General features: G+C 46.1%; 8 protein-coding genes and 2 long non-coding RNA genes across 16 annotated transcripts; 6 read left to right on the top strand and 4 right to left on the bottom strand.

Annotated features, from left to right (window-relative positions):
* Positions 1-18,518: 18,518 nt before the first annotated feature.
* LOC135375110 (uncharacterized) lies at positions 18,519-26,588 on the top strand. Its single transcript, XM_064607821.1, has 7 exons — positions 18,519-18,534; positions 19,297-19,376; positions 20,927-21,019; positions 22,642-22,726; positions 24,295-24,341; positions 24,849-24,935; positions 26,445-26,588. The coding sequence occupies exons 1-7, from the start codon at positions 18,519-18,521 to the stop codon at positions 26,511-26,513; spliced, it is 477 nt and encodes a 158-aa protein (XP_064463891.1). The 3' UTR covers positions 26,514-26,588.
* Positions 26,589-28,774: 2,186 nt separating this feature from the next.
* On the top strand, positions 28,775-29,794 carry LOC135375109 (speckle-type POZ protein-like). The gene has a single exon (XM_064607820.1). The coding sequence runs from the start codon at positions 28,775-28,777 to the stop codon at positions 29,792-29,794; it is 1,020 nt and encodes a 339-aa protein (XP_064463890.1).
* Positions 29,795-31,333: 1,539 nt separating this feature from the next.
* On the top strand, positions 31,334-33,291 carry LOC135375156 (uncharacterized). Its single transcript, XR_010417172.1, has 2 exons — positions 31,334-31,738; positions 32,951-33,291. It is a non-coding gene; the product is annotated as an uncharacterized LOC135375156 (long non-coding RNA).
* A 21,059-nt stretch (positions 33,292-54,350) lies between these two features.
* On the bottom strand, positions 54,351-55,566 carry LOC135375119 (uncharacterized). Its single transcript, XR_010417162.1, has 3 exons — positions 55,438-55,566; positions 54,635-54,939; positions 54,351-54,535 (listed from the first exon to the last, which is right to left on the bottom strand). It is a non-coding gene; the product is annotated as an uncharacterized LOC135375119 (long non-coding RNA).
* A 3,324-nt stretch (positions 55,567-58,890) lies between these two features.
* Positions 58,891-65,357, bottom strand: LOC135375149 (uncharacterized). 3 transcript variants are annotated; one of them, XM_064607874.1, is made up of 9 exons: positions 64,957-65,357; positions 64,155-64,232; positions 64,014-64,091; positions 63,855-63,929; positions 62,593-62,746; positions 62,280-62,532; positions 61,301-61,457; positions 60,370-60,502; positions 58,891-60,302 (listed from the first exon to the last, which is right to left on the bottom strand). In XM_064607874.1, exons 1-5 carry the CDS (start codon positions 65,272-65,274, stop codon positions 62,600-62,602), a joined length of 696 nt encoding a protein of 231 aa, XP_064463944.1. In that variant the 5' UTR covers positions 65,275-65,357; the 3' UTR covers positions 58,891-60,302; positions 60,370-60,502; positions 61,301-61,457; positions 62,280-62,532; positions 62,593-62,599. The 3 variants fall into 3 exon arrangements, with proteins under 3 accessions (XP_064463944.1, XP_064463945.1, XP_064463946.1); XM_064607875.1 differs by lacking the exon at positions 64,014-64,091 and having other exon boundaries at positions 58,891-60,502; XM_064607876.1 differs by lacking the exons at positions 64,014-64,091; positions 64,957-65,357 and adding an exon at positions 64,538-64,795 and having other exon boundaries at positions 58,891-60,502.
* Positions 65,358-66,909: 1,552 nt separating this feature from the next.
* LOC135375118 (phosphatidylserine lipase ABHD16A-like) lies at positions 66,910-105,250 on the bottom strand. 5 transcript variants are annotated; one of them, XM_064607833.1, is made up of 21 exons: positions 105,041-105,250; positions 101,129-101,197; positions 98,442-98,508; positions 96,115-96,201; positions 95,956-96,041; positions 94,837-94,907; positions 93,924-94,019; positions 93,027-93,100; positions 90,793-90,833; positions 90,568-90,669; positions 88,234-88,347; positions 85,549-85,713; positions 82,639-82,702; positions 82,513-82,576; positions 82,389-82,445; positions 81,124-81,186; positions 79,744-79,817; positions 78,425-78,523; positions 77,622-77,668; positions 74,050-74,164; positions 66,910-68,685 (listed from the first exon to the last, which is right to left on the bottom strand). In XM_064607833.1, exons 1-21 carry the CDS (start codon positions 105,125-105,127, stop codon positions 68,657-68,659), a joined length of 1,671 nt encoding a protein of 556 aa, XP_064463903.1. In that variant the 5' UTR covers positions 105,128-105,250; the 3' UTR covers positions 66,910-68,656. The 5 variants fall into 5 exon arrangements, with proteins under 5 accessions (XP_064463903.1, XP_064463902.1, XP_064463899.1 ...); XM_064607832.1 differs by having other exon boundaries at positions 66,910-68,688; positions 105,041-105,249; XM_064607829.1 differs by lacking the exon at positions 66,910-68,685 and adding an exon at positions 68,747-69,200.
* A 135-nt stretch (positions 105,251-105,385) lies between these two features.
* Positions 105,386-118,729, top strand: LOC135375159 (RNA helicase aquarius-like). Its single transcript, XM_064607885.1, has 5 exons — positions 105,386-108,291; positions 112,159-112,929; positions 114,068-114,238; positions 116,366-116,605; positions 118,442-118,729. The coding sequence occupies exons 1-5, from the start codon at positions 105,475-105,477 to the stop codon at positions 118,685-118,687; spliced, it is 4,245 nt and encodes a 1,414-aa protein (XP_064463955.1). The 5' UTR covers positions 105,386-105,474; the 3' UTR covers positions 118,688-118,729.
* A 4,756-nt stretch (positions 118,730-123,485) lies between these two features.
* Positions 123,486-128,646, top strand: LOC135375162 (uncharacterized). Its single transcript, XM_064607887.1, has 6 exons — positions 123,486-123,748; positions 124,023-124,145; positions 124,832-124,962; positions 125,062-125,096; positions 127,635-127,771; positions 128,313-128,646. The coding sequence occupies exons 2-6, from the start codon at positions 124,023-124,025 to the stop codon at positions 128,403-128,405; spliced, it is 519 nt and encodes a 172-aa protein (XP_064463957.1). The 5' UTR covers positions 123,486-123,748; the 3' UTR covers positions 128,406-128,646.
* Positions 128,647-130,376: 1,730 nt separating this feature from the next.
* Positions 130,377-142,289, bottom strand: LOC135375161 (peroxynitrite isomerase THAP4-like). Its single transcript, XM_064607886.1, has 7 exons — positions 142,017-142,289; positions 141,493-141,648; positions 140,271-140,327; positions 140,078-140,152; positions 139,950-140,008; positions 137,853-137,930; positions 130,377-131,023 (listed from the first exon to the last, which is right to left on the bottom strand). Exons 1-6 carry the CDS (start codon positions 142,215-142,217, stop codon positions 137,927-137,929), a joined length of 552 nt encoding a protein of 183 aa, XP_064463956.1. The 5' UTR covers positions 142,218-142,289; the 3' UTR covers positions 130,377-131,023; positions 137,853-137,926.
* LOC135375108 (uncharacterized protein K02A2.6-like) lies at positions 132,445-136,599 on the top strand. Its single transcript, XM_064607819.1, has one exon. The coding sequence runs from the start codon at positions 132,445-132,447 to the stop codon at positions 136,597-136,599; it is 4,155 nt and encodes a 1,384-aa protein (XP_064463889.1).
* Positions 142,290-142,540: the final 251 nt, after the last annotated feature.

The following is a 142,540-nucleotide window of genomic DNA, read 5'->3' as shown; positions in this document are numbered from 1 at the left end:
TTGGAAGTGGATTTACATGTAAGGTGGCAGTTATAACGGTGGCATATTCGCGCATTGCCGATCGTGCTTGTCACGGAGCTCGTCGTTAGGGGACATGTACTGACTAAAATCTGGAGCTCAGTGGCTAATTAAGATTCGGACTCGGCGGGTCAAACGCATTACGGTCAGTGGCTGAACGTTTGGACTCAAACACAGACCTAGATCCGAACACTTACTATCGCTCACACGTGGGTTGCGAAAAGCGAAGATTAGCACACACAGCTACAGCTTACGGTACTCCGAGAAAAAATGGTGACGCCGCAACTTTTTTAGGGGAGTAAATGACTTGTTTCTTAGAACACTCCTACTCGGAGCAAAACCTACACCCTCCAGGAGGGAATTCCACTTTACTCCATTTCTCAGGAGTAACCATGACACCAGTTACAGGTATCACACTGACACCATGAAACCGATTTATGCCAGTGCCCCTGCAGCTGCTTTAGAATCATCCGTGACATTGCTGACTTCCGAATATATGCGTATCCGCTTATAAGTAACTCGTCGTAGTACGTATTCGACGGGGATGGGAAAAGTTGCGCGTGAAAGAGGAAGGGAAGTGCCATTTAGACCTCGGATGTTTAGGCACTAAAAAAGCTGGTTTTACGCGCCTATAATAGGCACAAAACATGCCGATTTAGGCACTTAAAGCGCAGTTTTAGGCTCAATAAAATTGAGCATTTCGCCCATGGTAGTAACCAGGGGCACTGATGCCAGGACTTTACTGAGTGGGGCGAATCCGCATTCACGCCAGGGTGTGGCAAGACACCAATTCTGTCCTCAAATGTCGTCGAAATGAAATAATTTCCGCGGCCAGGAGGGTAACGGCCCCCTTTGACTCACCCCCCCCCCCCCCCCCATTTGCGGCGCTCATGGTAGCAACGGCTGAGTGAAGGTCAGCGTTAGGTCCTTTTCCGCTACGGACCCTTTCGTCTGTATTCAACTTTATTTAATATGAATCTCAATAAACTGCAATGAACTTGAAAACGGCAGCGGATTGGCTGAAGTAGGCAAGTCACGGAAGAGCTAAAGCATAAACAAGCACTCATCAGCCGTAGTTGTAGAAGCAATATGAAACAATCACCATTTCCAGATTTGCCGGCGTAAAGCTCCGGTGCTTGTCACCAAGCACGAGCTTGTAGGCTGAAAAGGTGCGCTCCACATCCACTGAGGTCAGCGGTGCGAATTTCAATGTGGGAATGTCTGAAGGCCGGATATCCTCTGGCACAGCTGAGCCAGTCCCAGCTAATACTGCAGCCACTGACTCAATCGTTTTGAACCCCGGGTTTCTCTGCAGGACATACTCAAGCTTTCGCACAACCCTCTCTTTCACGGGACCTCCTGGTACGTTGTGGACTCGCTCCTGTAGGGCTGACACTATAGCAACCGCTTCGCACAAAGCTTGGCCGGATGTTTCCAGCCGCATGATGCTGTCGGCGATGAAACTGTAATTCGCAGAAATGTTCGCCAGTTCAGCAGGGATCGCTGTCAACTGCAAGATATCTTGAGCACGCTTCACGCTCTCAGCTTCTTCCCTCGGGAACTGCTGAATGACGGCTTGAAGCCCCTCAAAGTTGGCGTGGAAGTACTGGACAGCTTTCAGCCACGTGCCCCAACGCGTCAAAACCGTTCGGGGGGAAGCGGGAAGTCAGGTAGCGCCTGTCCTTGAACACCTTCACTCTTGAAGGGGCTTTGAGAAACACCTTCTTCACTGATGAGATGAGCCTGTTTACTTCTGCGAAATTGTTCCTGGTTTCTTCTGCAACTCGATGCAAAGCGTGCGCGAGACAGGTAACGTGTATCATCCTGGGGTAGAACACTTTTAGCAAGGTCGCGGCGCGATGCATGTATGCTGCAGCGTCATGCTGCACCTTCGATCTACAGCACACACCAACGATACTTTCGCCACAGATATAAATCATGCAGCTAAAGGCTTTGCGTTCGTGACTGGTAGAGTTACGCTAACGCAGGCTAGGGAGAATATGTTTAATGCAAAGTAAACAAAAAACAGAGAGGCTAGCTGGTGGACGAAACGCACGACGAAACAAGCCTGAGCATGGTCAACATGAAAAACACGAACATATACACGAATGTTCGTGTTTTTCGTGCTGCCCATGCTCGGGCTTGTTTCGTCATGAATGGTGCCATGACATCACCCGGTGGTCGCTTCTGTATTCTGTTGACCCATCTCTTATTTGAAATGTCATGCGGTCTCCCTCGCCTCTTTACGTCTCTTGTGCGTCGTTTACGACTTAGCGTTGCATTCACCCCTGCACTCCGGTTATAGGCTTGGCCACAGCAACACAGCGCTGCGTACAACTTGTGGTTTCCCGGCAACAATCCGACACATTATAGAGGACTGTAGCCAGTAGTACGTACGCGAGCGACGGGCCTTTAAATGTCAACTTGAAATGCTGGATAGAAACCATTCAACATCTGCAAAGTTCTCGGCCCATAGACAGTGTCATTCAGAAAACGCGGTTAGAAGTTTATGTTTCGGGCTATGTTTCCTCTTTTTCGTGAACTTTGTTTGCTACAACAACGTTCGTAAGGGTTATTTACGAGTTGTGCACTTCAGGAAACAATCCAAAACAGCATTTCATACTATAAACCGCATTTCCCCAGTGAATGGGACTGTAAAGAAGTGTACATGGGTCCGTTCAAAGGGATTCTACTTGACTAGTTCCCCATCCCTATTCGGCACCGCATTTACAACCGGCAGAAAGGTATCGCCACCTATAGCTTTTAGCAGTGTTCCACCTTCCTACACGAGGAATGCCGTGGACATATCGTGGATCACGCGCCCTGTAAAACAAGTAATAGCACCTCAGCACATACGTACAAGACATGGCTCTTGCTCTCACTCATTACGGTAGCATGAAGTTTCCTTCTTTGGAGTGCACATATGTCTGCAGGTAGCCAATGATCCATTGTGCTGTAACAGAGGAACCATGTAGCACAAGTCTCGCACATTAATGTATTGTACTAAAGGGGATCGCTGATCTCCACCTCACGTCTTGGGATCCCCACGTAATTCATGCCATTGCAGTTTACGCGTCTCAGATCGCATTCTCACAAAATATAATCTCTTCGTATGCGTCACGAAGGTAACATAAAATTATAAAACTAATTGCTATTTTTCAGGAGTATCACGTAAAAACGCTGAATCTGTCTCTTGTTTAGCAACGCGATTCCCCGAAGGCGAAAATCATGACATCCTGCCCGAAGCGCATGCATGAACATTTTAAATAATTAATTATAAATTCCGCTGTCAGATACATCCACATAGTTGTGTCGTGATGAAGAGCCCCCAATTACTATTACCAGACGCACCCACGGAACAATGTGATGGAAATACGGATATTTGTAGTAGTAAATAAACAAATATTACTGATTAAATTTGTATTGAAATTATATTCAATTAAACGGATGTAGTTCGTTACCGGGACCACTGCGTTTTTGTAAAGAAAGAAGATAACTAGGTAAATGATATGTTTTTACCTGAAGCAGGAGCAAATTAGGAACGAAATTAAACAGGAATGACCCTCGTATATTGCGTGAAACGTATAAAAATTAAATTTTATCGCCTGTTTTTTGATGGCGCTCCGCCATCTTGGGTGAGGACCTTCTGACCTAACCCGAGGCACAGTCTCGACGCCCGCACCGCCTACTGCGTGCCTGGGGGGGGCGGCGCCCCCCCCCCCCAGACCCCCCCCCAATCTGTAGAACCTAACTTAACCCAACCTCACTAAAGTGAGGCGATTTAGCCCAATTCTCTTGCAAGTTTCGAATCCGTTAGGCTTAGCATTCCCGTGTTTCTCCTGTGCTAAAAGTGAATCAGATGGGGTTGTTGAAATGCCTATAAAAAAACTTCTACTCCACAGAATTTTATAATTCTTACCTTTTTCGATTCAGTATATGAACTTCTTTCACTTCTACGCAATATTTACCTTTCAAACGCTTTCACAAATTTTTAAAAACGAGTGGTCCCGGTAACGAACTACACCCAATTAAACCAGCAATTTAAAATATAGCAAATGCGCGGTGTATGTGCATTGTTCTCTGGTTTTTCTCTGAACCACTAGTGCCACATTCCTGGCAGCGTACGCTGCGAGAAACACTCGAAGGAGACCGACGGTGCCTAGTGTGCGCGATACAAACGCAGTTCCAAAGCTTTAAAGGACCCCTACGTAAAGGGAGTTGTAGCCCGTCCGCGCATGAGGGGGATATTTTCATTTGTTGATCCCCTTAAAGGGACCATGAAAGGATATTTGACAAGCCCACGATCATTTTTAATTAGTTCCCTTGTACTAGAGCATTCACTCTGTGAAATATGAAGTTGAAAATCGTACAAATAGCGAAAATATTCTATATTTACCACAGGCGTGAACGGCAGCTGCTATGGCACGCCTCAGAGGCGAACTGGCCGTGACATCATACACAGAACATGTTGTCGATTCACGGACGGGCTTTTGCCAGCAAAGTGCAAAATTTTCAAACAAGCTTGCATACTTCGTCATGAAATATGTTTTAATTTGACTTGGAGACAAGAATGTAACTAACCGTTGACACAGAATCCTACGAGAAAAGCAATATAGCCGTTGACTGTGAGCATGGTTACCGGAGCACGTTTTCCTGTTTGAACTTCTTCTTCGTCAGAATATAACTTCGTCGGTGACATTTTACGAGCTGCTGCGTGCCGAACGATCCATAGACGCTGTATGTGTCGCATAACCTCTTCCTCAATTGCTGATAATTTGCGTTTCGCCATATTTCAAGTGATTTCGACGGGAGATATACGACGTCGTTGTTGTCCAAACCGAAACCATGCATCCACGTGGTCCGGCGGGGTGTGTCCTCCTCGTCGTTCACAGTTGTCTGAGAGGATTGGATGGCGATGACGTTAGCCCACTTCGAAGGCATATATCCAGCGGTCACGCCCTGCTATTTTTGTCTGATAACTGCGCCCCCGTTGTACTGAATACGGTTAAAAGTCGATGTGTGTACGATAGTGATGGATCCTGAGAACGGTTTCCTGCAGAGTACTCGGAATTCCCGAACGCATTTCAAAAGGGCGGCCCAATAGATGTGCAAGAACGAAACAAAACACGAAAAACAGCTCCCAGCCAGTTAATTGTCACACTATTTTACTACCAGGTATTTACTACTACTAATCAGTCATATGACAGAACGCATGTGTTAAGCTGTACAGTAAGCAGGTGGACTAAGCTAGCCACTCAGAACAGATACACACAGAACAAAACACACAAATAAGTGCGCAGAATGTGTGCCGGAAGCTCTATACTGAATCCCTTTATCTTGTGGCAACTGGCAACACATGTACGTTGGAGTGACAGGACGCTGTCTTAATAGGAACAACAGCAACTACATGATTGACGATGGTATGAGGTAATTGTTAATGCAGGTCCGCAAACACAAGGGAAAATAATGATACCAAAACTCCCAATTAGCGTATCACGTCGACGTATGTGGACGTGAGCCTGTATATAGAAATACAAAAGTAATCTGACTTTTTAAAAGACTTGCACACACGCACGTATCGAAACAAAAATGACACAAGAAAGAGATAACTGCGTGAGCAAAGGAGCGGCCCTTACAGATAGACAGCCTGTTCTTATCAACCCCGAGACACTGTACGGGTAGCTCCAACCTTGATTAAAAGCTGAACGGAATTCCACTATTCTCATACTTAGTTACTGTAACAAACCTGGTTTTTAAGCACAGCGTGTCTCTCGTGTTCCGCATTGCCCATTGTGTTCGTTGTAAGTGAAGCAGCTGTACTTACTTTGATATGTTTGTAGTCCTCACACCCTCCAATGACGTCGACACCGAAGCACGGTATATTACCGTCCACAGGAACCGCTGCTGCAGAGAATGACATCTCACTTAGTTAAAATTTAAATCCTTAGTCGCCGTTTAGTGCCAAAGTGCTCGAAGGGAAATGGTGGCTCGCTGTTACAGTACTTGTGTTATTCAACTTTTTTTATTTATTTATTCTTATTTTTATTTATTCAACTTCACGTACAAGCGAGCACGTCGCTGCTGTTCGCAGCCTCACCCGCGTTCCTTCTGTAAGGTGCACCTCGATCGAAATCCTCGTTGCAAAATAAACAACTGTAAATACACGTCATCTGATTGTAAAATGCGGAGTCGCGCTCTGGAAACTGCCAACGGCGAACTTATACTAACCTGGACATGAAAATGCAAACACCGAACTTGGACTAGCCTAATAATAAGCTAACCAACACGCGGCTCCGTCGTGTCCGCGCTGTTAAGCCTAACGGTTGCTAAAATGTGGCTTTTGTTCGTTCGCTAAAACGACTTGTACAGACATCGAAAACCAGCGAATTCGAGTGGTCAAATAGTGATGACATGTTTTAAACACGGCATATCATCTTACGAAGCAATCCAGCATTCTCCTCGATTTTCCTTGTTTCGAGAACGTGAATTTCGAGGTCGAGGATTTCACAACCGGGAATATCGAGGTCCTCCCCTTGTGTTTCTCAAGAAAGAGTAAAGGCGCTGTACCATACATGAGGGTGACATGAGGGTAACGCTGTACAGCAATGGTATATAACATCCACCCCCCCCCCCGTTTTTTGGTTGTATTACGAAAGAGACGGCTCTAGTAAATGAGCCGACCTTTCTGGCTAACGTCTCGTGTCTAACCATAGGCGCCAACTGCGGGGGGGCTTGAAGGCCTGAGCCCCCCCCCCGGAACTTTCCTAGGGGGGCCAGGCCCCCTCCGGGAAGTCTACCCAGCTGACACTCAAGATGAAAGTTTCAAGGGATATCCTAAGAATCGATCGCGTGTTGCACGCGAGTGATGACGAACATCCTGCAAAAGTTCATCACAACACGGATTTCCTGATACCTTGCCCGACCTCTCTGTAGGGGGAGCGGGGGGGGGCGTTGTGCCCCGGTCCCCTCCGGCAGATTGAAAACTCTCCGCCTATGAATAGAACTCTGCGGACCGAAACACTTTTACATTTACTCCAAATTAAAACAAACGCCCAGATTTCTACAGGGTCATTCAACACCAGGAATTTATCCACAGTCAAACTCTATAGCAAGTAGGTTAGTGGTCGCACTATTATCCCTGAGCGTGCTGTTGGCTGCAATGTGGCTGCTGTTTCAATACTTGGAGCTTTAGTCTGCTAAGGGGTAAATGTCTGGCTTGGAGTTGGAGCTGGACAGTATAGTAGTTACTAACGTAGATACTAGGGTTGGTTGGTACATAAATGAATACACAAATGAAGTTTACATAAATGAAGTTTTGCGCGCACGATGAGCACAAATGGAGAGACACACACAACACCACCAACGACGTAGTGTGCGTATAGGCGCCGACTGCGCGGGGGCTACGGGCCTTCTGCCCCTCGAAACTCTTCCGAGGGCCATGCCCCCGCCGAGTGGTTAGGCACCTTACCTAGACGCTGTCTGTCACACTACTGCAAAATAAAACGAAAAGCGCACGTCGCGAAAGGCAACAGCAACCCAGTTTAACACAACGAAAACTTTATTTATTTTCTTTTGTTTTTTTTAAACAAATCTCCACCAGCTCCCGTGACATAGTGGTTAGGGTGGCCGCTTTCCACGCCGAGAGTGGGAGGAGACACGGGTTCGAATCCTGTCACCGCCTGTGCTGTCTGAGGTTTTCCCTGGGTTTTCCGAGACTTTCCAGACGAATGTCGGCACATTCCCCCTGAAGTCGGCCCAGGCCGCATACTAAGCCCTCTGTCCCCCACTCCTTCTTGCTGTCCTCCCTCCAACTGCCCACGTCTGTACACCGCTCATAGCCACAGTTGCTTCGCGGCGCTAACACGGAATTAAAAAAAAGCAAATCTCCACTTCATGTCGTATTGCGTCTCCAAAGGAACCGCCTCTTTCCGCCTTCCTTGATGTCACTGCATGCACGACAATGTGTGGAGCGCCCCTACCCATTACTAAGTCAACTCTTGACGGACCAACGTCTACCAGGAGGATAATTTCTTTTTCTTTTTCTCCCGCATCACATTACACGGCACAGAAAGCTTTCTTTTTAGCCATTTCACTGCTTTCCCGACTACTCCCAAAGCAAGGAATAGCCGTGGCCTAAGGAGGCTAGCAGAGTACGTAAACTGAGGCGGTAGATGGGAAGCGGGAAGGTGATCACGACTTGGCGCCGAACCACCGGTTCCTGGAAGCTGTTTCCACACTTTGCCGGATTTTCCATAAGCAGGGGATGGGAGTAGGAGTGGCGACCGGAGAATCCATGCAAGGGGAGCAGCTCCATGAGCAGGACGACAAAAAGCAGTGAGAGCGGACGACCGCGAGTCGTCACCGAACAGCCTGGAGCAACAAGTGATCTCTCGGACGGGCAACCATCAACCGGTCTCGCAAGGCCCCGACTTCACTTCGGACTCTACAACTCAACAGCTCAACAGCCGCCAGCAGCAGTGTGCCGTCACAGACTGCGCCCCAAGGACAACATCTAATTGTGGTTAGCCTGGCAGCCTGTACGCAGATTCCTAGAGTGTTAGATTAAATTGTGTGGCTGTTACTGACTGGTGTTGGCCTCGTTCCTTCCACAAACTACCCCAAATGTACCCCTATTTCTTGTGCTGTCAGTTCTGTCGGGAGCGATCATCACACAACCCCAACTCAATGCGGCTATGGGATGTTTTGAGGTATTTGCCATCAAACCAAATAATTATGATTGTTTCGAAATGCTTAAGGCAATTTCGACACTTAAGGGACATTAGGACTTTCAACTGTCGAGACCGAACGCCTCTACCTCGGAGGGTGTTCACCCCTCCCCCTGTAGAGGCACATTAGCTAAAGATGAAGAATAACGCGGTGGTCGTCGTGTTGGTAGTGCTGGTGAAAGAAATCGCCGTTGTCGGCCTCACAGAGGTGGGAAACGTTACGACCGACGCCCTGGGGGAATGTGCGTCCTGGGCCGACTTCTAAGGGAACTGTGCCGACATAATGTCTGAAAGCGTCTGAGGAAAACCCAGGGAAAACCCCAGACGGCACAGCCGGCACCGGGATTCGAAGCCAGGAAAATAACTCAACTGCGTTGAAAACTTTAATGCGACCAATCTAGGAATATGTTACAGAAACCTTTCAACAGATCACACATCATTAAATCGGAGACCGCGCAACGCAAATGGTGTCCGTTTTATCTCATCTAGATATGATCCTCCGCACTCTCCCAACTTGACAACACATCACAACAGGCAATATGTATCCTTTCCCTGTCCTTCGTCATCAAGTTGTTCTGGCACACGAAATTTTATGCAGTACTCATGTATAGAGTTGTTTGTTGCAAGTAACTTTTTTCCACGATGTATTAGTGACTGGAATATAATTAATGGTTGCATTCGAGAATTGCAGTTAAGCAAGCTTTTTAACTCGCTCCTGCTACAGCCGCCAATTGTAGGCTGCAGTATTTAATTACGAGTAAACAAAAATAAATGAAAAAGCCGCCAGAGGGCTCTCTAAATTTGTTTCTTTTCGTTTTTGGAACTGGTAGGTTCCTGGAAACAAACAAGCTCTCTCTCTCTCTCTCTCACACACACACACATTGTGAGGAAGATTACCGATTGTATTAATCCCCATCGCTTGACCATCGCGCGAGACCGCGCCCAATTCATTCTGGTGTCTGCTTCCATCCTCTCCAGCTGATATTAAAAACCATTGGCTACAGCTGTCTCGGCTTTCTGCCTAACAATATATATATTAGTTCCAGGAAAAATAACACGCGTTCTAGCGCAAACATAATGCTCTTGACAGACTTGTTAATGTATAATGGCATTACAGCTGTATTACTAGATACGCCTCCGCAAAATGTTATGCACTAGCATTACCCGGATGTAATGCATACATTCTAACGCATTGAAAAATGTATGATTTTCTACCCATTTCGGTAGAGCTGCATTGGAACCACATTTCTACTCCAACCAGTTTTACCTTTTGAGTATAGCTGCAGAGTAGAAACAAACTACAGAGTAGAATCTGTCGTTCTACCAGCTTGGGTAAGAAATTCTACCCTTTTCTCTTAGAGCAAACGTCAGAGAGAGGAGCAAGGGGAAAGGGACGCCCCCGCTTATACCCGCGAGGGAGAAGTCGCGTGTGAATTGGCACGAAATGGTTGAAGTACCGTCCGGCTGAAACTCTGGCTAGGAAATTCTACCTTTTTTTCTTAGAGTGTAGTCTGCGACAGCTTTTACGCATAACATGGTCTCTTGCTTTGCCCACTTGCTCTTTACGTGCGACTGCTTAAAGAGGTGAAAGATGTAGGGGCACCACTAAGGACTAAGATAGGTGTTACTTACTGAACCACAAGCATGTCAGGAAGGCCAGAAAACCCTGGACGAAAGTGGGACTCATTTTTCCTGCCTCTGTTGGAAGTGTACGTGAGTTTACCGCGTCATGCATTTTGTATAGGAAAACTATGTTGATAATGGGAGTACTTATCATAATATCAAATATTAAGTTCTACGAACACCAACAGAGACACACAAAAAACGAAATACTTGATTTGACGTTAGAGTTATATTATGTCGTCTTGAATGTGATGTACAAAGTGGGTTGTCACTCACCGGGGTCTCTTAAAGTATGATTATTGGTTTCCTCGGAAACGTAGAAACATCCCTTGGCAATCTTGTTATAGAGAGTGACACGTTTCTTCGTAAGTGGACAAGTAAGATTCGAGTTCTTTTGTCTCGGAGAACAAGGAGCAATCGAAACAAGGACGAAGACACAAGAAGACATGCACACAGAGGCTCCACTATCAACAAGGTTTTACTGTACAGCACAAGCACATTTATACCCAATGGTAGGGAGGGGAAAGAGGCAAAACACGGGACACACGTGGGGCCATAAAAACACGAGGAACAACCGGATCTAACTACTCACTTCCACCTTTCAGTCTGCATTCCAGGAAATTGAACCCTTCCCTTGTTAGCATGTTGTTAGTGTGTCTTCGTCCTTTTTTCGACTGCTCCTTGTTCTCCGAGTCATGTACCAACAAGCCCATCAAGCTACTCCAGTCGAGTTCTATTGCGCTATTTCTCGAACGCCTCCTAAGTCTTGCTATACGTTGTATCATTACTGTTTGATATCCAACGGAGCAGACCTGCTATACCCCAATTCGTGGAATCCCAATTAAAGTGGAAAACGAAATTAGACCACAGAGAAATTTCAGCTGGAACCGCAGGTGCATCCATCTGAGTAACAAAATGGTGCTACTCGGACCATTTCAGAGTGACGTGGTTCCACTATACAATAGTGGTGAGGGCCCAGGATAGCTGATGAAACATTTTACTGAGTGAAACACCCGAGTCACGTTTCTATCACGTGTCTCGGGTGTTTCACTCAGTGGAATGGTCTCACTTGACTGGCAATGGTTTCCTTCTTGTTTCAACCCTGTTACAATTGGCCGACAGCTGTATTTATTTATTTCCACAAAGTGGAGGAGGCGGGACAAAACGCTATCCATGTATTTCATGAAGAAGATTGGTTCTATTTTAACTACAAATTTATTTTATTTTTTTATTTATTTAGAAAACTTCTGACATTAAAAATGTCATAGAAGGAGTGGCATGCAAAGTAACAGGTAATACACTGAACAGTGAGACTACATTATTGTAGTTGCAATTTCATTAGCCAGGTTGCAAAAATTCCGGCACATCGAACAAAGTTCAACACAGAACACTTTGAACAAGGTCAACAATGATCAATGAACAAGGTCAACAAGGTCAAGAACAATGATGCAAGCGTGTCGCAATCAACAGCTTGCTGTGGCAAACAATTCCAGGTGGTGATCGTAAGAGGAAAAAGCGAGTTCTTTAAACGATTAGAATGAAAACGATAAGGCTCAATGAATTTAGTGTGTTTGTTTCGAGTATGGTTGTGATGTTCAAATGGTTGTGAACTGGTTCCAACTAAGGTCCATCCCACTAGCAAGTGGTTTTCTTGTGGGAACATTATAGAAGGGACTGAAACCGGAATAGAATCGAATACCGCTTGGGGATCCCAAGTTTTTTCAATAATCCTACCCAGAACGTAACCGCAATTCATTATCGGAAACTAACCAAAAGGTATTATTTCAGATACCGGTTCATATGAATCGGTTCAAACATGAACGCAAACAACTTTGGATGCGATATTACTGTCACTTTACAACTCTGATTAGCGGTGTAGTACGTCCTTCCGTTAAACAACTACAAGAATAAATGATGGAAAAGTGATAATGACCTGGGATGTTTCTTCGTGGCAGCCACAGGATCCACTTAAGAGAGGTTAATATCTTGAATATAAGAGTGGTGAATCTCTTCGTCATGTGTTTTTACTATGTACTAAGACTATGTATGCATGTGTGTATGTCTGTGTGTGTCTGTGTTTGAGATGGTGAAGTCCCACCAAGGCAAAGGTGTAAGTGGACATGTCAAGGGGATGTAAGAGGGGAAATGTAAATGGAGGTAAGTGATCTAAAATTGAAATAGTTGAAGGTAATTATGAGTAAAAGGTATAAGAGTAGTTAAAGGAAAATAAAGCAAGAAAGTTAAGTTTAGAGGTAATGAATGTAACGTATATGCAATTAAGAGAAAGATTAAATGAAATTAATATTACCGAAAGTAACTAGATGTAATTAAAGCAAGAAATGTAATTATAAAAGAATGAAATCAAAACAAGATTACCTCATGTAACCTGCGCTTATCTTCCGAAATGAAATGGTAGTTGAAAGTAAATGAGGCTAATTAAAAGTTAAAATATGTACGTGTGCTAATATTACTGCTGTACTTTCTGCTATCGGCGAGTATTACAAGTATGCACGGTGATACCAGTACATGCTATGTACAGTGAACTTTATGTCAGTGTCTGGTATAGCTGGTATACTACTGGTAAGGGTCTAGTATTACAGGTATTCAAAACAAATTGACTGATACCTCTAATGCGTTCTGGTATGGACTCATATAAGTGTTTTCTAGTAGGGCAAGTCTGCTTGCGTCGGCAGGGAAGCCTCAACTGACGCGGCGACGGTGAAGCGACAGACCACACGTCATCTCTCCACGAGAGCCGGCACTCGACTGACAAAAGTGCCTCTTCACAGACGCCCCGCATCATTGCGCGTGCTCCCAGCGCCCTCTGCGCCGACGCGGCCGGCAGCCAGCAGTCATCCCCTCTCTCGTGCACTCTCCCTGCAGCGCCGAGTTTCGGCTTCGCTCTCTTCTTTTTCTACGCGCGCCCATCGCGCCAACGGGTTGCTTCTCCGTTTTGGTTTTACTCTTGTTTATTTGAAAATGCACTATAAAGGGAGCGTTCCTCTATGTGGAAAACGTCATGTGTGCTTTATTCTGCGTTTTTCGTCGTGACCAAAAAAAGGACCAACTTTAGCCTGGATAATCTGTAGTGAGAACGCAGTTCTGATCTAGAGCAGTGTTTCCCAAACTTTTGGCGGTGACGGACCCCCCGCACACACACCGTCACAGCCAGTGCATAACCAGCAACCTCGTCAGCTGCTACGTGCTTTCGATACAGCTTCAGAAACGATTCCGGACTGGTTTCTTCTTGTTTGTCTGTGTATGACGCAGACAAACGTGCGTTGCAGGACTTTTCTATCAGAAATTAGAAGGTACCCGTTGAAGCATGCTTGTAGCAATTTTGGAAGTTCTGGGTGTTCCTCACTGAAATGTGAGAGACGGTCGCGGACCCCAACGGACACTCGCGTGGACCCCCAGGGGTCCGCGGACCACACTTTGGGAAACTCTGATCTAGAGGGCGATGCATAAATAAAAGAGGTGCCTTTCTCTCCAACACTCAGTTCCTGGGACCACGAGGGTTGTGTCTTCATTACGGGCGAGCCCAACAGGCACTCCTCTGTTAACGAACTCGTCAATTATTTGTTGCAACATAACACAGGGAAGAAATCTTTCTGGTTCCCCGAAGTCTCGAAACTATTGCGCCTGATTTCCCTTCTCAAATCTTGCGAGCCTCAGTAGCAGCAAGCCTCAATAGCGTTGATGACTTATGGAGGAATATGAGAAAGTAGAGGGTGGCCTCGGAGAGTGGACCGCTATAGAAAAGCGCGTCACTTGGGCAAAAAGAAGGCCGTCGCCCTCGCCCCACCATCCAGTTAGAAGATAAACAACGTGCGGCGAATGGATCCCGACGACTTTTCAAAGTACAGGAATTTCAATGGCGGCTACCACTACATTCTCGTGGCGATAGATTCTCTCTGCCATGTTCCGCGCATCCTCCCGCTATACGAGCACGAAGGGAAGTCCTCATGTATTCCACCCTCTCTCCTGTAATCAAAGCTTCACAGGCCGAACGAGTCATAAGGATGTTGTGCAACAAAATATTCAGTAATTTTAGGATAACAGGAAAATATCATTTCGTATCTGCACTTCCCTAGATCGTGCGCGACTGCAACAACACGAAAGACAAAACGTTGGGAATTACTCCCAAAAACGAATTGGAACTGTTCAATAAAATAAATGGGAAGCCCTTCGTACCCTCCGTAAAAAAGAAGCTCAAAGTAGGGGATAAAGTGAGGGTCCTACTGCAGAGAAAATGTTTTCAAAAGAGCTCGAAAGGGAGTTGGTTGCCTCAGATTTTCACCGTCTCCTGCCTGAGAAACGCCTCCCCTCCCGTCGTGCATCTGGAAGACGGTAAGGAAGTGGATGGATCTGCCCAGAAGAGGTACTCGTTGTAATCCGAGACACCAACCGGCCTTGGCCAGTAGAGAAAGTGCTGAGAAGAATAAAGTGAATGGTCATAGCTTTTCATTGGTTTAATGGCTCGGTTACGACAAAGAACACAACAGTTGGGTTCTGAGCAGCAGGATTGGGATATGACATCAGACATCTAGGTCCACCTCGTCTCGAACGCCATCATGGATAGGTTTCCATCAAATAAGCGCAATGTCTTCACGGTAGCTTTCGAAAGCTTGCCTCCCGGCTTTATGCGACACCTCAAGCACTCCTGGATGAGATAAACAATCGTGTTGGCCGCAGGGTGTCGGAGCGAACCGAAAACCGGAACCGAAAACCGAAAAAAACGCTATTTTGGTGCGAACCGGAACGGAATCGAAACCGTATGTTTTTTTCACTCAGGAGGGAAGCCGAAAAATATATTTAACGGTTTTCGGTGCAAAATAAATTTCGCCGGTTTGGACTACGGATAGGCGAATGAAACAGACGTCGTGTGCTCTGAAGTCATGTCATGGGTACCATACGAGGGCTACGGTTACAGTGGAATGTATGTCGGTATACTATGACCCTTAGGCTCCCTTTGTAATGGTTTATCGTTCGCGCACGCACACAGGCTTAGAGGTACATGTGACTCTCTAGCAATGTGCCGTACTGTTCGTTCTAATTTGATCCCCACAAACTCTCCTCAACTAAACAGCGACCCAAGGGGGCTGCATAACGGCTTCTTTATATGTAATGTCGTGCAACGCGTCCCTTGTTTGAGAGCACCTAAGTTGAATACATTTACGTATACGCGAGGGCAATCCCGTGCGAAGTGGCAACTCTTTTGTGGACAGGACACAAAGAAAATAAAACGGAGCCGTCGACCGCGTTTGTGAGTGAAGGTGTTCCTCGATTTGCGTCGTACTCGTGCGGTGGTGCTTGCTGGCTAGACAGTAGCAACAGACATTCGGATGGGACGCGATCGCTCCAATCGCTCCTATTTGAACAGACAGTAACCTACAGGAACCAGGAGCTACCAATTTCACAGCTGTCTATTAATATTAAATACCGTGTATGCGGAATAAACGGGTTTACATTTTGTAACATTGATTTTTTTTGTGGAGATAAATATTCCCAGCAGAAGCGGAACCGGTTAAAAACCGGTATGAATCGTTATTTTTTTGCTCCGGAGCAGAACCGGTACCGGATCGTTTATGATGTAACCGGAACGAAAAACGTTTCGGTTCGACACCCTGGTTGGCCGGGGATCAGAACTGATATTTTTTTCGGTCCGGTTCGGGTTCGGGCTCAGGCATACTGGTTCGGTTCGCGTTTAGCTCTTCTGAACCGAAATTATCAGCTTAAACTGGCTCATGTATATCGGTTCAGTATATTGACTCGATGTGTAGAATCCATGCCCTATTCGCATATGCTATGAAAGGGAACTTGTACTGTTGTAGATGTAATTTAAAATCAGGGAGCTTGTTACGCAGGCTTCGAGGATTCCATCGCATCGCCCTGGCCTTTCTATACAATACGGTCATGCTGATGCGAAGATAATGCCTCCAGTGCCAGAAGCGCTTGGACCTCGGGCACCAAAACTGCACAAAGGGGGAGGGGGGGACAAAAACTGCACCTTCCTCAAGAGTTCCTTAAAAAACCCAAGAGATCCAATGCAACAAGAATAACAAAGGTTCCACTCGTTGTAGCTAGTGAGTTTTCTACGCATAAATAAAAAACAATCAAAGGGACTGTTTGCTGTCTCCCATTTCAAAATCAAAGTCAGTATAAAGTCAGTAAAAGTTGTTGTTGTTGTCCCATCATTCGAACAAAACTCGCAAAGCGGTTGGGACGAGTTTCCTCTTTTTTCTTTCTGCTTTGTTAGATTCCTTGGCTAAGTCTTTCGGGTATGTGATAATTTTAGCATATATATCGAAGCAGTGCGTTGGAGGAAGCGGTTTTGTTACCTTGTCTGTAGACGGTCGTGGCTATGGTACTTCAGCTTAGCTGCAGCTACGATCAGGTAAACGAAAACCGTTACCTTTTCAAATCTGACTGTGCTGTTGTTCAGTATCGCTGGATTTTTATGTGCTCGATAATCTGAAGCTAGTGTGAGCCTCTTGTGAGTATACATTGTTGCCAAAGAGCGTCAGATACAGTTAGGGCGTCCGAACTGCATTGTATTTGTCATTGACGCCATGTAAGTGTAAGCTGTCAGTATGATTATTTTTCACCCTCCGTAACAGAATTTCCTTTTTAGCTTGTACGTTTTGATTTGCAGAGTAGGATATGTCGCGTCACTCTCTCTTTAGTAAGCTCGACCTCAGAAAACCCAGAATGCTTACCACTGTAACTTGCGTTATGTTAATACAGGAGAAGGTCTGCCAGCTACTTCAGTTTCTCGTCTTTCAGCCCATGGTCCATGCAATGTCAAAGTCACCAAAAATAATGCATGCATTATTTCATGCATTAAATAAATATAGCTGTCGGCCAATTGTAACAGGGTTGAAACAAGGAGGAAACCGTTGCCAGTCAAGTGAGACCATTCCGCTGAGTGAAACCCCCGAGACACGTGACAGAAACGTGACTCGGGTGTTTCACTCAGTAAAATGTTTCATCAGCTATCCTGCGCCCTCACCCCTATTGTATAGTGGAACCACGTCACTCTGAAATGGTCCGAGTAGCACCATTTTGTTACTCAGATGGATCCACCTGCGGTTCCAGCTTAAATTTCTCCGTGGTCTAATGTCGTTTTCCACTTTAATTGGGATTCCACGAATTGGGATATAGCAGGTCTGCTGCGTAGAATATCAAACAGTAATGATACAACGTCTAGCAGGACTTAGGCGGCGTTCGAAAAATAGTGCAATAGAACTCGACTAGAGTAGCTTGATGGGCTTGTTGGTACATGACTCAGAGAACAAGGAGCAGTCGAAAAAAGGACGAAGACACACTAACAGCACGCTAACACGCTAACAAGGGAAGAGTTCGGTTTCCTGGAATGCAGACTGAAAGGTGGAAGTGAGTAGTTAGATCCAGTTGTTCCTCGTGTTTTTATGGCCCCACGTGTGTCCCGTGTTTTGCCTCTTTCCCCTCCCTACCATTGGGTATAAATGTGCTTGTGCTGTACAGTAAAAACTTGTTGATGGTGGAGCCTCTGTTTGTATGTCTTCTTGTGTCTTCGTCCTTGTTTCGACTGCTCCTTGTTCTCCGAGACAATATAACTCGAATCTTACTTGTCCACTTTCGAAGAAACGTGTCACTCTCTATAACAAGATTGCCAAGGGATGTTTCTACGTTTCTGAGGAAATCAAGCAATCATTATACTTTAAGAGACCCGGGTGAGTGACAACCCACTTTGTACATCACATTTAAGACGACATAATATAACTCTAACGTCAAATCATGTATTTCCTTTTTTGTGTGTCTCTGTTGGTGTTCGTAGAACGTAATATTTGATATTATGATATGTACTCCCATTATCAACATAGTTTTCCTATATAAAATGCATGACACGGTAAACTCACGTACACTTCCAACAGAGGCAGGAAAAATGAGTCCCACTTTCGTCCAGGGTCTGCTGGCCTTCCTCACATGTTTGTGGTTCAGTAAGTAAAATTTTTTTTAGTCCTTAGTGGCTCCCACACATCTTTCACCTCGTTAAGCAGTTGCACGTAAAGAGCAAGTATGCAAGGCAAGTAACCATGTTCTGCGTAAAAGCTGTCGCAGATTAGACTACACAAAGAATATCATCCTGGTCTATAGCGACTGACGACCATGGTCAATGTCAGAGGTAGGGTGTAATGCATTAGAAAGTATGCAGTAGGTCCAGGTAATGAGTAATGCTAGAGCATAACATTTTACAGTGGCATAATTATAGTAATACAACTGTAATGACATTATCATTAACAAGTCTACTACGAGCATTGTGTTTTCGCTAGAACGTGTGTTATTTTTCGATGGGCTTCCAAGTCAAACCGGGACTTTCTGTCTCCTGACTGCACAAATGGCTCCTGGTCCCAATGGTCATTTTCACACGCGACAGGCTTCCGCCTTCACCACGTACTGGTCAAAAGTTTGTGCAAAGCCGTGTTTAAAACACATCACTATATGACCACTCAAATTCACTGGTTTTCGATGTCTGTACAAGTTGTCTTAGCGAACGAACGATAGCCACATTTTAGCAACCGTTACGCGTAGCAGGGGTGGACAGTCACGACGGAGCCGCATGTTCGTTAGTTTATTATTAGGCTAGTCCAAGTTCGGTGTTTGCATTTTCATGTTCATAATCCGCTAACGTGTATTTACAGTTGTTTATTTTGCAACGGGGATTTCCATCACTTTATTTCGAGGTGCACCCAACAGAAAGAATGCGGGTGAGGCTGCCAACAGCAGGACGTGCTCGCCTTTACGTAAAGTTGCGTCCTAGTAAAACAAGTACAGACAGCAGTCCAAATATTGTAACAGCGAGCCCACACTTTCCCTTCAAGCACTTTGGCACTAAACGGCAACTAAGGATTTCAATTTTAACAATGTGAGATGTCATTCTCTCCAGCAACGGTTCCTGTAGACGGTAATGTGCTGTGCGTCCTTGTCGACGCCATTGGAGGATGCGAGGACTACAAACATATCAGAGTAAGTACAACTGCTTCACTTACAACGAACACAATGGACAATGAGGAACACGAGAGACACGCTGTGGTTACAACCAGGTTTGTTACAGTAACTAAGTATAAGAATAGTGGAATTCCGTTCAGATTTTAATCACGGGTGGTGCTACCCGTACCATGTCTCGGGGTTGATAAGGACAGGCTGTTTATCTGTAAGGGCCGCTCCTTTGCTCACGTAGTTATCTCTTTCTTGTGTCATTTTTGTTTCGATACGCGGCGTGTGTGCAAGTCTTTTGAAAAATCAGATTACTTTTGTATTTCTATATACGGGCTCACGTCCACATACGTCGACGTGATACGCTAATTGGGAGTTTTGATATCATTATTGTTAACTTTTCCCTTGTGTTTGCGGACCTGCATTAACAATTACCTCATACCATCGTCAATCATGCAGTTGTAGTTGTTCCTATTAAGACAGCGTCCTGTCACTCCAACGTACATGTCTTGCCATTTGCCACAAGATAAAGGGACTCAGTGCAGAGCTTCCGGCACACATTCTGCGCACTTATTTGTGTGTTTTGTTCTGTGTGTGTCTGTTCTGAGTAGCTAGCTTAGTCTACCTGCTTACTGTACAGCTTAACACATGCGTTCCGTCATAAGACTGATTAGTAGTAGTAAATACCTGGTAATAAAATAGCGTGACAATGTTGGGAGCTGGGCTGGGAGCTGTTTTTCGTGTTTTGTTCCGTTCTTGCACGTCTATTGGGCCGCCCTTTTGAAATGCGTTCGGGCCTTTAAGGGGATCAATAAACGAAATCTAATAAAATATCCCCCTCATGCGCGGACAGGCTACAACTCCCGTTACGTAGGGGTCCTTTAAAGCTTTGAAACTGCGTTTGCATCGCGGACACAAGGCACCGTTGGTCTCCTTCGAGTGTTTCTCGCTGCGTACGCTGCCAGGAATGTGGCACTAGCGGTTCAGAGAAAAACTAGAGAACAATGCACATACACCACGCATTTGCTATATTTTAAATTGCTGATTTAATTGAATTTAATTTCAATACAAATTTAATCGGTAATATTTATTTATTTATTACTACGAATATCCGTATTTCCATCGCATTGTTCCGTGGGTGCGTCTGGTAATAGTAATTGGGTGCTCTTCATCACGACACAACTATGTGGATGTATCTGACAGCGGAATTTATAATTAATTATTTAAAATTTTCATGCATGCGCTTCGGGCAGGATGTCATGATTTTCGCCTTCGGGGAATCGCGTTGCTAACAACAACAACAAATAGGTTAATAATAATGAATGCGCGTTGCTAAACAAGAGACAGAGTCAGCGTTTTTACGTGATACTCCTGAAAAATAGCAATTAGTTTTATAATTTTATGTTACTTTCGTGACGCATACAAAGAGATTATATTTTGTGAGAATGCAATCTGAGACGCGTAAATTGCAATGGCATGAATTACGTGGGGAACCCAAGACGTGAGGTGGAGATCAGCGATCCCCTTTAGTACAATACATTAATGTGCGAGACTTGTTCTACATGGTTCCTCTATTACAGCACAATGGATCATTGGCTACCTGCAGACATATGTGCACTCCAAAGAAGGAAACTTCATGCTATCGTAATGAGTGGGAGCAAGAGCCATGTCTTGTACGTATGTGCTGGGGTGCTATTACTTGTTTTACAGGGCGCGTGATCCACGATATGTCCACGGCATTCCTCATGTAGGAAGGTGGAACACTGCTAAAAGCTATAGGTGGCGATACCTTTCTGTCGGTTGTAAATGCGGTGCCAAATTAAGATGGGGAATTAGGCAAGTAGAATCCCTTTGAACGGACCCATGTACACTTCTTTACAGTCCCATTCGCTGGGGAAATCGGTTTATAGTATGAAATGCTGTCTTGGATTGTTTCCTGAAGTGCACAACTCGTAAACAATCCTTACGAACGTTGTTGTAGCAAACAAAGTTCACAAAAAAGAGGAAACATAGCCCGAAACATAAACTTGTAACTGCGTTTTCTGAATGACCCTGTCCATAGGCCGAGAACTTTGCAAATGTTGAATGGCTTCTATCCAGCATTTCAAGTTGACATTTAAAGGCCCGTCGCTCGCGTACGTACTGGCTACAGTCTTCTATAATGTGTCGGATTGTTGCCGAGAAACCCCAAGTTGTACGCAGCGCCGTGTTGCTGTGGCCCAGCCTATACCGGAGTGCAGGGGTGAATGCAACACTAAGTCTTAAACGACGCACAAGAGACGTAAAGAGGCGAGGGAGACCGCCTGGCATTTCAAATAAGAGTTGGGTCAACAGCATACAGAAGCGACCACCGGGTGATGTCATGGCACCATTCATGACGAAACAAGCCTGAGCATGGACAGCACGAAAAACACGAACATACGTGTATATGTTCGTGTTTTTCATGTTAACCATGCTCAGGCTTGTTTCGTCATGCGTTTCGTCCACCAGCTAGCCTCTCTCTCTTTCTTTTTTTTTTTTTTTACTTTGCATTAAACATATTCCCCCTAGCCTGCGTTAACGTAATTCTACCAGTCACGAACGCAAAGCCTTTAGCTGCATGATTTATATCTGTGGCGCAAGTATTCTTGCGCTGCAGAACGAAGATGGTTTCCATTTTACTGTGTTATCCTTAATAACATATTCACGTTTTTTTTTTATTTAAATAGACATTTGGTGCATTGCTTCCGTACCAAGAACAAAGAATAATTCTTGGTACTGAAAAAGGTACGGTTAAAATGACTGTACATGTTCATCACATATTGCATCTTAGGTTTTAGGTAGTCGCCAAACAACATCTTGCCTAACATCTAAATTTCACTAAGTTTCTTGTGTTGAATAAATTATCATTAATAAACAATGGATAACACTGTATACAATGAGGATTTTTACCGCATATTTCGAAGAGTTTCTGTGCACAGTTGCATGCATATTTTGGGAGTTTATAGCGCATATTTATCCGCACTCTACATATCAGTATGGTGTTCGAGACCCAGGTCATCGCCAGATCGTAATATTCAGTACCACTGTGGTGTAGTGAACACTCGCGTTCTCTTCCAACTTCTCGGGAATGGAGTGGGGTTCATAACTCGAAATCATACCATCATGTCAGACGAACAAACTGCTTATGTTACAGTGCCTGCCGTGCGGCCTGTGCGTTTAGCCTTACATATCCCCCAAAGTGCAATGTAATTGTGTGATTGTATTGATGAATATACGACGTTATCATCATTCTATCATCGCTATTTTCTTTTAGATTTTTGACCAAGCTACTTTCGGCAAGTGCTACGATGGGGTATGCTACGATGAGTCAGTGTATGATAGGTTGGCCAAGCTAAAACGTAAGTGTATACTTCACCAGCTCCCGTGGCTCATTGGTTAGCGTGCTGGCCATGTCACGTCGAGACTGGGAGGTACCCGGGTTCGAATCCCGGTGCCGGCTGTGCTGTCTGGGGTTTTTCCTGGGTTTTCCTCAGACGCTTTCAGACATATGTCGGCACAGTTCCCTTAGAAGTCGGCCCAGGACGCACATTCCCCCAGGGCGTCAGTCGTGACGTTGCCCACATGCGTGAGGCCGACAACGGCAAGCCCTATCACCACCCACCACCACCATTCACTGGCAGATGCTGTAATATCAACAGAATCAATCCACTGTGCGAAGACGGACCACGTGTTTTTTGCCCTCACTACCACAGCGGAAGTAGTGAAAAAGAAAGGTGCTTGTCACCAAAAGATTTTGCAGACATACGCTCAAGGCTGCGCGGACGACGCGGAAGAGGAAAAGTAGTACCTGTTGTGAGAAATCGGGTAGATCACAAATGGAACTCGTCAGCGAAGGAAAAAAAAAGAAAGAAAGAAAAAGATAACAGCCAGAAAATTATGCCATTAATGGCGCACTAGAGTACAGAAATCTCCCCTTACGGGAATCAAAGATGACGTTAAAAGATAATATGGCGTAGACGCAGGCAAGCTGATCGCTCTACAAGCTGGACAAACTCCGTTTTGAGGAAGCCAGAGTGATGGGCGACAGAGAAAAACGAACACGGCACGGCGGCTTACCCTGTGGTGACTTGTGGTTGAATCGGAACGCGATTTCGAAAAAGATACGAGACAACCTAGCCTATAATCATTCGCAAAAACGACACACACATTACATTGATCAGACAAAGCCTTCAAAGTATGAGAAAATTAGGCACAGTGCTGGACAAAGGTTTACGGAACACGGTCCGGCGTATTCCTTCTTGAGTGACATGCTAGCAGCGAATGGGACCGTACGGACTTAAAGGCAAGTGCCTAGGTAAACCAGTCACCTGTCTGCAAGCCCGTGCGGTACCAGTCGCTGTTAGCGTGTCAATCTGAGGAAGGAATGCGCCGGAACGTGTTCCGTAGACTTTTGTCCAGCACTGCACAACTTTCCCTTTGCAGTGAATTCTTTCTCTGCAATAAAACGAGATCCAGACTGTGCATTTCCCTTCCGCTTCCCTAAAGATCAATAGTCACCTGTGCCGGGTTAAGTAACTGGGGAACTTCCCAAGCAGCACAATGTACTGAAAGTCGAGTGCAATAGGGGTGGACGGTATGTGTCTTATCAACGTTCTTTAGTTTCAGGAGTCTGTTCAAGGCCTTTCACCTACCCGTCCACCCCTCTTGCACTCGACTTTCAGTACATTTTGCTGCTTGGGTTTCGATACATGGGAATATTCCAGATGATATTATAAAGAGGTGCGTCACAAAAAGCATCGTGCAAATGATAGCCAGGGACGTGCCCTCAAAGCGGTTTCTCTCCTCCGATTATACTTATCCGTGAATGTCGTCCTGCTCTCTCGACCCCTGTTGTTCATATTCTGTTTAAAAAACACCACCAGCAGTCGGAGCGTCATCCTTATACTAACATCAATTTATTATGCAGCGCCTAAGACTGGGATGCCATGCGGACAAGGGCACGACTATTTATATGTAAGTATTGAGACGTAAAATGCTGGTTATTTCCCGTTGGGGCCAAGCTCAAGCGCACAACACGAAAGAGAACTGCGGGCGTGAGCACATAAATTTAAGACATTTTGCGGCTATAAATCGTTTCTGTTGCTAGCTAAACAGAAAAAAAAAAATGAAAAAGAGAGGGAAGGCACGTGGAAGGGCTTACGTGTAAAACGTCAGATCAGTACATCACTTTGGGAACGATTTACTTCGAATGCTACGGGGCTGATACAACTATATCACGCTAACCCCATGTCCTGTGTTCCACTGTATTCAGTCTTTGTTCTTTGAGCAGCATTTGCCACGCAGAGATAGTAAAGACCAAAACTAAAGCAGCCGCAAACGGGAAAGTGGCGGAAATAATGTACTAAATAGTTCGGCGTTCTCTTCTGCGCGCAATCCCATGCTCGTATATCACGCATCTCTTTCCGCACATCACCGTATAGCGTGACATGTTACAAGTAACCGTAATTCACTTGCATGCAGAATTCCAGGGGACCATTCGGCTGCCATTTTTACTGCTACGCACGTCCCCACAACATCGCAAGACGTCCCGACGGCAATGTCTGTCTGGTAAGGAAAATATGAGCAAACATTTTCAAACATTTGCACGTTCGTCAAATCCATTCTCAGTGTTTTCTATGACGTAAAAGTGCACAAGAAGATCATTCGCATTAACAATTTGGGACGCAAACCCAGCCCACAGAGTGATAGTAGAAAAAGTGACAGTTCCAGAAATTGAAATTGCGAGAGAGAAAGCATGATTCTTGCGAAAGTCGGACACGATAAGCCACGTCAGCGTTGCCCGTTTCTGCGGTGCCGGTGTTTGTTGGGATTCCAACCTCCTTTCGTCGGACTCACAACCACTGCGCTGAAAAATTTGTCGCGTGCTAGCTCGCTGTAGAGCATGCTGTTCGGCTATTTTTTTCTGATGGGATAGCCCCTGAACATCACTGTCAATTACCATTAATTTGGCTAAAGTAGACACGCTCTTCACACTGATGGGGTAAAAAACTGACCTTTACTTTACAAATTTCGGACTTCAGTTCGCAAAAATTTACATAATTAAACTTACGTTACACGACATTCATATCAGGAGGTGGCAAAAACCTAGTAAGAACAAATGCCGTTGAATGCATGATTCTAGGCCGTGTAGTATTTTTATTATAATTTAGCGATATGCTTTCTGGGACACCCTGTCGATGCCAATATGAGCCGTTCAAGCCACGCACTGGTTTCACCAGCGCTGGGACCTTCGCGCGTGCCTAGCACCCGCCACATTGAGATAAGGGAAGAAACATTTCGTGGTATGTCGTTTCGTACTACCATAAACTGCAAAAAAATATATATCAATAAATAAAAAGGAAATCGTAAGTAATCGTGGTGTGTGTGTGATGGCCGAGCAGGGACGTTGGATCGTTTCGCGTATAGAACCGCCCAGCTAGCTTTGGTCTAGTGTCTTCTCTCCTCAGAGGGATGACAGACCTGACGACGTTTGAAAATCACGACAAAAGCTCTCATCCTAGACGTGGGATCTCGCGCGGAAATTAACGGGCATTCTAGAGTGTTAGGCAGCAACGCGTACGTTGCAGGTGTGGAAGTTGGGTGCGAAATATTGCTGGTTCGCCCCCAACTCGACTGCTAGTCAACCTACGACGTGTGGTGTTCGGCATGGCTGAGATAAGTGGTCAAGTTTTCTAATAATGCCTTCCGAAGGAAACAGAGCTAATTGAAAGGGCACAAGCCAGCCGCGACGCGCTGCATATTGAGGCAGCGTTTCAGTGAAACCGACGACTAAACTAAAAAACTACGAGGTCTAAACTGAAACAAAGAAGGACAATACTAATTTTGTGACTACCAGCTCGGCTGTCGTTGACTGAAGTTGGTCGGGGGTGGAAAATTAGGGGAATATTTTGCGTGGTCGCGCAATGAAATCCTCAGCTGACGGTAGCGTGCTGCGCAGTCTAGTTCTCCCGTTTGTCCCTGTGTTTATCCTCGTGGTTTTGCAATATATCCCTACCAGCCAGTGGACCTCTGTACGAAGTTACGTAACAAGCATTTCCATAAACTGTTCTGTTTCAGAATCCGAGGACGACGCTCAAGGGTGGATGTAAAAGCGGCTACTGCGTAGCTGGTTACCAGAAAATTTGAGCAGAGACAAGCGTCAGAATGACATTTGTATGTAAAGAACTGTCTTCCCCAATGCCATTAAACGCAACATTCATCCTAGAAGTTGTCTTTTCCTGTAGCATGGTTGCTCCTTCCCAGCGGTGAGACAACCCGTGTCATAGTCATATGGTTCATCGTGGTTTAAGACACAACAATTAATAGACTTAAACTTAAAACGGATAGTGGGAGAAGTCGTCATCTATAGTTATAATAGTAATTGGGAGTACAGATTTACATGTAAGGTGGCATATTCGTGCATTGCCTGATCGTGCTTCTCACGAAGCTCGTCGTTGGGGGATGATACTGACTAAAATCTGGAGCTCCGTGGCTAATTAAGATTCGGACTCGGCGGGTTCGGCGGGTCAAACCTATTACGGTCAGTGGCTGAGCGATTGAACTCAAACACAGAGCTAGATCCAAAACACTTACTCTCGCTCACACGTAGGTTGCGAAAAGTGAAGATTAACACACAGCTACCGCTTACGGTACTCCGAGAAAAAAATGTTGTCGCCGCAACTCCTTTAGGGGAGTAAATGACTTGTCCCTTAGAGCACTCCCATTTGGGCTAAAACTTGCACCCTCCAGGAGGGAGTTCCACTTTACTCCATTTCTCAGGAGTAACCATGACACCAGTTACGGGTATCACGCTCACACCGTGAAACAGATTTATGCCAGTGCACCTGCAGCTGCTTTAGAATCAACCGTGAAATTGCTGACTTTGAAGATCTGTGTATCCGCTTATAAGTAACTCGTCGTAGGACATACTCGACGGGGATGGGAAAAGTCGTGCGTGAAAGAGGAAGGGAAGTGTCATGATGGTGTACAAGAGGTAGGGGATGTGATACCTCCATCTAAGATAGTTCGGTAGTCCTTACGGAACTACTCGTTAGAAAAAGAACATCCGAGCTTCCCTCAGTAACCGCCATTGGGCGAAAGAAAAATTCTTTCCCGGAACAGCACCGCAAGCGGTACTGCCCCGACGACCTTGTTATCGGCCGCGCCGTTCAAAGACACGGTTCACCCAGGGGCGGACCGCGCTATCAAGGGCCCCCTCTCCGGTATATGAGGGACCAGCTCCCATTTGCCCCCCTCCACCGGGGTGGGTCTAGGGGTGGGGAACTGCGAAGATTCTTCGAAGGGGCCTGAGACGTCTTCTTATCGTCGGGATGTCTTCTGGGGTGTTCCTCGCCGTCACACCGTGGCACGCAACACTTGCACACGTCACACAAATAAACTAACTAGCTGTGCAGTAGCCTGAACTAGACAATTCAGAGCGATCGTCGAGGCACACCGCTACTTAAAACAAACTATTGCCGCCGCCACTCTTCTCAAACTTCCCCGGCGGGAAAACCGCGGCTACCCCCATCGCCGTTGACATCCTTCCGTCTTCCACGCCAACAACGGGGCGAGTCCCTTGTTGCGGACGTCGGGTCAGGACCCTCTGAGTGGTAGCTTGGCCATCCGAGCAGGAATGAGGCGAACGAGGTGACGTTGTTTATTACAGCGTGGTGAGGACAAAAAACATACAGAAAGGAACGAGCTTATATACCTGTCTGATAATCGTCGGAAAAGGTCCATTGGACCTTAGGTCTAAGGTTGGACTTAGACCTAAGAACATAACCCTTCCGGTGCAGTGTTCTATTGACGAAGTTGTCGAATCAGGTATGAAGCAAAAATTCTACGACCACCTTCACTTTGCCTCCGCATGCGCACCAGCTACGTACCGATATCTCGGTATTGATGGCAAAGCTATTTTCTTTCAGACCAGCAGCACCAGACGTATAGGCATTGGAAACGAACCAAAGCTCGGTTTTATGGACGCCATAAGAACACTCAGGGACGCATGGATTGTTTCCAAGGGCTGGTTAACGTGATGTGTAGTTGATGATGATGTTCGTTAATCTGAAAGGCTGTGCCCGCAAAGGCGCCCTGCATACATATGTGTAGTCCTGTTCACGAGACACAAAATCTGAAGTGGACGAGGAGAAGAACGAGAAGATGACAGCTGCCGCCACCACGTGCACATTTTTAGTGCGACGATCCTGCCCCGTGCTATGCGCCACTGCGGAGAAAGACGAAGAAGAAGAAGAAGATCCGGCTCGAGGAGCAACAACAACAACAACGATCTCGAATACGAGCTACACGACGTATCCGTTGAAATTCTCCAGAGGAAGGAAAAAAGGAAGGCGTTTCCTGCAAGTGCATGATTGGTCGCAAGGTCTGCTTCGAGGTTTATACTAGGCATGGCTTCTGCAAGAACGAACACCTACTCACGGAGCTTCAGTTATCAACAGTATAGAAAGTCGACGTGCCGACATACGTGGGTGATCAAAGATTTCAGTCTTGTGGCGAAAGATAGCTACGTAATGAGCGGGAAATTCTCTCCAGAAGCTGACAGCGCAAGGGCGTGGCGTATGAAACTATGGATGGACGACTACACCTGCGACTGCAAGTTGTACTTAATATTTCTTGGTACTGGCGTAGTTAGGGCTAAATGCGACTTCTGGATAGTGGACGGAAACGGCTTGAAAACAAACCAGAAGGTGATGGAAGTTCAGAACGTTACGACAGAAATGCCGTGGTACTGCACCCTGACCAGTAGAGACCAACTCCTGAACACGTCGAATGGACTTTTATCTCACGACGTTCTTACTGTGAGTTGCGAATTGACGACCCTGGATCCCTGTGGCTCATCCGAGACCTGCACCGTCCAGAACCCCCCTCGAGGGTCTACTTTACTGGATGACATTGGTCGACTCATGGAAGATTGCGACCTCGCCGACATAACGCTGACTGCAGAAGACAAGGCCTTCCATGCTCACAAGAATATCCTGGCCATGAGGTCCCCCGTATTCCTGGCCATGTTCAAAAACAATATGAGAGAGACTCGAGTTGACCAAGTAGATATGGAAGACCTGTCTGCCGACGCGTTGGAAGGACTGATAACTTTCATCTACACAGACAATGTACCAAATATTGATACTCTGGCGGTGGACCTCATACAAGCTGGTGAAAAGTACGACCTAAAGCGTCTCAAGTCGATGTGCGAGCACAGCCTCGCGTCCAATATAAGCGTGGATACCGCCGTGGAGGTTCTTCGTTTGGCCATGAGGCTAAACGCTGACGTGCTCAAAGCATTTGCCATCTCCTACATCAGTGCTCACACTGTCGACGTTGCAAAAACTGAAGGTTGGACGGCAATGGTTGAGGAAGAGCCTCGACTCTTGGAATTGTTTATTCCTGTGAGGAGCAGGGCAGATTGAGTTATATTCCAGATCACGGCGAGGAGTGGTTGAAGAACGGATGACACGTGCTTCTTGCCGAATCTGGGGACGCTTCGCTGGTGCTCGATCCTTAGGGCCTACGCAATGCCATTACGTATTTGGAATAATAAATTGCATCGTACTTGTGTGATAAACAACAAATCTTCATAGATGATTTTTTTTTCGATTTTCCAGCTTTTTTTAACGCGCACCGATACTTTACTGATAGCCGGAAGATCAGTGGGCGAACTAAAGTGCCCGTTACTTGGCAACCCTTTTGTATATAGCTTACTCTTACCACCTTTTATCAGCATTTTTCCTTACACCATCTCTTGATGTGTGTGTGTGTGTGTTATTTTTCTATTTATGCTGTCTTGTTGTGTACCCTGTTTTATTATTGTTATTAATATTTGACATTGTTCGCTGCAGTGCCTGGACGGGAGTGTGGTCCACCGTGGCGAGCGAAACGAGCTGCTTGCGAAGCAACTAATGACAAACAATTGTCATTCAAAATGCGTGCTGGAAATTAGGTAACTCTAAACCTTTCCGCTGTTCTCAGTCGCGTCTACATCTGTTCGCAGTATTCACCGTAAATCCCAAAATCCCGGGATTTTTCTCGGAAAAACCCACGCGATTTCAGGATGTGAGAAACAGCCGGGGTTTTGGGATTCGGAATATCTTGGATCCCAACACTACTAAAGCCCAAGTACAGAAAGGAAGCAGTCCGGATGACAGCACACCGACTAGCAATAGTCCGATCTCAAAAGGACTGAAAAATGACCGCAATGTAGGTACTTCGGTAAAGGATCTGTCGCCACGATAGAAACTATCCTGTTTGGGGTACTCAAAAACCTCAAACGTAGTACCAAGAAGTATCCGCACAGTAGCCAGAGAGCTGCCAAGTCACCGTCGCCCAAATTTCGGCGCCTAGACTGTGAGAAAGTAATCAAATCTGGCAACCATGCTCCGTACAGTGAGTCACTGGTGAACAGAGTTCAAAAAAGAGATTAAAGCATGCTTCAAAAACGGTGCAACGCTCTTTTCTTTCTTAATCGCGGAGTTCCTCAATAGGACCTCGACAGTGTAGCCAAAAACGGCACCTACAAGAGCCAACACCGATGATAAGGCAAAGGCCGAAACTGAAAGTAGCCAAAGTTACCCACTAGTAGATGGGCTTTGGTCAACACGTGACCGACAGGGGCAAGGGTGTAACCGTAGCACGCCTGAGCGTGGCCGACTACGGCAAGTCCCAACACCGCCACCATAGGGACAGACGCTTGAACGTTACCTACGTTAGAAATAGGCAGCAATAGGATAGGCCGTTAACTTGGTGCCTCTTACTATACGGTAGGAGCAGGCAAACACCGATCTTAAAAATTTTAGAATAACAGTATCGTCAATAAAACTTTTGGATAACTTCATGGAATGACATCTTCCTCTTCCCCATCTTCATCTATACCTGCCTACATGTTCAACTTGAACTACAACGGATCCCTGCGAAAGGCCTCAGCGCTGAATCACGAAGGTTTCTAAATAAAATAGCTTGGACGTATTGGGTATTGATTTTCAAAGAAAACTTCATAACAGCAATTGGTACTAATATTTCCTCTAAATAAGTCGTCTATAGAATCGAAGAGGCTGAGGAGACCGATTTTATGCACGAGCGAAGCGCTCGCTCGCCCTTCCACTCGCGGGGCTTCACTTCGCCAGTTCGCCCCTCGATTCGGACCTGTCCGGTTGCAGCCGCTGTTCCATTGCACCCGCTTCAGAACTGCGGTGTAGTGGCAACAAGAGGTGACCAAGCAATCCATCTCTGGGCACATCCTCTGTCCGACGATGGGGTCTCCAGCAAGGTCGTCGTCATCCATTCAGATGGTTTTCCAGGAGACCATGACAGTTATGCCTCAGCCTCCTCCTCCACCCCCTCCTGCGGCAACGATTGAGGTGATAAGCTCTTTATTAACGTCGTATTTCTCAGGAACTAGCTGCTGCAGTGACAAGGGAGGTACCGAAGTGCGATGTGCCTCGATTATGTTCCCCTTGCGTATAGGGTTCACTTACTGACGTCACCCCTCTGATGTACTACGTTCGGCTACCCGGTCAAGGAATGTAGCAATGTACGGGAGGTAGATGTTATTTCCATCACGGTGTGTCTGAGATTTTCGGCGCACTTCAAAAGAACGCCAGGTCGAAATTCCCTGCCCTACCCTTCGGCACGTGCAACACGTAAAATCACGGCGCCATTATGCGTTCGGAAAAGCGGGTCTAACATAGGTCTGGCCTGGTGAACTTTCTGTTCCGTTTACTTCATATGCTATATGTACACGTCTATTAACGTCGAAAGCAACAAATGTCGCATAAATGTCACGCGGTACATGAACTTAGGAACGCAAAATGTGTGGTTAATCCGTTGAGGCTGAGAAGAACAAAGGAAGAGAATGAGATTGTGAGAATACGGTCTGTGTCACGAAACAGACTGGAGGCAGGTCATGTGACATCCGTAAGTTTTCTGTTTGGCTTTAGTTGCCTGTATAAGCTATTCAACTGGTATTTTGTGTGCAGTGTGTCAGAGCGTATTCCACAGTAGTAGGCGAAGCAGGCAAAGCTTGTAAGAAGTCATTTGCTTTATTCATTCCTCACTTGCCCCACACTATATTTACTTCACTGTCCTCCGTGGTCGGAAAGGTCAGTATACTGTCGCAATTTATAGCCTCGAATCTGCTAGCGCGATTTCTCTACTCAATTGTGAAGCCCAACTTCGTTGGCACAGTTGCAGCAGTTTCTACACTCTTAAGGGGGGCAACCAAATTTCCCCATCACTCCGTAAAAATGCTTCCTGAAAATGCTTACTTCCTGTGGAGCAATTTTTTTTCCTACAAAATAAATTGCCTCCGGACTTCAACTGCTAGCACCTTCCTCTCGCTTCGGCGCACTGTACTATTCCCTAATGTTCCACATGTCGCATTACGTAGCTGATCAATCATTGGTGTTCCCTTCCGTGACGTAATCATGTGCAGCACTGCAACTTCGCACAGCACTCACCGCGTCGCATCGTTCTTTGAACTTCTTTGAACTGAAAACCGTTCAGGAGTGTCCCAGGGGCGAGAAAAAAATCGTACCGCACTAAGGTTGGAGTTAATCGCTTTCTCCATACAGATCTTGACAGCTGACCCTATGGCGGGCGCCACGGTTGTGACCATGGGCTCTCCAGGCATGAATGTCCGAGCGACGATGTCGAACGAGGGAGTGAACATGCAAGTAACTAACGATTGTGCGCCCGGTTGCGGAGTTCAGGTGCCAGCAGCGCAACCTCGACGAAGCACGTCCACCACCCGTTTCGAGAGGCGAGTCATCATCGTGGACGGCACCGAAACGGTCGAAGAATACGAGAACGGACGACTGGTCAGAAAGACAGTTAATGGAAAGCCCCAACCTGTTTAGTAGGACTTGGTCGATTGCGTGACATCGACTTGCCAGTAAAATTTCTTGCACTGTGGTGTCTTCTTTCATGTGTGGTTACTCGTCGGTGTGCTGATACACGGAAGAATTGGAACAGGAGGCACTGAGTGATAAGTTGCGATGATCAACTGGTGTATGAAATGGAGTCTAGCTCCTTAACCGGTGGTGTAACTCGTGGTCAGTATTGGCACTGTGTTGTACATAGCGGTGTTACCGTATACGCTGTAGTATGTCTATATATAGGCTTATATTTCAAGATATAGAGGTCGCATGTTTGATGCCTCTATTTAGATTCAGGGTATGACCCAAATCCACTCGTCGAAAACTCATGGCTGTCACCCCTGTCAGACTAATTTAGTGTCACTTTCAGCGAGTGACACTTGCACTTAGTGTCATTCCTATGCTGCCACACGGCATCTCTACCCCTGTCAGACGTACTAATTTAGTGTCACTAGTTTAGTGTTCTTTCGGAGTCACACGGCATCTTTTAGTGACACTAAATGCGAAGTACACTTACGATGAAGTGAGTTCGCCAAATTCACTTTACTCTGCCTGCGACAATCAAGTACGTAGCCTCCACGGCAGGGATTGCGTAACAAAAAGCTTATTTTTGGAAAAGGAAAGAAACAACCCAATCGGAATTTATTTTTGGACAAATTTGTTAAGACAGCGCTGGTTTGTATAAGAAAGACTTAAGGTTTTTTGGCGTGATTTACCGGTACTCTCGTTCACAGACTGCCCAGTAGAGTTCGTAATCCACTTCGCGGCAGCCATATTTGTTGACATTGCACGGTGGTTAAGTGTTACCGGCGAAATCGCGAAATACTCGCAGTGAAGCACTGAATAATGGAAGACAAAAAAGACAGGGCGTCGTGGTCTGAGATAGAAACCTATGCTATCAGAACATGAGAGGACCAAGCGAAACGCTAAAGTGTATGCTGACATCGCGGGCCAGTTGCACGCGCAAGACATAGAAGACCACCAAAGAGGTGAAGAAGAAGATTGAACATTTGTGAAATAAATACACTTGTGTTGGTTCTCAATAATTATATTTATGACATTCAATCGACTTCAACTGCGAAGAAAATATTTATGAAATGTCTCTGGACGTAAGAAAAATGATTTTACCTACAAAGTATGGCGCACTCCCCGATGTTAGGTAGGAGTTCAAGCTCGCCCATCGTCATCACCATGACTCCTTAGTGACACTTACTTATGCCGTGTAGCAGGAGCGTAGTGAAAGTGACATTACAGGACGGAGTGCACTTCAAATAAGTGACACTAAATTAGTACGTCTGACAGGGGTATTAGTGACACTCGGCAGAAAGTGCACTAACGACTTAGTGAGTTCCCCAAACTCACTTCACTTGTCTTCGGCGGACAAAGTGTGTAACCTCGAAGGCAGGCTTTGTGGCCCTGATAAAAATATTGAGAAAATGCGAGGGGTCCCGACACCACAATATTTTTAAATGAGTATTTTCATCAGCGTGTTTATTTCATGTAAGTACAGTGTGAGATGGTGCCAAAAAACATGTTATTACTCTCGTTAACAGTCTGCGACAACTTCGCCGTCTCAGCAATCCAGCGGCGGCCACTTTTGTTGTGGCACATGTTTGAGGCCAATTTGTTTAATGTCGGAAGAAAATTAACAGGAAGCGTTTCTAAATCAAAGAAAACATTCTGAGGAAGGTTCTATGGCGCACGCCTGGAAATTTTGCCTCCGTTTATTCTTATTTATCGTAATTGCCATCACTACATAAGTGACACTTACTTCAGCCGTGTAGCAAGCACGTAGTGAAAGTGCATTCGCTGGTTGGAGTGCACTACACGAAAATGACACTAAATCATCCCGTGTGACACCACAAGGAGCCTCTGCTTGCCGCTCCAAATCCTCGCCAGCATGATATAAGGGTCAGCACACAGTGCAGGCACGTGTAATATCACTCACACAAGCGCTAACGCAGGTGACCAGTGATGGCATGTTTCCCGACATGGATCGATTATCCACACTTGTAGCACAGTCCAAAAGACGCGGACGGAGACAAGGGCACTCAACAACTGCGTACTCCCAAATGAACAGCTCTAATGAGTATTTACCAAGTATCCCGCCTTTATCGTTTAGTGCATCGATCAACAGATAGATCAACTGATGTTCGACTGATTCTTTTCGAGCACCGTTCATCGTTGCAAATTCGTGCACAGGTCGAACAGGGTATTGCGCCGTGCAGGGCCGTGCAGGCCTCCATGCCCCAAAACACGTATGCTAGTTGGCAGAACTGCGTCACTTCACTTGCGTCCCCGTCTCTTTGGCTCCGTGACTCCGGTTTTGAGATGGTGTCACAAATTTTGAGTCGAGTTACGAGCACCGCAAGAGCGCTTGGCTGTTTAGTGGCACAAGTCAGGACTCCTTTGACTCTTCACACGTTCAAAGACCTGACAGACGGTAATGGGTATGTGATATACGACCGCTTCACTCACTGCGTTCAGGAATTTTACTTTGGTTTTCTCTCCTTCCACTATTAGCTCAGAAATGAACACTGCTGTAAACGGCGTGGCTGAAGAAGAGGTGAAGAGATCTTTGAGGATTACTAGCGCTGAAATTACATCCATGCGCTCGTGCAAATCGGCCTGCACACGTCCGTTCAAGGTACATTGAATGGTCTTCAGCCCTTGAATGATTCGCTCCACATGAATATACGTACCCTGACAATCTCCGTATGTCTCGAACCAACTCGCGTGACTGCGTGGTTAGTGTGTTGGCCAATGACACGTCGAGATTGGGAGGTACCCGGATTCGAATTCCGGTGCTGGCTGTGGTTTTTCCTGCGTTTTCTTCAGACGCCGTCAGACATACGTCGGTACAGTTACCTTAGAAGTCGTCCCACGAGGCGCATTCCCTCAAAGCATTAGTCGTGACATTGAACACCTCTGCGTGACCGACAATGGCGAGCTCTTTCAGTCGTACCACGACCACCGTACCTCTCGGTCATTTCAGCTTCCTGTGAAGTATTATCCCTGCGAAAAGTGATGCACCACGAATACAGTTTATGCACCTACCGTTTCGGTTCCAATTCCAGTGAAACCTTTGCCTGCGAGGATCACGTCATCCTTTTCAAAGAGTTCAAAGGAGGCCACGGTACAGAGCGTCCGCAAAACAAATGGGCAGCACCAAACAGGTGCACTAAAGTTGTCACGTGGTCGTGCCACAATTGATCAAATGTTGCGTCCTCGGACGTTATTCGCCGCAGGGGCAGCATAAAGCGACGCTTTTGTGTTCCGGATGGTTCAACTAGAGTCACTAAATAGGGGTACAGAGTATCGCATTCCTTTTCCGCGACAGAGCCGACGTTCGATGTCATTCATTGGTCCCGACCGTGTCACGTGGTTACTCCTTCCAAGAACGCGCCGTTCATGTTGAGTCCTCTCCATCCAAAACCGGTTTACGCGGTTGCGAGCTGGCTCGACTGCGCGCAGTTCTCCGGCGGAGAAGGTGGGGCTGGCGTCCCGTTGCTAGGCGACGCAGCCGCGCAGGACCCAAGATGGCGGTCTCGCTCGCCGGCGTGGCTCAGTGTCGCTACTCTGCTCCGTATTTAGTGACTCTAGGTTCAACGACAAAACGCAAACCTCCAGGACGCATTGCATACGGCACACAAACTAGGACACAGGTCTCATGTCGTTTTGATGGCGAGCTACCTCTCTTACAATGGCGGGGAAAATTGTTGGATTGTTGGTCCTCCGTTTTATTCGCCGTAAACAACGAGACAGACCCGTAAGCCTCAAGCGTCCAGAAACGAACGAATTCAAACAATTCAGGGAAAAGAGACGCTGACGCCGAAACTGGCTCTTCCGATCTCCGGCCAGATATGCTAACCGCTACACAGAGCCTAAAGTCATTAAGTACACTCTTAAAAAAAGGGGGGGTGTTTTAGCTCCTTTACTTGCCACATATACAACACACTTTTGGAGAGTACAATTACTCTCAAAAGGGTGTCTCTCACTCCCTCAAGGGAGTAGCATAACACCTCCTCCCTACCCGGGAGTAATATTACTCTCCAGTAGGGAGAAAGATGTTATGCTACTCCCTTGAGGGAGTGAGAAGACACCCTTTTGAGCGTAATTGTCCTCTTTAATAGGGTGTTATATATGTGGCAAAAAACAGAGTTAAAGTACACCCTTTTTTTAAGAGCGTAGGGGTACAGGGTATCGCATTCCTTTTCCGCACCGAAGCCGCTATTCGGTGTCCGCGATTGGGCTCGACTGTGTCACGTGGTTTCTCCTCCCAAGAACGCGCCGTCCAAGTTGGCCTCAATGCAAAACCGGCTTCCCGGGTTGCGCACTGGCTCGACTATGCGTTGCAACACTGCACGTACGCCGTGATACTGTCCCAAACAGCGATTTCCCCAGAAATTCACTGCTGGGGGGGGTGCCGAGCTTTCAAGGGGGGGGGGCGTTATGCTTGGTGAAGGTTCCACTTACGGAATTTTTCTTAGACACGGAAGGAACCGTGGCACAATTGTGACATATCTGCACAGCTTTCCCGTTTTATTTGTACATGTTATTACGTTAGAACACAGTACATTAGAATACAGATTCATTATGAACAACACTTCCACATTCAGGTGCATAATCACACGACGCACAAACAAAAAAAGGCTAGCACCTTGTCTCACGAAGCTCAATGAATACCTAGCACCCAACGGTGAAAACCTTAGACGAAAAAATGCAGAATACCTCGCTTGATTGATTTGGGTGCAAATGGTTCTTGATGATCCACATTGAGTTTGCGTGCCCGCACGCATTTGTGCTCGTATATGCGCGCAATATATGCATTGAACAGTCACTTTCAAACGATTTTGGAGAAATGCATGTTACGATCATCTGCATGACTGTGGTCCTACAGCCCAAGTTTGAGAGTACAGGATGTAATTCGCTGCGCCGGACTCACTACCAGAACGTGTTGGTGGGCCAGCTGGTGGTCGCTGGTGGGGTCACCTGAGAAATTTCAGGGGGATGTTGCAAAAAATGCAGGGAGGGTGTACACCCCCCCTCCTGAGGAGGGGGGGTGTAGGGAAATCCCTGGTCTCAAACGTACCAAAGCAATGAGAGCGACTCGGTGGTATGGAGTCAAAATGCACGGAGTCACCATAGAGGGCGCTCTCAGGCAAACCACCAGAGCGCCCTCAAGCTAACGTGCGGTGCCTATAGCGCGCAGTTAATATTTGTAACATATTTGTAAAAATTGGAAATCGTAAAAATGGCAAAGCAAATTGTACAATATTTGTGAAACTTTTTGTAGCAGGGAGGTATATACTGCTTCCCTTGGCATCGATTGTTCCCTGCGCCGTGCAGGCAACTTTGGTAAAATCTGAAAAAAAATGCTTGTAGAACTGCGCAAAGATTAATGTACTCCCAGTATAGTGCAATTTCTTGCAACGCGTTAAGTACAAGTCCGTAAACATATTGTCGAGATATTGACGACGCCGTGCGTCGAAATGACGTACTGCAGAATTACCATAGACGAGGATGTGTACGACGCAAAATGGGCACAGCAGGCATTTGTGTGTTCTTGTTACCTGCCTTTCGTCCTCTGTGTTCTTGTTCGTCGGCTCTTTTTGTTTTCGTTTCGTTCTTTCGCTATGTTACAAGGTGAGTGCATCTCAGCCGCGTAGCTTATTCGCATTTTAACTTCAATGCCTTGTTCCTGTATTTTGATCACATCTTCTCATTGACCTAGTATGACTTTACTCAGATATATGTCTCTAACGTCCTGACATACATAGATCACGATGCGTTTCTTTGTTCTGCATTTTGCCCTTACTCCAGTCTTCTCTATATGACATTACATGAAATTCAGTCAGTGACAACAGCATATATGTTCCACTTTGCAGGCATGTTCTTCTTGACGATTCTTGTCCGTTGGCTGAGCCTTGCAGCCACGGCGCTTTTCGTCTGGCTGGCAATCACCGCGGACGACCTCGTCCTCACAGCGGTGTACACTCTCTGTGCCATCGCCTCCCTACTGATCTTCGTTCTTGGAGGCGATGAAATAACATGCGCATGTTTGAAAGAAGAGACTGAAGACAACATACCTCAACTCACGGTCGACCACTCTGCATCGGCACACGCGCCATCAGGGTGGTCAGACGAAGGCACTGTGACTTTAACTATTGAGTGATGTGGTGCTGTGCTGTGGTTTGTAAATAGCTTTTTTTTTTGTACATAGCGTTTGTTAACATATAACTCAAAAGCAACAAAACAAAAACAAAAAACACAAAATGGAAAATCACACAAAAAGAAGAAAAAACAAAAGCAAAAAAAAAGTTTTAACTTGTGAATAGCGTTTTTTTTGGGGGGGGGATTTGGAGGGCGTGACTCAGGTGCATGACGACCTCATCCAACTGAGTCACAAGCGAACCGGCCTCCACGTGGCGCCCTCTGGAAACGGCAAACTTGCCGGCTAACAGGTTCGCACGCGACAATTTCTTCTGGTCTGGATTACTATAGTCAATTACTATAGTCTTTTCAATGTCATTGCCCCGGGCCTTTTTGACTTCATAACTCCCACATAGTTCGCACATTGTTTTCTAGTTTATTGATTGGACCTTTCTGTTGTTTTATTATTTTGATCATGCATTATATATTTTTCAATTTCAAAATTCGTTAACGACTATTTACAACTTCAGCCCTAACTCCTGACAACTCAATTTCCATCGTTTCAACCGCCTTAGCCACCGAAAGCACGTACGTCTGCTCCAACCCTGCGTCCCTTGGCTGCTAGCAGGTCTGTCTTCCATCCCAACCTGCTTAGAGGTCGTTACGTTGTCAGTTGCCATGTGTTCGAAAAACAACGGGCACGATTACCCGATGATCTCCTGTGACATACACTATATACACGAACATAAAGAACGAAACGGGGAAGAAAAGGCAACGCGATCGAGTTCCCTGAGGAGTTAAGTACCCGATTGGAGCAGAGCGCATATCAAATGATAGCTAGTGGTCACAGCTCTCCCTGGCTGACAAGGACTGCAAGCGGTTTTCGGGACAGAACATTGAACAGCACGTCAAGGGCTTCAAAGGAAGGTAGCCCCTGAAGCCCTGGAAGCCCCGATTCTCAATGACAACCAACGAATGCACTGCGGAGCGTCGTCTACCACAGATGACGAAAAGCCTGATGGCGAACGCTCGGAGGCCCTGTACCGATATGACAGCGCCATTAGATGATATCTAACCTCAGGTTTGGCGGAAGAAGTCGCAGATGAAACGAACAAAAATGCAAGTGAAGGACATGTGTATTACATGCCACATCATGCTGTAATCACGAAAGGACGTAAGGGTGACAACGAAAATAAAGTCCTCGACGCTTCTTCCCATGAAGATTCCGCCGATAACTTCGAGCCCTGTCCTAACCTGAATCCGGACATCTTAGCTCTTGTTACTGAACTTCAGATTGTATTCCGTCGCCTTAATCGCCGAGGGTTCAGAAAGCGTTTCTCCACATAGCCATTCGCCCGGAAGAGACAGAGACGCGCTGCCATATCTTGAGATGTCGCCAAAGGAAGGTAAGCCGCTGCCTGAGGTGGAAACATGGCGAATGACAACGATTACATTTGGAACAGCTCCAAGTACCTTTCTCTTCGCTGCAACCGTATCCCATCACCTCCAGGCAGACCCGTAGGAGGCAAGTTTGAGCCCAGGCCAGGGAAAACCTAAAGCCCCCTCCCAGTCTCCCACTGCCTTCAGAAGCCCTATAAACAAATCAACGAAACGCTTGTTTGCGCTACAGAGATCGTGAATTCAAGTTTTCTTCGTTCCTGCTTTATGTTGTCCATCCAGCCTGCTAGGGCCCGCGGTTCGGTGCCCTCTCAGGCGAGGACGCCCGGTGCGATAGCCCCTCTCGCACCCCTGTCGCTACGGCTCTGCCTCCGGGTGAATGCTATGAACTATCCTGGGACCGTTCGACTTCTTCTGAACTCGAAGTCGGCGTCGTTGCCCTGGGAAGCACAAGCCCTGATGAGGCAGAGCATGAGTACCTACAGGTTCAGCATGTCTTCAACAAGGCTTTTATGAAGCTGCCAAAAATGGGGATCAAGTTGTCCCGCAATTCGCACCAGATTTCCGTCTGAGAAGGATGCAGTGGTGATCGTGGCCGTTACTTAAGATTTTCAGTACACCATGGAACCAAGAAACCGATATCATGCTTCTCCCTACCACTTCGGCATGAAGGATCCCACGACGAGACGACAGGTCTCACGTCTTGTGGCGCAAATTTACGATTCCCTGGAATCCATCCTGCCCTTCACGATAACGAGGAGACGGCCACTACAGTCGATATGGAAAAGAGGACTCGAATGGGACGCGCCGTTACCCGCAAATATCAAAGAAGAAATAAAAATTCTTTCCCGGAACAGCTCCGCAAGCGGTACTGCCCCGACGACCTTGTTATAGACCGCGCCGTTCAAAGACACGGACCATCCAGGGGCGGGCCGCGTTATCTGGGGGCCCTTCTCCAAATATGAAGGACCGGCTACCATTCACCTCCCTCCACCGGAGGAGGAGGGAGGAGGAGTGTCGTTGGGAGGAACCCGAGAGGTCTGCCTGCCTGATTAGGCGGCATGTCTCTCGGGAAGGGAAAGGTGGTGGAGAGGAGGAGAGGAAAGGGTGAAGTGGAAGACCGAGCGGAATCCGCTCGGGGGGAGTATAGCTGCGTCCATGGGCCGACTTCAGGGGAACTGTGCCGGCATACGCCTATTACACATCTGAGGGAAACCCAGGAAAAACCCCAGACGGCACAGCTGGCCCGCGGATTCGAACCGCGGACCTCCCAGTCTCCAAGCGCACGCGTTACCGCTGCGCCACCGGAGCTGGTTCCCTCCACCGCGACAGATCAATACGAGGATTTGAAGGAAGACCAGAGGGGAGCACGAAAGATGCCTGTCGAGGGCAAAAGATGAGTCCGAGTTGCCTCCTCCTGCAGGCTGTACAAGTTCCACGGTACTATCACATCGGCGCGCTCTTTTGAATGGGCGTCGGAAGTTGGGGGCCGTGGGGCGGACGCCCCCGACGAAGCAACTAGGCGGCGACGCCCCCCCCCCCCTCTCTCTCTCACTTTTCGCAAGTGCCGCAAGTCCCACGTGCCTCTTAAGGTACTGGGCGATAACCCGGAAATAAGCCGAGAGCTTACATAATTCAGAGCTGTTTGTAAACAAATGACGTCATAGTGTTCGACAGCGCCACTAGTTTGGTAGAGTCGAACTATGCTCCTGGGCGAACAGGGTCGCGACGGAAAACCACTGTCTTGAAGGGATCACGGTAATCCCTGAAAGGAACGTGATCTTCGTTCCTGCTTTTCTTTCCATAAACCTCCACCCGACGAACGTCATCATGAAGTTGATAGACAGACCGAAACCGATCGAAAGGGAAGAGCTGGGTTCCACGGATGGGCAATAAACCTCTACCCGAGATTCGTCATCATGACGTTGGCAGGCAGACTGAAACAAAAAAAAAATCTGAAAGGGAGGGATGGGTTCTACGAATTGACACTTGTTCGCTGCCTCCTATTGAAAGAAAAGTAGGACTGAAGGGTCACGTCCCTTTCGGGGGCCATCATAATCCCCTCAAGACCATGGCTTTCGTGAGACTTTATTCGCCTGTAGCTTCAAGGGCTTCAAGCGTAGTTCAACCCTACCGAATTCGTGGCGCTGTCGAACACTATGTCGTCATTTGTTTACGAACAAGGAGAGGTCTATTCTTCGCTGCCTGGTATTGAACGAAAAGTAGGACGGAAGGTCCCGTCCCTTTCAGAGACCATCGTAATCCCCTCCAGACCGTGGCTTTCCTGCGCGACCTTGTTAGCTACCAGCTTTGAACGTAGTTCAACTCTACCAAATTCGTGGCGCTGTCGAACACTATGACTTTATTTGTTTACAAACAGGAAGAGGCCTATATAAGAGGCAGCTAACAAGTATCCATTCAAGGACGCCAGCCCTTCCCTTACTATCTGTTTTGGTTTCAGTCTCTCTAACACCGTCATGACGACGTTTCTCAGGTAGAGGTTTATTGCACTTTTACAAGTGCAGAAAAGAAGAAGAAAAAATCTTTGACAGTACGCATGGGGCTGTAAAAGTCGTCAGAGCCAGATCTTGAAAGCAAGTACACGTGTGATTTGGATCGTGAATCTCTGGGGGAACAGTTACCAAACACTCCGAAACTACGAACTATACCCCAACAGAACAAATCGATCCCATGGAGGTCCCACGGAGGTCTTAAACGGCATCTCGCGACATCCTGCGGAACGAGTCTAACGGCACAAAAGACGTCCCATGGACACCATTTTGTCAGTTTCTCGAACATCCCAGTGGCTTCCCACGGCGGTCCCGTTTGAAAACGCGTGATGCGTCACGGACAACGGACGGAAGTACCCTTTCATGTTGAAACTGAAATGATTTGTTTATTTTTAATCATGGTGTTAAATAAAATATGAATATCACTATAAAGCACAGAAGCGATTTACTGTTACGCAAGATACGTATAGAGGCACTTGTGTTGCAATGACGCTTACACCGTGTAGCAGTGCCGTCCATCAGAACATGTGCTGCAATATACAGGCGAAAATTTTCTGAAAAGTTATGTCCAGTCTCCAGCGGCACACAAATTGAACTTGTCCAATGCCTGTGCAGCACACGGAAGTAATGTTATGAATATTGCGTAAACTAAGCCTTAAAGGTATTGTAAAGCAGTAGACAAGCATGATATGCCGGTGTCAGGAATACGAATTTATAATATTTCGAATACCTAGTACAGTGTTGTCCGTAATCTTTAATTGTAATTTTCTAATTAATTGCACCGTCGATTGGAATGAAAATTGCCCAGTTTTTGTTCTGGTGGCTTGGACTATCGAATAGCCACACTAAATGACATTTGATCGGTGCTGCTTTACAGTAGCTTTAAACATTTCAGCGAAACGCGTCATGCAAGGAAAATACAACAAATAGTGGTGCCATCTATCAAGGACCGCCGTAGCTCCTCCGCTTCCCGTTTTCAACAAATCAGGGCCGAGAACGTTGTCACTCGGGATGACGGCTGGTTAGGAGCGTGCTATGCGGTGAAGTGTAGACTTCGTTTCATACATAAGTTGATCATCGATGGCGATCGTCGTGTCAGTGCTGGACGAAATGGGGCAGGGGCCAATATAGTGCAGGGAGAGTGGCTTGCGGACAGCGTCCATGCGCAGGAAGACATGCGTGCAGGTGGCAAGATCCTAAGAACGGTAAGAACATGGAATTGCCTGCCCTCGCAGTAAGGCTGGAAATACTTGATGACAGTGTAGATGTCGAAGAACTCTCGTCTGAAGGTGCTGTACTTCTCTTCAGATCGCTTAAGCCACTGGGAGAAGAAGGCAAGCTGGTCCCATCCGATGGTAGAGTGACCATAAGACGCGAGGGCGCCGATAGGAGGGGATGCACAAGAATTGTAGCTTCAACGACGGCAGACTTGGCGTTCAGGAAAGCGTCCATGACCTCGGAGCTGAGGGCGAGGAGGGGGCGTCCGCCATCGTTTGCACGCGCAGCAAATCCGTGAGAAATCTGAGCAGGGCAGCGCAGCATGGAATGCATCGGCGATGAAAGTTTATCAGGTCTGAGAATTCCCTGAGCTTGCGCAGCGAAGATGGCACGGGAAAGTCTTGCACAGCCTTAACCTTGGCGATATCCCGCTTGGAGTGACTTGGTGGCCGAGAATCCAACGAGGCGACGCCAAAAATGCATTTGCCTGGGTTGATCACGAGGCCGTGCTCGTCATGACGCTGACAGAGCTGGCGGAGGTGGGACTCATGTCTTTGGGACACTTGCTGGCAATAAGCAAGTCGTCCAAGCAGTCAATAACAAAGGGGAGACCTCGTATGACTACACTAATAAACCCCTGGAAGGTATGCGCCGCGTTCCGGAGGCCGAAGGGCGAACTCAAATAATAAAAAGGTCGTTTTAACGGCTGTCTTCAGTATGTCTTATTGCGCTATACAGAGATCTGATGGTACGCCTTAACAAAGGTCAAGCTTGTTAAGCAGGGTAGCACAAGCAAAAGGTAGTGGTAAAGTCGTGAATATATGGTAAAGGAACTTGGTTCGGGACGGTGTGGGCGTTAAGGACTCTGTAGTCCCCGCAAGGGCGTCAGTTGCCGGGATCCTTCTTGGGGACCATGTGTAAGGGCGAAGACCATTGACCTGATGAAGGCCGAATGAGACCAAGCTCAAGCAAAAGTCGCCGCGGTCGTGATGCAACCGGCGGTTCGGTGGTTTGAGTGTGGTGTGTCACACCGTGCTTGGGAGAAACTTGCAAGTTGTAAGGCTTTTTGACGTCAGGAAAGTCGGCTAGGACGGCAGCGTATGGGGATGCAGGCCAGTATTCACGTATCTGCCCCGCGGGCGATCCAGAAACCGTGAGTGTGGTTGTACCGTCGACAAGCTTCTTGCGGGAAAGATGGGTAGAAATCCAGCGAACCGGTAGAATGTAGGAAGGGAGTTGCCTCAGGACAGAAGCCGCCGATATTTCGAACAGAGACTGTTCTTCTTCTGGGCTGTTCTTCTTCAGGCCCAGAAGAAGAACAGTCCCTGTTCGAAATATCGGCGGCTTCTGTCCTGAGGCAACTCCCTTCCTTCTTGCGGGAAAGGCTTATGTCGAGGTTGAAGTGTTACGAAAAATCCGCCCCAAGGACGGCGTGAGGACCATCGGCGATCACGAAAACCCAGCGGAAGAGGCGTCTGAGACCGATGTCTGCATGGCTAATGATCGCATTCCAATACATACGCAGTTCAGCTCATAGTCTATACATAGTCCCGCACATACATTGTCCAATACGGAGTTCCTGTAGGAATGACTTATGCATACAGTCGCAACGGCCGTGTGAGACCGAGTATTGTCATCGAGAAGAATGTCCCTTCCACACAATACCCCACTCCTACCCGTCGTTCTAACTTGACATGCATGCACACCCCGCAAGTCCCAGAATATAATTCTTGCGTGCCTTCGTAGCAGATTACTGCATTTTGCTTTTCTTCAGCGGCAGGGAGTGTAGCGGACGCTGGACGACGACGACGACGACAACGATGGCCACGCACGTGGAGCACCCGCTTCTCAGTTCCACTGGCGCGGCCATGGAGATAGGCCACCGTCATCGCCTCTCCGTGGCATACCATCATCGCCGGTCGGGGCTCATGTAGAGGAAGACCATCGTCCTCTACAGGGAAGACTTATACGTTGCCATTCCACACTGCTTGTTTTTCTTTTTATTTTTTCGTTTTTTGTCACGGGGGTGCCACAATACTGTTCCCCTTAACATCGTTCGTTCCATATGCCGCGCAGTTAATTTCTGTAAGATATTCGAAAAATTGGACATTGCGAAAATGGTAAAACAAATGGTAAAATAGTTGCGAAAATTTCCGTAACAGGGAGTTACTGTTTCCCTTGATATCGATTGTTCCCTGCGCCGTGCGGGCAACTTTGGTAAAATCCATAAAAACGTTTGTAGAATTGCGCAAAAATTAGTGGACTTCCAGTATAGTGCAATTAGTTGCAACGCGTCAAGTACAAGTCTGTAATTGACGACGACATGCGTCGAAATGACGCACTGCAGAATTATTATGGACGAGGATGTGTACGGCGCAAAATGGGCAAGGTAGGCATTTGTTCTTGTTCCCTGTCGTTCGTTCCCTGTTCTTGATCTTCCGCTCTTTTTGGTTCTGCTTTTGTTCTTCGACTTGGTTAACAGGTGAGTGCATCTCAGCTGCGTAGCTTATTCGCATTTTAATGCCGTGTTTCTGTGTTTTTTGATCACATCTTCTCATTACCCAAGTACGAATGTACTTAGCTAATCGCCAGATAAGTGTCTCTATGTCGCTAATGTTCTGGCTAGTGTATCTATGGCGTGAACTCCAGCCTAAAAAGGACAACTACAAGGCATGCTTAGATTACCGTGCGTTTGTTCTGCATTTTCCCCTACTCCCGTCTCCTCTGTATGACATTGCATGTAGTTCAGTCAGTGACAACAGCATGTTTCATTTTGCAGGCATGGCACTCTACAAGATTATTCTGCGGTGGTTGAGCCTTTCAGCCACGGTGTTTTTCGCCTGCCTGGCGATAACAGAGGACGACCTGGTCCTCGCAGCGATGTACACCGTCTGTGCAATCGCCTCGCTACTCATCTTCGCTCTTGGGGACGACGATGTAACAAGCGCTTGTTGGAAAGGAGAGACAGAAGAGAACATGATACCCCAGCTCACTGTTGACCACTCTGCGTCAGCACACACGCCATCAGGGTGGTCGGACGGAAGCACTCTAACCTTAACTATAGAGTGATGCGGTGGGGTGATTTGTAAATAGTTTTTTTTTTTTGTACATAGCCTTTTTATTTTTTTATTTTTTTTTTTTTTTTTTTTGCTTCTTCTGACGGCCGAACTCGACGGAGTCAATTTCCCGACTTACTTGCGGCACAGCGTATTGATCGTTTACTCGCGCTTCGTCCCGTCGCCAGTTCCGAAAATGTCGGCCAGCTTCGACTTTTGCTTGATGAAGTCACCGGCCGGATAACGGCTTTGGACGCCCTTCGCATTCCTAAGGAGCAGTATCCGGTGGTCCTGTACTGTGTCGTCACGCGTTGTCTTCCCGAACCGCTTTGCGAACTCTTTATCAGAAAAGTGTGGAAGCAAGTCCAAGCAGCCAGAACCCAGCTACTCCAGAGGGTGCAAGATCCCCGGCAGAAGGTATTCAGGCGTTAATTTCGTTTCTCAAGGTGCAAGTTGAGACGCGGAAGACGTCTCCCTAAGTCGTCAACCGGAGCCAGCTTCCTAGTGGCGCCCCAGAGGATCCAGCGATAGCAATGGCCTTCCCACAGCTTCGGCCTTAGCCGCCACAAACCAGACTCCTATCCAAGCAGTGTAGGACCCTCGTCAGCCCAGTTCCTCGTCGTTTAATTCCTCGTCGGACTGCAGAGATTGGGCTCTTGATCGGCGCTGACTATTACTGGAAGACAGTTACAGGACAAGAGAAGATAGCTACAGGACAAGTCAAACGTCTTCCCGGCGACGTCACCGCAGTCTAAACTATTTTCGGATTGGTCATCCAGCACGTCGACCCTCGCCTTCACGAAACGCTCTCTGTGGTTGTTTGTTTTCTTCCTCCCTTTGTGCCTGTCCCTTGTGTGAGTCTCCGGACCCTCCACTCTCATCGTGTCCGGTTTCCATGTCGCCTTCCGACAAGAAGATCCTCATATCCCGCAGAAGATGTTTCCGTTGCGGCAAACCCGGACATTTTTCAAGGCTCTGTCGCTCAGCTGCACGTTTATCTTGTGCTTGCTGTCACGGGCATCACCTTTCGGTCCTCTGCGACATTCAGCGACGAGACTTCGTACCTAGTTCGTCTCCCTCTTCGTCTATGTGTCAGACATCGCCAGTCCACCCCTCCTGCGGTGACCGTACCGCAGCAACGCTCGCATCCAGCCTCATAGCTGCGGGAACGGAGCCTCGATCGTCTTCAGACCGCAGAAGTGTTTGCCTCAGGCCTGGCGGGGAGGAAGCCAGCGCGCATACTCTTAGGTACTGGGAGCCAGCAGACTTTCATCCGACAGGACTTCTAACGAGAGCTACGGTGTGACACCAAAGGCCAAGAAGACCTCTCAGTATTCTCTTTCGCGTCAACGCACCCCAAAAATGTTTCATTGCCAGCGTGCTGCGGTTCGTCTTGAAGCTCTTTGTGATCCCCAGTGCGTCGTTGAGGTGGAAAGCGTTGGGAGTATCCGATTTTTGTCCTGTTGTCACCCCTCCGCTGGGCACCGCAACGCTCGATCTTTCGGAACGCAGGGGTTTAGCATCAGCGGATTCCGGTCGGACTGCGGAGACTGGGCTCTTAATCGGCGCTGACTACTACTGGAAGAAAGTTACAGGACAAGTGAAACGCCTTCCCGGCGACGTCATCGCAGCTGAAACTATTTTCGGATGGGTCATCCAGCACGTCGACCCTCGCCTTCACGAAACGCTGTCTGAGGTTGTTTGTTTTCTTCCTCTCTTAGGAAGAAGAATACACCGTTTTCCCGTGGACGCCGCCATATTTGAACCGCAGTGCCGTCTAGCTGGGGGAGCACGTTGAAAACTGTTTACCGCACAAGCCAGAGAGAAGGAAAACACACGTGTCGTATGCTTCCTCCGTGGTATCGCTTTCCTCCTTGCTGGAGTGTGCTGGGTGAGAAACCGCTGGGTGCGAGGATGGCTGGAAAACGGTGTATACCATGTCAACCTTTGACCCTTCAGGCCCTTGGACTCTTCAGAAATGTGGCGTTTGGATGCATTGGGCATAACCGCGCAAGTCCCCGAAGAGGCAGAGAACTTCGCCGCCAATCCCTTTTTTCTACGTCGTGCCACTCATGGTCAAAGGGCAGGGTCTTACCCCGGACTCCAACAATCGAGAAACGGCGAGTTCAACGGCTCTCGCAGCAGCTGCGACGTTTTCGGTCGTCTCCGGAATTGCGACAAGACTACGACACGGTTATCAGAGAGTATTCCAGTGAGTATTTACGCAGTATTTACGAGTACTTTGCAGTATTTACTCAGAGAGGGTGGTGAACAACGTCGATGAACACGAGCATGTCTACTATATGCCCCACCACGCCGTTATTCGGAAAGAAGCCGTTACAACCAAGCTCCGCGTGGTTTGCGACGAGTCATCCCGTCTCCCGGAGCAGCCATCCCTGAATTCCTGCCTAATGAAAGGGAAAAAGTTAAACGCCGATCTTCTGCGTCTGCTGCTGCTACTTCGTTGTAGCACCTTTGTTGTCACTGCTGACATCCGAAAGGGCTACCTGCAAGTGGTCATCCGTCGTGCGGACAGAAACCTTCTCCGCTTTCCTTGGGTCCGGGATTCTGCAGAACCTGAAAACCCACTCATTGGGGAGTGGCGAATGCTCCATTTGGGCTGTACGAATTTCCGCGGATGCCATTTGGTCTCCGCAACGCGGCCGAAACGTTTCAACGTCTTATAGACAGCATCATCAGGGGCCTCCCCTTCGTCTTCGCATACATTGACGACTTGCTTGTGGCCAGCTCGTCTCCTGAAGAGCACGAACATCACGTCCGGGTCGTGTTTAATGTGGAACTGAAAGAATGAATGATACGCGCGCTCAATTAAAAATCATGCGCGAGATACGCGTCGGGATGAAACGTCCATGGCAGCGCTCGTCGTCCATTTCCGTCGGCTGCTACAGAGGTGACTTGCAAGATAATTGCAACAGAATGTACACTTACGGAATAAAATTCACGTAGTTTCTGAAAAAAAAATTGTCACGAAATCCTCACTTCGCCGTTCCAAGCTACGCCGCCATTTTCAGGAAAATTCTGCTGTCATGGCGGCCCGTCGTTCTAAACTTCACAAGCATGCACACCCCGCATGTCCCAGAATATAATTCTTGTGCGCCTTAGTAGCAGATTACTGCATTTTGCTTTTCTTCAGCGGCAGGGAAGACTTATACGTTGCCATTCCACACTGCTTGTTTTTCTTTTTTTTTTTTTTGTCACTGGGGAGGCACAATACTGTTCCCCTTAACATCGTTTGTTCCATATACCGCGCAGTTAACTTTCTGTAACATATTAGAAAAATTGGAAATTGTGAAAATTGTAAAACAAATGGTAAAATAGTTGTGAAAATTTCCGTAACAGGGAGTTACTGCTTCCCTTGATATCAATTGTTCCCTGCGCCGTGCGGGCAACTTTGATAAAACCCATAAAAATGTTTGTAGAATTATGCAAAAATTAATGGACCTCCAGTATAGTGCAATTACTTGCAAGCGTCAAGTTCAAGTCCGTAAATATATTTTCTAGATATTGACGACGTCGTGCGTCGAAGTGACTCACTGCAGAATTACTATGGACGAGGATGTGTACGACGCAAGATGGGCAAGGTAGGCATTTGTTCTTGTTCGCTGTCGTTCGTTCCCTGTTCTTGATCTTCCGCTCTTTTTGGTTCTGCTTTTGTTCTTCGACTTGGGTAACAGGTGAGTGCATCTCAGCTGCGTAGCTTATTCGCATTTTAATGCCGTGTTTCTGTGTTTTTTGATCACATCTTCTCATTAACCAAGTACGACTGTACTTAGCTAATCGCCAGATATGTGTCTCTATGTCGCTAATGTTCTGGCTAGTGTATATATGGCGTGAACTCCAGCCTAAAAAGGACAACTACAAGGCATGCTTAGATTACGGTGCGTTTGTTCTGCATTTTCCCCTACTCCCGTCTCCTCTGTATGAAATTACATGTAGTTCATCATTACATGTAGGATCGACCTGGCCTTAGTCCCTACCATTACTGCACAGACATAGACACAGACAAAATTCTTTCGCCCCTTTTGTCCTGGCCAATCTCCCTTAGTGGCTCACGGCCATCATCTTCTTGGACGAAGAAGAAGAAGCAGCAGAATTCCTGGCAGCCGCTCAGCACGGACCCTCAGTTAGACATCATCATAGCCCTGGCCGATCTCTCTTGTGGCTAATGGCCATTTTCCGTGGGAAGAAGAAGACCTGTTCTGTCCAGCTAGCTCTACACAATTAATTGCAACACGTTAAGTACAAGTCCGCAAATATATTCTCTAGATACTGAGGACGCCGTGCGTCGAAATGACGAACTGCAGAGTTGCCATAAACGAGGATGTGTAACCAAAATGATCAAGGTTTTTCACTTTCTTACGAGGTAAGTCCACCTGAGCTCTATACGTTATTCGCATTTTAACGTCAGTAACAACAGCATGTTTCATTTTGCAGGCATGGCGCTCTACAAGATTATTCTGCGGTGGTTGAGCCTTTCAGCCACGGTGTTTTTCGCCTGCCTGGCGATAACAGAGGACGACCTGGTCCTCGCAGCGATGTACACAGTCTGTGCCATCGCCTCGCTACTCATCTTCGCTCTTGGGGACGACGAGGTAGCAAGCGCTTGTTGGAAAGGAGAGACCGAAGAGAACATGATACCCCAGCTCACTGTTGACCACTCTGCATCAGCACACACACCATCAGGGTGGTCGGACGGAGGCACTCTAACCTTAACTATAGAGTGATGCGGTGGGGTTGTTTGTAAATAGTTTTTTTTTTTTTTTGTACATAGCCTTTTTCTTTTTTTTTCTTTTTTTTCTTTTTTTTTTTTGCTTCTTCTGACGGCCGAACTCGACGGAGTCAATTTCCCGACTTACTTGCGGCACAGCGTATTGATCGTTTACTCGCGCTTCGTCCCGTCGCCAGTTCCGAAAATGTCGGCCAGCTTCGACTTTTGCTTGATGAAGTCACCGGCCGGATAACGGCTTTGGACGCCCTTCGCATTCCTAAGGAGCAGCATCCGGTGGTCCTGTACCGTGTCGTCACGCGTTGTCTTCCCGAACCGCTTTGCGAACTCTTCATCGTCAGAAAAGTGTGGAAGCAAGTCCAAGCAGCCAGAACCCAGCTACTCCAGAGGGTGCAAGATCCCCGGCAGAAGGTATTCAGGCGTTACTTTCGTTTCTCAAGGTGCAAGTTGAGACGCGGAAGACGTCTCCCTAAGTCGTCAACCGGAGCCAGCTTCCTAATGGAGCCCCAGAGGATCCAGCGATAGCAATGGCCTTCCCACAGCTTCGGCCTTAGCCGCCACAAACCAGACTCCTATCCAAGCAGTATAGGACCCTCGTCAGTCCAGTTCCTCTCGTTTAATTCCTCGTCGGACTGCGGAGATTGGGCTCTTGATCGGCGCTGACTACTACTGGAAGACAGTTACGGGACAAGAGAAGATAGCTACAGGACAAGTCAAACGTCTTCCCGGCGGCGTCACCGCAGTCTAAACTATTTTCGGATTGGTCATCCAGCACGTCGACCCTCGCCTTCACGAAACGCTCTCTGTGGTTGTTTGTTTTCTTCCTCTCTTTGTGTCTGTCCCTTGTGTGAGTCTCCGGACCATCCACTCTCATCGTGTCCGATTTCCATGTCGCCTTCCGACAAGAGGATCCTCATATCCCGCAGAAGATGTTTCCGTTGCGGCAAACCCGGACATTTTTCAAGGCTCTGTCGCTCACCTGCACGTTTATCTGGTGCTTGCTGTCACGGGCATCAGCTTTCGGTCCTCTGCGACATTCAGCGACGAGACTTCGTACCTAGTTCGTCTCCCTCTTCGTCTACGTGTCAGACATCGCCAGTCCACCCCTCCTGGGGTGACCGTACCGCAGCAACGCTCGCATCCAGCCTCATAGCCGCGGGAACGGAGCCTCGATCGTCTTCAGACCGCAGAAGTGATTGCCTCAGGCCTGGCGGGGAGGAAGCCAGTGCGCATACTCTTAGGTACTGGGAGCCAGCAGACTTTCATCCGACAGGACCCCTTACGAGAGCTACAGTGTGACACCAAAGGCCAAGAAGACCTCTCAGTATTCTCTTTCGCGTCAACGCACCCCAAATATGTTTCATTGCCAGCGTGCTGCGGTTCGTCTTGAAGCTCTTTTTGATCCCCAGAGCGTCGTTGAGGTGGAAAGCGTTGGGAGTATCCTATCTTTGTCCTGTTGTCACCCCTCCGCTGGGCACCACAACGCTCGATCTTTTGGAACACAGGGTTTAGCATCAGCGGATTCCGGTCGGACTGCGGAGATTGGGCTCTTAATCGGCGCTGACTACTACTGGAAGAAAGTTACAGGACAAGTGAAACGCCTTCTCGGCGACGTCATCGCAGCTGAAACTATTTTCGCATGGGTCATCCAGCACGTCGACCCTCGCCTTCACGAAACGCTGTCTGAGGTTGTTTGTTTTCTTCCTCTCTTCGGAAGAACAATACCATGTCAACCTTGGACCCTTCAGGCCCTTGGACCCTTCAGAAATGTGGCATTTGGATGCATTGGGCATAACCGCGCAAGTCCCCGAAGAGGCAGAGAACTTCGCCGCCACTCCGTTTTCTACTCAAGTTAGAAAGTGCGACGGCCGCTACGTCGTGCCACTCATGGTCAAAGGGCAGGGTCCTCCCCCGGAGGCCAACAATCGAGAAAGAGTTCAACGGCGGTTTTCGGTCGTCTCCGGAATTGCGACAAGACTACGACACGGTTATCAGAGAGTATTCCAGTGAGTATTTACGCAGTATTTACGAGTATTTTTCAGTATTTACTCAGAGGGTGGTGAACAACGTCGATGAACACTAGCATGTCTACTATATGCCCCACCACGCCGTTATTCGGAAAGAAGCCGTTACAACCAAGCTCCGCGCGGTTTGCGACGAGTCATCCCGTCTCCCGGAGCAGCCATCTCTGAATTCCTACCTAATGAAAGGGACAAAGTTAAACGCCGATCTTCTGCATCTGCTGCTCCTACTTCGTTGTAGCACCTTTGTTGTCACTGCTGACATCCGAAAGGCCTACCTGCAAGTGGTCATCCGTCGTGCGGACAGAAACCTTCTCCGCTTTCCTTGGGTCCGGGATACTGCAGAATCTGAAAACCCACTCATTGAGGAGTGGCGAATGCTCCATGTGGGCTGTACGAATTTCCGCGGATGCCATTTGGTCTCCGCAACGCGGCCGAAACGTTTCAACGTCTTATAGACAGCGTCATCAGGGGCCTCCCCTTCGTCTTCGCATACATTGACGACTTGCTTGTGGCCAGCTCGTCTCCTGAAGAGCACGAACATCACGTCCGGGTCGTGTTTAATGTGGAAGCCAGGCCACAACTGAAAGAATGAATGATACGCGCGCTCAATTAAAAATCATGCGCGAGATACGCGTCGGGATGAAACGTCCATGGCAGCGCTCGTCGTCCATTTCCGTCGGCTGCTACAGAGGTGACTTGCAAGATAATTGCAACAGAATGTACACTTACGGAATAAAATTGACGTAATTTGTGGGAAAAAAATTGTCACGAAATCCTGGCGGCCCGCATAGAAAACAGCAGCCAATGAAAAACGCTCAATATGGTTGCCAGGTCGAGCCTCCTTTTTAGGCTCCTCTTAATGGTCACTCCTTTGTCATACATGTAGTGCCGTGTATGCCAAAGGGGGTCTGGCCATTAGGAGGCGCCTAAAAAAGAGGCTCGACTTGTGAAGCTGAACGAGCACGACTATACAGCAGCTAAAGCGAAGGAAGAACAGCAGCTGCGATAAAGGAACAAACAGAGCTAAGCAGTAGCAGAGGCAATAAGACATAACAGACGCAAGACAGCTCAACAATACCTGAGTCACTGGAACAGCTACGGGTGCCATTTAATCAACTTCTATTCTTCATGGCTATAGTAACCTAAGACTGATTCCAGAAGACTGAGACGACAGTAAACTGAGACCAGAAGAAATCGTCGCGTGCGAACCGTTAACCGGCTCGTTTGCAGTTTCCAGAGGGCGCCACGTGGAGGCCGGTTCGCTTGTGACACATTTAGATGAGGTCAAATTGACATCGATTGTTCCCTGTACCTGTGCAAGTAACCTTGGTAAAATCTATAAAAATGTTTGTACAATTACGCAAAAATTAATAGACTAACAGTAGCGCTGTTGTAGCGCCCTTGGTGGCCAGGATAGGACAGAACGTGTCACCGTCGTGTGACACGTCGAAGGACGAAGAATAAACCTGAATGCGGTCACGACGAAACCCTCCAACATTTCGTTCTTGACTGTAGTACCTCCCGCCGCCTTCGCCTGCAGTCCCTCACACTTCCACTGCTAAGGTTCAGCACGCCTCGCTCAGCAGCGCATTACTCTCGTTCGGTGCGTCCCATAACAGAAAATGGAATCCCGTCATCGCAGATAATCTCATTTCATTCGTTGCCGGCTCCAACCGGTTCTAGCCATTAGTGTGGTGGTGGTGAAAGGGCTTGCCGTTGTCGGCCTCACGTATGTGGGCAACGTCACGACTGACGCCCTGGGGAAAAGCCATTAGTGTCACTATCACACTCATGTCATAATGAATTAGCCCTGCCCAATCTCCCTTGAGGATCGCGGCCATCTTCCTGGGGAGAAGAAGAAGAATAAACGAGCGGGCCCCAGTTAATTCATAAGGTACTTGTGGATCGACCTGGCCTTAGTCCCTACCATTACTGCACAGACATAGGCACAGACAAAATTCTTTCGCCCCTTTTGTCCTGGGCAATCTCCCTTAGTGGCTCACGGCCATCATCTTCTTGGACGAAGAAGAAGCAGCAGCAGAATTCCTGGCAGCCGCTCAGCACGGACCCTCAGTTATAGACATCATCATAGCCCTGGCCGATCTCTCTTGTGGCTAATGGCCATTTTCCGTGGGAAGAAGAAGACCTGTTCTGTCCAGCTAGCTCTACACAATTAATTGCAACACGTTAAGTACAAGTCCGCAAATATATTCTCTAGATACTGAGGACGCCGTGCGTCGAAATGACGAACTGCAGAGTTGCCATAGACGAGGATGTGTAATCAAAATGATCAAGGTTTTTCACTTTCTTACGAGGTAAGTCCACCTGAGCTCTATACGTTATTCGCATTTTCACGTCAGTGACAACAACACGTTTCATTTTGCAGGCATGCCCTTCCTAAAGATTATCCTCCGGTGGCTGAGCCTCGCGGCCACGGTGTTTTTCGCCAGTCTGGCGATCACCGAGGACGACCTGGTCCTCGCAGCAGTATACACCATCTGTTGCATTGCCTCTCTACTGATTTTCGCTCTTGGAGACGACGAAGTAAGAAGCGCTTGTTGGAAGGAAGACACTGAGGAAAACATGATACCTCAGCTCACTGTCGACCACTCTGCATCGGCACAAACGCCATCAGGGTGGTCGGACGGAACCACCACAACTTTAACTATTGAGTGATGTGGTGGTGAGGTTTGTACATAGCTTTTTTCTTTTTTTTTGTACGTAGCATCCGATGACGCCAAGGCCTGTCGCGACTTTGCCGACCTCATCTCCTCGCACGCACTCCCTACGAACGTCTTGCAGCACGACTGCTGCCGAGCTTCCCGTGTTAGCTCTTGCGGCCTCCACCTTGGACACCTGGATTGTTCTGTCCGCCCATAGTACGCTGTCGACCGTCTTACGTGTCACCGCCTGGTGGGAAAGGTTCGGTCGTAATGCCAGGCACAGCTGCCCGTCTTTCTCGGGACCCCTCACCTCTGAGGGGCTTCTCAACCGCAAACACCGATTCACAACCCTCTTGATACTCAGCATGCACCAACGCCTGATGCATGGAGGCGTACAAGACACTATTGTCGAGATCCGACAAAGCTATTGGGTGCTACTTTGTCGGCAAACAACGGAACACGTTCTACAGTCTTGTTTAACTTGTCGCAAGAATCAACAACATGTCTTGACGGCCGCAATGGCTCCTTTACCCCGGGAGCGAATCACTCCTCCAGAACCTTTCACCATAGTGGGCCTCGATTTCGCCGGACTTCTGTTCGTGACCAGTACGCAGTCTCCAAAAGCCTACATCCTGCTGGTCACATGCGCCGTCACCGGAGCCACTTGGAACCAGGGATTTCCCTACACCCCCCCCAGGGGGGTGTACACCCCCTCTGCATTTTTGCAACACCCCCCCCTAAAATTTCTCAGGTGACCCCACCCGGCTCGGCCACCAACACGTTCTGGTAGAGAGTCCGGTGCAGCGAACTACATCCTGTACTGTCAAACTTGGACTGTAGGACCACAGTCATGCAGATGATCGTACCATGCATTTGTACAATCTGTGCGCTAGGTATTCATTGAGCTTCGTGAGACAAGGTGCTAGTCTTTGTTCGTCGTGTGATTATGCATCTTAATGTTGAAATGCCGTTCATAATGAATCTGTATATTCTAATGTACTGCGTTCTAACGTAGTAACATGTACAAATAAAACGGGAAAGCTCTGCAGAGATGTCATCATTGTTCCACGATTCTTTCCGTGTTTAAAATTCCTTAAGTGCAACCTTCACCAAGCATACCCCCCCCCCCCCCTTGAAAGCTCACCGACTACGTCCTAATGTCGCCAGGACACCTCTGCTTCTCTGTAAAATGGGCGTTCATCTCCACTCGCCCAAGTGCCCCTCTTGCGCTGATGAAGCTGATATTTAACATCTTCTCCTCGACTGGTCCCAGATTCGACACTCCTTGAGCCACGCCCAGACGACGGCAACTCGAGCTGCAGTGCACAGACATTTCTCTGGCCACTCTGCTCGGCCCATTGCGGCATCCCATACGGTGGTCTGTGACCAATGCAGTTTTGGCTTTGTTGAGTGATACACGTCTCTGGAACGGCCTGTGAACACAAGTCTTGCCATCTCATTCCCCCAGTGCCCCATTCTCAGTGCCCCAGTCTCACCCTCGACGGATTAACGTTCTTTTTCTTGTTTTTTTTTTTTTCGAAGTCATCTTTGCCTTTAATCTATGGCCTCCTGGTTGTTATACTTTATCCTTTATTTCCTGATTCTTTTCTTGTGTTTTTACGTATTGTATTTTTATTTTTTCTTTGCAGAATAGCACACAGACGTCCTGTTTGGCTGATTTTTCCTCCCATTTTTTTCTTTTGTTCTGCGCGCTGCGGCGTGAGCGCGCGTATATTAGCTGTCTCGTTGGTGGTAGCTCTCTGCTGTTTCGCTGGCTTGTTAGCTGTCACATCTGCTGCATTCTGCCTTTGTCGACCGCTTCATCAGTTGCACCATAAAAGGCAAAAATATTAATCGATGGCCATCAAGAGGCAAGTCTTGCTGCATTTACCAACAACAAACAATGCGGAAAGAAAGAGGTAACATTTCTTCGAGTTTGAGGAACACACAATAGAAGTGAACAACACATCTTGATTTGTGCAACAAGTGTTCACCTGACTTCAGCAACACAAAAATTCTTGTCAAATGTAGAGATGATCTCCCTTGTATCGTCTTCGAATCCACAAACAGTGCCACATCCCCACGTGTTGTTAGCCAGCCTTCCAATGTCATTGCCCCCGGACGTGTTGACTTCATAAGTACCACTTAGTTCACACACAGTTTTCTAGTTTGTTTATTGGACCTTTCTCTTGTTTTATTATTTGGATTATAGACTATATATTTTTCTACTTTAAACTTTATCAATGACCAGTGATGGCCAGTAGTTAACTAACAGTAGCAATAAACAACGACTACATGTAGTTAAACTACTATTTAAACTACCTGATTGTAGTTAAAAAGTAGTAACCAACTACTTCCAGAAATGTAGTGTGCAACTACTAGTTAAACTGCTATTTCGAGTAGTTAACTACAGTAGTTAGGTTACTGCAGGCGCCAACTACTTCAGATTTTGCCGCAAGTTTTACTGCAGGATTGTGCTTCCGACTTTTACCTTGAGCTACTGGTTTGATGAGAACGGAGGTGCGGAGCAATTGTGCCGTGCATGTGTACTAAATCTTCTTTTATTACTGCTTATGATTCATATTTAGGTGTTCAAGTACACTATAGAGTGGGATTGTTGTTGTTGGGCAAAGTTAAGTAGTTAGAGACGTAGTTAAAATACATTGCAGTAGTTAAAAAGTAGTTCGAACTACTAGTTAAACTACTCCATTGCGAAGTAGTCAGCAGTTATAATTAAACTACTCTAGAAGTAGTTAGTGGCCATCACTGTTAATGACTACTTACTACTTCAGCCCCAACTCACAGAATTCTCTACAATGGGGCAGTGAACTAACGGTGAGCTGAGGCTGACTTTTTCCATCCAGGAAAAAAGTCAAGAAGTAATTCACGAAAAAGCCAAATGTACACTTTGGCTTTCTCGTGAATTACTCGTTGAGTTATGGACGAGCTTCCATGCTGTCACCGTACGATACTGTAGTACACAGTGCATGCCTTTGACAGAGTACGAAGAAAAACGTGAAAAAGTAGGAATAGTAAAAGCATTGCGCCATGTAGGATACCTGGATGGAGGTATCACAAACGTGCATCTGTGCATTGACTGCAACGACATGGTCCGAGACAGTGTTGCCTGGCTTCTATCAGCACTCTTTTATCTATCGAGGGCTGGCTGTTTGTCGGACATGGCAGTGCTCATCAGGAGGACTTGTGGCCCACGTATCAGCGAATTTGGGCCATCTATTGCACAGCTCTACCACTTCGCCTAGGAGCTTGTGAACATAATCTGAAAACACAAAAATGCAGCCCTCTTTGGAGAGTGATTACAAATAGGTTGACATAGGCTCGCGTACTTTGCTTGTGCACAGTTTACTTAGTGAACGTAGGTTCCTCCTTGATGGGCAGTGCTTCAACTGGTAACGCTATTCCCCATCATCAGTGAAGGCATGAGCCCTGTTGATGAAATACAGGACAGCGAGATGTGTCCTACAAGGGGAATTCAATGTGATTGGCAGTTATACATATTCCCAATACACACACATGCTGAATACCTGTGACGGGTGGGCAGTAATAATCAGTGATGGCCAGTAGTTAACTACATGTAGTTAAACTACTAGTTAAACTACCTGATTGCAGTTGAAAAGTAGTTATCAACTATTTGCAGAAATGTAGTGGCAACTACTAGTTAAACTACTCTTTCGAGTAGTTAACTACAGTAGTTAGGTTACTGCAGAGGCCAACTACTTCCAATTTTGTCGCAAGCTTTACGGCACGATTGTGATTCCGACTTTTACCTTGAGCTACTTGCTTGATGAGAACGGAGGTGCAGAGCAATTGTGCCGTGCATGTGTACTAAACCTTCACTTTTATCACTGCTTGTGATTCATATTCAGGTGTCCAAGAACACTATAGAATGGGATTGGTGTTGATGGACAACGTTAAGTAGTTATAAATGTAGTTAAAATACATTGCAGTAGTTAAAGAAGTAGTTTTAACTACCTTCCCTGAAAAGTAGTTGAACTACTAGTTAAACTACTCCATCGCGAAGTAGTTAGTAGTTATAGTTTAACTACTGTAGAAGTAGTTAGTGGCCATCACTGGTAATAATTGCTCTCTGTATTATAATATAAATGTAGAATGTTTACAAGGAACTATTATTATGGTAAGTACTACGTTGTTTTTGAGGTACCATAATGCACATGAGTGATCAAGAATGAACAAGACATATCTGGCACAATTTGTGCACCGTACTTATTGACAGTATAATGCTCCAATCTCACACACCTGCACTCCATGGTTTTTATGCCACATCCAACAGACTTCGAGAAGACCGTGGAATGCTTCAAGGTTTGACGCCTGCACGTCCGGGAAAAGGCTTGAGATATCCTTCAGGAGGTGCTTTGCCAGTGTGAAACTTGCCAGCCTCTTCTGCGGCTGTGATCTTTGAAAAGGAATGCGGCATTACAGCTACCATACAAGGGAATAAAAGTAGCGCATATACAATAATTCTATACTATAATTACTATAATATAACAAATAACTAGAGCCTGAAGTTTTAGGGTTTTACCCGATTCTTCCCCGAATTTGCACCCCGAATTGAAGGTTGCCTCTTTAGGGTGAAACCCGACTTTTACCCGGCAAATTGCCCTCACTGGGATGTCTGTAGGAATGCACTAACTTATTTGTTTGGCAGAAAAATGCGGTTACATCATCGTTTGTACCAAACCGCCACAATTAGTTTGAATAACTGAGCCCGATTTCTCCCAAAATTTAGCGTACTGGAAGTTTTTTCACCCGAATTTGCATGAATTTAGTGCACATGTTTAGTTACCCGATACCTCCCGAATGTAGGAAAAAATATTTCCCGAAAACTTCAGGTTCTACAAATAACTAATATAATATAATAATAATAACTATAATATAACTAATATAAACTATAATAACTAAACTATAATACAGTCAAACTCCTTTATAGCCAACACCTTTTAGCGAAAATACCACTACAGCAAATTTTTTTGCGGTCCCACTGGAGCCCTATAGGTCCAATAATGGACATCTTTTTTAACGAAAATACCTTTACTGCAAATCTTTTTTGCTGTCCCTTGAGTTTCGTTGTAAAGGAGTTTGACTGTATAACTAATATAACTACAATAGGAGGCTTCTTGAGGATGCCTACATTTGAAGGAGGAAAAACAAAAGGTACGGATCCCACAGTAGGTAATGCAAACATGTAGCCACTTCTGTTGCTACCTACAGCATTTACCTTTGGCGACATGCCAAACGTCGAACTGACGTTTAACTTCTGGATGTGAAGTGCACATGCATTTTCACACGCTGGGATGTCGATCGGTTGTTAGGGGCTGGACGGTAACATTGAAGTCGTCCAGTTCATCCAGGCCACGCTGCAGTGCTTCGAGCTCCATTTGGTTACTCGATTCCACTCCATTAGGCTGCAGACGTAGATGCCACTTCATTAGACTGCCTCAGTGACGTAGCATTACGATTCACTCGTGTGCCTAGATGTTTAAAACTCTGTCAGCTATATCTTGCCATTATGGTGCCACGTTATTGCATACCAGCTGTTCAAGTTTGTGCAAGTGTTGTTTGGGTCCACTTTGACTCCTTCGGTGGACAGTACTGCGTGCCTTTTTCTTGAGTAGGAGATTTGCCCCTGAGCTGGCAGCATCCGCCGTTCGCACACCGCGGAACGCTTTCAGGTGTCCCGTACAGCTTTATGAAACAGCATTTATGAGATATGAACCAACACAGTACACATACATATACAGGGTGTCCCACCGAAAAAGGGCCAGGGGCTAAAAAAAAGACTAAGTGCTGGACACAAATGGAACCAATTGTACGTGTGTAGCAGTTGTGTGGTCTATCCAAAAATATTTTTTTCATCGCCCCTTGTTAATTAATTAGTGGTAATTAACTTTCTAACTTTTCAATTATAAAAGCTACGAAGTTGTCTCAATGAGAACATCTGATCTCTTCGGTCGCCTGATACCTGAGCCGTTTTCAGAACAAAAATCCGTTCGATAGATCGTTCACAAAAAATTCGTGAAGGAACACCATTTTTTTCTTTATTTTGTTCGTTGCGCATCTCTAGAGGCGCGTCTTTCCTTCACCCCCAAAACGAGACGACGAAAGAGCACACTATCGCCTCTTGTGTCCTGGAAAAAGATTAAAAGAAAACAGAAATAGCAACCCAAGATAAGGGCAGTTGCGATAGAGTCACCCCATACATTTCTTTTTGTTTTGTTTCCGCAAGTTAAAACTCATCTTCGACGCATGAGGCGGCACTGTGCTCTTCACTCTCTCACATTGGGAATGAAGGAAATACGCGTCTTCGAGGATGCGCAATGAACAAAATAAAGAAAAAAATGGTGTTCCTTCACGAATTTTTTATGAACGATCTATCGGACGGATTTTTGTTCTGAAAACGGCTTTGGTATCAGGCGACCGAAGAGATCAGATGTTCTCATTGAGACAACTTCGTAGCTTTTATAATTGAAAAGTTAGAAAATTAATTACCGCTAATTAATTAACAAGGGGCGATGAAAAAATATTTTTGGATAGAGCGCACAACTGCCAAACACGTACAATTGGTTCCATTTGTGTCCAACACTCCGTCTTTTTTTTAGCCCCTGGCCCTTTTTCGGTGGGACACCCTGTATACATATGGTACACCGTATACGCCTTCGTGATTTTCTATTTGCTGCATGTACTGGTATGGTAAAGATCATGTACCACTTGCACCTTACATTCTGTACAGATGTTCACATGACTAGAAATAATCATCAATACTGCAGGGACAAAAAATTAGGGAGCTACTTACAGGGAGAGAGGCAAGCACAGGAAAAGATACTGCGCCAGGTGCATGGCTTCTCTCTTCATTTCCAGATGAAGCGTCCTGTGTCAATGTTGCAAGAAAATACCATTATACTACCACAAACAAAGGCTATGAGAGATGGAATGATTCTCATATGGTACACACCCTCGTGATTTTATAATATTTTCCACATCTACCAGCATCGTAAAGATCGTGCAACCACTTGTAACTTACATGCTGTGACTGTTTAGAAGTGCAGAAATAATAATCAATTATGCAGGATCTTCAAATTGTGGAAGTACTTACAAGGGGAGATGTGACCACAGGGGAACTGGATACTGTGCCAGATACACAACTGTGCTCTTCATTTCCAAAATGGGGTGCCTGTGGGAGTGTTGCAGACAATAGTGTTACGGTATTACCACAGTATTGGCATATATCTCTATCTTGCAATAGACATGAAAGGAATGTTGACATTCATGGCTAACTCAGCCTGTACATGAGGTGTCACCATCATCATTTTGGACGTCACGTCGTTCAGGGAACCCTGACCGTGTTTGAGGGAAATTATTCAAATGCATAATGTTCAAGTTTGTGAAGCAGGGCTCTATACATATACTAATTATACACCTAACATTATCACTGCTGCCTCGCGCAACGTATGCTGTACAGCGCGAAGCAGACCTAACCTGAACGAGCCTCAGACCCGCGGAGCAGGAAGAGAGCCACCCTAGCGGCGCGTATGAACAATAAAGGGAAAGAGCGTTCAAAATGTTTCAGTTTTGCTGCAAGGTTGTCCGCCCTGCCATGAGCTGCTAGCTCGGCATCGCGACGTTCGTTTGTTACGGCGATTATGTAGAGGTGTATGCTGGCCGATATCGCAAGGATGCAATGGTAATGCAATAATGCAATGCCGAGTCAACAGCTCATGGCAAGACGGACACACCCGTCGCACAAGTGGGACCACTGAGTGGGACAGCCTTTCATTTCGCCTAAGTGCCGCTAGGGTGGCTCTCGTCCCACTCCCCAGGTCGGAGGCGCGTGCAAGCTAGCTGCGCAACGAGTTGTACATGCTTTAGTACATGCAAGCAGTAAATAACACGCGAACCTTGTTTTCTTGCTGAGCTGCGTGCTGACCGCTTGTCGGCAAGTTCAACGACGGCGTCACTCCGGGTTTCAGCCTTGCAAGGAATTTCCCAACTCCGGAGGTTTCAGCGAGTGACATGTTCAGTTCGTAGTCGTCGGGTCGAAAGTGCAAGCTGCAGACTGTGATTTCGATGTCCGGCAGGACGTCACTTCGCCCTATCAATCTTAGCCATGCGGTTCGCGCGGGCTCTTTTTTCGGGACCTTGTACCGTCGAGTTTTCGGTGGATGTCGCCCACCGCCGCTGTTGACGCAGCCGCGAACAGCGCAAGGCGCTGGCATCACACCAGATTGCAATGGATTGCAAAGTATAGCCTAGCAGCTAGAATATACACCCTCAGTTGTGTTACGTACGTTCGGATCGACTCGACTCCGAATGACCGAGACCGATTGATTACCACAAAAACAATCGCACACGCATTAGCATTAGTGACTATAGCGATGCGGCGATCCAGTCGCTCAGTCTGATACTTGAAGCACAACCGTAAATCTTTTTCATGTGCAGACAAATATGAAATAAATTAAGCAATCGCTTAAAAGAGACGCGTAGAATAATCTGCTAGCAACATTTGCTTTCTGCTATCGACAGCATGCATATTCCTGCCGTTTGTGTTCAATGCCGTCATCCTGGCTGTGGGTCAAGCGCGGTAATAAAACAATCCACCAGACACTCTCCGTTCACTGTACCTAATACAATAAGGAAGTAGCAGGAGGCAATATTTCTTCGAAGCGACGTGCAACAACATCGTACCCCATCCAGGAACAGCTGGAGGTAGCAGACGACGTTTCCCTAAACAAATCAGCGGAGAGCACCGCGATGACGTCAGACCGCCTTGGACGGCTGGTTTCGTTCTTCGCCAGTGTTGCGCACGGTGGCACTTTGCGGCGAAATTTAAAATTAAATTCTACGATATATAGTAATTTGCCGAATGAATCACTTCACATGGTGCATTTCACCCGATTGATTAACTCATGGTATTAAAAATAACTAGTGACTTGGGAGGTTTCTGTTGTTACTTTAGTTACCTTCTCAGAAAAAAAAAAGAAAAAAAAGTTGAATCAATAAATGTAACCCTCAACGCCTTAATTTTTGCATTTCTATGCGGACATAACATGCACATGTACCGCGTTATAAACAGCTAATTTCCCGTCAGGTGCAACTGTACGGTGGGATTCACTCTAGGTCATCATGGCTGCATATGAGATGACATAATTTATGGAATTTCTGGAACGGCAGGGCATTTAATTGTAGCCTCGACAAAGTAACAAGCAAGGCAGCAGATACGTGGAAAATATTTCAGTACTAGAGCGACTCGGTTACATTTTGCAGTTACTTTAACAGAAAGCAGTAACTAGTTCTTTATAAGTTACTTTTCTAGAAAAGTAACCAGTTACTGCAAAAAGTGACTAGCAGTCACAGTTAAAAGATACTTGTAACTTACCGCCCAAGACTGCACTAAAGAGTAAAGACTACCCGTGTGACTGGGGAAAATACTCTAGGGGATCTGTTATGACACAAGGGGTACCTGAAAGTGGAGTGGGAGTGGAGAGAGAAGGTGGTGAAGTATGGAAAACCACGTGACAAAGTGTCTTTCCACTCATAGGGTAGCAATAAGGGGGCACAGTAGACAAGCATGGGTCCGCAAAAAGAAACCTTGAAGTGTTCCCACCTTACTTTGGAGGGACCAAGGAGGTCACTCCACAGACAATAGGGGAGAGAGGAAAACTGGGAAGCTACACAGGCACAGAAGCATATGAAGCGTTTAGCCTTGTTCTACCATTTGAGTCCTGCATATCACACCAATACTGGATACGCCAGATAAACGTTGCGGCAGCAGCACAGTCTTGTTCTGCCTCAAACCCAGTAGCCGCAAAATGGTTCTCAACTGTAGAAGGATACTTGTCACCATGAAGAACTCCAAAGAAACTTCCTTTATTACAGGTAGTACAATACTGATGTTCAGCATTCTTCGTGTTATACAGAATATCGCAAATTCTGATGTTTTTATGCCACAGAGTTTCATTTGTGCATTCACTAATGCAGAAAGCTGTAGTGGCCTTAACAAAAGTGTGCCTTCACCAGGCATATTATCAAGCACCAGGAGCATACATACTACCAAGGGCAATTGAGGGCATAGTAACGATGAACGGACCGACAAACACTTTCAGATTTTCAACAATACATGATAGAGCCCTACGAAACCAACACCACCTTGACTGAGAAAGCCTGCTTATTCATCGATGTGACGTAACAATTAAGAGTGCTGTGTTTTCAATGGAGGCAGCCAATCACAAACGTGCCTTCAGCAGTTGAGTCTATGAAGACGAACCACTGTCGTCTGCGAGTTGTGATTGATCGTCCCCGCGGACTAAATGTCGGAAACTTTGAAATAAAGCTCAAAATGGTCTCAATCCTTCTCAAAAGCGATTTTCTGGAACGTGTCTTGCGCTTTTTCTGTAAATATTTAGGTCTGCGGGTTCCAGGTGAGCTGCAGTCATTTGAGAGTTCTCGGATTAGCAGGACGGTGAATAGCAGTAGCAGACGTATTCCGACTCTTAATGTCCACGTAGCGAAGGAGGAAGGAAGAGGAGGCAACGAGCAAGCTTTCTGTATCTAGGCGGCGTTGGCACCACCCACAGGTATTAATCCCCACTACTAGGTACACGGTTCTAGGTGAAGTCAAGTTTTCTCGTCTGGTTGTGGTCCACAGCATGTTGTGAATGCAGTTAAGACGGTACAGACGCAGAAGAGAGTCTGAGCATGGCCAGTAAACACAGAAAAAAAAAAAAGGCGACACAGACAAGAGGCTGAAACCGGCGAAAAGGACAACTAATTCCGAGGGTTTGAGCTCTCGTCCACGTCCTCCTCCTCCAGTGTTTACTTCCCATGCTCAGGCTGACGTCTTCATGTGAATGCAGTGCTTGTGAATCTTTCGCTCGGCACACACCAAAGGAGAAATCCAGCCAGGCCTTTGTTTCCACATTTTGTATCTCGTACAGGAAAAGGCATTGTGACTGTTTATGCTAAAGTACTGCATCTCTCTTTCGTGCGTTCCACCAGACGACAGCTATCGTGATCTATCCACATTACGTAAATTACAACTTATTCGTACACACACACTTGGAAAGCTGCAGCACAAGTGTTGGACCGAAATTGTGACACGTAAAAGGGTTGCGACATTCACCAGGAGTTATGGTACAGTGAATGAGATGGGATGGTTGCTTGCATCACATCAATGTAGGTCAGCTGTCCAAGTTTTACAGCAGAGGGTTAATCGTTTCGCAGAAAGCTGGGTCTGTGAACATTGAAGACACTGCTGCTGCTGCCGAGACATGACAGCGGTGCCAGCCCCTTGCATGCACACAAAAGTTTTCATCCATGCAGGGCTGCAATCATCAGTGTTAGTAGTGACCATATACAGTCTAGTACGAGTCAATCAAAATTAAGTACAGTGTAATACCAAAATAAAAGAGGTACCAGTTGAATATGAACTTAAAACACAGAGGTCAATACTAGTGATGAAATTGAGCTCCCATATATCATCATGAAACAAAATGCTAGACAAAGTTAGTAGCATACCACCCAACCTTGCAAAACTCGGGCAAGAGTGCATGCAAGCCATACGTTGAATTCTGATGCCTTGTGCATGCTGCAATGTCCTGCTTATAGCCGTGATGGGGTCCACCTTACATCTGCTGCAATAATACGACCACGTATGACTTAGAAGGAAAGAGACACGTGAAGCAGCAAACACTAACTTTGTTAGGGCTTTTATTAGAGAATGCACTGGCAAGCAATAAACGAGACACTCCCTAACAGTGGCATCAGAGGAGACATCCTGCATGCGCTGATGCTATGTACTGACACAAAAATAATGCAATTCATCCTGTACTTGCTGCGCAACAACGTTTCGGACCTTCACCTGCGGAGAAAGTGTGTACAACCGTCGGCGTTAAGGTGCACAAAAATTGTTGCGTCGGTGGACATGAAACATGTATGTATTGTCAGTATGTATTTGATGTTGCATTAAAAGTTTTTTTTTTTTTTGTATTTCATCGTGCATTATATTGCATTATCTTACATTATAGAAAAATTCCTGCCCGATTAGTCACAATTAACTCGTCGCAAAAGCTGGGTGATGTCATAGATCCTAGTAGGCCCCCTATGATCAGTTCCGTCTCCATCATTTCACTGAGCGCTGCCAGTTCTGCCAAAACAAGATGCAACATGCTAAGTACACAGCCCTGTCGGCAACCTCGGCTTACTAACTCCCCCCCACCTCCACCGTCCATCGCGGAGAATGCCTCCAATTAAGATCACAACAACAAGAGACATCAGAGACGGTTCTATTTGCTATTCTCACAATATGCGTAAGAAACCCTTCAAGATCACAACCCACTTGGAACACTCTTGACACCTCGAGCTGACAAACCTTTAATACTGCTTACCTTATCCACATACTTCAAACACATAATGTATACCATATGGTACAGTAATTTTAGAAAGCAAACAGATTTGCTGGGCCTTGGTCTAATTGTGAGGCCTTTTGCAGAGTGCAGACAGAGGAGGTACTCTACAACTTTGGAATCCAGGCTTTTACGTAGAACTGAGAATGTTGCACTCCAAAACTCGGCGCACAACATGGATAACATCTTGTCACGTAACCCCTCTCCACCAAATGGAGAGAACATGCTCAGACATGAAATGAGACAGAGGGGGGAAAAAATTTGCTTGGTCTGCCCCCGCCGTTACATTTCTTGAAGATAAATATATTCTACTCCACTTACGTAACTCTGTACATCATTAAGTAGTTTTTCACTCACTCCAGTTTTGTCACCTACCTGGTTCAGCCTTAGAGGGACACTTAAATTGCAAAACTTCTGGCAAGACAGAGGTGTGTCTTCCTCTGCCTTTGTCTACTTTGCTGCGCTATGCCAGCCGTACAGAAAAATTTCTCTTAACGGAATGAAAGTTGCTGTCGCTATGACACCAACACAAAGGGAGCTTCATTCATCTGTTGTGTCGTTCGTGATTTATGAGCGGAAGAAACCGCAATTTACGCTCATCCCCTCCTTAAAGGATGCTCTCCACGAGGAATCCGGAATTACAAAGTTTCGATATCAAATGGACACCCACGAATGGATTCCACCATTAATGGGTATCCCATGGTCCCCCCCAAATTTCGGGACAAATACAGTCAAACTCCTTTACAACGAAACTCAAGGGACAGCCAAAAAAATTCGCTGTAAAGGTATTTTCGTTAAAAAGGATGCCCATTATTGGACCTATAGGGCTCCAGCGGGACCGCAAAAAAATTTGCTGTAATGGTATTTTCGTTAAAAAGGTGTTCGCTATAAAGGAGTTTGACTGTATTCAGGGGTCTTTCAAGGACCCTTTCAGACTCAGCGGTTGTTTTACAAGGGACATGGAGCTCACTCTATGGCCAAGGGGTTCAACATTTCACGAAAATATTTATAAGCTACAGGTGTCACACGAGGAAGTAATATGGGGGCTGCACAATAGAAACACGATTTAAACATGATTAAATGTGACAGTAAAGATAACTGGATAGAAAGGAAGGTGTATCAATACAACACAAAAATCCAATTATATAAATTCATTTTCTGATGTTTCTGACTGTTTCAAAGCAAAATATTCCGATTACATGTAGTATTTCAGGCGCCCACTATATTCTGATCACACCTACAATTCACTGCGTTTGTTATGCCTGGACACCACCTTTAAGAAGGCAAACAATGTAGTGATGCAGGCTGTCATTGGTGTCCTCGAACGATCACGGGGAATTGAGGAGACTAATCAGAAACCTATCCCCCATTATCACGCTTCTTGAGAAGGAGAGGGAAAGCACACGATTCTTTTGCTGATAAATCACACGTGATGCAACGCATGAAACCCGTTCTATTTGTGTTGGGTATCTTTGTTGCGTAATGGCACCTTCCATTCTGCGAGGAGAAATTTTCGCACTTCAGTGCCCCTTTAATCATGTATGTTGTAATTCACGTGCAGTGATTTGGGAGCCAAACGGGTAAGCCTTTCAGCCAGAAATTCGAGTGGGTCACTAGATGCATGGTGTCTACATTACATGTCTACATACATGGTGTCGGATGAAAATTCCGAACTTTCTGCAGTGTGCGGATCGGATGCGGATGGCGCGAGGTCGGATGCGGATACGAAGGCAGCGGATCGGTAGCGGATCGGATGCGGATATACCGCGTGCTGTAATTTTTCCGCCAGCAATTTATTTGTATTGCGCTGTGACAGCGAGCGAATGCTCGGGTTCACCTTTGACCATGCACGGCCAAGACGGGAGAGAAGGCATTCTGGCGTCTCGAACCACGCTAGCACCGACGAGGTAGCGTTCCACGCGTTACAAAAGGCTCTCCGTAACGCGTTTGTTGAAATGTTTACCTTTGCTGGTCGTCGTGAGTCGTTCCGTGACAGCATGGAGACATCCGAAATTATACCAACATATGCTTCCGGCGGTCTTTACGCGTCCTTCGAAACGTGCAGATTTTGCGGATCGGATGCGGATGGTGCGCTTCGGTCAGCGGATCGGATGCGGATGTAACCTGTTGTGTGTGCTGCGGATGCGGATCAGGTGCGGTAACGGTTGCGCGGATGCGGGTCGGATGCGGATGCCAAAAATGTCATCCGCGCAGGGCTCTAGTCTACATCCATGAAAAAGAGACACTTCCAGAGGGGGATACTGTCAGTGAGGGAGGGGGGGGCTTAATGACGTGCTTGTCTAACAGGTGGCGGGAAATTCAAAAAGACGGGTGTGTGACATATTGGCGTGAGACATACAATGCTGTGCCCCACCCCACATTAGCTCGTTAAACGTGCAAGCAGTTAAGCCCCCTGGGCTGTTATTGCGGGTGGTACGCTAGGCCACTGCCTCTGAAGGTGCACACTGCAGTAGTGTGGGCTGTCAATATTAATATGTGGTGTCTCACCTTATCGAGTATGGGTCAGTGGGTGTGGGTAGTGGCTGGTGCGTGATAGGAACATGTGTTGTCGCAACCATACTAGATTATAATTAAGGCCTGACTTTTTAGGGTTAAACCCGTGTCCGCCCGATATTTACCCCCCCGAACGAAATCTGTAAAATTTGGGTTTAACCCGAATCTACCCGAAAACATCCAGGTCGCGTGGCACACTCATAAGCGTGCTTTAAAATAAAGTTTGATAACATTGCTAAACATTAGTTCCATGTTAAGACAAATTTTTATTAAACAAAAAAAATCACCCGAATTCCTGACGACAGAATATGCCGTAACGAGATTTAACCCGAATACACCCGAATTTTCAAATGAAAAATATCACCCGATATTCACCTCCCGAATTTGGCCAAAAATAAAACCCGAAAAAGTCAGGCCCTAATTATAATGACCATGTCATAATCGGCAACCCCTATGTGGAGCCCGTCCGCATGATCCGCTAGGGGGCGCTACTCATCGGCCGATGATTGGACAATGGAAATTTTGACTTTTGAACGCGCAGAAGCGGATGTACGGCTACCGTAGCAGACGGCAGCAATATCTATCTCCTATGAAAACGCATAGAATGATGATGATGATAATCAACTTTAGAAAGAAGCATCTCCCATGGGACAGCCACCGCTTGTGTACAAATATACTAAGGTAAGTTGGAAGTATACAAAGTACTGCAGAAATTGAGTAAGCAATGGCCGGGCCGACGAGTGGCGCCACCTCTAGCTCCTACATGCGGTGCTGGGAAGGGGTGCCCATGACATGGTTGTTATAATCTAGTTACTAGGTTAAGTAAGTTGTAGTTTAAGTAAGTCGGGTGTGCCTTGCCCTACGATTATTTTTTCCTATGGTTAGGAAGTAAGGATTCCTCTGTGACTCCGCACTCAGAGCAGCACAAAGTTGTGGTGCAGTTCACAAAGACTATAGCCATTCAATGCGGCCTGGACTGTGGACCTTGCCAAGTATAACGAGACACAGCATTTGTTGAGAAAAGCACTGTCGCATGCAAGTGCAAGTTTTAAGCCTTGCCTGTACAAGCCATACATGCACGGTGTGTTTTGAAGAAGAAGAAGAAAGAAAGAAAAGCTGCTCTATGTCTTTGTTTCCGTGTAAAACCTTCAGTGACTGAGCAAGTTTCTGGTGGCAAGCACTACAGGTCTATTGCAACACAAATTTCTGAACTGGTGCAGCACAATTCACCTGCTTCGGTACTTTGCTGGCAGAAATTACTGACGATGGTTTCAACCCCGGGATCGCATGACTGTACAACAAATAGATGTTCTACTGTTTGAAATAAGTTGAGTATTTCTACATTTAGCTGAGAAAACTGTACAGGTACGTTGCACCCCTTACGTTTGCAAATACACGTGACAACGCCCTTCACATGCAACACGCAACTGCTGGCACGCTCGTACCATCTCCAATTTCAATCGGACATCAAACGGCAACAGAAAAAAAAAATACAAGAAATGAGCTAACCTATCTGCAGCACTGTCGTATGTAATCGCAGCTGAAAATGCCTAGCGTCCAGTATTAAGCTCTTTCACACAACCCACGCTTTTTTTTCTTTCCTTACTAAACATATACCCCCCCCCCCCCCCCCAAATCCCTTTTGTCTAGCAAAACACAACTGCACAAAAGTTATGCTCAGTTAGAAAAAGTGAGACTGATTTCCACAACTGTTGCATGTGAGAATTCCCAAGTGCAGTAAACTTTTCTTCACATCACAGTCAGCTCACACGCTACATATTCCGCGCAGCAACATGCGAAACCGTATGTCAGAAGAGTCCTTTGATTGTACAACTTCCACTGGATAGTCCCGGTACATAAGCACTCTCACGTGCGAGCCTTGCACGACGCATCAACAAAGGGTTGCTTTTGTGAAACTCGGTTAAACAAAACAGATTCATGGCGTAAACTTTTGCCAAACAACGTATATGAACTCCGTCTCTAACCCGACTTAAGAACGGGAACCGTCGCCACTTTACGGACGACTGTCATCACCAGTACACATTTCAGCAGAGACACGATAAAAGCCTTCCGCACCTCCTCCCCCATTGTTGCCCTCGGTCAGGGTGGAAGCATTCCACGGAAGTTGAAAGAGACTGGGCGGGAGCGGTGTGCAGTGCGTCGAGTTGAAGTCGATCATGTGCTTGCGTGCCTGCAGGGGACGAAACACGAGCTGAATGAACCCACATGAAAGTAGCGTGAACAATGGTCTCCCAAGGTGGTAACTCGTATATTTGCCACACAGGCGGCACTAAGCGCAGTTAATGGCAGAGCTGTATATTAAAAGGGAGTATGGCCACTGGGAGGAGTCACAAAAAGAGGCTCGACCTGTCAATCACGGTTCCAGTCCTCTGATCTGTTTGCTTTTTACCAAGGGGGTCGCCATGACACCTTACTGCCACCCAAAATGGCGACGAAAACAAACACAGTGAAGCGGGGATTTCGCGACAAAAAATTTTCACAGACTACTCTGATTTTACGCTGCAAATGTACATCCTCATATACGTTTCTCGGAAACCAGTTTCAACTTATGCTCATCCGCCGATATCTAACTGAAAATAATACGTTTTGTCGCCGGTGTTAGGCCTAGTGAACACGGCGCTCATAATGAAATCATAACAAAAACGGCAGTGTGCTTATCTTACAATCTTATATTTAATTGCTGGATTTCATAGATATAAACATTCTTGCCTTTTATATTCCAACTATTCATGTAGATATGTTTAAAAATCATACCGGCAACAGAATGTGTCCAAGCAGGTGGTTCTGCCGGCAGCAGTACAACGACGGAAGCAGACGACAATTCCCGACGTGCCTTACGCTCCCTAGGTGGCGTTCATCAAATTTGCACCAAAACTCCACTAGTTTTCCAGATTGCAAGAGGTATCCATTTCAATCCCATCCAATCCACTTGCCACCCAAAATGGCACTGCCCATGTTGGATACAGGGACAAATAGTGAGGATAGGTTTATTGATAGCACCCCATATTTCAAGACTTCATTGGTCGGAAAGCTGAAAAAGTGGGTGGAGCTTCAGGTATAGGCATGACCCATTAATGGCCAGACTCCCTTTTAATATACGGCTCTGGTTAACGGAACTGTGGTTCGCCGCAGTCGACCAAACAATGTTACGTCACTAACCGCGGTTATGGGAAACCAAGCTTGGCGATGATTCCGATTTCAAGACGTCAATACGTGTGCTATGACGTTTCTCGCAAATACTCAAGCGCGTACCGTGTATTTAATGATTGTTAAGCTATTAAAAAGTTTAATAATCATTAAAACGGCCATTATGCCCTTTTCTTTTCATGATGTACAGTGCAATCAAAATTAGACCTGGCGCTTGTATCACAATCACGTGGTCACTGCTAACATGTCGCAAACAGCCGTGTGGCGACAACAACAAACCGTGGTTCACGGTAACCACGCTTTGGTCGGGTAACGGCGCTTAAGTGTAATCGCTGTTAAGACTTGCCTTGTTACAACGGGTATCACTTGAACACCAAACTACCTTTCTCAAAACAGAGTCGCCAATCAATAATTCGAATAAAAAGTTCGGACTCTCCGATTTTGCGGATGAGACTGCTGGCACTGACCAAACACCCCATAGAAACAACGTACTTCCGTGCCGAATAATTTGGACCGATCTTCAAAATATGTGCCGAATTATTTGTACTCAACCCCCAACATTTTTAGGATTTACAGTCTACAGGGAGCCAGAAATACAGCGAAAAATGTACTCAGGCACATTGCAAAATGCTTATCTTTCAATATGCATGGCTTTGATTACAAATATATTTGGGTATCAGAAATACTGAAATACTGACCTCAACTTCAAGTGAGGGTGCCAGTGATGTTACCATTATAGACTTATTTAGTAGGAGGTGACAATGCAAAATTGACAATGCAAATTTGAGGACTGAGACTAACGTGACCTCCCCATTTGACACTTCAGCAGTGTTACTATCAACCTTCTAGAGAAATAACAGAACGCTTGTGTTATCTCCTCTTGAGGAGGCCGGGCGAGGAGATAACAGAACGCTTGTGTTATCTCCTCTTGAGGAGGCCGGGCGAGGAGATAACAGAACGCTTGTGTTATCTCCTCTTGAGGAGGCCGGGCGAGGAGATAACAGAACGCTTGTGTTATCTCCTCTTGTGGAGGCCGGGCGAGGAGATAACAGAACGCTTGTGTTATCTCCTCTTGTGGAGGCCGGGCGAGGAGATAACAGAACGCTTGTGTTATCTCCTCTTGTGGAGGCCGGGCGAGGAGATAACAGAACGCTTGTGTTATCTCCTCTTGTGGAGGCCGGGCGAGGAGATAACAGAACGCTTGTGTTATCTCCTCTTGTGGAGGCCGGGCGAGGAGATAACAGAACGATAGTGTTATCTCCTCTTGTCGAGGCCGGGCGAGGAGATAACAGAACGCTTGTGTTATCTCCTCTTGTCGAGGCCGGGCGAGGAGATAACAGAACGCTTGTGTTATCTCCTCTTGTCGAGGCCGGGCGAGGAGATAACAGAACGCTTGTGTTATCTCCTCTTGTGGAGGCCGGGAGGAGGTTGGCCGCCGGGAAAGCTTCTGACTTCTCTTTGCATTACGCGCCACTTGTGCCATACGAGACACAATCAACGCGCAATTGGCAAAGATAACAACTATGTTTCTTCAGCGGACACTTTTGACAGGCACCAATGTCTGCATCTGCAAGCGAACAGCCACCGATGAAGCGATAGTGCAAGCCGTCCGAACCATGAGGCGTGCGTGTTGGAAAACGGCTCGGATGATGATCGGGACTTTGCGGCAGCAGAGATGTCCCACAAAGATACGATAGCGTGTGTGTACAAACGAAGTGACTCCCATACCCAGGATGGACTGAGCGACGAGGCATTCAGTTGCCGCTCCGTTGTAGGGAACGCACGGGCAAGACACGGTCAGGAAACTGTGCCAGACAAAAATCACAGCGTGTTTCACGGCTACGTGAGAAAGTTGAATAAATTGTTTGCTCTGCAAAGGATCTCCGCGCTGTTCAGTACGGTGCACAACATGGTGTAACAGAAAGGTGGCTGCTCAAGCTCGAGCATGTATTGAAATGTGATATATTTGGTTATAGTGCAGAGCCACTTATAGTGCGGATTTTCAGCGGTCCCGCGACATACGTTATAAGCGGTCTCCAGTGTAGTTTGTAATCGCACGCTATGAAGACAAACAGACACGGGAAAACACGGATGCTTGTCCAGCGACGACTCTAAGTCTTGCCAGCAGGTAATTCCCATAGTATTTTTTTTTTGTTTTCATGTTTCCAATTCACCTTACTAGTGTAATAAATATCTATAGCACACAAAAAAATGCACAGAACATCATAATCTAAACATAACATTAGTATTTGTCAGTTTTTCCAGTCAGAAAACACGTGCTCCCACTTGCAGTATAAGGAAATCGGCGGACATGCGCCAGTCCAAGTCAAGCTCCTGTGAACCTTTTCAAATTTTCGGAAGAAAAGTTTGAATTTCACTAACTTCCGCGAATTCGAACTTCTTAAGGCTCGCTACATCTCTGGTCTTTGCAATGTTTACTTCAGGGTTCACTAGTAAAGTAGCAGCCGGAAGTAACTCACCAAGAAAAGCAGTAGTTGAACTTTCATTTCTGTTTGCATGCTGTCTCCTGAAGGAAGAACAGAAAATGCTGATGAATAGATATGGCAACAGATAACCCCAACGTAAACAGGTTACAGAACAATCAAGCCCTCTAAGGCTGGGGAGTATGTACCACCATATTGATTGAATTGAATTGTCTTCATCTTGTTGGCCAGGAAGAGACTTGTTTACAAAGTTTACAAACTTCGCATTAATTTAAAAGAAAGCAACAAAAAAATCATGTCTGACTGGTCCCGTTTGTGATCCCACTATAATAGTAACTAAGGCAAAAGAAAAAAAAAGGCTATGTCAAGTTGCCGGTGGTGAGTAAAGCAAAGAGTAATATTAAACGGTAGGAGCTACTTATTTATTTAAACAAGGCTTTCGTGCACGAGACTGCGCTTCTTTAGGCTGCGTAACCCGTATCTGATCGAATAGTAACCCGTAATATAGGACCCGTATAATAGCAGGCCAGTGTAGGAGACAGACAAGCTAAGTGTCATTCTAGGAACAGAAATAGAAAACAAACACAAGGAAATAACCAGACATGGAAAAGTAACTATACTGTATTAGAGAGTCGGGGTGCTATGAAGAGACAGCTGCTCGGAGGGAGGAGTAAGAAATAGAAGACACCTCCCCAGAGGGGGTGTTCACTGCGGGGGACTCACTGCGGGGGACTCACTGCGGGGGACTCACTGCGGGGGACTCACTGCGGGGGACTCACTGAGTTCACTGAAAATTCACTGTTTACAGTGAACTCGGATAATGTTACGCTTCCACTCACCAATGCACAGAGGAATAGAGAAGCCCTTGTCTTCAATGTACGACCGCAACATTGTCAGGCACGTGTCCTCGTCAACTCCCTGTTGCTCCCACAATACCACTGTCAGAGCATCACACAGATAATTAATGACCATAATGTGCGACAAAAAAAAAAAAAAGAAGAATGTATTGCTGATCTGAGTCCCGTCTTTCCCAGTTGATATTACCCACTGGAGCCCAGAAAGCAACTATCCCAAAAAAAACATATCAATACGTTTTACCTCGTTCTTGAGGTAAGTCAGTTTTTTAACCCCCTTAATTATAGATAGGGCCTGACTTTTTAGGGTTAAACCCGTATCCGCCCGATATTTACCCCCCGAACGAAATCTGTAAAATTCGGGTTTAACCCGAATCTACCCGAAAACATCCGGGTCGTGTGGCACACTCGTAAGCGTGCATTAAAATAAAGTTTGATAACATTGCTAAACATTAGTTCCACGTTAAGACAAATTTTTATTGAACAAAAAAAATCACCCGAATACACCCGAATTCCTGACGACAGAATATGCCATAACGGGATTTAACCCGAATACACCCCAATTTTCAAACGAAAAATATCACCCGATATTTACCCCCCGAATTTGGCCAAAAATAAAACCCGAAAAAGTCAGGCCCTAATTATAAATAGAGCCTGAAGTTTTCGGGAAATATTTTTTCTAAATTTGGGGGGGTAAAAATCGGGTAAATAAACATGCGCACGAAATTCATGCGAATTCGGGCGAAAAACACTTCCAGTAGGCTAAATTCGGGGAGAAATCGGGCTCAGTTACTCAAACTGACTGCGCAGGTTTGGTACAAGCGGTGATGTAACTGCATTTTTCTGCCAAACAAGTAAGTTAGTGCATTCCTACAGACATCCCAGTGAGGGCAATTTGCCGGGTAAAGATCGGGTTCCACCTTCAACCTTCAATTCGGGGTGCAAATTCGGGGAACATTCGGGTAAAACCCTAAAACTTTAGGCTCTAATTATAGAACACAAAAAACCTGAAAACATGAACAAGTTCCATAACACAATTCAGGCTGGGACTTCAGATCAAACACACACTGGTATATGATTATACGAGACTTTAGTGTAAGCAATGGTACAGTCATGAATTTTCCTTATGTTTAAAGTAAAGGCCTTCCACTTAAGTCGTCTAGTGCAACTACCTGGGCTGCACTTTGGGACTTATTTTGTTGCATCTCAACATGCAGAGATAATTTCTAAGGCAATCTGTATTCAAATACCTGTTCAACATTTTTATGATAGAACTTGGAAGACGGTAACAAACTGCAACCTACTCTGATGGCTCTGATCTCCAGACAGCCATTCTCGAAGAGCCCACTGAGTGTCGTTGGTAACTAGGTTTGGGTAGCTGCAACAAATCACATTGTCGACCACGTCATGTAGTAAAGTTATGCCACGCAATCAAGTCACCGGGAAGTTGAGTGTCATTCCTAAACAATGGCAATAATGACCCCTCAAGTATTAAGGCAGTACCATACTAGAGCATAGATTCTCGAACCGTGTCATCGCCAAGTCATACCGGAGGGATTTCCACAGTTATAGCTTGCTACAAATATGTGAGCCGGGCCAACCTGGGGGTTCCTTGGCACTTCTTTTAAAGTTGCAGACGGGTACACAGGGGCAAAAAAGTTGAGAACCTTTGTACTGGAGTACATACACAAATTTCTTATTAATTTTTCGCCTTTTGTTTTTCAAGAAGTCTCGAAAACGTGGAAACAAAATTGGAAACTGCTCATGACAATGTACAGGTTCAAGGCCTGCTCCACAAATAAACATTGCAGACAAAGTTCTGCCATTGAAGTCGAGTGGGAACAAGGGCACTAAAAAGGGGATAAGTCGACTTATCCCTCATTGCATACAGAGGTTCAATTAGTCAACAAGGACGCGAGTTCAAGAGACGTCGGTCCGCGTCCCTACCACCTCCCGGGACGTAAGAGGGCGGGTTTAAGCAGACGGGACTAGCGCTCATTGTGGGTGACACACGGACATTGTGAGCAGACCGTCGCTTTTTGAGTCTGGCCTGCAACCTTCTCATACCCACCATCAAGCGCGAGATGCTGCTGCTAAGCAGGTGGCACGACTTAGAGTCAGTCCCCAATGTGAAAGGCCTGACACTGGGACAGACACACTTCATCGAATAGTACACAGTCTGCCCACGAGGAACTTTACGATTAGCTCATTTACGCTGAAGTTTCAGTGTGGCACACCTGAAACTGCAGCAGTGTCAAATTGTCTTGTTGGGGTGGCAACATTTTCCTTATCCATTCATAGTGGGTACATCCCTATATATGAGATTATCACCAAATGGTTGTATGTGCAGTGTGTGCACATTGCAGTGAACAGGGCCACTTGGAGTTATGATTCGATTCAATATTCGAAGTCAAACATTTGCAATACATATTCGTATTCAACATTTTTACCATTTGCGCAGCCCCGCTGAACACCGATTTGGTAAGCAAATGTATTTTTTGGGGTAATGTCATTACATATATGTTCTTAAGTAGCAGCAGTTCTGCTTCTTAGGGAGCAAGCGAACAACATTTGGTGACGACACCACACAGTGTAATGACATTTTCTCGAAAAGAGATTCAATTTCTCCTGTGACATGAGTATAATGCAAAGAACATTTCACGAGACAAAATAAATATGCTCACCGTTGCTGCAGGACTCCAACAAGTAGGTCATTGCCCCGGTTGCTCTGAATCTTTGTTGCATCCCTAGCAAAGAAAAGTATGCATACACATTGAGACAAACACACTGCTGCTGTAAATAGCTAAAGGAGCGCAGTCATATCACAGAATGCACTTATGTGCGTAGGAAGCAAATCACGTAGCCAATCCTAATGAATACATCCACAATATTATTGAACATTTCCATTAAACAAATTTGGCATGCATATCTGTGAAGTGAAAATGCCAGTACTGAGCTGGAACTGTGAGGTCCGGAGTTGAATTACGGCGACTGGACATCAAAGCAGACAGATGTGTTACGGCCGCGCATAGCGGTCTCGAGTCGAAACTCCAGGACCACCCACCCCACACTCAAAATACGAAAGGAAAAAAGACAAATGCACTTGCTGCTCTAAAATCTTCGAGTGTTAAAATCCCCTTTTGTGCAAGAACGGCTGTTTTTGTAAATCCATTGCTCTACCACTTGGGGGCGTTTTACTCCACTTTACCGCTGTGCTTGTCATGTCCTCGAGCCCCGATTTAGAGCAAGAGCTGGTCTTTTTGCGCTCTGGCTCAGAGGGTCGGAGTGATTAGTTGAAAGCACGTTCACACATTGTGAACATACCTCTGTTCGCTTACTCGAACTGAAGCCTTACAACGTAGAAGAAGGTATACAGACACCGAACGACTTTTTGGACATGCCTGATTATTCGGACACGTTCGTGGAACTGCCATGTTTAAGAACGTCCAAAATTTCGTGCAGCTCCGTCGCTCGATATTTCTGACTCTGTTTGCCCGACCAGCAAATTTCTCTCTTTGAGGGTGACGGAAAATATTAGTATCGTCCGAAATTTGTATCGAAAGAAACCAACCACCTAAAATATTGCGGCAAAATAATAGGCAGTGATGACTGTTCATTTTCCATTCCTCCGAGTAGAAGAGGTCTGTCGTGGCGCCCGCCTTTGCGTCTTCGTTTTTGACCAACGGCCCAGCACGTGCTGTCTGCCCGCGCGTCCCGCGACAGCACCGTAAAGCGAGCTTCACCTAAAGCATGCGTGCATTAGGTGAAGCTGACTTGCGTACTTGATGACAGCGTTGCCACTGTCGGTGTACAGAGACGAAATGTCGCTTCGGGAAATAGAAGCTGATGTTATCGGGCAGAGCTGGAAGCGCGTTAGGAAAGCGCCGACAAATTTTTCCAGCCTACTAGGGCTAAAAATCAGACGGCGGCTACTGTAGTCGGCACTTACACTGTTGTGATGATCTCATCTCGCGTCCTCCTGTACATAAGCACTGGCCCTTTGTACCTGCAAAGTATTGCCACTATGTTACGCTACCTCAAAATTCAGTGGGTCGAGCTGGACTAATACATACTTTTGTAGGTGTTCAAGATTGTTCAGATTCATGTACCCTCTGATTGTGTTTTTGACAAGTGGCTCTGTAATATTGAAACAATGTCTACATTTGCCTGTAGTCACTAAAAACATGCCCAGTGCCTACCCCAGCTTGGAGGCATTTTGGATGTTGCTAGCGGAACGACATCATCAAATGTGGCATCCAAAACCTGGAAGGAGAATTGCAGCATCACCTATAATAAACTCGTAAGGTATGACACTTTAAATGCTATGGAAGTTACACAGTTGAACTGCTGTGATACATTCAGCACGGGGTTGAAACAAAATTTCCGTCAAAAACCTCATTACAAAGCCTCTTTTCAGGAACCTCTTGGAACTTCATTGCCAAATACAGCATCACAAATTCACAATTAAGGCCCTCTGTTTTCTGCTGCGGCAAATTCAAAATTCCGCGGCACTGAATCGTAAATTAAGCGATTTTCCGCGGCGAGCAGTCAACAGCTGCATGAAATGAGAGACACTTTAGTTTCTTGGATAATGCGGGAACAAAAAATGTTATAAAATTAGAGATCCAAAGCACTGTTGCGGCTCAGTATTACATACATGATATTTCGTGTTCTCATCTGATGCTGTCTGTCGCCTGAAATCATTTTATACCTGCTGAAAGATCTTTCAGCCTCTACAGAGCTCGTAGGAACTTTATAGGAAGGAGCTTACAATACATGCCCTGGGGAAGTTCCATTTTTAATACACCCATTTTTGTTCTTGGACTGTAGCCATTATTTAGAAGTCTTAACATCTTGAAGGCAACCTCCCAGATATCAAATCAAAATCCGCGACTGCTATACCGCCAAATTGCATACGGGAGGGATGTCACCCATTCCTCGGGTGAAGTATACACAATAAAGTTGGGCTAATGTTATCCTAAGCTAAACTACAATCTGTCTGTTTTTGTCCTGCAGCATAAACAACTTCGTAAAGCAGGCTTCAATTTTGTAAGGGCGGCTTCACCTCATGCTGGGAAGCGTCAGGTGAAGCCCCCCTTCGGGAGGTGTCGTTCGTATTCGGCGAACATTCAAATTATCCGGAAACCCGAATATTGGGTATTTCAATTCGCGAATCAGATACTTCGAGTGATTGATATTCGAGTCGAATTTGAGAACTCTAATATCCACACGCCCTTAAAAATAAAGGATTCCGTGAGACTCTGTGTTGAACGAAGGATTCCGCGATTAATTCCGAATTCCGCGAAATTTTGTGGAATCACGTAAAATGAAGGGCCTTATTCATAATGGATGCATGCGATGAACAACAAACTTATGAGAAAAAGAAAGAAAAAAAAAGACAAGGACTGCTGCATGTCTTCACCGTGTAGCAGAGGCCTTCAAGGGATACTTTTCACAAACTGACATTAAATGGTGGTGACTGCACCATCAATGGTTTGATTTCATTTGATTTGGAATGTTTTGGCACAAGGATATGAGAGACCATCATCAATGGATTATTGATATTCACAGAAAGCTAGTACTTGGTTGGTAGTATTGGACAAGCTAAGATCTCGCCATGCAGAAAAAACTTGTGTTACTGTAATACTCGAGGTTACACAGTAAATCTGTGCTGCAAAATGCCATGACGGATGTGAAGAAGAAAGAAACACAAATGAGAACACATACCATGGAAGTAGAAATTTTCGCAAATTTTGCGGCAATTTTGTCTCTTATGCAAACTTAGAATCCCGCACCCAATATATTCTCAGCAATGACGGGAAGCTACAGAAAATTTTTTAATTTGTATGTAATTTAAGTCCTTGGTTAAACCCTGAAAGAAAAAGAAAAAGAAAAAGAAAAAAGAAAGACAAGAACGAACTTCGGAAATTGCCAATTCAGACACCAATACTGGCACTGAAGGACACCAAGCACCGGACGTTCAACACAGCTTTTCCGCATCTTGTGTTAGTCTAGCATGCGAGAAACCAGATATATCACCCGAATTTACAGCTCCTTAAATAAAACCCAGTTTTTACCTCCCTCGGGTTTCAAAAAACATGAAACCCGGCCCTACATATACATAGGGCCTGACTTTTTCGGGTTTTATTTTTGGCCAAATTCGGGGGGTAAATATCGGGTGATATTTTTCATTCGAAAATTCAGGTGTATTCGGGTTAAATCCTGTTACGGCATATTCCGTCGTCTGGAATTCGGGGGTATTCGGGTGATTTTTTTTTTTAAATAAAAATTTGTCTTAACATGGAACTAATGTTTAGCAATGTTATCAAACTTTATTTTAATGCACGCTTATGCGTGTGCCACGTGACCCGGATGTTTTCGGGTAGATTCGGGTTAAACCCGAATTTTACAGGTTTCGTTCGGGGGTAAATATCGGGCGAATACGGGTTTAACCCTAAAAAGTCAGGCCCTACATATACAAGACCACAGATGGACTACATGCATACAGCACAGGCTGACAAGCACATATATTCCATTGCTCGATTGGCTGCCGCTGTTCCTACTTCCTGTTACTGCTTCTCGCAGATCCGATTGGCCACACCAACAATGGCATTATTCGTAGATATTTAGTAAAAGTGCCAAGTATTTTTGCTTCAGAATTTTATCATTAAAGGTATTACTAAACAAGTTCATTTTCCAAAATACTTATATTTCTTCATATTCATTTGTTTATGGTACAGTCAAACTCCTTTACAACGAAACTCAGGGGACAGCAAAAAAAATTTGCAGTAAAGGTATTTTCGTTAAAAAGGATGTCCATTACTGTACCTGTAGGGCTCCAGCGAGACCGCAAAAAAATTTGCTGTAGTGGTATTTTCGTTAAAAAGGTGTTCGCTATAAAGGAGTCTGACTGTACAACGAGCCCAACCGCCTGATTGTCCAGGAGAACATCGACATATTCGAGATGATCGTCCTTGTTTGCAACGTGAAATTACGTGCCGACCAGCTCGACGTGTATATGACACTTAAGGGGTTACAAACTTTTACGATGCACCTCCAACCTATGATGCTTCTGATTCGTCAATTTTAAGAACAGGAAAGAGACTAACCAGGCCTTTGATGTCAGGGTAGTTCATGGCAGCCCACGTTCCTGTGTAGGCACCAATGGACCAGGCGAAAACAACAATGTTCTCAGGAAGGAAACCCAAACGATGGATGGCAAACTGCATAACGCAATCAATGGCGTTCTGTTCCTGGTCAGGATAGGGAACTCCCTGAAATGATGATACAGGTAACGCGAATCACCACACACACATTAGTCGCTGGTGCAACAAGAAACAATGAAACAAGAGCTAGCAATGGCAAAAACAATCACACAGTATGCTCAGAGCCTGAAGTTTTCGGGAAATATTTTTTTTCAAAATTCGGGGGGTAAAAATCGGGTAAATAAACGTGCGCGCTAAATTCGTGCGAATTCGGGTGAAAAAAAACAGCCGGTACGCTAAATCCGGGGAGAAATCTGGCTCAGTTACTCAAACTAACTGTGGTGGTTCGGTACAAACGGTAATGTAACTGCATTTGCTGCAAAAAGGCAAGTTAATGCATTCCTACAGACATCCCAGTGAGGGGAATTTGCCGGGTAAAAAATCGGGTTTCACCCTAAAGGGTGAACCTTCAATTCGGGGTGCAAATTCGGGGAAGAGTCGGGTAAAACCCTAAAACTTCAGGCTCTAAGTACGCTACAGCAGTTTGACTCGGTTGAAAGGCAAGGATCAAGTTTGGAGGAACTGCGCGACAGAGTGACAGTCCAGCCTCAAGGAAGCTCCGTAAACAAAGAAAAGAAAATGCTCATTTGCACTGCCAAGATCCTACCATTCGGATACTCTTCATTCCTGCTTTATACTTAGAGCCTGAAGTTTTAGTGTTTTACCCGATTCTTCCCCGAATTTGCACCCCGAATTGAGGTTCCCCTATCTAGGGTTAAACCCGATTTCTACCTGCAAAACTGCACCTAGGCTAGGCACCTCGAGGCATCGACATACTAGTTTCTCACAAAATATGCGACTGCCCCTTACTTCTGGCACCCTGGATAAACGGTACAGTGAACGTTTATTCTACAATAACACCCGATTTCTCCCCGAACTCAGTCTGATGGTAATTTTTCTGCCCGAATTTGCACGAATTTTCGACATCAATTTATTGACCCGATTTCTACCCCCCGAATTTGGAAAAATATAAAACCCGAAAACTTCAGGGTCTATTTATACTGTCCAACCAGTCTGCCATTTGGCACCCTCTCTGGCGAGAGCGCCCAGAGCAGCTGCCCCTTTGTCTACGCTATACCATTAAGATGCAGAGCGTCCTACATCAGTCAAACGCGCCGATGTACATCAACACTCGCCCTCGTGGTCACGATAACAATGTAAGAAACGCTCCCCCTCTCCCGAATTGGCTAGCCATGTGACAACTTGCACTGATTGCACCCTGTACTTTGAAGATTATCCTTGGATGCCTTTAGAGTCATTGGCCGCAGCAACTGGGCCAAATGCCATCAGTCAGCCTTCCACTGTAATTCCCCATTGCTTGGTTGACCTCCTGTCTCCCACCTAGGTGTTCAACCCCTGCCCTATATGCACCTCTTGACTTTGTGTGAAATAAATCCTCGTTGCTGGTCTGAGTCTCGTACGTGTGGTGTCTGTTTTCTGTATTTCTCTTTGTTCCTCGAACTCAAGGAAATGTTGCCGTCATTGATAATGGTGGTACTTTTGTGAGTGTGCAGCGATGAAATGTTCCACGCTGAAGTACAAGCGCTCACGATCGCACGTGATCGCACGGAAAGGGAACAGCATTCATCATCAAAACATTGACAAGGTTTTCTTGCTAGTGGACTGAATAGTTTTTTTAGTCAGATTAGTTTTTCCGGACTGCGTGATACAGTAGAATCTCGATGATACGGTCACGGGTGATACGAATTTCGGGATGATACGAATTCTTTTCCGGTCCCGGCCGGAATGCCTATTCTTCCCGTGTATTAGAGTTCGGATGATACGAACGCGTTATCTTGCCCTTACGGATGATACGAATGAGCCGTGGATGCGACAGAGGTCGTTCCCCCGTGACGCGAGAGCGCGCGAGTCATGCTGCTGCGTCTTTCGGAAAGGGAGGGCGATCCTCACCACGAACTCCCTTACATCATGTAGCGCAATGCAAGCAATGACTTTCCTTTTGGTGGTGGTGGTGGTGGTGGTGGAGATAGGATCAAAGGGATTGAACGGCCCGGAATCTTATCACCTTATCTCTGTTTTGACCTTTTTACCCACCTCGCAACAATAAACCGCGAAGCCGTGTGACATCGCTCTGGCGGAAAACAGCCGACCAGAACCCCAGAACACGTGGAGGGAACATATCAGGACAACTTGTGGCAACATTACGCGTCACCATTCCGCAAGTCGGCTTCACCTAACGCCTGCTTGCTTTAGGAGAAGCTCGCTTTAGGCCACTGTCGCGCGACTCGCGGTTGAAAAGCACGTGCTACGTCTCTTGAATCATCTCGCGTATTTGGGCAGCATTGGCCAAAAACGAAGACACAAAAGCGTTACAACCGACCTCTTTCATTGACAGCAACGGAAAATGAACGGTCATTGTCTATTTTCTTGCCTCAATTTTTATTTTGGTTTAGTTCGCTTGATACGAATTTCGGACGATACGAATTTTTTCCGCGACCCCGTGAGATTCGTATCATCGAGATTCTACTGTAGTAGAGTCGGGACGGCAGAGTAGTACGTGCTGCTTACCGTGCTTCCTGCAAAACCAGGATGATTCCAGCCCAACACAGAATAGCCAGCTTCAATAGGGGTGGACGTAGTTCCATACTCGTAAAAACCAGCGTTTCCTTCACAGCAGACGACCTGAAAAAAAGTTCAGAGCAATGGTACGAATGCAAAAGAAAGCGTCCAATTACAGTGACGCCTCGCTTCACTTGATTTCGCTTATCTGGAAATTCCTTATCCAGACAAGAGGGGGCGGGCATCGAACAAGTTATCACTAAGGGTCGATTCACACGATGCAACTTTAGTTGCGCGCAACCAGGTTGCGCCACCAAGTTGCACCGTGTGAACGCGAAGCTCTGGTTGCGCAACTCGAGTTGCAGGAGTTGCAGAGCCGATCGCTTCACGAGCGATTTCTCCTGCAACTCTAGAGCTGCAACCTGTCAATCACACGGCTCCGCCTTGCAAGCGCGACCAATCAGGAAGACTTCCATGTGTCAGTTATTGCAGCGACAGTACGCGAGACGATGAAATTATCACTAACCAGTGGAAATTATGCAAAATTATCAAACTCGCAACGGATTGAACTCGTAACGAGCAGAAGTCGCAGTGCGATTGGACGAAAATGATGACAACGATGTTTTTCGCGCCATCTGGCGAGGTCGGTGACAACTACGGCATTCCGAGTTGCTCGCCGTATGAAAGGGACCTTTTTGGTGCAACTTCGGTTGCGTGCAACTATAGCGGAAACCGAGTTGCAGCAAAAAGTTGCATCGTGTGAATCGACCCTAAGGCCCCCGGTTCTACGCTGCGGCAAATTCGAAGTTCTGCGGCACAGACTCATAAATTCCGCCATACTCCATGGCAAGGAGTCGATGGCTTCTTGGAACGGGAAACACTTCACTTTCTCGGAGAATGTGGGAACAAAATGTATTTCATAAAATTACAGACTCAACGCGCTGTTGTGTTCTCTGACAAACAATGCAGCCTTTCGCCTGCAATCATTTTATCCTGCTGAAAGCTGTTTCAGTATCTGCAGTGCCTATCAGCAACTTTATAGGACGTTTAATGGAAGTAGTTTACACTACATGCTTCTTGAATTAAAAGTTTGGAATTTCTAGCCCGTAGCTTCGGTGTAATTTTTCTGGTATCAACTGTCACAAGAGATATGCGTAATTCTTTTGTGGGCGCCTACTTTTTTAATGTCACACGATAAGTGTTTCTTGTTTTTCAGGTGAGTACATACTAGGATATTTATCTTGATTTCAAAATTTGATATCAGGCAGTAGCATGTTACACAGATAGGCTGCTAATAATCCTAAACGTCCATAGGCCACTTGTGAAACAAACAAATTGGCATCCTGCCTCAGCTTTGCCGGTAACAACTTTTAGCTTATTTACTGGAGTGTGTTTGTCTCACCTGAGGAAGTTACATGTTTAGGACACCCTTTTTTGTTCCTGGGCTGTAGACATTATTTAAGAGTTAACTTTTTAAAAGCAACCTCCCAGACATCAAACCAAAATCCCCCAGTGCCAACGCTAAACTGCACATGGGAGGGATGCCGGACCTTCCTCAGGCTGAGTATGCACAATAAACTTGAGCTAATGTTATCCTAAGCTAAACTACAATCCGTCCGTGTTTGTCCTGCAGCATGGACAATTTAGTAAAGCAGGCTTCACCTCATGCAGGGGTAGCTTTAGGTGAAGCTTACTTTCGGGAGGTGCGGCTCACTTCGTACCTCGAGCTATTGTTATTTGATTCGAATTCGAGAACTCGAATATCTGCCCCCCCCCCCAAAGAAAACGGTATAATAGATTCCGTGAGATTCTGTGTCAAATGAAAAGATTCCGCGATAAATTCCAGATTCCGCAAAAATTTCACGTGAAATTTCGCGGAATCGCGGAAAACCCGGAGCCTTAGTCGTGACTGTATCCAGCATTTCCAGTTACGCGGTACTCAAACATGTAACAAGTTGTGTATTCGCTCCAGGTGCCACCTTGAGGTCTGTAGGATGCACACGCTGAGCAGTAAAGCAGTGTAAAATTACACCGCACTTAAGTTCTTTAGCAATATAGTAAAACTTCGATTTATGAACAGCGAACATTTCTAGAAGAAATGTTGAACATTCTGAACGTTTCTAGAAGAAGTGTTAGAAACGTAGAAGAAATGTTCATAAAGCGAAGGGATTAACAAATTGAGGTCTTCAATAACCAGAATACGGTTGGTGTTCATAAAGCGAGAGAATTCACAGATTGAACGTTCATAAAACGAGAGTTCACTGCATCAGGCCACGAGGATCTGCCACGGATGTAATGCTGATGAAGGTTCACCTTACAAACAGTTACAAAACCTGTCCATACCAGAATGTTACCATTTGGCAGGTTTGAATTCCTCCTGTCCACAAACACAGAGTCAATCTCGTTGCCATCACGTGTTAGAAGCTTGTTCCTCACGCCACCATACTGAAACACCAATTTTATGTGCAAATCAATTAATTGCATAGCAAGCAGTATGCTTGGTAAAACTGTGTTCTCAATTAAGTCAGTTGGCCAATAGGTTTTAAAGAAATGCAACAGATACTCTACCTCTTCAACGAGCTTGGCCCTTCCTTGAATGAGCATAGGACCTGGGGGGGAAAATACCGCTGCATTAGAAGTCACTTTTACAAGGTGATTATGGTTGTACACATGGTACTGGTAAAGCTATGCCATTTTTAGCGGTATTTCGACAATTTTTGTGTTATTATTAGGGCTGTGTGAACATTCGACATTTCAAATATGAATAGAATATTATCAGTTCTCATACGTGATTCAAAATGACAATTTTATATTTGTGGCTTTCGAATACATCGAATGTCTTTGAATATTTGAGTTTTCCATGCTCGTGACATCAGCGTCGCACAAAGTCATCAAGCTCCTTTGCAAACAATTTCTTGGCGGCTTATCATCAGCCCTGCAGGAAGCACATTGTCCGGATCTGCTCTTGGTAACGGTCCTCAACTAGAGATGCGCACGTAATAGATAGCCGAAATTTCACGCGATAAATCTATACAGAAAGTATCGGTGTATGAATACAGCTTCTACGATACAGAACTACGCATCAAGCTTACAGTCAGTTCATAATGCGAAAAGCCTGATGCTGGGACAGTCACACTGCATTAAATAGGCTGTCTACCCGTGAGGAACTTTAAAATGAGCTCATCTACACTGAAGTTTCAGGTGCACCCCACTAGTAGGGTACACGTGAAGCTGTAATAGTGTCAACTGTCTTGTGGGAGTGCCCTTTATTCTTCATCCCTTCATTGTTGACGTCTTCCTGCTGGAGGTGTGCGAATATTGAAATTTTCGAATATGAATATCAACAAAAATTGTCCTTCGAATATCGGATCCAATATCCTGTCATGAGGACTTCAAAGTGTAACAATTCAGGCCCCGAAAACTATCATGGTCACAGTTGTGTTCTGCTGAGCTCCAGGACACGCACTTTAAAAGGCATAGCGTAAGGCATACATGCCTAAAATTATTTCTACAATGAAACATTGCGCTATTCTCATTCACGAGGCAAACCGAAAACAGAGTGAAAAATCGAGAAACTATGCCGAAACAGTGTGGCATCCCACCTCTCGATTATCGTAGTCACAGCACACAACCATTATTCTATTATATATCGGCGACTACCACATGCAGAAACAGAAAAAGGAAGAAAAAAAAAAAAAAAAGAACAACAACAACGAGTTTGAGACTCGGGGCAAGTTCTGGCTGTGCGTGTAGTGGCACAGCGAACAGCGGTGTTCAGCTCAACGCCAACAATATTTCAACATTTATTCGGAATTTCACTGAACTGCTGGTCTCTGAAGAATGTCCAGAGTTCCAAATCCAATAAAGCCGCCACCCGTACTGATGATGCATGAAGCGTACCACGGGTTCCAGTTTACCTGGAGCGGACTTTGATGGCGGCTGCACACATCTGTGTACAGTGTGCACTAGTTTTGATTTCAGTTACCGGAACCTCTGTAGCAACGCATTCAACCTCGAAAGCTCGAAAGCTCCTTCCGTCACTTCGCAACTGTTCCTTGAAAAGGCACTTGGCACTTTTTTCTTCTTCTTCTTCTTCTATCAAATCACATCTTATCACATGTGTGCAGGTATTCCTTCTGTTTGGAGATTGCCGTCGGAGCAGACGAAACTATCGTACGAGGCTGGAATGACGATAGGACGATGGCGTGTCTTCTCGAGAAATACGGACACAATGAAACACACAGTCTGCCACGACCCCAAGCCATAGATGGTCATGCCAGAACACGCATTACGGGCTGCCTTCTTCAGGAATGCGTTTGCGCAGCTTTCAAAGAAGAATGAGAGACCCCAGTTTTCCAGGAGATTGCAGGACGCGTCCGCACAATCGGAAGACTCAACGAAATTCGGGAGTCTCCCGGATAATCTGGGACAGCTGGCAGGTACGCAACAGTGTAAACTCAGAAATCGTTAAAAATTCTTTCATGAGGCAACATGAGAAATGAAACATGCACTTTGCATTCTTTTCAGGCCAAGGGGAGGATATGATGAGGATGGGGAGGATAGTGAGGCCTCTCCACATCATGTCTGCTGCGTTCATTGGCAAGACGGGTAAAATGGGGCCGCACCTCTTGTGGTGAAAATAATGCACCTAATATTTTACACTTTACATTTATATGGGACAACTAGGGGACAAGCGTCACAATCCCTTTAACATTTATGTTGCATATTATGGCACAGGTAAGACCTCAAGTAAGTAAAGTAGTACAGCAATGCCTGTATCATGCACCAGGAAGGAGACATACCTACAGCAGCCTGCAAGAGGCCTACAGCACCAGGATACATTAGACGGCGCCCAAATGTGTGAATGGCAACGTAGCTGCAAAGAATATGCAAGACACATGAATACTCTATAGTAGGTCTCTTCGATTAGGTGGTACTGTACCAGTTCAATGAGTGCAGCACTTTTGTATTCGGTTCCTAGTTATGGGCATGGTTTATGCGACTACATCATTAGGCATGATTTTACATTAAAGCTATCACATAATGCAGCCCAGATGTTCCATGCAAGCTCATTCTCATACTAAGCCTGTTACGTAGTATTCTACTACAGGTAGGGGATGTGCTGACTAGGGCTGGGCAAATACAGTAGTTACATGTGTCAGACAGAAAATTATTACAGCCTGAAGTTTTAGGGTTTTACCAGATTCGTCCCCGAATTTGCACCACGAATTGAAGGTTACCTCTTTAGGGTGAAACCCGATTTTTACCCGGCAAACTGCACTCACTGGGACGTCGGTAGGAAGGCACTAACTTAATTGTTTCGTAGCAGATGCAGTTACATCACCATTTGTACCAAACCACTACAGTTAGTTTGAGTAACTGAGCCCGATTTTGCCCTGAATTTAGCATACTGGAAGTTTTTCCACCCGATTTTTCCCCCCCGAATTTCAATAAAATACTTCCTGAAAACTTCAGGCTCTAAAAATTATTCAGTGAAAGATATTATCTGTGAATGTTTGTGGCCTAGACACACTGTCATCTCACTCTGGCAGCTGACACTGTTCTTGTGTCATGCTGTAAACCTAACTCCTACAAGTGGCTTGAGCAGAGCAGTCATTCCACTTGTAATGAACAAGTGCAATCAATGAGCAAACAATCACCATAATAAGCTTGAACCTAGCATTAAAGGTGTCACGTACCTCAGTACGTCGCAGGGCAGGGCCAATACACGAGACAGAAATGTGCGCCGTTTTGATGTGCGCGTGTCAACAGACACACGCTGTTTGCTGGGATCTCTGAAAGAGATCATGCTTATTGTAAGGAGGATACATGGGACAGAAATTTCCTTTCTCTAGATAACATAGGAGGGGCATAAAACATGTGGGAATACCCTGGCACGTGAAAGAGTATCTACAACCAGGGATCGGAACCGGAACTGAACCCGAACCGAAAACCGGAAAAAACCGTTATTTTCTGACGAACCCGAACCGAACCGAACCCGAACAATTTTTTTGCTTGTCCTGAGCCGAACCGGAACTGAACCGAAAAAAATTGATAGGGTTACCGGTTCGGGAATCGGTTCAGAGGTGAATTAATTGTACTACTGACCGACCTTTTTTTTTTGCTCACCTGAAACGGTTATCTCACACCTTTCTCTTACAATCGTGTACGGTGAGCATAAGCTTGCTTGCATGTGGCAAAATTACTGCCCGTGGACCGGTTAAACCGAGGCCGAAAACAGTAACTGTTCCAATCCCTGTAAATGCCCCGACCGCTGACAGATTTTTTTTGTGTCTGTGTATGTGGGGGGGGGTTCCCCCTGAGTCGAACCCGAACCGAACCGAACCGATATACCTGAACCGGTTCTGGCTGATAATTTCGGTTCAGCGGAGCTAAACCCGAACCGAACCAATATGCCTGAACCCGCACCCGAACCGGACCGAAAAAAATACCGGTTCCGATCCCTGTCTACAACTACAACAAGAGTGTTTACAACTCCAATGCACAACACGTGCATAGTGTAATGAAACACAAACACTGCAAGATTTGACAAATGGGTGAAGTACTAGCTTAAAGGGAGGCACACGTCCAAATATATCCTTCTGCACTTACGCATTAGGGTCATTCCACCTGAAGTCGACGGGCCATGCATAGAACTCACTGTCGTACTTCATCAACTCTGCCTGCAAAGTGCATGTAAAGAAAGCGTCATCCGCTGTTGCAGTCAGTACCAAGTCTGGCGCCATCAAACCTCACGAGAGGCTCATGCAGTGCAGATCCAAAAGAGTAGAAGTTTAGGCTTGAACATCATTATTCCTTTTGAGCTATATCAAATATTGCTAGTGCCACAATACAACACTGTTTCTCTATAAGCCTCGCCACATAGATGACAGTAATCTCTACACAGCACAAATGGCACAAAAATAATTTGTGTGGTAATGCATCACAAGGGGGTGCTTTCCCTGCACAAGAGTATGAAGTTGGGATAGTCGTAGTGTCAACTTCTTGTCTTTGTCCGTGTCCTTTGCTGCTTCGAGTTCTAATGGTACTTCCACTCTTTCCTAACCAGCTGTGTTAGCTGAGTGCGCTGCAGTATTGCTTTTGTGCCAGCTCCAGAAGAAGAAGAGAACTGGACGCGTGATGCTAGATTCTGCAGTTTTTCCTGCAGAACACACTGCAGTTTTTTTCCCCCATAAATTATTTATTTGTTTTACTATTATCCATTATTTATTTATTTTACTATTTATTATTATCCATTTATTATTTATACCTTTTGTTAACTTCTTCCTGGAAGTTCAAGGTGGGAGGGGGGACCCCCTAAAAACGCCTCGTGGGTCAACGCACTGCGATACTGCAAATTTAACCATGACGAAAACCCGAGACTGGGAAAAAGACGAAAAACAGACGACACAACACAAAGTCTCAAAATGGCACAAAATGGCACTCATTGAGACTTTGTGTTGTGTCGTCTGTTTTTCGTCTTTTTCCCAGTCTCGGGTTTTCGTCATGGATCTTAGCCACCAGCTCGCTTGCTTTTTAACCATTTTATCGGCAAATTTAACGTTCCGCAGATAATTCCCTTATACTAGTTCCTCACAAAATTCCCTAATTACTGGGCCCACAAAATTTAACCACTTTTACACCATTCAGAAGTTCTGCAGACAGACGGCGTTTTTCTGTGGCAATTGCAGGTGTGCGAAAACTATTCTCTTAACATCCAAACGTAACCACCTTTGTACTTTTGTTGAGGTTCTCTTGTGCATTGTGGAGAGCTCGCAGAAATGGAATGTAGTCTCCGTTCACCATTCGACCGACACCTGAAATGACGGCGAGAGTTACAAGCAACAACTCTCGCATCTGGCTGGTGAGATGTGCGTTGTGTTGGCTCACCTCTAATGATAAAAGTTCCAACTAACACTGTGCATACAACTCCAGCTAATCTTGCTTGCGTGATCAGACCTTCATATGTCACATAACCTGCAAAATCATTGTAAAGCTGTGGGGCTACATAGGAGGAACGGACGGACATCGATGTGCATATCAATGTTCTTTGCAGTTTTCACAGTGTTATCAATGTTCTAAAAATATTGATAATTTATCTATGTGTGCATCAGTGCAATAGATATATATATATATATATATATATATATATATAATTTTATCAATTTATGCATAGATAAATATCACTGAAATATCAGTGGACCGCATGATTCATGTAACTTGGACAAAGCATAAAAAAACTGTTTCTAAAAATTTTAGAGCCTGGAAAAAAGAACCACGTTAAAAGTAACTGGTCAGAAAGAACTGAATCTGGTGTCTCTGAATGTGCTCGACAATTTTTCTATTAACAGTAGGGCACCGATATCGACATTCAGAGTTGGAGCACAGCTTCAATTAAATCGATTGAGGCCAATACAAAAAAAAAAAAAAAAAAACTCTTACTTGCACAAGACTGTTACCAGCACTATGCAGCCAGTTTTATTTGCATGTGAAACAGTAGCTTTTCTATAAAGCTTGGTTGCTTGAAATACCATGTTCATACTGTCTTCCAAACAGTGACATTCATCGACCTTCAAAATTCCGATATCTTTGCACCTCTACTACCTAGTGTGCATACATTGGAAGTTGGTATAATGTGTATGTGTGCGTGCATATTGTATTGTGTGTAAAGCCGGGAAGGGTAATGGGCATATTCTTGAATAGAACGGCACTAGAACGGCAATAAAACGGCTGTTACAGAGCTACGGGAGAACACTTTGTTCAGCTCTATCTGCATCCCACTTTGCCCAAAGTGCTGCATCCGCGTCACACGTACACATTACATTTTGCATCTGTGGGATGTCTACATTCAGCAGGGTTCGAAAACAATTCCGCAGAAACAAGTCTTCATCCCTTTGAGTGTTCACCTCAAACTGGAGTCCTTCAATTCAAGATGGGTATGTCCAGGTCTCCTTCCAATGTTTCGTTCATAGGCGGACTTCTCTCAGTAGTAAGTAACACAGTCGACCCGCGTTTATCCGGACTTCATTTATCCGGATCCTGCGCTATCCGGACAAAAAGCATAGGGACGGATTTCTCCCCATGTATTTCGCCCTCGTTTATCCGGACTTCAGCTTCCGGACTCGGACAGGAATTCCAGGGAACAGAAGTGACTAATACCCAACAATCGGCTTCAGTTATCCGGCCATTGTCCAGGACTTTGTCGGGTCATTGTCCACTTGGCCCACACTTAGTCAAGCGAGGTCGAGAACCCTGGTTGTGGGCTCCTTTTTACTGACACAAAGAGGGTGTTGCAAGGAAGAACTTTCTCCCTTTCCAACTTTGCACGTTGCACAAAAGGTCTGCAACGAGGGCCCCTGCGCTGCAATCACAGATGACGACATCGTCAGTGTCGTCGCTTCCGATAGTGTTCAAGAAGAATCTGATGATGAAAGCGGGGATGCACCAGCTCTGACGGTAGAAAATGCGCGTGCGGCACTGAGAACAGCGCTAGTATTTTTCGAGCAACAGAACAAAATTTCGCAAGTTAATGCCATTAGCAAAGGTTTGCAAGAACTGGATGCCTGTATTAGAATGAAACAGATGACAACGGATCGTTTTCTGTGTAATGGCCATTAAAGATGTCCTTTTAGGATCACTCTGGATTGTCGTGTTTCACTTATCTGGTTCCCCCGCAATCCGGACATTTTCACAGGAAACGGAGCCGTCCGGATAAACGCGGGTCGACTGTACCATCATAGCCACAGTGAAATGAAAAATATATATATCTCAGCCTTGCGCCTTCGTGCTATGTCGTGGAGTCTGCGGTGGAGTTCACATGCGTTGACATCATGAGTTATGATGGCTGTGACAAGTAAGTGACAGATGCAGCCTCGAGATCCAATATTGCACTTTCTATGTTCTTGTGTAGCATTTAGGCCATATGTTACTGGGCACGGAGTAAAAAAAAACAAAAAACAAAAATAAAATGAAAAGTAACTCGTATCATCGCACAACAGGGTTAGCCATTACCCGAATTCAATACCGGACGATCATTTTTGCTTCTGGTAATGGATGAATGTAATATGCATGGACGTTATCATTACCATCTACAATTTCAGTAACATATATATAGTTTGTGTTTCAGTTACCGTTACCATTACCTGGTGCAAAGCAGTGTTAAGTGCATCGGTACTTCATATTTATCGCACTGAATTTCACAGAGTAGTTCCACTTACCCCTTCGATATAATGTAGTTATAATGATAGGTGAAGCATACATTCCAATTGACCATGCTACAGCTAGCTGTAATTCAAGAAAATTGTTTGTCACTGGGACAACTGAGTTTGTTCACATGTCAATGCTCGGAAAAAAAGATACTGCTAAGCGATGCAACATGGATGACACTCACACATCTTTGTCACGGGCTTACATGTATTACACCAGGCCTGAAAACTTCACAATGCTCCCATAGTAAAGTTTACTTAGTTTACTTGTGTACCACACAACAGCACCACATGGCTCCGAATGGTGGAGATGCTGTTGGATATAAGGCAGCATTTAGCACACATTTTTAAGAATTCACACGAGTAACAGCTGGAACATATGTGAATATTCGTACGAGCACATAATAGGAGAAGTGTGATGACGACGAGTAGCATCATCTGTTATGACGATTTGCAGTAACAGAACGCGTAGCTCATTTAACCTACTTCTATTAGCATTCTTCCTAAAATATCGGCACAAATGACATTTATACAAAGGCACAGCAGCAATGAATTAAACATGCGTGGTGTACACAATGCTTGAAACCACTTTGAGGAGAAGCTGCTGTTGGCCAGGGTGGAGGTATTTCCCATAGTGGATAGTGCTCTGCCTAATGGCCTTTTGGGCCATGTCACCAACGTGACAGGTAAGCGAACTAGGTGTGGCACAGCTTTTAATTCCAAGCTTTCAGGCCTGATGTAATGTACGTAGGCTTAGTATGCACACACATATGTAAAGACGAATATTTCCTCGAGTTTGAGGAAAGCACATAAATATGGAAGACAGAGCAACGTGTACAAACAGGTTGTCTTCCCCCTTCCTTCCTCATCTTTCTCCTTAACAACGCGCTCTTATCTTGTTTACACCAACCTACTTAAAGGTGGTGTCCGGACAAAAACACGGAGTTGAACCAAAGGTGCGATCGGATTCGTGGGTGCCCGAAATATGCGTAACCAAAAATTTTGCTAAACTTTTTTGACGTTTTCTTCTTGGAAAGCATCTCCATGTGCATGTCACGTTAACTTCAGAATTCCGGATTCCTCGCGGACACCACCTTCAGAGGGACTGTAAAGTGGATGATAAACCTACAAAAGACCTATTTTCTTAAAGTTTGCACCTCAGATACTTCTGAGTAAGGATGTGCCAACTGAATCCGCGCATCCTTGGCAGGGATTCGAGATTCGCAAATCCGAATCCCACTGTCCTTAAAAAGGCGAATCGAATCTCTCGAATCCACCAGCCACGCTTGTTTGTTTCTTTTTCAAATTGGTGCCTGCGACGTCTGTCGAGATTGGCCGACAGGTGTTTTCATGTTTGTTTGTTTACATTGTTCTGGACTGGAAGAGCTTAGACAGAAACTGTTACGTTGCAAGTTTAAAAGTAACCTGGCTTTTCTATTGATCGTTGCTTAGTTTTATGGGAATAATTCAGACTCAAGAATTTATGCGTGTTCTTTTAGTCCGTGAACGACGTGTTAAGTAAATTACGTTTAAGAAGAACTATATGGCTATATTTTCCCCTGAAACAAAAGCATTACTTGATTTGTTTATCATTAAACAAAGGTAACGTATCTTTCAAAACACTTTTTTGTTGAAACAGGACGCCCGAAGATGCACATCTGATGCATCCTGGAACACTAATTGTCGCACTAAATGTCTGGCATCCACGAGAATTGGCTGGAAGTTATGTCGTGCCCACAGCAGCGACAGAAAAGCAACTTTCACCGTCACTCTAATCATGCAGGGTACACAGCAGTGGGAGCAGACGGTGCAAAATGAGGGGCAAATGGAAGGAGGTCGCAGGTGCTCCCTGCAGGCTACAAGATTTTGAACCAAACTTAAAAACCAATTGAAATTAATAGAAATTTGTAATCTGTTCCAAATGCATCACATAGTACTTCAGTACCACATGGCACTTGTGAGCCAATAGACGAGTTCACAAAATACCAGAGTGCTTAGCGTCGCTTTGAACTGTGGGAGTTTACTAATACGAAAGAAACGGGTGGGCCTCCAAACTGTTCAGATATTTCTCCCCTACCGGTCCATTGTCCACGACGTGTCAAGGTCAGCGAAAGCGAAATGTGAAGGATTATTCTTCGCTCTCCAGCTCACCAAGCACCCAGGGTGCAATGCGTGCGCAAAGAGCACTGGGAGTTTCTGAACTCGTCTAAGACTATCACACTCTACTTCTCTTATCAGAGGGTGTCCCAAAGCACTGGGATCAACAAAATATCAACCTTAGAAATTGAATAGTCAGAAAAAAATTGAGATATGAGAGCTGATGCTTCGTGTGTGTCATCACACGGGTGAATTGTCCATGAGACCGTGTAAGAACTCTGGTCATTAAAACTTGTACTCTTATTTCACCGCACAGTCCCTTTGACTTGCGCAACAATGCATGCAAACACGAGTGAGCTCATTAGTATAAAATAAACAGTACAAGATGACTAGTAATAAAATAATAAACAGTATCAAATAAGCAACACAAATTCTCCAGATCTGTGAGGACAGACAAACACGGTACCTCAAAGCACTTGTTGTCACACAATGCTAGTGCATGCAGACAGGTCATAAGAAGAAAGGAATAGCTTAGAATCTCTCAAGGAGCTCAAACAGCACACCAAGCAATGAAGCAATGCAGGTGTACTGACAACACTTACGGCAAGACTTACAGAACGAATTAAGTTATCACTGTAGCCCTCTACGCTGTTGGGTTCGTACAACCGACCCTGAAAGGAATGACAGGTATTAGTGCACAACCCTCAGAGACCTCCCTAGATGTAGTAAAGAGCAGTGATTTATCCAGAACCCCCCCCCTCCCCCTACACCCATCTGCCTTTCTTCCCTGCATATCACCTACGTGGCGGCATGTGCAATGATGTGCAAAGCTGTGGCAATGTAAATGATAATGATAATATTGACCCCTCCTTAGAGCACGGCACGGGCCGCATTCTTAGGCCCAAGCCCGGCCAGAATCCAGCCTTCCTTTGATTTACCCGCCCGTGCCCGGCTCGACGGCTCCATACCTGACCCAAAGAATTTCTAGGTTTCCTTGCCCAGGCCCAGCCAGAGAAATTTATAGGATACCCGTCCCAGTGTAGCGGGCTGTGAAAGTTGACCGTGCATAACTAACAGTGGGGTAACACAGGCTCAAGTCCGACCTAGGCATGGTAATGTACAGGCCCGTGCCCATAATGGTCCAACCCGAGCCACGCCCAGGCCCGCAACGAGAAGGCTTTACCTGGCTTGGGCTTTCGGGTAAGCCCGAGCCCATGCAGTGCTCTACTCCCACCGCTGTTCGTGCGATTCTGGATAAACCATGGGTACACAGCCTCGCATTTTCAAGCTGAACATGGTAATGCCTGTTTCTAACACCCAATTCACATCACTGACACTTTGGATGAAACCCAGTAGGCCCCTGAGAACCTAATGTGCGAACTGCTGGCACTTATACAGGTTCTGGTGAACACCAAGTATTTGCACTCAGCTTTGCCTCTTGTCACTTCACGTGTGAATTTTCAAATTTTTTTCCTTTCCCTTCTGTGCTTTCGCACGATACTGCACGATGTTGCCCATTTTACAGCTCTGAACATGTAACCAGATTTTTACCCTCCTGCACCCCACACCCCCTACTACAACAAACAGTAATATACCATCTAGCAACACTTAATATTACTATGCCATAGGTAGTTAACTAGACTAACAGCTAACTACTATTAGCTACAACTACTTCCTACTTTTCGTCTTTGCCTTCAGCTTGCTCCAAGGCCCTCGCTGTGGCTCATTGACACTGGGGAAGAGCTCTAGGCAGAAGGCAAGGAAGGCCACTGGGAACCTCATCAGGGCTACATTGTGCCCGACATGCCCCATCCTGAACATACCCGTACCTCACCCCAACATGTATTAGACATCCACACAGAGTCAAAAAGACACTGCTTGCATGGACATCCGAAACGGGTTGGAAGAGACCGAATATTGGGCCCTATATCTGTCGATTGAGAGCAGAGCCTCGAACCGAAAAGTTTTTCGGTTTGTTCCGGGTACGGCCATTATCGGTTCGTTTAACCGTTTCAGAGGCTGCAAGCCGGTTAGAGGTTCTAATATGGAACGAAATTATAGGTAGCCACTAAAAATGATACAAGATCTCTTATTTACGTTTTTATGAATTCATTTCAGTTTTTCCGACCAACAGGACCCCTTTCATCCCCTCCCCAAGCAACGTGCCGCCAATCTGGGCAGGCAGACCGCTCCAACCCCCCCATCACCCCCAACTGCACATCAACCCGAACCGGTATCCAGAACAGGTAACTGAAGTTTTATATCGGTTCAGTCCCGGTTCAGCTCCAAGATGGCGCTAGTAATTAATGTTCAGTTCCGGTTCAGTACCAGCTAAAAATTACGTTTAATTCCGGTTTTCGGTTCAACGCTCTGATAGACAGCATACAATCAGAATCTTGGAAATAAGTTAGAGTGCCCACTGTTACACTGATTTCACTTCAGCTGCACTTGCCCACTCATTAGTGCTAATTTTGATTTGATTTGATTCGGGTTTTATTGGCGCATCAGCTACAAAGGCCATAATGCGCCAAATACCACTGAAGACTAGTTAGTTAAAAAGTACATGTGTAGGACTAAAATGTGAGTAACTGTTGCATTAGTATTTAAAATTACAGATGTTTTAAAAACCCAGGGCCATTCATTGGGAGCATGTAGTGCAGTGTGTCCCAAACCATAATTGTATCTTGCGTCTAGAGGAGGCAGTGCCCTGTTTGTCTCACTCATTGTCCTTCTGCCTTTTAGCTTTTAACTCCTATCATGTATCCTGCATGTTTGTCATATGCGGCGGCAAAGCCAGAAAAATATTTGGGGAGGGGCTCTATGTATGGGGACTCAGCATGGGAGAGGAGTATGTCTCACTCGTTTCCCTCTCCCAAACGCACTACCAAGGGTACCATTTGGGGGGATGAACACCCAGAACCCCCGGGCTATGTCAGCGGGCATATCCAATGGCAAATGCCATGTGTTGCATATTCAGAGAGTTCCCATATTCGGGTTAGCATGGCTTCCACAGACCGCTAATGCGATCGAATATCCGATTGTGATACAGCGACTAATTATGGTGTGCAGAAGTATGGCAATAAAAGAAGTACAGAGTAGCGTCGGCTGTACTGGCGATATTTTTGTCTTTAAATGCACATTTCTAAGCAGATGGTATGCAATCATGCAAATCATTTTTGGTACATAGAAAGAACCTTGAGAGTAAAGTAGAGAGCCAAATAAATAGCCGGTTACGAAGAGCGGCGCAATAAAATCTTGGTTTATATAGCAGAGACAAGATTCCAAGGAAATTTTGCCGCTCTTGACATTCTGTTTCTATGTGCATGGAAGGCTAAAAAGAAAGTAATGAAGTGCAAAAAGATGAGACTGGTTATGAATATAGATGCGCTGCATTGCACACATTGTACACTAAAGATAGGTAGCTAGTTTCGTTAATTAACTACCTCTGCTATGATGTACTTAAACAAGTTGAAACTACAATACCACGAAGCAAAACGACGAAAAACCTGAGACAATGAGCGAAAAGGAACACTAACAACACGTTCTCGAACGTGCTAGCATTGCCTCGGTTTAACCCCTTTCCACCCAATAGGAGGTTACTAGGAGCGCAGGGGTTTGTGTCAGGTTTGCTGCATTTGAGATGGTGTTGTGTTTGTTCCTTTTTGCTCTTTGTTTCAGATTTTTCTTCGTTTTAGAATGTACCAGCTCGTCTGCACCCTAGTACTTTTACCAGTAGCAGTAGTTAGTAGCAGACAGTAGATACAGGTGAATTAAAGAAACAGTTGCTGTCCATCTCTGGTATTAATATTTACAGGTACAGCATCAAAGTACCTTCATCCCCGAAAAAACGGATCAGTTAACGTTTTATAGCCGCATAAAGAGATCGTGACACAATGAATGTTGCAATAAGGAACGAAACCGACATCGGCTCGGCTCCCTTGAGTGGCGAAACGAAAGAGCGACCGTCTCGTTTCCGCGAAAAGTGCAACAGCGCTGATAACATACTTCTTCTTTGTAGGGGGTAAGAGTTGTCAGCCACAGTCAAGTACGTGCCGCTGCACATAACGTGCGCATCATACATGTCAGTCATAGAATTCGTCCGTCAAAAACGTGCCCTGGTGGCAATGAAAGGCCCGCGTCACCGATAATTAACTTTTTTTCCTGCACAGCTGCAGCAAGGTCACGGCCGGGGAACAGGAAAGTGTGTTTTTATTTACGCAAAAGCGAGCACCCACCCTGTCGGCACAAAAGTCCGTGTTGTAATATGGGAGCATAGAAAAGATTGCTGTCGGCCGTCAACGTCAAAACATTTACACAAAGTTGCAACGCGGAACAATCATGACGCGTTCACGTAATCGGGGGAGCACCGCACAAGATTACCTCTGAACATCTTAAAACGTTGCAGCTGGAAAGAAGCAAGGATGCCGTGTAAAATATCATTTGGTTTGTTTCAGAAACGTGAACGTCGATCACTCGCACGAATATCGTGATACGAGTCCTTCTCGGAAACTTACCTCTCTGTCGCCTGCTTTGTGAATTCTGTACAGTCTAGGACCTTTGAGAAGCCCTATCACGAATCGGAAACCTGGAAATTCAACCATATTCAAGCTGCTTGTACGACAGCAAGATTATGTCTTCTCTAGCGGTGAATGACTGGCACGACTGGAACGACCGCTGAAAACCACTGAAACTAGTTGGCTTTCCGTGGATTTCGTGGTCATGGCATTTTGGCTCGCCTTGGCTAATTGGCTTTGGAGCTTGAAACTGTGAAATTGTATTCACAAGTTTCATGGTATAAAATATTTTTATTTCGTATTTTACTAAGTTATACAAATATACTGTAAGGGGGTACTAAAAACAACGTTTAACTGTGAAGATCTAAAACTTGGATACCGTGCCCACATCTTTATTATGCTTCACATTTCACACTTTTTATGACAGCGCAAATATGGCGCAGGTGGCGGACGATTCGTCGTTTGCCGCACGCTCGGAAACAATTACTCAGCTCGCTGAGGATTATTGGGTTCCTCACAACAGATCATCATGGCTAAAGTACGATTCCGAGGTGGTTGTCAATGTCTACCAGAAAGAAATTGCCGGATCCGGCTTTTCCATCAAGAAAGTGATGCTCCTGGAGTTCAGTCAGTACTTGGAAAACTACCTGTGGCCGAACTATGACCCCGACACCTCATCCGCCGAACATGTGATGTCACTGGTTGTGATGGTGAATGAAAAGTTTCGTGAACGCGTTCCGGCGTGGCAGACCTTCATTAGTGCCCCCGCACATTTTCCAGGTTTCTTCAGAAAAGTCATGGAGAGCGCCCTGGATGACAGCTTTCGCTTCTCGTTGCGTGAGAAAACGGCTCTTATCGTGTTTTTTATTCACTGCTTCAACAGTATGGAAGTCAGCCTGATAAGACAACAAATTCAGAGGCTGGTGTCGCTCTCAATCTGGAGAACCCTATTGCTAGAGCGCAGAGAGCATGAGTTCAAACGTTTCCCGAAACTTAAAAAGTTCTGGGCGCACATAGAGAAAAATGACAAGAAATTAGACGAAGATGCCTTTAATAAGATTACGTACGAACGGGAATTCCTGTCACAGCTCATCAAACACTTTTTCAAGCACTTGGATTCTGTGCCAAGTAAACGGAGTGTTCCGGAACTCGACAAAGCCGCAATGGAAACTGTACATTACTGTGAAAGGTTCCTCGAGTTGATGATCGACCTCGAGGCATTGCTCCCTACGAGGCGTTTTTTCAACACCGTCTTGGACGACTCCCACCTGGTGGTTAAGTGTCGTCTGTCCTCCCTCGCTGACAGGCCCGAGGGTCGGCTGTTTAGTCAGCTACTCGACCGGCTCAAATTCTATTCCAGGTTCGAGATCAACGACCAAACGGGCGAAGAACTCTCGGACCACGACATGATGCAGATACACTACGACAGTATTACTGCCCTTCAGAAGGCAGCTTTCAAGAGCTTTCCAAATCTTCGTCCGTTCGCTCTCTCCAACGTAGCGAGCGTGGACACGCGCGAAAAGTTGCTCAACCATTTCGGATCGCTCAAGACGGAAGAATTGCACCGAATAGCCGCGTCCCTGTTCCTGGTGGCTCCGCTGAAAAAGTCAGACGAAAAGTCTACATATGACCACGAGTTTCTGCAGGAGCTGCTCATCTCTCAACACGAAAAACGGCAGTCCCAACTCGACAGCCTCAACGAGATGCCGCTCTACCCGACCGAAACCGTCGTCTGGGACGAGAACGTCGTCCCTTCCGAGTACTTCTCGGGCGAAGGTTGCCTGGCGCTGCCGAAGCTCAACCTGCAGTTCCTCACCCTGCACGATTACCTTCTGCGCAACTTCCACCTCTTCCGCCTGGAGTCAACCTACGAGATCCGCCAGGACATAGAGGACTGCGTGAGCCGCCTCAAGCCGTGGAAGACGGAGGAAGGAGGCGTCATGTTCGGCGGGTGGGCGAGGATGGCGCAGCCCATCGTCAACTTTGCCGTCGTCGAGGTCGGAAAGCCCAACATCGGCGAGAAGCAGCCGTCGAAGGTGCGCGCGGATATCACGCTGAACCTCAACGTCAGGAGGGAGATCAGGGCCGAATGGGAGGCGCTGCGCAAGCACGACGTCTGCTTCCTCGTCACCGTTCGGCCGGCGTCCCTGCCCGGGACTCCGTACAACTACAGGGAGCCCTTCATTCCGCAGGTCGGCCTCACCTACGTCCGCGGATGCGAAGTCGAGGGCATGCTCGACAGCAACGGCCGCGTCGTCGAGGAAGGCCCCGAGCCGAAGCCCGTGCTCCCGGGAGAAACGCGGACGTTCCGCGTCTGGTTGGACTGCAACCAGTACAAGCTCGACATGGACCAAAACGTGAAGGGCGGGGAAGACATCTACGAGACGTTCAACATCCTCATGCGGAGGAAGCCCAAGGAGAACAACTTCAAGGCCGTCCTGGAGACCATTCGGGACTTGATGAACACCGAATGCGTCGTGCCGGACTGGCTCCACGACATCATCCTTGGGTACGGCGATCCGGGTGCAGCTCACTACTCGAAGATGAGCAATCAGATCGCCACGCTCAACTTCAACGACACCTTCCTCAACGTCGACCACCTCAAGGCCAGCTTTCCCAAGAGCGAAATTAGGTTCGAGGTTGACGACCAGACCAAGTTAGTTCTCCCTTTCAGGCTGACGTTTAATGGCGTCGAGCGCGGAGAAGACGCTGAGTCAAAAAAGATGGATGTCGACGGCGCGGAAGAGGAGGCGACGGAAAAAATCGACGTGACGCCCTTCGTCGTTGAGAGTAGAAGTCCCTACCTCAGTCAGGTGGCCAAGAAGAACGCGGTGCCCTTCACGCCGACCCAGGTCGAAGCGATCAAAGCTGGGATGCAGCCGGGACTCACGGTCATCGTGGGTCCGCCGGGTACGGGAAAGACGGACGTGGCGGTGCAGATCATTTCGAACCTCTACCACAACTTCCCCGAGCAGCGGATATTAATCGTGACCCACTCCAACCAGGCCCTCAACCAGCTCTTCGAGAAGATCATGATGCTGGACATAGACGAGCGTCACCTGCTCCGTTTGGGACACGGCGAGGAGGCCCTGGAGACGGAGAAGGACTTCAGTCGCTACGGGAGAGTGAACTACGTCCTGGGGAAGAGGTTGGAATTGCTGCAGGAGGTCAGCCGCCTGCAGGAGAGCCTCGGCGTAGGGGGAGACGTGGGCTACACCTGCGAGACTGCAGGGTATTTCTACCTGTATCAGGTGGGTCAACGTCCGGGCCCGGATTCTTGTTCTCTGGAATATTTTCTTCGTGCGGCTGCGCAGAAATGGTTCATGATTTTGAGCTCTGATCTACACTTTTCTTTTTTTTTACACTGTTGTTCTTTTTGAAGCAGTTAGTACCATGGATTTTTGAAACCAGTGGATAATTACAAGTGAAAATGGATCAAAAGCCAGGAGACATGTTCAAAACCAATATATTACACTGGCTTACATAACAAAATAAAAGCAAATATACAAGGGCATTTCGACGCCTATACGGGTGTCCTCATCAGCTCGGATACACACGAGAAGAGCACAAAAAACAGCAGACGACACGGACAAGCTCAGACAGCTTGTCCGTGTCGTCTGCTGTTTTTTTTTGTGCTCTTCTCGTGTGTATCCGAGCTGATGAGGACTCCCGTATAGGTGTCGAAACGTCCTTGTATTGTTGCTTTTATTTTGTTATGTAAGCCAGTGCAATATATTTGCTGCGAATAATTGGAAGTGATTGCGCTCGATAACAAAAACATCCTGAGACTGGATGCAACGAGAAAGCTTGCTGTCATTGACATGGTTTAAAATTGCTCTTTCTTTCTTGGCTACAAGCAGGGACTGAAACCAAAACGAATATCGGTTCGGTTACTATTCAGTGTTAAAACTCTGAAAGTGGTTTAGGTTACGGTTACGGGATTCGCCGTTTTAATATTTGCGGTTACCGGAAAGCAAAAAGTTGAACCGATATATTTTTTTTTTCAGTTTTCTTTAGGATGTATGTGCTGGCTGCGTGGATGTCGCTAAATGAGCTACAAAGTGCAAACGCAGCACAGTGTGATTGCGACTCTAGCAAAGCCATCTCCACCTGGTGGCGATTTAGAAAAGCTGCGAATGCAAGTCTGAGAACGTGCCAGGGAAGGGCCAGGGCGCTTTCTTTGAATAATTACCTAATCAAGAAGAATGGAAGTCTCATGTGTTGACCCACGAGTTTCCTGATCAACTGTGTCACCACCGTTTTATCATAATATTAATCTTAGTAATGCAGAACAAAGCATGCATTTTCAGACCTCAGGCAGAGTAAACACTATCCCCGTACTAATGCATCGTAGATAAGCGTCCACTATGGATGGGCTGTGGGGTTCATATAAACAGAGGAAGCTTCTGTATGCTGCCTCACGTATCAACGAACGACTGGCAGAGATAAAAATATTACACTAGGTTGTATGTGAATACCAACAGCAGTGCAGAATAAGCAGCACTCTGATGTTCGTCGCCCTGCATATGGCATGTTAAGTAATTGCACGTGTATGGTGTTAAGTCAAGACAATATGTCAGTATACGCCCCTGCGCTAAGGGTTTTCAAAATATGCATTGTTCATATACACCGTTGACATACAGTTACAGACATGGGCGTTTCCAGGGGGGGCAAGAGTGCAAACCCCCACCCCTTACCATATCTTTTTCTGGAGATGGACGTTGTGTATGGGTGTTCAGAGGTTCGTATCATGACATCTGAGAATAATCATTACGACCTATGACTAAAGTGTGCACTATTTTCACAAGCGACCTTGGAGTTCGGGGGGGGGGGGGGGCACCTTGCACCCCCTCTCGGTACGCCCATGGTTTCAGAGTTTTGCAAATGTCAGGGTTAGAACATATGAGCACGTTTTGTAGTCACCACAGCAAACAAAAAAGTGTTGTTCTCTTGAGCTCATGCAAATGCCCACGTGAACGTTAACTTGTGCAATACAACTTTTTATGATTACTTGTGTCTCAAAGTTCCAACACAAACTATCTATGTAATTCCTAGAGACACTACACTTCCAACATAGCCATTTGTTTGCTTTCAATGCTCACATACTACGGGACTGTCAGAGGAGGAACTAAAAAATGGTATTGTTTGCGGACAACTAATCCACATTCCATAACACATGTAATGTCACTCTTCTTAAGCAACTAACAACTGCTTTGCCTTCTTGGATTCTAAAAGGCCTCCTTCGTTCGCTCGACTCACGATGCTTGTAAACAAACTCCGACGATGGAAACGTTTTGCCTACTCCACTGAGTTGAACTGCACAGTATGAGATGACCAGCAGACAAAATTAATTCCTTTTTCGTGAACCTTATCATTAAGAGCTGAAACGGATTAACATAATTCCGCTGACACTGCAGTCCCAACGCTCACTTTGCTCGAGAGACCCGGAACCGTCCGCCATTTTGGAAGGTCGGGGCTCCACCTACAGTTCATTGGAGTCGCGAATACTTCTCGGCGTTCTGAGCTATGCCAACGCCACCTAGATACAGAAGGCCTGCTGATTGCCTCCTCTTTCTCCTTCGCTGCATGGACATATAAAGTCAGAATTCGTCTGCTACAGCGATTCACCGATCTGCGAATTCAAGAACTCGCAAATGATTGCAGCTGCCACGACGAAAAACCCGAGACTGCGAAAAAGACGCAAAACAGACGACACAAAGCCGTCTGTCAAAGTCGTGTCGTCTGTTTTTCGTCTTTTTCCCAGTCTCGGGTTTTTCGTCATGGATCTTAGCCACCAGCTCGCTTGCTTTTTAACCATTTTATCTGGATTTGCAGCTAACTTGGAACCTGTAGACGTGAATCCGTAAACAAAAAGTGCAACACGTGTTCCAGAAAATCAATCTCGAGAAAGGTATGGGACCGTTTTGCACTCTATTTTAAAGTTGTCCGATTTAGTACGCGGGGACGTTCAGTCACTACTCGCAGACAACGGTAGTTCATCTCTATGGCTACAACAGCTGAAAGCACGTTCGTGATTGGCTAAGGCCGTTGAAAACACGATCCCGATTGGCTGACTCTTACTTGCTACGTCACGTCGACGAATGAGCAAGCTTTCTCTGTTTAGGTGGTGTTGGCCATGCACAGAGCTAGCTGCAAGACGCCACCATGAACTTGCAAGAATTCACATTTTTCGGTTCAGGTTACGGTTTCGGTCAATTGCAGATGGTGAATTGTGGTTACGTTCCTGTTACGGTTCTTGAAATAATTTGCGTTCCAAACGGTTTTTGGTTCCGTTACGGTTTCAGTCCCTATCTATAAGACTTCACCCTAATTTTAACCATGTGAATTCTGAGAGAGAAAAAAAAAAACGTATTTTCCTGGAAGTTTCAAACTTAGGTTGTGTTGTGCAGAGTTAACTAGCAACTTCAGTTTTAGTTTATTGTACCCTTGTACCCTTTAGGCACGCTTTCCCTTGTTTCATCAGTTTATTGTACATCAGTGTAAAAAGTGACATACAAAACAACACCAATAATAAAGTGTGTATAGTTGGTTATGCGCACGTTACAAGCAGTAACTAGGACTGCAGGGCAAGCTCATAAGGCTGTAAGATATTTCGCATTCCGTAATAAGTTGGCACTATCTAAGGAGGAACTTTCTAGAATTACCAATACCTAACAAATGCACGAATAATTATAAAGCATAAAAGTAAAGAGGTAAAGTATGGACATCCTTTCCAGGGTTAACCTGTTTCACATTCGCTTGCGAATAGACCTCTAACCGAGAAACGCCATCATGGCATTGGTAGACAGACTGAAACCGAAACAAATCGGAAGGGGATGTCTGGGTTCCACGAATGGGCACTTGTTCACTGCACCCTATTGAAAGAAAAGTATGACTGAAGGTCGCGTCCCTTTCAGGGACCATCGTAATCCCCTCAAGACCATAACTTTCGGGCGCGACCTTGTTCGCCCCTAGCTTTCAGCCTAGTTCAACTCTACCAAATTGGTGGCGCTGTCGAACACTGTGACATCACTTGTTTACAAACGGAGAGGTCTATTGATGTAGTTCTTCCTGAAGAAGGTAAAAAAACGTCGTTCACACACGTCGCGCCGTTGCAGGTGATATCCCGTTGGGAAAAGTTCCTGGAAGCTGTAAAGACGGGAGACTCCTCTGCACAGAGCGTACAGGAGCACTTTCCCTTCACCAAGTTCTTCAGCAACGCCCCTCAGCCCCTGTTCCACGGAGAACGCTTTGAGGACGACATGGAGAAGGCCCAGAGCTGCTTCAGATACCTGCAGGACATCTTCACGCAGCTGGACGAGTTCAGGGCCTTCGAGCTCCTGAGGAGCGGCCTCGACCGTTCTCGCTACCTGCTCGTGAAAGAGGCGAAAGTGATCGCCATGACCTGTACGCACGCGGCACTCAAGCGGCACGAGCTCGTCGACCTCGGCTTCGAGTACGACAACATCCTCATGGAAGAGTCGGCGCAGATCCTGGAGATCGAGACCTTCATACCGCTGCTGCTGCAGAACCCGCGGGACGGCCACAACCGGCTGAAGCGCTGGATCATGATCGGGGATCACCACCAGCTCCCGCCCGTGGTGAAGAACATGGCGTTCCAGAAGTACAGCAACATGGAGCAGTCCCTCTTCACTCGCTTTGTCCGGCTGGGCGTCCCCACCGTCGAGCTGGACGGGCAGGGTCGGTCGCGGCCCAGCATATGCGACCTCTACAACTGGAGGTACAGGAACCTCGGGAACTTGCCCCACGTGACCGTCTGGCCCGAGTACCGGACAGCGAACGCGGGGTTCCACTTCGATTACCAGCTGGTCGACGTCGGTGATTTCAACGGCGTTGGGGAGTCGGAGCCCAACCCTTATTTTTATCAGGTGAGACCGACGAGCTTGGATGTGCTTTTTTCTTTTTTTACCTGCGCGAATAATGTCTTATTTGGTTTGAAATCTAAATCGCATATTGGATGCAGTATTTTTTATTTTTTTTATTCAGAAAATCAAAGGACCGTGATGGTCATTACACGGGTAATACAAAATTGAAACACAATACAGTACATGCTGTACATCAATGGTAGAAGCTTTCTGTTCCGTGTCTCTGGTTTTATTGTCGTTTTTTATGCTGTACATCATTAAGAACACAAGTTACTACATTATTAAGAACACAGAAACACAATACAATATGTGTTATGTAATACGTTATTAAGAACACTGAATAAATATTACTATTACTCGCTTCATACAAGTTAGAGTACATTAATTATATTAAGAAAACACGATGACGGAACAGAAAGTATTTGGATCAACATAATGTATATTCCAAAACGAATATATTCGAATAAGTCAGAGGCTGGACTCATAAGCCCAAATATGCCACAGGAGAGGATATACAACAAAAGTCTGTATGCATATATGACGTACATGTACTGTATATCCATGTACTACGTGCTACATATGTGCTTGGTTCACCTATGTAAGTATGTAAGCTTTGGTTATGTACTACAAACATATTCTTATTTGCGATGTATTAGTAATCTTCACGAATCGCTCATACGGTCGTTATTTACATGTATTTGATTTCACAATTCAGGCAGTTTCCTTTCACGGAATTTACGTCAAGCTGTGTTAGGCGTTTGGTCGGCTCGTGTTTCCTGGCGGCTCTTGCCGCGGGTCTTTAAGGTACTTGCTACATGACACAATGTCTGTAACAGTTGAGCCCCCCAACACCAATTTTCTCACCAGTGAAAATGGTGGTCCAGGAAGACTTAAGATTACTCTTTGTGCAGCCCTTGTATCTTTGTAGCACTGTTGTTTGCTGCGGGCGCACAGAAAGGTGTTTTCCATGAAGAATGTCTATGAAGCGTGACCAAATCATTTCCACACTTAATGATGTGCTCACAAAATTAACACGCACAGTACAACGGAGGGCACGTCCTGGAAGACAACAGGCCTGCAGGACTGTGTCTGTGTCGTTTCTGGCTGGGGACATTACGTTGAATAAGGGATTTTCTTGCAGAACCTCGCAGAAGCAGAATATGTGGTGGCAGTGTTTATGTACATGCGTCTCTTGGGATACCCAGCAGAACGCATCTCCATATTGACCACGTACAACGGCCAGAAACACCTCATCAGAGACGTAGTACGACAACGCTGTGAATCAAATCCACTGATTGGCCGACCTCACAAGGTAATACAGTATTTATGTAGTGGTAAGAGTGTTGATAAAAGTAGAGAGGAGCTGCTAATGTTAAGGCACTTCATGTGTCACTTCCTTCCATGTATGGTGTTAGAAGGAATACCAGACACCCTGCCAGTCCACCAGGGATTTTTCCCCCATGCCCCCTAATATACCCCCCCCCCCCCCCCAGAAAATCCTGCAAAACAGGCTAAAATAACCCCAGAATAGGCCAAAAATGCCCAAAATAATAGCAGGTATTGGTAGCATGCATCACCACAAAATTTGAACATTTCCTGATGTAAAAATCTTGTGCAAGCACCCACAGATCAATGTGTATGACAGGGGAGGGTGTCTAATATTTCAGGGTCAAAGCTATTGCCTACCCTCGGTTTGCATCATTGTCACTTCGGGTAAAACGCAGAAAATCCCAGGGGATCAGACTTGACAAAGCACAAAGGCAGCCATTACCGCGGGCTCATGTGAATGCCAAATATGTCACACCCACCTCTACCTCTCGCCACGTTGTTTATTCTTTTTATTTATTTCTCCTGTCCTTTTATCTAAAAAAAAATGTTCTTTCACTTTATATCACCAGACTTAATCCTGTTTTGTGACTTCAAACATAGCACTTGATTTTTACCCCCCATTTTGAAAAGAACACAAAACCTGAAAACAGAAGGGTCTAATATACAGTCTGCATATAGGTTGAGGACCTGCTCATCCCTTTAGCTCCCTTTTTCCCCATTCGTGAAGGCGTACCTTCATTAGTTGAGCTTCAGATAGCAGGTAAACAAGTATGAGGTCCACTGTATGTTCCAGTAATGGCCTCAGCCACAGGATACTTCGTAGCAGACGACAGGGATAATGGTGTCGTCTGCCATGTGTGTTGCGCGCCACTCCAGTATTTTTGCACCATCGAATGCTCAATGCAGGACGCGGTGAATCTTTTGCCAGCCGCGTGTCTGGCAAGTTCCCCCTTTATTTGTCCGGTGGTGTGACACCTTTTCCGTTTACGGCCTCTCATGCGCAGACACACACTCTCTATCGTAACCAACGTGCTCGTACAGTAGACTTCCGTTAATACGACTTCCGATAATTCGATTTTCCGCTTAATTCGATCGAATTCGAAGGTCCCGTCAAATGCCCATACGTTTCTATTGATAAAAAAGTTTGTTATTTCGAACGTGAAATCTGTGCACATTGTATAATTCGATAGATGCGTCCGCGAACCAGGCATCCGCGTCGCCCGCACCGCACATAGCAACATAAAGTTCGCCCTAAAGGTCAGGTGGCAGATTGGCAGACGGTGATTGAACAGTACCGATCCGTTCCGATAACTGCAAGGTTTTGTGCACCGAACGCTATCGTATTTGCGTACGTAAGCAATAGTGTTTGTAGTTCTGCGCACGCACAAAACATAGAGCTTCGCGCATTGTGCAGAACCGCCACGCATCCCTTGCGTACGCAAAGCCAATGGCGTACGATGCACTAAAACTCATTTGGTGGTGGTTCGCGGTTCTGATGAGTGCCGGGCGAGAAAACCGTCTTTTTCTCGTTTTTTCTTTTCGTTTTTTGTTTTACGTTTCACCGGGCTTTCGTTCGGAAACTGTTGGTGCAACAAGAGTCCGATACACAATTAACGTGCGCTCGACGAGTTTCGAATTTTGATGACTTCATGGAAGAGGACAACATCGTCGTCAGACATGACCTGCCCGGGCAAGATGGCGGAAGCGAAACTGAAGACGATATCGCCGAGCGCATTCAGTGTGTGTTTGTGCGTGCATGCACGCACACTGCGAGCTTTCCGCGAAATCGTCTACAGTTTCGCTTCCGCCATCTTGCGCGGGCAGGACACGCCTGACACCGATGTTGTAGCGCGAGAGAGAGAGCTCTGTGTGCAATCTGTCGAGGTCGAGATATGCGCGTTTCAAGCGTGAGCGACAGCAGAGGAATGCATAAAGGTGACATTGACCTCTGCAGTTTTTCAGCCTATTCTTTAATTCGACCTTCGGATAATTCGATCAAATTTCGCGTCCCCGTCAGGGTCGAATTAACGGAAGTTTACTGTATTGGGTCTTTACACTGCTTGGTAGGCACGTCGTACGTGTTTCAACTCGGATCTACTTCATCCCCCAGGTGACAACCGTAGACAAGTATCAGGGACAGCAGAACGACTACATCCTCCTGTCGCTGGTGCGGACACGCGCTGTGGGTCACCTGCGAGACGTGCGTCGCCTTGTAGTAGCCATGTCTCGTGCTCGCCTGGGGCTCTACGTCTTCGCACGGATTGCTCTCTTCCGCGACTGCTTTGAACTTGCCCCGACCTTCGGCATTTTACTGAAACGTCCAACGAAGCTGTGGCTAGCAGTGCATGAGGTGAGTGCTTGAATGAAGTACGAGTAGAGCCTGAAGTTTTAGGGTTTTACCCGATTCTTCCCCGAATTTGCACCCCGAATGGAAGGTTGCCTCTTTAGGGTGAAACCCGATTTTTACCTGGCAAATTGCCCTCACTGGGATGTCTGTAGGAATGCATTAATTTACTTGTTTGGCAGAAAAATTCAGTTACATCACCATTTGTACCAAACCACTACATTTACAGTCGCCGACCGATTTTTCGGACATGCTCGATTATTCGGACTCGTTCGCGGAACGGCCGCGGGTTCCATAGAGGTGATGTATAAGAACGTCCAAAATTTCGCACGCCGTGCAGCTCCGTCGCTCGATATTTCGGACTCTGTTTGCCAAACCCGCGAATTTCTCTCATGGGGTAACGGAAAACATTGGTACCATCTGAAATTTGCATCAAAAGAAATCAACCAACTAAAATATTGAAGAAAAAAAAAAGGCAGTGATGATTGTTGATTTTCCATTCCTCTGATTAGAAGAGGTCTGTCGTAGGCGTAGCGCTTTTGCGTCTTCGTTTTTGGCCAACGGCCCAGCACGTGCTGTCCGCCCGCGAGTCGCGCTGTAAAGCGAGGTTCACTTACAGCACGCATGCGTTAGGTGAAGCCGACTTGCGGACTTGATGACGGCGGTGCCTCTGTCAGTGTACTTACAGTGACGAAATGTCGCTTCGGGAAATAGAAGCTGATGTTATCAGGCAGAGCTGGAGGCGCGTTAGGAAAGCATCGACAAATTTTTCCAGCCTACTAGGGCTTAGTAAAGTTTATTTTGAAGCGAAATTCGTTTTTTCGGACTGCTCGATTATTCGGACTCTTGCGCGATCCCCGCAGAGTCCGAAAAATCGGACGGCGACTGTAGTTGAGTAACTGAGCCCGATTTCTCCCCGAATTTAGCATACTGGAAGTTTTTCCACACGAATTCGCATGAATTTAGAGCACGTTTATTTACCCGATTTTTACCCTCCGAATTTAGAAAAAAATATTTCCCAAAAACTTCAGGCTCTAATTATACCGTGCCAGTCGCATCTGCACACATACGCACACCATTGTGGTGAAACAAAAGCAAAAAGAAAGTACATAGAAGGACATGCACTTCACAATTAGGGGACTGATGCGAAGCGGCCTTTCTCAGCCGCAAGATTGAAAGCTATCTCGCACGTCATGATTGTGCTCTGCACTCATATTTATTGCATTGATCTGTCCCAGATCTTGTAATCTGAATTTCTACCCATCCTATTTTTTTCAAGCCCTTTCGTGCTCCTTTAATGATGCATTGCTAGGTGGTAAAGCCTCTTTTTACGTTCTGATTTGTACCACTTAAGCTAAAACCTGAAAGAAAAAAAAAATGAACATGGCGAAGTGTCAATTCAGCCACCAATATGGGTACCGGAGAATGCTAAGCAGAAATAGGGCGTTGAGCACAGCTGTTCCGTATCTCGTGTTCATAAAAAATGCGAGGAATGCTTCTTTTTTTTTTTTTTATGTTCCACCCCAAAATCTACTTTTCCACCCAAAATCACCCGATTTTACCCTGTTTTACGCTTCACATAAACAAAATACAGAAACCGTAAAATCTTCAGAAATCTCCAGTGTCGGTTTCTGTATTTTGTTTACGCGATCTACAGGACTTGACTCCCCTCTTCGTATACGCTTTTGTTTTATGGTTCCTGGAATAGAACCCGATTTTTATCTCTCGATTTAAAAAAAAACGTAAAACCCGAAAACACAGGGCACTATGCACTGCGCACATGAAAACACTAAACATGCATCTTTTCTTGCACTGACGTGGCATGAATGTCCGCTCTTTCAGGGTTACCCTTCAGCTCGCCCAAGCGATGCACCACCAGGGGGCGAGCCGTTCATAGTTGAAGACATGACACAAATGGCACAATTTGTCTACGAGTTCTACCAACGCAAGGTTGACAATATGGCGGCGCAGCTGAAGGCAACAAAGCCTGTGTCAGAGAAACCAGCTGCGCCCCCAGAGGAGGAGAGCAAAGAAAAAGAGGGCAACCCTGAAGAAGAGGATGATATTGCGGAGCCTGCTTGTGAATAACTGTACATAATTATTAATAATTATAATGCATAATTTTCCAGACTGTGCCCAATTTGTGAGCTTAACCGAATTATAGCATAAGCTAGTCTTTTACGTGTTGGGTTACTGCTAGCAAATATTTTTGCAGGTACAGCGGTATCTGTGTACAGCGGAATTTGCCACGACTAAAGAGGTCTTGAAGCCATTTCCAAACTTTTGAGGAAATAATGTTGTAAATACTGTGTATTGATTTGTCTGCTAAACATGCATGTCAAAACGCTATTCTTCTGCAGTTTCGCGAAACGAAGCTATTGATCTCCGAATGTCATGTGCTGGGCGAGCACCTCCATTGCTGTCAACTGTTCACCTCCTTTCCCGTTTCTGTAGTGACATGTCAGGGTTGAGGAACGAAGTGCGTACTTTTACGTTTCCACGACGATGCAGGTGGCCAGAGCCGTAGCGATGGAGGGGCAAAAGGGGCAGCCGCCCCGGGCGCCCTCGCCAAATATTTCGCCCTGCAATACAGTAAAACCCGCGGATAGCGATTTCGCGTATAACGATATCCCTCGTACAACGATGGTTTATGATTTTACCGTCAAAATATACATTGTTTCTGTGGGGAAACGACCCGCGTACAGCGATGGAGACCGCGGTTCGAGTGCTCGTATAACGATGTTGGACGCTGTCCCGTGCGCGAAAGCTCGCGGTGAAAATCGCCGCGATAAGATACAGTACAATCTCGATGATACGCATCTCACGGGGTAGCGGAAAAATTCGTATCATCCGAAATTCGTATCAAAAGAATTAAACCAAAATAAAAATTGAGGCAAGAAAATAGACAGCGACTGTTCATTTTTCAGTACTGTCAGTGAAAGAGGTAGGTGGTAACGGTTTTGTGTCTCCGTATTTGGGCAATGCTGCTCAAATTCGCGAGATGATTCAAAAGGCCCAGCACGTGCTTTCCACCCGCGAGTCGCGCGACAGTGTACTTCTAAAGCGAGCTTCTCCTAAAGCACACAGGCTTTAGGTGAAGCCGACTTGCGGAATAGTGACGTGTAGTGTTGCCAGAAGTTGTCCGTTCCCTCCACGAGTTCTGGTCGCTGTTTTCCCAAGCCAGTGCGATGTCACACAGCTTCGCGTTTTTTTTTTTAGCATCTGTTTCTTTTTCTTTTGCTACACGCGGGGTGGCGCGCAACTTTTCGGGGACGCGCTATTTAGGACAACCCTCGTTTAGTGATGTACCCCGTATAACGATGGAATTCGCGATCACCGTCAATATCGTTATACGCGGGTTTCACTGTACTTCTTGTTATAAAGACTCCTGATTTCGTGGGAGATTTATGCCACTTGAGGGCTGTTCTCCGCCATGGCTTGCGTAGTTCACATGAGTCAGTAGCTAACGTCGTTAAGGCGGAGCCTCCCTCGCTCTTGGTCAGCAAAGTCAAGGATAGTCGTCGTAATGTGTCGTGGACGACAGGGTTGGTTTCGGTTTCGGATTGCGACTGATATTTTTCCGGGGAAGGGACGCTTGAAACAAAAAGTCGATTGGACACCGTTCTTTCCCTTTCACTCGTACCACCGAATATCTGTTTTCAAAAAAGCCGAAATTTGTAATCTCTAAATCTCGGGATTTGGCCTTGCCCAAATTTTGGCCCAAGATTTTGGGACACGAAATTATGCTGAAATCCCGGGATTTCTGGACCCCGGGGCTCCGAACCCTAACGTGCGCCACTTGTGGAGAACCGAGCTCTGGCAGCTGTTGTGTGTTGCACAGTGGGGAACGCTGCAGCTAGCATCAAACTCGGATGCGGTTTCCGACCTCCTACAGAAGCAAGGTTTTCCTATTTTTTTCTTAGGTTGTTCCTAGGTTTTCCTTTTCCTATTTTTTTACGTACAACTGTACCTGATGAAGGACGGACTCCGTCCGAAAGCTTCTTTTTTAGTGAAATAAATGTCTCAATCTCTTTCAATACTTTTTTTTAAACTGTAGACCAAGGAAGGCTTTATGAGTCCGGACACGTTTCTGAAGTGGACAATGTTTTCGAACACCCGGGAGGGGACAGTGCGGTGATAGCAGCACGCCTTTTCTCGACCAGTCTTCCCGTTACAGGTTCATGCATATCTCGGACGTAGGTCTTGCGGTTTTTAACATTTTCCGAAAAATGTCGAAAGACACCTCCCGAATGATTTTTTTTTTTTCAAATTCGGCATATTCCGAAACAAAAACAGAAAGAAAGAAATTCATAAATCCAAACATTCAATGTCATGTCGGCTGCCATAGCTCGAACGGAAAAGCGATACTCCCGTTGGAATGCCCCATTTATGGATCATAGACCGAGCGTGGCACAATCTTGGGACAGAGCACTTGCTTTGTTGTACTTAGCGCTTATAGAACGATGACCAGAGTATGGTTGGGACGTTGGTGATCGGATTTTGACACCAATTGGGAATGCCAAACATTCCTGATCTGTTGTTATTAGGTCAAAGAGATAAGTGATCTTAGGTTGTTGTTTTTTTATTGCTTCGAATTGCTGCCCCGAATTTGCTTGAATGTAAATGCCGAAAACCACAAAGTATAATGTAGGGTATAATTAGGGCCTGACTTTTTAGGGTTAAACCCGTATCCGCCCGATATTTACCCCCCGAACGAAATCTGTAAAATTCGGGTTCAACCCGAATCTACCCGAAAACATCCGGGTCGCGTGGCACACTCATAAGTGTGCATTGAAATAAAGTTTGATAACATTGCTAAACATTAGTTCCATGTTAAGACAAATTTTCATTAAACAAAAAAAAACCACCGGAGTACACCCGAATTCCTGACGACAGAATATGCCGTAACGGGATTTAACCCGAATACACCCGAATTTTCAAATTAAAAATATCACCCGATATTTACCCCCCGAATTTGGCCAAAAAAATAAAACCCGAAAAAGTCAGGCCCTAGGTATAATGTAACGTATAATGAAGGGACACTGCGAGTGTAAATGCGGCAGCGATGAACCGGTAAACACAGTGCGGCACTGGCGATATTCCTCAATCGGCACAAATTTACGTCTGCCACCGATTTTGCCGCAGTTGCAGAGATAAATCCCGATTTCGAAAGGAGGGAACACTAAGAGAAGCCTTATTGTTTTCAACACCAGTTATTTTCTGCTACGATGAAACTGGTGTGCAAACATCATGCACAGCAGATGACGTGTGTACGGAAGTTTTACCTCGATGCTTTCGATACAACATAGTAAAATAAATGACATGCAGATTGGAGAAGTGAAGACGTTCACATTTACTGTAAACAGGACGCAGGTATCTAATGGGTGGAATTTGCAGAACAGATCATGCTTCGCTGTTGCACAAAATGACTTGTATTCAGCATTGCCTGTGGCCATGCTTGTACAGCCGGGTAGGGAAGCGATAAAACCTCGTACTTCCCTTGACGACGCAGTATCAGGTGTACCCGAAACGTACTGGTCATTGCAAAAGTCGAAAAAAAATCAAAAGCAGCTGCGTACGTCAGAAAGGCGAGAGCTTCGCCCTCAGTACGGTTTCGCACCTCCTCGACGCTTGCTTTTTATATATTTATTTATTTTACCCCAAGGGCCCTTACGGGCATTACATGGGGGCGGGAAAAAAAAAACTTTTTGGGGAGCCTGTGTTGCCAACGTCCCGAAGAATTCTCAGATGTACCATTTTCTGAAGCAACGGTATCAACGGCAACAGTGAGTATTATTAGAGGCCTGCGCATGTATATGTTATTCTCAACCAGCACCGCACCCGCAGACGGTCTCCCAATCTGCACCCACACGAGTTACTGCAGCGCAAAGAAGAAAAACACGAAAGCATTTGTGAATGTTTACTTGCACTTTACATTTAGTACCTCAAATGCATGATACATAATTGTTGGAAGAATGGTCATCAAATTATCATAAAAGGCACTGGGAATCCGGTCTTGCGCGTTTATTTCGCGAAAAGCATGAACGCAGGTGCGGGTACCCGCAGCGGCAACCATAGGGACGACCCTCGTTTTTCTTTCTTTGTTTTGGGGGGGAGGGGGCGGTTTCTTTGACGGAGCGCGTAGTGGAGGAGGGGAGAGAGGGTAATCCAATGGGGGCGATCGCCATGTTTGACCAAAGAAAATAACCCCCTTGGGGATGTAGTTCCGTAGCCGGGCTTATGGCTTTTTTAAACAAACGGAAGTAGACATCAAATAACGGATGATTTTACTAGAAAGATGAGAAAATTGCGGATGAAATGAAACAAAAAGCAACGTCGTATAACGTACTAAACATACAAAAATTAAATTTTATCGCTCGTTTCTTCCAGAAAATCCGCCATCTTGGATGAGGACTTTCTGACCTAACCCGAGGCACAGTCTCGACGCCCGCACCGCCTAGTGCGTGCCTGGGGGGGGGGGGGGGGGGGGGGGGGGGGGGGGGGGGGGGGGCGGCGCCCCCCCCAGACCCCCCCCCCCCAATCTGTAGAACCTAACTTAACCCAACCTCACTAAAGTGAGGTGCTTTAGCCCCTTACCTTTCGCAAGATGACAAGTTTCGAATCCGTTAGGCTTAGCACTCCCGTGTTTCTCCAGCGCTAAAAGTGCGTCAGATGGGGTTGTTCAAATGCATATAAAATAACTTCTAGACCACAAATTCTTGTAATTCTTGTTTTTTTACATTCGCTATATGGTCTTCTCTCACTTCGGTGCATTATTTATCTTCTGAACACTCCGGCTAATTAGAAAAAGGCATAAGCCCGTCTACGGAACTACACCCAAAGTTACATCGAAAGTCCACGCGCAGCCACAGCCATGCGCCAAGCCGCTGGAATCCAGAGAAAGCCAAAGCTGATTTCCATTCCAGCTAATGTGGGTGCTGGTCGTGCTGGTCGTGCTGGTAGATTGATTGACAGGCATTGAATATGAGTAGCTAATGCACATGCATGCTGGTGCTAGGTGGTGTTTCAAGGAATTCTTCCATTCTGACGATATGCGTTGTGCAAAGTAGCTACACAAGCACCCGACATGTTTCTGGGACAAGAACTTGTATTACATTGTTTCCCAAGTAAACAACACGCTTTGGAAAGGTGAGCGATCAGTAACACACGAAATATTCCGACGTACACTATTAAGGTGTCCAGTGAGTAATATAATACGCTGTTTTTCTGTGGTTCAAATGGTGTTAATGAAATGCATATAAAAAGTCATTTTTAGACTCTGTATATGGTCTTCTCTCACTTCCATGCATTATTTCACTTTTAAACACGCTCACCAACTTTTAAAAGCCACCAGTCTCACTCCTATAGTACCAAAGCTATGACACTCTATTTGCTCCCATTGAGGTTATCGTGAACGTTCCAGATGAGCACTGCGGAGATGGAACAACAAGCTCCAGCGCTGACTGCGCCCAATAAGGCAGCTCCAGAAGACTCCATTAACCCCGAGGAGCTTGAACTGTTGACTTCCCCCTCCAGTTCCGTTCAGGTGTGAAATAGAGAATGTCTACACTTATTATAGGGTATCTACCCAGACACTTGGTGATGACCATACTTCATACCACCAATGCATACTGAGCATATGTACCGTGCAAGTGCGACGATTGTCTTCCAGAACTGTTTCGGTCCTCCAAGGGGTTATATAAGAATCCAAATATTATGGACAGAGAGAGAAAATCTTGGCTCGCATTTTGTTGTTACACGAGTAAAAATGCAACGGGTAGGAACACTTTATTACAAATAACCACGCGGGTGTTCCTACCTGTTTTACCTTCCCTCAGTGTAATCACAGTTAATATAGGACTTCGGCGTTGCTTTTTACTCTGTATTGCATCGTTACACGAGTATCAAAGAGAGAATAACTTGTGCCTTGAGCGGGTTACGTTACGAAAGCTGCCTGGAAGAGGAGCAAGTTCCTCAGTATGTTACTGGAGCGTGAGAATAACAAATTACCGTGAGGCATTATACTGTTCACTGAAATGGATCCTTTGCAGCAGCTTCAACTCCCAGCATAAATGTTCTCAATGTTTTATTTTACACACGTAACACATTTACACAAAAAATGTTTTATTTTGAGGTTTATGGCATGCCCTCATCGTATTGTATACTGGTTTTGTGGATCGACATCGTATATGTACGTAAGCATGCTGTGTACACGTGTCGCACTTATTCTAGGTTACAGTACCAGAAACTGTACCGGAAGCTTCACAGAAGCCTCTTCGTCCTAAAAGGACGAGCAAACGAAAGAGTCACAAAAAGAAACGAAGTGGCAGCGAGGTGCAGTCGGTCACCACAAATTCACCAAGGTACAGCAGCTGTCTGTGATTGAAGCATACTTTGTGAACCAGCCGTGTAATGGGACCTGAAGTTGACGTGTGACTGACATGTTGTATCCGTGTTTTCAGCTCATCGACGATGAACGATGAAACAGTGATATCAGGTCAGTCTAGCACTTCAGCATATGTCCAGTTTGTTTTCGCTTTGTGCGTTTCAAAGATGTGGGCGGATGTGTAACTCTAATTTAATTTAATTTAAGGGATACTGCTGACATCACCAAGATGTCATTTGCAGGAGTGTGAAAATAGAAGAAAATGTACAGGTCATGAGCATATTGTACAGCAAAAGTAAATCCACCGTCTCGGAATTAGAACAGAATTGGCAAGACTTAAATGGCAATTAAACAATAATTGAACGAACAACTGAACACGCATTTAAACAGGAGTAGGCATCAACAGCAAAACGACACTTTGCTACCAGAAAGATACTGAAACACCATCAAAAATAAAATACAGTGTGAAGTGACAAACTTAGAGTGAAGAACCGAAAATCTCTATCGAATTTTACTGCAGTTAACATATAAACAAACAACGTATACATAAACTATGTTCCTTCCTTCCCGGAAAAGGAAACAGAAATGAAAATGGCAGCTGCTACTGGATTTAAGTAATGGCTCCTGCTGCCAGACAACAACACTGTACTTACTGTTTCTTTATCCTCCTCGTAATACATCCCCTGAAGAAGCACAGAAAATGCGAAGTGGGATTAAGATGGGTTGCATTTCAGAAGCAGAAAACGAGCCTCTACTGCTATAGAGTGCGATCCCGTTAATTCAAAATCTTTTAATTCGCACGGTCACGTCAAAGTCCCGTACAGTGAACCCTCGTTACTATGACCGTGGTCGTTCCCGAAACTTCTGGTCATAATGCGGAATTGTCATATTAACGGGGGCGATTTGCAGAGGTTTCACTGCATTGTTCCCCAGGAGTACGGTCGTAAAGCGCGTATGTCAGATTATCGGGGGTCATATTAACGAGGGTTCACTGTATTTCAATGGGAAAAAACGCCCGGTAATTCGAACACACGAAACGTAAGCAACAGTTCACTTGAACAAGATTGCTCCCGACCGGCCGCCTGACAGCCAACGTACTGCTGGCACGTGAAAGACATTTTTACATTATTTTATTTACATATACACTGCAGTCTCAATAGAGACTATTGCAGGAGTGCCTGAAAGGACTGGTTAGAAGGTAGCTCGGGAGCAGAACCTTCAAGAGCATTCTAATCGTCAACACATCTTAGAAAAAAAGCTAAACTTAAAGCAATCAACTCTATAGGAAAATGGAAGGATATTTAACACGTGCGCACTTCTTAGAGAGGAAGGACCAGCAAAGGTACCAGATAATGATCAGTCGGTATTCTTACGTTCTGATTTACGATAGCGTGAAATGTCCTCACACGAATCGCACGGAATCTAATCTCGATAGACTTAGAGAAAGTGAGAACCTGGGACGATACCTACGGGGTTAGTCTAGCAAGCGTTACACATTTCGATCGCATCGTAAAAATAGAAGACGGGGTTGAGCCTGCCCCAAACTTTGAAGACTGATAGCCATTTATCTCAAGTTTTATTGTAATTTTTTGTAGGGACTATAGTCATGTAGAAAAAAAATTACAAATCAAGCAAAAACTCGCCCCATGCATTTTCAATGGCCTATCTCACGCAAACACCGCCATTTTTCCTTGTCTCTGCTTCACATTCATATCACCTCACACAGGCGGCGCTGCCTACAACGATGTGACACGCTTATTCTGACCATAAATATGGCATTATGCATTAATCCCCCTGTTCTGTACGGTGGTGCCATCTGTGTGTGGAGAAATGAAAATGAGGCGCACACGGAAGAAAATGGCGGCTTTTGAGTGAGATAGGCCATAGAAAATGCACAGAGTGAGATTTTGCTTGATTTTTAATTTTTCTTGTAGAGGACCATAGCGCTCACAAAAAATTCCAACAAAACTTGAGACAAATGGCTACCAGTCTGAGAAGTTTGGGGTTGGCTAAACCCCATCTTCCATTTTTACGGTCCCGGGTCCGGCCCCGGGCCCGTAACGGTAAAACCCGATCCCAGCCCAGGCCCACAAAAAGACTGCTTTGCCCATCCCATCCCAGGGCTCGGGTTTTTGGGTAAGCCCGAGCCCATGCAGTGCTGTACTGTATATATGGGGCCTGACTTTTTCGGGTTAAACCCGTATCCGCCCGATATTTACCCCCCTGAACGAAATCTGTAAAATTTGGGTTTAACCCGAATCTACCCGAAAACATCCGGATCGCGTGGCACGCTCATAAGCGTGCATTAAAATAAAGTTTGATAACATTGCTAAACATTAGTTCCATGTTAAGACAAATTTTTATTAAACAAAAAAAAAATCACCCGTATACACCCGAATTCCTGACGACAGAATGTGCCGTACCGGGATTTAACCCGAGTACACACAAATTTTCGAATGAAAAATATCACCCGATATTTACCCCCCGAATTTGGCCAAAAATAAAACCTGAAAAAGTCAGGCCCTATGTATATACTACAAAAAATTGCACCTACTGTACTGTACTGGGAAACAGTTTCGGCAAGTGACCTCCTTTGTGCCGTGACCCGACTCCTCTATAAACAGTAAAGTGCTTTGCCTTTTTCCACAGATGTATGTTCATCACCTGTAGAATCAACAATTCAGGAAGCATCTCGCTCCGATGACGTAGAAGTTCCAACTGTTCTCGTGGACCCCGGAATACCTGCAACAAGTGCAGCTTCACTCGATGAACAGATTCTTGAAGTTGTGAGTTGAACCTCTGCCTTAAAGGGACCATGAAACGATTTTCGCGAATTCCGAGTACCCTGCCGGAGACAGTTCTCACGATCCCTCACTGTCATAAACACAGACTTTTAACCGTATTTAGTGCACGCAAAAATAGCGGGGTGTGCTTTACATCCTTACCTGCTTACATCATCAACATTCAGTCTTCTCAGCAAAAAATTGTGTGCGGTCGTGAGCTCACACCCCGCGGGACCTCGTGGGTGCATGGTTGCAAGCTGGCGTGCAAACTTTGCAAGTTGCTGGCAAAAGACCGCCCGCCAATCTGCAACATCCCCCGGTGTTTGGCGTCACGGCCAGTTCACCTTGCAGGCAGGTCGTAGCAGCCGCCATTCACGTCAAATTCAGACATCCTGCCTTCTTGCAATTGCCTTTTCCTTCACATCAATCAGCCTAACAGTCCTAGTAGTGAGACCAGTTGACCTGCATGCATGCATGCAGCATGTGGATACAAGCATACCACATCGTTTTATCGCCTCTTAACATTGTTGCAATTCATGCGCAGCTACGTGACATCGTTCGCAAATGCAGCGTCCAAGATGCAGGGAAGAGGCCATCAGCGGCAGAAGTCTACTCCACTTTGGAAAAGTACCTCTGATAGCAGAAATAGAAACCCTGGCGTAGATTTTTAATTAAGCGATGTTTGTGTGTATTATAGACATGTAGTGTAAATATACTATACAGCATGTGTTCTCAAATGGCATGTTCATGGTGGGAAAATTGTGCCATACTTCCAATTAAAGCATACTTGACAATTAGTCATAAAACTTGAGGTTTGGTATAGAACAAGCTTATCTAGCAAACTCTGTCGTGCAGCAATAAATGCTGTAAACAAGGTAGTCCGGCAGCCCTTGGAGTAGTTTTATACCTGTCCTGCAACAAGTGTTCAGATGTTCATGAACTCCTTCATGAACATGTTTACTCATACGCAGTGTGGTGATGTTCACGTACCTTGATCTTAGCACAAGGGACTTGTGCTCAGTGATGATCCTCCCGTGTACGACCACATACGAGTACGAGTGAGCGTGCAAGCAGGAACCAATGCATTTCGGTACCAGACTTCATTTGTAAATTAACACAGTTTAGAGGCACAAAACAGTAACGGAGCACAGATAAACGGGTATTACCGGATTTAACCCTAAAGCACAAGGCCCTAAACATACCGTATTTACTCGCGTAATTTGCGCATCCCCACTTTTTCACTAAAAAAGTTGTGAAAATAAAAACTCGCATAATTTGCGCACTCCTATTTTCGTGCGCAGCAGAGGTCGTTCCCCCCCTGACGCTCTCGCGTCACGGGGCGCATGCTGCTCCTTCTTTTGAAAAAGGAGGGTTATCCTCACCACGAATTCCCTACATCATGTTGCGTAATACAAGCAATGACTCTCGCTTGGTGGAGGAGATAAGATCAAAGGGATTACCCGGTATGGAATCTTGGGTGTTGTTTCCAATGCAGCCCCCAATAGACGGATTATCTCCGATGAATAGAAGGATTAACCATTGTGTAGGGTACACCACTAGAGGGCGCTACGAGCGACGCCTCACCACTAGGGGCCGCTGCTGTCGTATTCCGCGGATGACGTCATTGCTCCTTCCGGGAGCATGGTGAGAGATAGCGGGAGGCATTGGATGGCGATGGGAAATAGAGCGCCCCTTTGTGCAAGGCTGTGGTGGCGCTGCGGGCGACAGGACAGACGCTCTCGGTGGCGGCTCTCTACGGCGTTGTTATGGTTATGGTCTCGTGACCGCGATACGCGGCGTCGGCGGCGAAAGAGTTTTGGGTCCAGCGTTGTGTACGAGTCTGAGCGAGTTGATATTAATCTCACTCCGTTTATTGTTCAACTGATGGTTGTTGTTTGAGAGCTCAATTGCTATGCTGTGAGATTGGGGTGTACGGCACGCATATACGGCATACGACAATATAAATAAATACATATAAACAAAAGGATGTGCACGATAAATTACGCCACATTATTATAGCTTCCCGTGTTGCTACACTTTGCATTATAAAGGCGCTTTCGCGAACCAGTCCGTTCACAAACAGCCGTGTGCATCCCGTCGTGTACATATTAGACTTGGATACTTTCCTTTTAATTGCCTAATATACGCTTTTGCGACTCGAGCGCGTATATTGGCAGGCTCCAGACTTGCGCAATATTATTTTGGTGATGGCGCATATGCTCAGACAAGAGCGGAGGAAAGTTGTTCTCCTATTTGCTTTATGTATTTATTCACTTCAGTATAAACAATTATGCACACTACAGTGCTATATGATATATTGTAAGCACCTTATGGCTGCAGACACACTGGGTGGATATCTGTAAAATTTTAGTGCCTTCTTTTTTGTGGTGGTCACTGTCACTCATAGGGATTCAGTTAAGTGTTGTGGCAATTCCAATGTAAACAGTCATCTGTTATATTGGAAAGTGGCGAGTACATACGGTAATCCCTAAAGGAAGTGATAACAACGAGGACACAGAAATGGTTGTGCTTCATTATACCCATGTGCAGGATGCAGTAAGTTGCATTACTTGTATTAGTTGTGTAGCCCACAATAAATAAACCCAACCACAATTTCTGATAATTTATTTTTCTGCAAACATCATTAGCTTTCTTGAGGCAAAGCAAATTCCTTCCACCCTGTGCCCGAAGGTTCTGAATGATGTGTATCACAGCTTCTCACCCAAAATGTTGGAAGAACCAGTGGTTCCACATCAGAATTGTAGCAGCGGACCTCTGTTTCTCGTCACCCCTCGCCACTTGCTGCCTCGGTCTCGAGGGTTCAGTCAAAGCTCATCATGGAATGTTGCTTTGAGGTCCTGTTTCATCTTCTCTTTTTGACCCTCCAATACTCTCCAGTCACCATGCTCCAGATATTTCATATATTACTTCAAGAAGCAGCTCAATGGCTGCACGTACACAGTAAGCAGACATTAAAAGAGCAGTGAAAGACGTATAAAAAAAATGCTCTCTTTGGTCATGTTAGCGTGCAACCACAGCGTTGTGTTTTCCCACCACACAGTGCAGCGCATAGGTGTGCGATTTCCCCTCCTTCTGTGGTTGCCACATGAAAAGTCACAATGTGACGTCAGCCATGATAGGTCGGCAACACGGCCCGTCTGGACGTCGGTGCGTTGTGCTCTTTCCTCAGCAGCTTCAAATTCCACGCAGTATCACTGCAGCCTCTTCGACTGTACACTCCGCTAATGTGACGCCCTGGACGAACCACACTACTTTAGACAGGCTGTATCTCGGTTGAAACAAACAAGACAATGAGAGATGCATCACACTCAACAGTTTGCAAACACCCTCATGCGAGCCACGAGAGGTTCTCCTTACTTGGAGACACATTTGAAAGCAATAAAAGTACATGTCATCTGAGAATATGATAGGTTTTTTAAAACATTCAAGTCCTTATTTCATGTCTGTGTTACGTGTGACACTGGCCATAAGTAAGCATCATGTCTGTGTTATATCTCCTCCTGTCCCCGAGACCATCTTGCCGCAAGCAGCATTTTTGAAACTGTGCTGTAACAATACCTTGTTGAGCCGAAACATATTATGTAGATGCTTTTTATACACTGCTAGACGGGACGAGAGCTCTCTTCAATTAGTTAAACCTTTACACGGTCCTCCAGAAGGACAATATGAGGCTGTTGACTGATTTCGAGGGTAGACTGTACTTGCCCACAAGTTCTATATATGGATGGCACAGGTTGCGAAACACGGTCGTCTGAAATCGCCGATCAGTGGGTCCACAGTCCCCGCTTTTTTGGTTGCCCCCCGAAACGTCGTGCCCCGCATTTTTTCCCCCGCAATTCCCCGAAATATTGCAGAATCCTTCGTGTGACACGTAATACATTATTTTTGGGGGGGGTGCGGATATTAGAGTTCTTGAATTCGAATCAAATATCAATCACTCCAAGTACTATCTGATTTGCGAATCGAATACCCAATATTTGGATTACCGAATATCCAACTATTCGCAGAATATGATCGACACCCCTCGAAGGGGAGCTTCACCTTACGCTTCAGTGCGTAAGATCAAGCCTGCTTTACAAAATTTCCGATGCTGCAGGACCAACACAGACGGATTGTAGTTTTGCTTAAGAGAACGTTAGCCCAACTTTACTGTGCATTCTCCGTCTGAGGAAGGGGGCAGCATCCCTCCCGTGTTGCAGTTTAGCGGTGGCAGTGGGGGATTTTGATTTGATGTTTGGGAGCTTTGCCTTTAAAGACTTCATAATGCCTACAGCCCAGAAACAAAAAGAGTCTCCTAAAGATGTAACTTCCACAAAGCATGTATTGTGTTGTGTCGTAGGTTATCTTTATTATCACGCATCTGCTTTCCTCGTTCCTTATCTGGTTATCTTAATACACGTTTGTGTTATCTTGTTTAGTTCATGCCGCAAGGCGGCGTGTTTGACATAAGCTATATAAACAGTGGATTTTGAAATAAAGGTTGTTGTTGGTTTGGGACCTGCTTGGCTGGTGCCTCCTCCTTCCTGCCGGGAACATCACAAAATGGCGACGAGGATGGGATCTGCTTGGCTGGTGCCTCCTCCTTCCTGCCGGGAACATCACAAAATGGCGACGAGGGCTTAAGTGCTGTACGAACCACGAGCCACGGCCACAGGATGAGCTTCTTTGGTCTTCAGCCGCCGGCGCCGTTTCTTCCATTGCCGGGGGACCCAGAGTTGCCATGGGAGCAGTGGCGCAGCATGTTTTTGAACTACTTGGCTGCCATTACCGACACTACGTTCACGGGCCCGAGGAAGAAGGCGGTGTTGTTGCACTGTTTGGGTGCAGAAGGGCAACGGATCTTTCAGGCTTTGGAGACGGCGACTGTTGTCATGAAAGAGGGCGAGGGAGACGGGAAAGATGGCGGCAAGGACGAGAGCAAGCAGAGTGAAGTGTTGGAAGAAGCGTTGCAGATCCTGGACAAGAGGTTTGGAAGTGCGCCGAACGTAGCCGTTCTTCGCCACCGGTTTCGTGCGAGACGACAGCAGCCTGGAGAGTCAACGCAAGCGTTCGTCGGAGAACTAAGATGCCACGCAGCGAAATGTCAGTATGGGACATTTGAAGATGATGCCGTCAGGGACCAATTACTGGAAGGCACTGTGGTCCCGGGACTACGGGAGCGACTACTTATAGAAGGCGGACGGTTATCACTGAGTGCTGCGGTGACGTTGGCAACTACGTACGAAGAGAGCATAAAGGCCGCCAAAGAGTTTCAGCAGTCTGGTGAAGTACAAAAAGTTGACAAGTACCGGCAGCAGGAGAGAAGGAAAGGGAAATGGCCGCAAAAGGAAGCCAAGGGCGCAGACCGACAACCAACGGGGGGTCCTAAACCAACATTACAACGTGCCGGTAAGCAATTGGCATGTTATCGTTGTGGAAAAATTGGTCATTTCGCCAATGACGGAAATTGCAGAGCCATAGATAAGAAATGCAGAGGATGTGGAAAGATTGGACATCTTATCAAGGTCTGCCGAAATTCAAAGACTATTAACGCAATTCAGTCAAACGACGAGGATATCGCTGTATTAAGAATTGGGGATGGACATGCGAATGAGGTGTATGCCGAAGTTATTGTGGAAGATGTCTCCATGAGATTAACTGTCGACACTGGGTCAGCGGCTTCGTTAATGCGTCAAGATGTGTACAAGGTCAATTTCGAGCGGAAGTACCCGTTAGCACCACCGCCGCGCAAGCTGGTGAATTACAGTAATCAGAAGATATCTGTTACGGGCTGCTTCGAAGCTAAGGTTGTGTTCAAGGACAAAGTGGGGACGATTTTGTTCTATGTTGTACCAAGGGGAACAACCTTGCTGGGACGTGATGCCGTCCGGGTGTTGAACATATGCATTGAGGGCAAGTCGTTGCAGTGTTTGAGTATCGATGGGACTGATGAGAGTGTCTTGCCGCCAGATCTAAGAAGAGAGTTCGGACAGTTGTTTGAGAAACGCATTGGTTTTGCAAAAGGATTTATGCATAAAGTGCATGTGAAGGCTGATGTCAAGCCTGTAGCACAGAAGTTGCGTCGGCTACCGCTGGCGTTGAGAGACAGGGTGTCCAAAGAACTGAATAAGCTCGAAAGTGAAGGCATCATTGAAAGGGTTGATGCATCGCCGTGGGTGTCACCAATTGTGGTGGTTCAGAAGCCGGACGGTAACATTCGACTTTGTGTCGATCTGAGGGAGCCCAACAAAGCGATAGTAGCTGATGCGTACCCGTTGCCTACAGTGGAGGAATTGCTGAATTCTTTATCAGGAGCGAACTATTTTGCAAAATTGGATTTGGCGTCAGCATATTATCAAGTTGATCTGAGTCAGGAAAGTCGTGCGCTGACAACATTTATCACACATGAGGGACTGTTCCGGTTTCGGCGTGTGTGTTTTGGACTAGCGTCGGCACCATCGGTGTTCCAGAAACTGATGTTGCAGCTTCTTCGAGACTGCCAAGGAGTCGTTGTGTACTTGGACGATGTTGTGGTGTTCGGCAGTGATCGGGAAGAATACCGGAGAAATTTGCGAAGGGTCTTGAAGAAAATAGCGGAGGCTGGACTAACCCTTAACAGGAAGTGTGTATTCGACAGGCAGGAAATTCAGTTCCTCGGGCACCAGTTGTCTTCCGGTGGAATTCGGCCTCTGCAATCGAAAATTGATGCTGTCATGCAAGCCCCAGCGCAAAAAAATCAAGAAGGACTCCGTGCATTCATAGGACTTACTGGTTATTATGCCCGCTTCGTACCTCGCTACGCGCATGTGGTGGAACCCCTGCGTAGACTTCTACGTAAAGGTGCGTCGTTTGAGTGGAATAAGGAAGCGGACGAAGCCTTCAGGAGAGTCAAACAGCTTCTAGGAGCAGCAGGGGTACTGCGTCCTTTCGACCCTAAGTTGCCAGTTATTGTAACAACGGACGCCTCTAGCTGTGGAGTTGGAGCGGTGTTGCAGCAGCGAGACGAGAAGAGCCTGCACACAGTAGCTTTTGCATCGAGGACCTTGTCCACTGCAGAACGGAACTATTCGACAGGTGAGCGAGAAGCGCTCGCTTGCATCTGGGCTTGTGAGCGATGGCATGTTTACCTCTGGGGGAGACACTTTACACTTAGGACTGATCATCGCGCGCTGGTCACTCTTCTGTCAACCCGAGGGCAGGGACATCGACCTCTGCGGATTGTGCGCTGGACAGCCAGACTCCTGAATTACCACTACACGGTCGAACATAAGAAGGGCTATGAAAACGTCATAGCCGATGCCCTGTCTAGGCTGCCTCTGTCCAACAGCGAGGAAACAAAATTCGATGAGGAGGTAGTTTCATGGGTAACTACCTGTCTGACAAAGGCAGAAGTACAGCGAGCAACGGAGCAGGATGACCTGTTGAAGAAAGTTATCACATACATCAGGACGTCTTGGCCAGTGAAGCGGAGTGTGTCTACAGAGGAAGAACCGTTCTATCAGGTACGGGAGGAACTGTCCGTAGTTGATGGTCTTGTGTACAGGGGTGAAAGACTAGTGGTTCCAAAACAGTTGTCGAGAAGGATCATTTCCCAAGCTCATCAGGCTCACCAAGGGATGGTAAGGACCAAACAACGAATTAGGCAGGTATATTGGTGGACCAGCATGGATCGAGAAGTTGAAGAATATGTAAAGAGTTGTGCAGTTTGCCAAGCAGCAGATAAGTCTGCAAGAGTGTCACCGGCACCACTACAACCAGTACCATTACCTGAAGGACCATGGCAGAAGTTGGCGATTGATATCGTCGGGCCATTTCAGTGTGCTCCACAAGGGTGCAGATTTGCCATCTCGCTGATGGACTATTTTAGCCGATGGCCTGAGGTTGCTTTTGTTGGAACTGTAACAGCGCAGGTGGTCATTGGGTTTCTTCAGCGTGTGTTTTGCCGTGAGGGGCTGCCTAACGAATTAGTCTCGGACCACGGACCTCAATTTACGTCAGCAGTATTCGAGGAATTCCTGAAGAATCAGGGTATTAAGCACTTATTTTCGTCTGTGTATTATCCGCAGGCAAATGGATTGATAGAACGGTTTAATCGTGTTCTGAAAGATCAAGTGCAGCTTGCAGTTTTGCAAGGGAAGCCAGTGACGGAGGTAGTACAGCAGGGTCTGCTGGCATTTCGGTGCACGCCGCATGCTACAACGGGATGTGCTCCAGCAGTGCTCTTGCACGGCCGAATGCCTCGGACGAAGTTGCACGTGGTTGGCATAGCAGTGCCTTCAACCCCTCCCGGAGTTGATCTACGTCGGAAGGTGAGCGACCGACAAGAGTATATGAAAAGATACACGGACGCGCGTCGAGGTGCAAAGTCACCACAGGTTAATCCCGGGGATTTCGTTCGCATAAAATTGAAGGAAAAAGGCAAGGCAATGCCTCGGTTTTCAAGGCCATTGAAGGTATTGAAGAAATGCGGGAAAAACTCGTTTCTGCTTCAGGATCGTCGGGTGTGGAATGCATCAAAGTTAGCACTATACTCTCGGCCTGTCTCTACGGATGCAGCCTGTTCGTCAGAGCTGTTGTCGCCTGCCATCTACAGTGGGGTGCAAGATGTATTGTGTGGTGATGTGCAAGCAGCTCAAGAACCTGAAGGACCAACCAACATAGACACGGGGAGTGATGTCCAGACCCCAGAGCCAGTGCCTCCAGCTACTTCTACTGAGGAGGGGGATGAGGATGCAAATGTGCAGGGAACTGTACCCGAGGGACAGCACACAAGTCGACCTCGGAGAGTGCGACGACCCCCAGCGTATCTCCGTGATTATGTTTTGGATTAGAAGTAGGAATTTTGAAAATGTGTGGAATGTTGGGACGGTCTATGGTTGCGTTCTGTGGTTCTAACTAAATTAACTTGTTTAACAAATACTAACAGTTACGTTAAGGGGGGAAGAGATGTTGTGTCGTAGGTTATCTTTATTATCACGCATCTGCTTTCCTCGTTCCTTATCTGGTTATCTTAATACACGTTTGTGTTATCTTGTTTAGTTCATGCCGCAAGGCGGCGTGTTTGACATAAGCTATATAAACAGTGGATTTTGAAATAAAGGTTGTTGTTGGTTTGGGACCTGCTTGGCTGGTGCCTCCTCCTTCCTGCCGGGAACATCACATATTGTAAGCTCCTCCCTATAAAGTTCCTATAAACTCCGTAGACGCCGGAAGATCTTTCAGCAAGTATAAAATGATTGCAGACGACAGACGGCATTCTTTGTCAGGGGAGCACACAAGACATGTATGTAATGCTGAGCCACAACAGTGCTTCGAATCTGTATGCTTAAAAAATTTTTATTTTTTTTTGTTACCACATTATCAAAAAGTTTCCCATTTAAAGCAGCCGTTGACTGCTTGCATTGAAAAATCACGGAATTTACAGGTCGGTGCCGCAGAATTTTGAATTTGCTGCAGCCGAAAACCAGGGCACGGTTTCGAGATTTGGGAATCCAAGTCCCAGTGAATAAAAACGGTGAAACAAATCAATCTTCTGAATCCAGCCGAAATTTGGTGCCTCTGGTGTCCGTCGGCATTAATTTATAACCTTCAGCTGTGTTTTCTCGTTTATTTGTTTACGTTGCACCGGACTGTTAAGAGTTCAGGCTGGAATTCTTACGTTACAAGTTTAAAAGTTACACGATTTGCTTGTGATTTAGTTAGTTAGTTTTGTGGAAGAATTCGGACTCGAAAGTCTACGTACTCCCGTAGTCGATGAACAGCACGTTAAATTACATCTAAGAAGTACACATGGGTATGTTTTTTCCTGAAAGTGAACTATTATTCGATTAGTTTTTCGTTAAACAAATATGTCAATTTCTGCTCGAAAACACTTTTCAGTAGAAGTATTTTCTTCCCCTGGCTTTCTACGCTGTTTTTTTAAAGAAAGGATTAGAAAGATTCGAGATTCGTGGATTCCCAGAACCTTCCTTTCGATTTGGGTTCAGATTCGGGAAAATTCTTGATTCGTGCTATCTCTACTTAAAACAACGTTACTAAAGTTGGCGTAGTCCAATAATGCACAGATGCCACATGAGAATCTTACCGGAAAAACAGCTAAAGCCTTTCTTCACAAGCAGTTCAGATCCCCGGAGTGCGTGTGCAGATAGTTCAGGAGAGTCACCTGTGCAAAGACGTGTTATGGGAACAAACATTTCTTACAGGACGTCTTAATGCACGTCAATGACACAAGTAGATGTTTGTCAGCACGACTCAGCGTATTAAAACTGTTTGATGATACACCGTGGTCATCAGATGGCTCCTGTAGATACTCTAGGGGTGCTATGTGTGCTGAGAGATATACCTACACTCACACTACATTAATTTTTGGTGAATTTTCCGACAACGACATACTAATTACATTCTGAAAAATTGTACTCACAAATAAAGTGGCCCTAATTCCATAATAGGCTGCTGAGGCATCTTTGTTTGTCCCGAAACTCATGCCCCGTGAGCCAGAACAAGCCCTGCCTGGGTGTACCCAGATCGAATCGTATATGTATTTGTGCTTAGACTTCTTCAAAAGCCTCTTAACCACACAAGAGGGGCCCAGAAGTCCACCTTCATGCTAGCAGCCGAACAACCATTGCCCATCATTGATTTTCCACGCATGGCGTACCAGCTCGTGAATATGTCTCGAACAACAATTTTCCACAAAGGTTTGGCTCCCTTTTGACATTGCTGTCTTGGCAGATATAACTTGGAGGCACTTTGCAAGAAGAAGGGCCTCACCGATCAGGTACTCGCAAATACGAGGGTGGTTCCATAAGTTTCCGGCCCGAGGTAGAAAATGCGCGCGAATTTGAAAATGCAATTAAGGACGTGTGGCGCCATCTGTTGGAGGGCCGGAGCACCACCCTCAACCGTCTCCATGCTTTTGTCGGTTGGAGCGCGGCATTTCAAACAGCCAGGGTGCACTCTTCAGTTAAAATGGAAAAAATCGAGTACCGCGCTGTGATAAAATTCTTGACAAAAGAGGGACTTTCGCATAAAGAAATCAAAGCGCGACTAGACAACGTGTACAGGGAAGCCTCTCCGTCGTACACAACGGTAAAAGACTGGGCTAAGCAGTTTCGACTGGGGCGAGAGTCCATTGAAGATGATCCACGCGATGGTCGTCCAGTGGAAGTGGTGACAAAAGAAAATTTGTCTCTTGTGGAGGAGGAAGTGCTGAGCGACAGGCGTCTGAAGGTGACGGAAATCTCAGAAAGGCTGGGGCTTTCCAAAACAACCGTTTTTCGCATCATCGGCAAGGGCCTTCACATGAAAAAGGTCAGTGCGAGGTGGGTGCCACAACTTCTCTCGTCAGTTCAAAAGCAACAGCGCGTCGTCTGTGCCAGAGTTTTTGGAGCTCTGTCCAGAGAACGAAGAAGAAACATTGAAGTCAATTGTCACAGGGGATGAGACTATGGTGCTCTACTATGATCCCCTTTCGAAAAAGGAGTTGATGGAATGGCGCAAACAAGGAGAAGCACCGCTAAGAAAAGCGAAGATCACACAATCCACAAAGAAGATCATGGCAACAATATTTGGGGATTGTCACGGGATCCTCCTCCTCGACTTCAAAGAGAGGAACACCACAGTGAATGCGACTTATTATGCTTCACTCCTGCACCGACTGCGAGATGCCATCAATGAAAAGAGGCGAGGCAGGTTGAGTCGAGGTGTCCGGTTGCGCCAGGACAATGCCCCTGTCCATGCGGCTTCCGTTGCCAAGGCTGCACTGAAGGAGTGCGGCTTCGAAGAAATCCACCACCCACCCTACAGTCCAGACTTGGCACCGAGTGACTACTTCCTGTTCTCAAACTTCAAGAGGGATCTCAGAGGACGGAGATTTCAAAACGATATTGAGGTGCAAGAGGCAGTTTTCCAGCATTTTGCGGACAAAATTTCGGACTATTTTTTCAAGGGTATAAGAATGCTGGTTGAAAGGTGTCAAAAGTGCATCGAAGTTAAGGGTGACGATGTCGAAAGGTGATACACTTGTTTCGTCTCTATGACTATTAAAAGTTGGTCGGGCCGGAAACTTATGGAACCACCCTCGTACATGTTCAGGTGGACAATTTGAACATCCGCCAAAAAGTGGCTATGCCAAAAAATTCATTTGCAGTATATTGTTCGTTACTGGACCCTTGAGACGCACCTGCGGCAGGCAGGTGCTGGGTCTGCTGGTGCCAGGCTCCACGTGGTCTTTGCTTCATTCTGTGGGAGACACGTACCTAGAAAAAATTGCCCAAAACAACGCATATGGATGCATGAAACAATACCTGCCTGGGAATCCAGCACTGTAGGGAAACCAGGTGAACTCTCTCGTGTTAGTGATGCAATTAAAGCAGCATCAGAAGGCTACAGAGAAGGCACATTAGAACAAATTGAGCAACATCGTACGAATGGCTACAAAAAATACGGAATCGTACACACTCCAAAATTTTGCGTAACAGTTAGGAAAAAGGTAGAAAGTTACTTGGTATTCTAGCCCCAGTACATCCTTGTGTGGTGCTCCTTCCGGCAGCAACACGTCCTGCATGTGGAGGGATCACATTAAAGGAGCACTAAACAGGCATACCACATGCTCTTTTTGGTAATGCATTGTCCTACGCTCCCAGCGGTAAACGTTTTCCAAACATTATTGGCACCAAAAAAGTAAACAATGTTTTTAAGCCACTGCACTCTTTCCAACTCTGTGCCCTGCCGACTACGGCCAGATGTTACTTCGACGTCATGCTCCGTCAACCAGTCGAAATACGAGATGCTTATTCATTGGTCTATTGTATTTCATATTGTATTCATGTTTCTCACACACAATCACAATCTGGAATGCATTACCTGAACATATAATATCTGTGCAAAATGAATCTACCTTCATTGAAGCCCTGAGCAATACTGATTTAATATAATGTTATGCTAATGTTAGCGCTATTATGTATTGTGGTTCCTCGATGAGATTATTTGGTTTGTTAGTTCTTTTGTTTATGATTAGTGTTATGATTGGTGATTGTGGTAGTGTGGAACCCCCCTGTAACGGTCCCACTTGGGACTAACAGTATTCGAAATAAATAAACAAATAAATAAATTGTAATATCGGGAAGTGAGGTAAACTCTAAACATCTCTCCATCTGAAATGCACGAGATAGCCAGTTCAAACAGTACCGGAAGTATCGTTCATTTCATGTGCACGTTATATCTTAAGCGGTGTAGTGCTCCGCGCGGTCACAGCGATGTTCCCACAACCAGTTCTCCCCGCACGCCGCAGCTTCTCTCTCAGCGAGGCCCGTCATTGGCTAGAAGTCCGATATCTCCCCCCCAATCTCCAGTGACTGGAAAGCAGCTTGGCTACGTGTGCGAGACGTGTGACGTAGGTGCTCTCGGAGAAGGAAGGAGAGTCGCACGTGGATTATGCCCTTTGAATGGCCTTGCTTATTGGTAAATATGCAGGCTACAAGCAAAGGAACTACACGTTTGGATATTGTGAACCAGGTTCTTTCACGGGGTGTCGTAATTGGAAAATGGTCGGAGAGCTGTTTCGGGCCCCTTTAACGTTCCATTCCAGGAAGGGTGCTGTGCCCCGGTCCCTTCTCCAATACGTTGACAGAGTGCAGTGGAATATAATGGATATATTCTCACTTACACGTATGACTGTTGGATATCTACAATGTCTAAACAAAACATGCAAAAGTCGTGCTCACATGGACATTTGCACTAGGTGGTGATTTTTTCTTCTTTTGGGGCCTCCTTTTGGCTTTAGCCTTTGTGTGGGTGAACAGCGTGGGGACAGCGTTTGGCTTAAGTTTCTTCCAGCCATCTGCTCGATGCTGTTCGAACTGGCTGTCCTCAAAGTGCGCCTGGAAAGGTGCAAATTACTTACATGCATACACAAACAATGCAACTGTTACCACTTAAACATTACTGTCAGAAGAGCCTGCATAGTAATGTCTCAAACAAGCAGACAGGTATCTACGGGGGGCGTGAGGGTTCAAACCTGCCCCACTTAGTTGTGTGGGGCATTCCCGCTCCTAATGCATGTGAAGTTCCGGCATTCCTTTGGGCAGACGTCGTCATTCTGTAAGTCGGCTTCATCACCTTGCAAGCACTTTGGTGAAACCCACTTTCGTTTTCATAGCTAGATCCTCTCTCAAACCATATTTGTGGTTCTGTTGTTTCTATGCTGACGAGCACGCAATTACTTAGCGTGACGACAGAGACAACTCACCTCACAAAGTTGGCTTTTGACTGTTGGTTCCCAGTCTCCACCTCGCTTCGTCTTTGCTAACCACAGGCGTCGTCTGTGCGAGTCAGATGGAAAGCGAAACATACGGAAGCCTTTACGATCCGAATTAGCACAGGCCACAGCACTGCAGCACCCCATCTCCTTGGGAATCCCGGTCGAAATTAACGTTTCAGAAGTGACCATCCAACCGTCAAAGGAACAAAATGGCGGGTACCGACCGACCGGACCAACCAGACTCCGGAACTCCGGAACGGGTTGTCGCTAGACTGGCTAGACCACTAGACACCGAAGGCATAAAGCATGGCATAAAGCTATGGTGACTAGAAGGGGAGGTGGAATCAACGTCAGATCTCCGAAGGGAGAAGAGACATTCCCCTCGTTCATGCTCGGGCGAGATGGCCGCTGTGGCGCTGTTGTCGGCAGTTCGATTGTTTTCTCGTTGTTTGCTGCTGCGCGCTGCGTATTGTTGATATTGATATGGGACGTTCCTTCTAGTGGTGGGCGAT

Source organism: Ornithodoros turicata, unplaced genomic scaffold (genome assembly GCF_037126465.1).
Source record: "Ornithodoros turicata isolate Travis unplaced genomic scaffold, ASM3712646v1 ctg00000829.1, whole genome shotgun sequence".
NCBI classification, from domain to species: Eukaryota; Metazoa; Arthropoda; class Arachnida; order Ixodida; family Argasidae; genus Ornithodoros; species Ornithodoros turicata.
The sequence above is the reverse complement of the archived record's forward strand: the minus strand, read 5'-3'. Positions and strand labels throughout refer to the sequence as shown.

What these genes read in the sequence shown, in the direction of transcription:
- LOC135375161 (XM_064607886.1), bottom strand. Translation starts at nt 142,217, where the DNA reads ATGGTCACTTCTGAAACGTTAATTTCGACCGGGATTCCCAAGGAGATG. An exon ending in TCAAAAGCCAACTTTGTGAG is followed by an intron (nt 141,649 to 142,016) that starts GTGAGTTGTCTC and finishes GCACCTTTCCAG; the next exon opens with GCGCACTTTGAGGACAGCCA. An exon ending in CACCTAGTGCAAATGTCCAT is followed by an intron (nt 140,328 to 141,492) that starts GTGAGCACGACT and finishes CTCCACATGCAG; the next exon opens with GACGTGTTGCTGCCGGAAGG.
- LOC135375108 (XM_064607819.1), top strand. Translation starts at nt 132,445, where the DNA reads ATGAGCTTCTTTGGTCTTCAGCCGCCGGCGCCGTTTCTTCCATTGCCG.
- LOC135375110 (XM_064607821.1), top strand. An exon ending in GGGAGCAAGAGCCATGTCTT is followed by an intron (nt 21,020 to 22,641) that starts GTACGTATGTGC and finishes ATTTTCTTTTAG; the next exon opens with ATTTTTGACCAAGCTACTTT. An exon ending in CCGACGGCAATGTCTGTCTG is followed by an intron (nt 24,936 to 26,444) that starts GTAAGGAAAATA and finishes GTTCTGTTTCAG; the next exon opens with AATCCGAGGACGACGCTCAA.
- LOC135375109 (XM_064607820.1), top strand. Translation starts at nt 28,775, where the DNA reads ATGGCTTCTGCAAGAACGAACACCTACTCACGGAGCTTCAGTTATCAA.
- LOC135375162 (XM_064607887.1), top strand. Translation starts at nt 124,023, where the DNA reads ATGAGCACTGCGGAGATGGAACAACAAGCTCCAGCGCTGACTGCGCCC. An exon ending in GTCACCACAAATTCACCAAG is followed by an intron (nt 124,963 to 125,061) that starts GTACAGCAGCTG and finishes CCGTGTTTTCAG; the next exon opens with CTCATCGACGATGAACGATG. An exon ending in ATGAACAGATTCTTGAAGTT is followed by an intron (nt 127,772 to 128,312) that starts GTGAGTTGAACC and finishes ATTCATGCGCAG; the next exon opens with CTACGTGACATCGTTCGCAA.
- LOC135375118 (XM_064607829.1), bottom strand. Translation starts at nt 105,127, where the DNA reads ATGGTTGAATTTCCAGGTTTCCGATTCGTGATAGGGCTTCTCAAAGGT. An exon ending in TTCGTTCTGTAAGTCTTGCC is followed by an intron (nt 98,509 to 101,128) that starts GTAAGTGTTGTC and finishes CTTGAATTACAG; the next exon opens with CTAGCTGTAGCATGGTCAAT. An exon ending in TGCCAAATGGTAACATTCTG is followed by an intron (nt 88,348 to 90,567) that starts GTATGGACAGGT and finishes ACTTTTTTTCAG; the next exon opens with GTCGTCTGCTGTGAAGGAAA.
- LOC135375159 (XM_064607885.1), top strand. Translation starts at nt 105,475, where the DNA reads ATGGCGCAGGTGGCGGACGATTCGTCGTTTGCCGCACGCTCGGAAACA. An exon ending in CCAACCCTTATTTTTATCAG is followed by an intron (nt 112,930 to 114,067) that starts GTGAGACCGACG and finishes ATTTTCTTGCAG; the next exon opens with AACCTCGCAGAAGCAGAATA. An exon ending in TGTGGCTAGCAGTGCATGAG is followed by an intron (nt 116,606 to 118,441) that starts GTGAGTGCTTGA and finishes CCGCTCTTTCAG; the next exon opens with GGTTACCCTTCAGCTCGCCC.
- LOC135375149 (XM_064607874.1), bottom strand. Translation starts at nt 65,274, where the DNA reads ATGCCAGCGCCTTGCGCTGTTCGCGGCTGCGTCAACAGCGGCGGTGGG. An exon ending in AATATTATAAAATCACGAGG is followed by an intron (nt 63,930 to 64,013) that starts GTGTGTACCATA and finishes ACATTGACACAG; the next exon opens with GACGCTTCATCTGGAAATGA. An exon ending in CTGTGCTTGCCTCTCTCCCT is followed by an intron (nt 62,747 to 63,854) that starts GTAAGTAGCTCC and finishes TGTTTCATAAAG; the next exon opens with CTGTACGGGACACCTGAAAG.